We start from the raw sequence: 144179 nt of genomic DNA on the forward strand, positions 1-144179 counted from the left end.
TCCTGGTCTTTTTCTCTTTGGCCCAGTTAAGACGCTTCTGGCGTTGTCTATTGGGCATGAGGGGCTTGACACAAGGAATGCGACACTTGTAGCCCATGTCCTGGATATGTCTGTGTGTGGTGGCTCTTGAAGCAATGACTCCAGCAGCAGTCCACTCCTTGTGAATCTCCCACAAATTTTTGAATGGCCTTTTCTGTGGTTACCCCGGTTGCTTGTGCACCTTTTTCTACCACACTTTTTCCTTCCACTCAACTTTCCATTAATATGCTGGGATACAGCACTCTGTGAACAGCCAGCTTCTTTAGCAATGACCTTTTGTGGCTTACCATCCTTGTGGAGTATGTCAATGACTGCGTTCTGGACATCTGTCAAGTCAGCAGTTTTCCCCATGATTGTGGAGCCTACTGAAACAGACTAAGGGACCTTTTTAAATGCGTAGGTGTTTTTTGTTAATTATTCTAATTTACTGAGATAATGACTTTAGTGTTTTCATTGGCTGTGTAACATCCCTGGCGGCGTGCTGGCATGGCTTACCACCTCCCACCATACCTATCAGTCCAGGCTGCACACTTTGCTCCAGTACCTGCTGTGTCTCTTGTCTGATTGCTTAGGGCGGCGGCGTGGTTACTGCCTGATTCTTATAGTTACAGTGTGCTCACTCCTAATGCCTCCCCAGCCTATTGCTGTGAGTCACTGGAAACTTACAGCCCCTCCACCCAGTAGGAGGGGCCTGAGCAACACTTTCTTTCAGTGTGTTCCTTGCAACTGAGTTGCCAGGTCCTGTCCTGTATCTTGTCTGTTTCCGCCACCCTGGGGGCTGTATACCCAGGCCTGTTACCTGTATCTGTGACTTCTAGTCTGTTTCCGCCACCCTGGGGGCTGAGTTCCCAGGCTCTTTCCTGTATCTTGTTCCTGGTTCAGTTCCTGTCTGAACTGTTTCTTAGTCCGTTACCTGTTTGTCTCTATGTCCGAATCTTCCCTTTTCCTACAGTGGCTGAACCTGCACCTAACTCCAACTCGTTGTCTCTGTACTTCTGTTTGTGAGTTTTGTGTCCACTCGCTACTTCATTGTAAGTACCTTGTGTGTATCTGGTTCTGCTTGTACCGTTTCCCTGCCTCTGTATCTACTTCCTGTGTTCTAACTATCTTCCTGTATTTTCCAGTCTGTTCCATGTGAACAGAGGCCTGTCCTGTCTGCCTGCACCTTCTGCTCTGTTCTGCTCTGCTTGTCCACTGCACCTGCGGTTTCGCTCTGCTCTGCTTGTTCACCGCACCTGCAGTTTCGCTCTGCTCTGCTTGTTCACCGCACCAGCGGTTTCACTCTGCTCTGCTTGTCCACTGCACCTGCTGTTTCGCTCTGCTCTGTTTGTTCACTGCACCTGCGGTTTCGCTCTGCTCTGCTTGTCCACCGCACCTGCGGTTTCGCTCTGCTCTGCTTGTCCACCGCACCGGCGGTCTCGCTCTACTCTGCTTGTCCACTGCACCTGCAGTTTCACTCTGCTCTGCTTGTTCACCGCACCTGCTGTTTCGCTCTGCTCTGCTTGTTCACCGCATCTGCGGTTTTGCTCTGCTCTGCTTGTTCACCGCACCTGCGGTTTCGCTCTGCTTGTCCATCGCACCTGCGGTTTCGCTCTGCTCTGCCCCGCTTGTCCTCCGCACCTGCGTTTCTGCTCTGCTAGTCCATCGCACCTACGGTTCTGTTCCTGTAACCCAGTCTGTACTGGTCCCTATCCAGCCTGCGTTCATACCTGCCAGTATCTGCCAGTCTGCATACCAGTCGTGCCTGCCAGCACCCGCCTGTCTGTATACCAGCCGTGCCTGTCAGCACCCACCTGTCTGCATACCAGCCGTGCCTGCCAGTACCCACCTGTCTGCATACCAGCCGTGCCTGCCAGTACCCACCTGTCTGCATACCAGCTGTGCCTTCCCGTTCCTGCATTCCCCGGTGTGGGTCAAGAGCTGTGACCGGGGTCTGACCTGGAGTAACACCTGGTCCCTCTGCTCGGTTCCTCCCTGGTTCACGGAGTCGACTGAACCGCCGTGCGACCTTGGTCGGACCGGGTTGATACTTAGTCGTGCCCCTCCAGGCACTCCTCGGTTCATGGTCCAGTGAGATCACTAACCATGCTCACGCCAGTTAGTCCGGACGCGAGCGTAACAGTTTGCTCAAGCCAACGTTACCGTTGAGCCCCATGGCCCTTCTCTCTTGGAGACATGTAAATCCTTGTCTGGCGAATACGTGCACCAACGAAAATTTTTTTCTCAAGCTGAAGTCCAGGCGATTTACGCACCAGCCCAAATGGAACTATCAGCACTCGTTCCTGCGGATCCACCACGGTACTATGGGGATCCAAAACAAAGCAGTGAATTTGTGGAGCAAATAATTTTTTTTCGACAACTTTCACAAAGGAAATAGAACTAACAGGAGAAATGAGAAGTGACAAGCTTAATCCTCCACTAAGTATGACTAATCTAACCCAAGTTGAGGTACAGAAACGCCTCAGTAACATTAAAATAAACAAATCACCAGGACCTGATGGTATACACCCACGGGTACTAAGGGAACTAAGTAATGTGATAGACAGACCGTTATATCTTATATTTAAGGACTCTGTTGAGACTGGGTCTGTGCCACTTGATTGGCGACAGGCGAATGTAGTGCCAATATTCAAAAAGGGAGCGAAAAGTGACGCCGGAAACTATCGGCCGGTGAGTCTGACGTCCGTTGTGGGCAAAATTTTTGAAAGCTTCATTAAAGAGGCAATTACGGAGCATCTTGATGCTAATAATCTTTTAATCCCGAACCAACATGGATTCATGAGGAATCGCTCCTGCCAAACAAACCTGATTGACTTCTACGAGGAGGTTAGCTCTCGAGTAGATCAGGGGGAACCAGTGGATGTCGTGTATCTCGACTTCTCAAAAGCGTTCGATAGCGTGCCACATAATAGGTTGGTATACAAAATGAGAATGATGGGGCTGGGGGAAAATGTCTGCAAGTGGGTAGCTAACTGGCTAAGGGATAGAAGGCAGAGGGTGGTTATAAATGGAATATACTCAGATTGGGTAAGCGTCACTAGTGGGGTACCACAGGGGTCTGTACTAGGCCCAATGTTATTTAATATCTTTATTAACGACATAGTCAACGGGATAAATAGTAAAATATCAATATTTGCAGATGACACAAAGTTATGTAAAACAATTAATACAAAAGAGGACAGTGCAGACCTACAGAGGGATTTGGATAAGCTGGGTAGGTGGAGCATTAAATGGCAAATGAGGTTTAACGAGGAGAAATGTAAGGTCATACATATGGGAAGGAAAAATGGAAGTCACCAGTACTCACTGAATGGGAAATCATTGGGGAATTCAGAGATGGAGAAGGACTTGGGCATCTTGATTGATAGCAAACTAAATTGGAGTGCCCAAAGTCAGGCCGTTGCTGTAAGGGCAAACAGGGTAATGGGATGTATCAGAAGAGGTATAGCTGCAAAGGATGAGAACATTGTTCTTCCACTGTACAAAGCACTGGTCAGACCACACTTGGAATACTGTGCTCAGTTATGGGCCCCAATATATAGAAAGGATATAAATGAGCTTGAAAAGGTACAAAGGAGGGCAACAAAATTAATAAAGGGAATGGAGGGACTGCAATACCCAGAGAGGTTGGCAAAACTAGGACTATTCAGCCTGGAAAAGAGAAGGTTGAGGGGGGACATAATAAATGTGTACAAATATGTTAGGGGACAGTATAGAGATCTTGCCCGGGATTTGTTCAAAAGGAGGGATATTACGGTAACAAGAGGGCATTCACTAAGACTGGAAGAGAAAAGGTTTCAGCACCAGCATAGGAAGGGGTTCTTTACGGTAAGAGCAGTGAGAATATGGAATTCACTGAGTGAGGAGACGGTAATGTTAGATTCACTACACCAGTTCAAGCGGGGACTGGATGCATTTCTAGATACCAGGCAGATTTCAGCATATACTTAAAAATAAAATAAAATAGTAGGTTGATACAGGGATTTATTCTGACTGCTGGTTTCAGAGTCGGGAGGGAATTTTTCCTCAGGAGAAGATTGGCTAAATCATTTGGGGTTTTTGCCCTCCTCTGGATCAACTTTAGCAATTACAGAACTAACAGGTCGAACTTGATGGACGCAAGTCTTTATTCGGCTTTACAAACTATGTTACTATGTTACTATGTTACTATGCTGCATTACAAATTCTATGCTCACTATTTTCCCACTGATCGGGTTAAAGTAGCATTTCTGATGTCCTACCTAGCGGGTGATGCCTTGAATTGGATCACCCCCCTATGGGAAGCATGGGATCCTATCGTCTCTGACCTGCAGGCCTTCCTGGTTGCCTTTCTAATGGTATTCGATGACCCTAACCCTGAAGCTTCTGCTAAAGCTTCCTTTCCTAATATCCTGGAGCAATCCCGATGGGTGATTCATGTAGGTAGCCCACCAGTTCCCCAGCCAGAAGATGCTGCTGCCCACACAGAATACACACAGGATGACAATGCTTCACAGAATACTTCTCTTCCCAACCTAAAGAGGCAGTCCAGACGTGCTAGGCGTAGAGGTAAACAGTCACGCCAGGTTCTGTCTTCCCAAAGACCTCCTGTTCCCCAGCCTGTAGAGGCAGCTACTCGCACAGAATCCATGAAGGCTGACCATGTTCGTCAGGCAAAGCAGAGGTCAGAACTCAGTCACAAAATCGGATTGCGGTCCCGCTGCGGTTGTTTGGGACACCCTGACGGTCTTTGTCCAGCGAAGATTGGAGAATCCCAAGACATTAGGCCTGTAGGAGAGACTGCCCTTTGCGTTAATGTTTCCTCTCCACAGATGACCGTGACTGTCTCCGTGGCAAGTGAAGGCCTCGGATTAACTGGAAGTTTCGGGCATAAAGCCTTGAAGAGTCGGTGTCTGATTCCCGTCTGACAACTCCAGAGTCCGGGTTTGGGCATTTTCAGCGGAAGGACGAGCCCTACTCAGAAACAGTCAAAATATGTCTGTACAAATTAAGCTCCAGATTGGAGCATTACACATGAAGAAGTTCACATTCCAGGTGCTGTCTGGTTTACCCACAGGTCATCCAGAGCCGAGAGATCTAGTGCCCGCTCAGGTCTGGAGATCCTACATGGTGTTTCCTGGGGGACTGCTGAGGTACAAGGGGTGTCCAGTCCCCATATCTTCAGGACAGTCAGCAGTGTCTTCTTCTTCTTCACCAGATCTGCTAGTCGCTGACTCGCTGTGTGCTGAAGTCTCCGAAGGAAGGGAAGCGGAGGCATTGTCCCCACTCAGTCTCGACGATTGTACCAATGATGTGGCTTCAGGTACCACCCCGCCTCGCAGACGTGTCATCTCAGAAACCAGACAGAGGTTGGTCCCTAAGCAAGGATCCTCCATCTCTAATAAATCTGGCAATAAGTCCATCAAGGCGGTGGCTACCTCCGAGTCTCTGCACCCCTCCAACCAGGCGGAGGACTTCCAGTTGTCTCCTGAATCCTCCGGGGTGCTACCTGATAACAAATGGAGAGAGACTTTTCTGCACCCTGTACCTGGTACTTCGCCAACTTCATCCAGTAAGCTTGGCAAAGTGTACGTCAAGGCGGTGGTTACTCCCGAGTCTCTGCACCCCTCCAACCCGGTGGAGGATCTCCAGTTGTCCCGTGAATCCTTTGGGGTGCTACCCGATATTAACAAATGGAGAGAGACTTTCCTGTGTCCTGTTTCTGGTACTTCACTCACTTCATCTGTTGCTGAGGATGGCTCGATGGGAGGAAGCATCCTAGTCACCAAGATGGTGAGACCAGTTTCGTTCCCTCTAGTGGACAGAAGAGGTAATTTTCTTGAAGAGAAGGATCGGCCTCCAAATTCTCTGCAGAAAATCCTTGCAGGCTTGAAGAAGAGGGGGGGTAAAGAGGGGGGGTACTGTAACATCCCTGGCGGCGTGCTGGCATGGCTTACCACCTCCCACCATGCAAGATCGCCATCTTACCTATCAGTCCAGGCTGCACACTTTGCTCCAGTACCTGCTGTGTCTCTTGTCTGATTGCTTAGGGCTGCGGCGCGGTTACTGCCTGATTCTTATAGTTACTATGTGCGCACTCCTAATGCCTCCCCAGACTATTGCTGTGAGTCACTGGATACTTAAACCCCCTCCTCCCAGTAGGAGGGGCCTGAGCAACACTTTCTTTCAGTGTGTTCCTTGCAACTGAGTTGTCAGGTCCTGTCCTGTATCTTATCTGTTTCCACCACCCTGGGGGCTGTATACCCAGGCCTGTTACCTGTATCTGTGACTTCTAGTCTGTTCAGCCACCCTGGGGGCTGTATACCCAGGCCTGTTGCTTGTATCTGTGACTTCAAGTCTGTTCCGCCACCCTGGGGGCTGAGTTCCCAGGCTCGTTCCTGTATCTTGTTCCTGGTTCAGTTCCTGTCTGAACTGTGTCCTAGCCCGTTACCTGTTTGTCTCTATGTCCGAACCTTTCCCTTTCCTGCAGTGTCTGAAACTGCACCTAACTCTAACTCGTTGTCTCTGTATTTCTGTTTGTGAGTTTTGTGTCCACTCGCTACTTCATTGTAAGTACCTTGTGTGTATCTGGTTCTGCTTGTCCCGTTTCCCTGCCTCCGTATCTACCTCCTGTGTTCTAACTATCTTCCTGTATTTTCCAGTCTGTTCCATGTGAACAGAGCCCTGTCCTGTCTGCCTGCACCTTCTGCTCTGTTCTGCTCTGCTTGTCCATTGCACCTGCGGTTACGCTCTGCTCTGCCTGTTCACCGCACCTGCGGTTTCGCTCTGCTCTGCTTGTCCACTGCACATGCGGTTTCGCTCTGCTCTGCTTGTTCACCGCACCTGCGGTTTCGCTCTGCTCTGCTTGTCCACCGTACCTGCGGTTTCGCTCTGCTCTGCTTGTCCACCACACCTGGGGTTCCGCTCTGCTCTGCTTGTCCACCGCACCTGCGGTTTCGCTCTGCTTGTCCACCGCACCTGTGGTTTTGCTCTGCTCTGCTTGTTCACCGCACCTGCGGTTTCGCTCTGCTCTGCTTGTTCACCGCATCTGCAGTTTCACTCTGCTCTGCCCCGCTTGTCCTCTGCGCCTGCGGTTCTGAACAGCTAGTCCACCGCACCCGCGGCTCTGTTCCTGTATCCCAGTCTGTACTGGTCCCTATCCAGCCTGCGTTCATACCTGCCAGTATCTGCCAGTCTGCATACCAGCCGTGCCTGCCAGCACCCGCCAGTCTGTATACCAGCCGTGCCTGCCAGCACCCGCCTGTCTGAATACCAGCTGTGCCTGCCAGTACCCGCCTGTCTGCATACCAGTCGTGCTTGCCAGTACCCACCTGTCTGCATACCAGCCGAGCCTGCCAGTACCCACCTGTCTGCATGCCAGCTGTGCCTGCCTGTTCCTGCATTCCCCGGTGTGGGTCAACAGCTGTGACCAGGGTCTGACCTGGAGTAGCACCTGGTCCCTCTGCTCGGTTCTTCCCTGGTTCACAGAGTCGACTGAGCCGCTGTGCAACCTTGGTCGGACTGAGTTGATACTTAGTCACGCCCCTCCAGGCACTCCTCGGTTCATGGTCCAGTGGGATCACTAACCACGCTCACGCCAGTTAGTCTGGGCGCGAGCGTAACAGGCTGTAATCCATAATCATCAACATTAACAGAAATAAACACTTGAAATAGATCACTTTTTTTGTAATTACTCTATATAATATATGAGTTTCACTTTTTGTATTGAAGAACTGAAATAAATACAATTTTTGATGATATTCTAATTTTGTGAGAAGCACTAGTATCTATTGTATCTATTCTATATATCTATTCTATCTATTTAACTCTGATGGTTGGGGCTGTGAATTTTCTGTACTTGGCTGATGAAACGTTGGATTTTCTTTGAGATGTGTGAGTAAAAATCGGGTGGCTCACATGTGGTCCGTGTGCTGTCTGATTGACTAGCATAGGAAACTGCAATCCAATTCTGGAATCCAATCGCAGCATGCTGCTATTTTTTCCTCAGTCCAATTAGAGCTGAGGAAAAACTCGCAGATGGGCACTGACTCATTTAATAACATTGGTCAGAATGCAATGCAATGTTTTCTCGCATTGCACTCCTCTGTATTATAGGCCACTGTTAGCGAGTCCTAAAATGTGCATTTCCCAATGATCCATTGAGTTCGGAGGTCTAATTGGAGCCTGGTATCTCCCCCACACATCTCCTGGAATACGAATTGTTGCTATTTATTAGTGAACTGGCTTTGCTTATACAATGAAAATTTTAATAGCTTTATACTTGGGTATATGTCACTAACAGGGGTGTAATGATTGCGGTCATAGAGTTTGAGACCCGACCCGTGCTGTTGGGGCGGTCCGCCAACGCCAGCACAAACTTCAACTGAATGTGCATCCTCGAACGCACATTCAGATGACATTGATGTGCATGTGACTAGGAGTGCATGGCAGTGAAGTCATGCGCTCCCTTCACTTACATGCTGAAGTTAGCTGCCGGCTTCAGAAGAGGATGCCGCGCGACGGGGGAGCGGAGGGAAAATATAATAATTTTTTTCTATGCAATAAAGAATAGCAGCAGAATTGGTGACATATACAGTACCAGGATGGAGAACATATATACCAGGATGGGGGACATATATACCAGGATGGGGGACATGTATACCAGGATGGGGCCCAGCATAAGGGAGATATATACCAGGATGGGGAAAATATACAGTATACCATTATGGGGCCCAGGATAAGGGACATATATACCAGCATGTGCCTAGGATGGGGTCATATATACCAGGATGGAGAACATATACACCAGGATGGGGAACATGTATACCAGGAAGGAGGTCATATATACCACAATGGGGCCAGGATAAGGGACATATATGCCAGGATGGGGGACATATATACCAGGATGGGGGTCAGCAGGATAAGGGACATATATACCAGGATGGGGGGTATATATACCAGGATAAGGGATGTATATACCAGGATGGGAGCTATATATACCAGGATGGGGCCCAGGATAAGGGGTATATACAATTGAAACCATATATATATAAAAAAAACACATATGCATATTTTTCTCAATATTTCACATGAAATCAGAATAAATCTTTCCCGTTTTAGGTCAATTAGGATTACCATAATTTTTAACATTTGCCAAGTGCCAGAATAATGAGAGAGAGAGAATGCTTTAAGACATTTTTATTACTTCCTGCAAAGTCAAAAGTTTACATACATTTCATTAGTATTAGGTACCATTGCCCTTAAACTGAATGACCTGGGTCAAACGTTTGGGATATAGTTCCACAAGCTTCTCACAATAGTTGGTCAGAATTTGGGCCCATTCTTCCTGACAAAACTAGTGTAACTGATCCAGATTTGCAGGTCGTCTTGCTCGCACCTGCCTTTTCAGCTTTGCCCATAAATTTTCAATATAATTGAGATCAGAGCTTTGTGATGGCCACTCCAAAACACTGACTTTGTTAGCCTTAAGCCACTTTGTGACCATTTTGGCAGTATGCTTCGGGTCATTGTCCATTTGGAAGACCCATTTCTGCACAAGCTTTAACTTCCTGGCTGATGTCTTGAGATGTTGCTTCAGTGTTGCCACATAATCTTCTTTTCTCATGATGCCATCTATTTTGTGAAGTGCATCAGTCCCTCCTGCAGCAAAACAACCCCCCAACATGATGCTGCCACCTCCGTGTTTCACAGTTGGGATGGTGTTCTTAGGCTTCCAAGCTTCTCCCTTTTTCCTCCAAACGTAACGATGGTCATTATGCCCAAAAAGTTTAATTTTAATTTCATTAGACCACAGGACATGTCTCCCAAAATTAAGATCTTTGTTCCTGTGTGCATTCGCAAACATTAATCTGGCTTTTTATGTTTCTTTTGGAGTAATGGCTTCTTCCTGGCAGAGTGGCCTTTTAGCCCATGTTGATACAGTATTCGTTTCACTGTGGTTATTGACACAATCTTACCAGCTTCCGCCATCATCTTCACAAGGTCTTTTGCTTTTGTCCTTGGGTTGATATGCACATGTCGGACCAAAGCACTTTCATCTCTGGGACACAGAACCCGTCTCCTTCCTGAGCGGTATGATGGCTGGACATTCCCATCTTGTTTGTACTTGCGTATATTTGTTTGTACAGATGAATTGGGCACCTTCGGGTATCTTGAAATTGTATCAGAAGCTTCCAAACACATGACATCATCATATGGGCAGTCCAGAATTGTTTAAAGGCATAGTAATCTTAGTGTATGTAAACTTTTGACTTTTCAGTAAGTAATAAAAATGCCTTAAAACATTCTCTCTCTCATTATTCTGGAATTTGGCAAATATTAAAAATTATGGTAATCTTAATTTACCTAAAATGGGAAAGGTTTATTCTGATTTCATGTCAGATATTGAGAAAAACATGCATATGTGTCTTTTTATATAGTGTATGTAAACTTCTGGTTTCAACTGTATACCCGTATACAGGGGGGGATAGATATACCAGAATGGGACCCAGGATGGGGGACATATACATATATACCAGAATTGGAAACAAATACACCAGGATGGGACACATATATGACAGGATAACAGGATGAGGAACATATATACCAGGATGGAAGACGTATGTATATACATATATACCAGGATGGGATCAGGATGAAGGACATATATACCTTGATGGGGGGCATATATACTGGGATGGGGGACCTATATTCTAGGAAGGAGCCCAAGATGGGGGAAATTACTACATAATAGGGGAGAGGGGTAACTCGTATTTCCTTAAAGGATTTAGAACACTACAAGGGCACATACATCTGACCAACATGCGAGTGCAGGAGGTGGGGTTTGCCGGTTCAAATTTTGCATCGGGGCCCATCAGACTCTAGTTACGCCACTGGACACTATTTATATTTTTGTAACATATCCATTGCTGAAGTCTGCAATATTTGCGGAAAAAAAGTCCAGTCCATGAGCACCTTTTACAAAATATTCTGATGTCACCCCTCACCACCACGTTAGTGTCTGAGACCCTGAGACCATGCAGACACTATGATATATTGTCTTCTCTGTAACAATCCCTATTTATTGAAGCTTGCATAGTTTCAGATGAAAGCCATCCTAGTGAATCTGTGCTTCTTTCCCATGGTTTTTGTAATAAGGAATGCATTTTTCAGACTGAGCTGAGAATAATGACAATAACTAAATGAGGGAGGCAGGAGACATGAGGGGGGCTAGTGGGGCTATTATAAAGCTAGCCTGGGATCCCAGCTCAGAATAGCAGGTCAGACAGCACACTAGCTCATTAAGGATTTGCATCTCTCTTTTCAATGCTTCTGAAAACTGAATGGAGAGGGGGAGGGAGCGAAAATAGAGAAAGAAAGGAGAGAGCATGTGGAACAGGAGGCAAAGTGCAGAGGGGGTGTGAAAAGCTGCATGTAGGAAACTGTCAGCCTGCAACAAACAAGCAAGAACTCCAGAAGAAATAAGGAAACTAGAGGCATGGTTCTGGGGACAGATGAGAGCTAGATGAATGGGCCAAAACGGAGGGAGTGGGTGGGGTGAGCATTAATTGCCCACAAAGGAACCCATATGCCTGAAAGATTAGTCCCAAGGGAGAGGAGGAGGGTACTGAGAGAAGTGTTTTGTAAGAAAGCTGAACAACCCCCTCTGCTCTCCTCTCATCCCCCTCCTCCCTCTTTCCTTGGAGATTCCACCCCACACACATTGCAAGGGACACACAGCTTTAGGGACTGTTACTAGGAATGGGCCCAGGGCTGTGAGAAGGGTGCTTCAGAGAGGGAGGGTTAACAGAAGGTGAGAAAAGTGACCAGACAAGTGTTAAGGACCGAAAGAGAAGAAAGTGACCTGGAAAAAGTCTGATTATATGGTAGGATATGAAAATCACCTATAAAGACTGGCGACCACTGATACCCATCTAGAAGACTGAAGAGTGACATTTCTCACTATGGAAGACAACTGTCCTTCACTTGGGCTCTGAGTTGTCAGAATATGATTACAAAGAAGGAACTGTAAATTGCAAAAGAAAAAAGTATCCTAATCTGGGAATTTCGATAGCACAGAACCAGATCTCTAAAAAAGAAGCACTGGAACAGGGATGATGCTGGACAAGGCAGCTGTGCTGGTGTGGGAATGGCAGGACGAAGACTCCCTGTGGAAGCCTTACAGCCCACAGGTGACTCATCACATAGAGCAGGTGATCAGGGAAAACCCTAAGGTCTCCTCAGTGAATCTAGGGGAAGCTGATGGAATCCTGACCCCCTACATCCTGGATCTAATGTCAATGAACCAGTTCCGTCTAGATACAGGTGAGTAATATGCTGTCTGCATGCGTTAGTAGGGCAGGTGCTTCTCTGACAGGTGCCTGGTGCAGTTCCCTCCCGGTTGAGGAAGTAATCTGGTGTAAACCAGCAACTCTACAATCCAGATCACTGAATCCAAATATTTGTTCAATACATGTGACTGATGCAGAATTGTATAGGCATTGGATGAGGTGGAGAACTGAAAGCTGAACCATAGTGCTCTATTTATACCGCCAGATAAAGTCCAGTTTGAAAGAATTAGTGGCACTAATGTGACTTCGAGTATTAACATTAAGTCGGCATCAATGAGTGGCCGATAATTGCTAATAACTACCCTCTTGGTATTGTTTTCAAGTGTGAGATTTCTTTCAATCTATTGCATTTACTTTGTCATAAAATGTAAAGTAATATGTATCTAATCATGCTAGCTCCAATAATGTAAGCCCCTGGATCACTAGGGTCTGGTACTGCCACCATACACTTCCCATTCAATATTAGCACTTTAGGAACCTCCCAGGTATCAGACGCTTTAAAGCTGCACGTATGAGCGCTTAGAACTTTATTCCATTATTCCAGTGATGTTTTGTGGAGCTGCACATATTCCAGGAACATGAACTTGTATAGAACACCTTGCTGAATACTAATGCTCCAGTGTGTGAATGACTACAAGGTGCTGAAATATTGTATAAAATAATAAAAACATCACTAGACTAACAGAAGAAGGCTCTAAATGGTCATAGGGGCCGTATAAGAGAGTCCAGGGGCCTGACTGCTTCCTTTCAAGGCTTGCTAAATTGTGATAGTTTTAGAATTGTTACTTGGTTATTCTCTAAAATTGTAAGCAGTACTTGTAAATCCATAGGAGTGATTGTAGGTACCGTAAAAAATACCACTGTCCTGTGCCTGGATTGCGTTGTCAGGACATCTGTGGGTATTTCAGTTTTCATACTGAACGGGTACGTATTCACTTTACATAATCAGCTAACTCTGCAGATTTTATCAGGACCAGACCATCTTCTAATGTGTTTAGTGTCTCAACTCTACCTGATGGCAGATGTTGGGTCAGTTGTGTAACTGGCCTTGCCTGTCAGGTCATTGTCTTGGCCCCGTAGCTAGGTACCCTTGCGATTGCCCAGTGAATTATTTTTTGTCCCCCACAGGCATCCAGCGCCCAGGGACATGTTCTACCTGTGTTAGGTTAGATAGATGGCTCTGACATGTTGGCTTTTGGCATGCCTGATCCTTTTGTTTCCGCTGGAGATAAGCAGCTGCCTGAAATGTCAGCCAGCAACATATTGCCCCTTTGTCTTTGAACAATGCCTACACTTTCATGCAAACATGCATGTATATGAGAGTATAGGGAAAAATAGTTATTGATATGAATCTAAGCACAGATTCACATATCCGTGAAACCCAGATTCTGCTCGTGCTGCAACAACTGGCCCAATTGCTGAGTTATCTGACCGGAGCTATTGGCCTCATAGGCGTAGGGTATGTAGACCCAGCAGTCGGGTCAGGGGGGTGGCGATGCAGGTGCCTATGTGGTAGGGCAAGAGAAATTCAGCAGTGCACACACTTCTAGGGCCACTTTGTTCAATAGTATTTCATTTTTAGATATGTCAAGCTACAGAAACCTTCAAAAGTTAACTGATCTGAATTGCAAGACAGCATTCATGTGTATGTCATTGGTAAAAGTCACACATCTTATACATCCAATAATGCTGTTTCTAGAATAGTCTGTGACAAAACAACTTGTAAAAAAAAGAATGCAAGTCAGACAAAAAGAGGAGATGCAAAACACTGCAGTGCCTTATGCATGGTTGCATGGTCGGTTGCAGATGACACATTATCAAGTAGACATCCATTACCGTTAGAGTTGTAAATGAGCAACAATCAGCAAACCCATCTCACCATGTGAGACATTTCACAGCTGGGCTTTGAATTTTGCCTTGTGAATGCTGCAAGAACCATCAGCAGCAGATGGCCCAACTATTAAGAAATCCTGGAAAAATGCTGTTCTTCCTGCTGAATGCGCATTGTCTGCTGATGAATTTTGTACTGTTCTCAATTAGATATGCTGACATGAATCACAAGCAATGAGATTGGGGAAATGTACCAGCCAATCTATCTTTGTAGGGATGGAATTTTAAGTCAGTGATCTGCTAATGTCTATAAAGGGTCCGATCTTCGAAATAAAGTACTTTTGGTATAATCATGACTGTACTTAAATTTGGCCTAGCATTGCAGGTAACGTGTTCTTAAGGAACTACAGGTGCATCTCACTAAATTAGAATATCATCATAAGGTTAATTTATTTGAGTTCTTCAATACAAAAAGTGAAACTCCTATATTATATAGAGTCATTACAAACAGAGTGATCTATTGCAAGTGTTTATTTCTGTTAATGTTGATGATTATGGCTTACAGCCAATGAAACCGCAAAAGTCATTATCTCAGTAAATTAAAATAATTAGCAAAAAACACCTGAAAAGGCTTCCAAAGTGTTTAAAAAGGTCCCTTAGCTGATCGCCTCCATGCCACGCCGCATTGATGCAGTAATTGATGCAAAAGGAGCCCCGACCAAGTATTGAGTGTATTTGCATACATTACAGTAGGCCAACATTTCAGATTTTAAAAACATTTTTCAAGCTGTTGTTATAAAGTATTCTAATTCACTGATATAATGACTTTTGTGTTTTCATTGGCTGTAAGCCATAATCATCAACATTAACAGAAATAAACACTTGAAATAGATCACTCTGTAATGACTCTATATAATATGAGTTTCACTTTTTGTATTGAAGAACTGAAATAAATTAACTTTTTGATGGTATTCTAATTTAGTGAGATGCACCTGAACTTATGCATTATTTGGCCTCTATAGCCACAACGTTATAAACCCATGTTTAGTGTTTCTTCAAGGCTCATATATTCAATACACTTCTTGCCAGGTTTATGATAAAGATAAATTTCTAGATTTCCCAATCCTTTGGATTTGTAGCATTCTAATGATTTTATGACTGGAAAAAATCATTTGTCTAGTCTACCAATTAAAACATCTTTTTACGTTTTGGTTCATAGCAAGTAACTTGTACATGTATAGCGTAGATAAAAAATGAACCAACATTTTGAGAAGGTGAATAACCGTTTTAGGCTGTGTTCTCATGTCCATTAATGATTCGTTAGAATGGATCCAGCAGAAATATGCTAGGAAAAAAGTTGTACTGACAAAACTTTTTAGTTCGTTATTCACTAACTGATCTCTACAGGATCTGTTTTTTTAACATTGTAGTCAATGGGCAATGGATTTGTTAATGTGGAATTCCTTGTCATCTATTTCAAATGGATCCAGTAAAAAAAGGCTTTGTGCTGGATCCCTTCTAACCGATCATTACTGGACATGTGGACATAGCCAAAGGCATAGTTGAGTATGTAAGTATGGGAAAAAGGGGATAAGCTTTTGTCAGACTCCTTATGCAGCAATGAGAACAAAAGATCAGCCTGGATCATTCTTTTCATTTACATCTGCCTTTGGAGTGCAGTTGCAAACACCAATTGACTTTAGTCTGCCTGTGGATATTGATGGATTTCAGCTGACTTTTGGCTAATTTGTAGGGGTTGCCTAAGTTTTTGGTCATGTGATCATGATTATTATTTTGATGGCATCACTATTTTTCTTGTTTGTTCTTGTATGTGTTCAATGCAGTTGACTTTAAAGACAACAATAGGACCATAGACACCAATTATCTTGATACGGATATGTTAATTGACTTCTATAGTAGAGTATTTTGAGCATGCTCTGTGATCGGTGCAGAGGTTGACATGCTCTGTGATCGGTGCAGAAGTCATTGTCTAGGGAAGGCAGGAGAATCGTTCACAGACAAAAGCAGACATCAAACTCCAGTTTCTTAAAAATGACTGAATTTATTTACAGATCTTACAATATGGAGGCACAATAAATTAAAATTTAAAATCTCAAAACTCAGAAATGCTGTTTTGCAGCCGTTTTGCATCTTTGGTGTGCCAAGGCTTGCACCACCTCTGTCGCAGCTCCCACACACTCTGTGTCTTAGAGATGCCCAAACTCAAACCCATTATTCTTGCTCCTTGGTTATCTCTTCTGATTCCAAACCCTCACACACTCTGTGAGTATCTCACAACTGTCTGCCCCAGGCAGTCCCCTCCTGGACTCCTGTCTCCTACCAGTCTTGGGCCCTCTGGATAAACACTCCCCCTGGTGTCTCCAACCACCTGTTCACCAGCTGGCAGACGTTGGCTGGGAATACATCCATCCATGGTTCAGGGACACTCTCCACTCTTCTCCTTCACTACCTGGGACTTACAGCGGGGACTTTGGTACACATATAGTATCTCAGCATGAACTGATAAACTGCTCACTCCTTGTAACCATGAAACCGTTCCTAAGTTCCCTATAGCTTAAGGTACTCAAACACCATAGACTAAAGTCAGCTATTCCCTCCGATATTGTTGGGATCCTCTGAAAGTCTATTGTGTATAGGGACCTCCCAACTGAGGGCCTCCTGTTAAAATTTCAATGGCTTTACTTTTGTTCTTCCTAGAAATAAGCTGCTTTCAGACTCCTCAGCGAGCCAGTGATCCGGCCAGAACAGCACATGCTGGCTCTGAAGCATAGAGCGCTCTTTGCCTAGGAGACCAGCCACAGCTAATAAACTAAAGAGCAGTAAACTTAGAATTAAAAATCTCTCTGTTCATGAGCATGGAAAGGACGTTTTACAAGGGGCAAATTGAAAATGTTCTTGTATTTACAAGAACTTTGCAATTTTAAAAATTTATGATTATGAATAAACAGCTTTAAAATAAAAACTTAATTTAAAAGGAGTCTCTCAGCCCAAAGTTACAGTATAAACTAAAGACATCTATAAGAAGAAACGAAGAAGAGGAAGTCGGCACTCCAACAGGTAAAAGACGAAAAAAACTTTATTGAATCATTTAAAAAGGGGAAAAAACGATTAAAAACATACAAATGCGTTTGTGGCGCTGTGGTTGCACCCTTAGTCATAGCAAATTGAAAAAGAAAATGGGAATGAATATATACAAAAGGTGATAGGATCACGTCATGCAAAAAGGGATAATTTCATTAAGAAAACAGCAGGTGTTTCGGCAACAGTTCATGATAAATACGAATTGCTTGAATACATATGAAATGATGATTTTATGCAAAGCATGGCTAAAAGAAATCTGATATAAAGACAAAAGTGTGCATATAAAATTATCACACTTAGTGGACATCAATTCATCAATATATATCTCTAGTACTGTATTCAATATTTATATCATGAACATATAAAGACAGGTTGGCATGCAAGGTGTCCAATACACAGACAAAGAATAAACAGATATGAATTTCATCAATATATATGGGGGAGTGTGGACCAGTATGGGGGAGCATATACCAAAATCCGGGACCAAGGTGAGGGAGCACATAACAGGATGGGGAACCAGGATTGGGGAGCATATACCAGGACGGGGGACCAGGATGGGGGAGCACATAACAGGATGGGGAAGCACATAACCGGATGGGGTACCAGTATAGGGGAGCACATAACAGGATGGGGGCACAAATACCAGGATGGGGGAGCATATACCAGGATGGGGGCGCAAATACCAGGATGGGGGAGCACATAACAGGATGGGGGAGCATATACCAGGATGGGTGAGCAGAATTGGGGCACAAATACCAGGATGGGGGACCAGAATAGGGGTGCAAATACCAGAATGGGGGAGCATGGACCAGGAAAGGGGGAGCATGGACCAGTGTGGGGTAGCATATACCAGGGTGGGGGAGCGTATGTCATGGTGGGGGAGTTTATACCAGGATGGGGGAGCATATACCAGGATGGGGGAGCATATACCAGGATGGGGGAGCACATAACAGGATGGGGAAGCACATAACTGGATGGGGGACCAGTATAGGGGAGCACATAACAGGATGGGGGCACAAATACCAGGATGGGGGAGCATATACCAGGATGGGGTAGCAAATACCAGGATGGGGGAGCACATAACAGGCTGGGGGAGCATAAACCAGGATGGGTGAGCAGAATTGGGGCACAAATACCAGGATGGGGGACCAGGATAGGGATGCAAATACCAGAATGGGGGAGCATGGACCAGGAAAGGGGGAGCATGGACCAGGGTGGGGGAGCATATACCAGGGTGGGGGAGCATATGTCATGGTGGGGGAGCATATACTAGGATGGGGGAGCATGGACCAGGCTAGGGGACCATATACCAATAAAAATGGCTCAATGGCTAGTAGTGTTATAAAGGAATATAGAAAAAATGGTGCTGCCACCCAGGGATGGAGTAACCATAAACCACCAAACAACAATCAAAGATAAAAAATAACATGTTTATTGCAAAATTTTCTTAAAAAGATTCATATATATACCTTAAACCATATCAAGGTCTCATAAAGAGAAAACATGAAAAACATGCAAAGATGGGCTAGGTCAGATGTGGGGTTTGGGAGCAACAAGTGGGAGCCCCAGAAAACCATCAATGTGCTGATATAGGCCCCCTAAACATCAAAGTACATAGAAAGTAATATGTCTAAGTTTCAAAATAGAATTAGATGGTACTTATCAAGGTATCCCCAGACCACAGACGCCCTTCTTTGCCACCTGCGCATTTCGTGTGACTGCTTTTTCAAGGGAATGTCAAGTCAGGTGTCCTGACATGGATCTATATATATATATATGTAATATATATATATATATATGTATATATATATACACGTACACATAGTCCAGTTGCTGTCAATTTGTGTGGCGCAGCGTGCTCCGGAATCCATGCCAGTAAAGTTACCTCCATCATGGCCGTCACCGCACCGTGAGCATGGAAAGGACTTTTTTACAAGGGGCAACTTGAAAATGTTCTTGTTTTTACAAGAACTTTGCAATTTTAAAAATGTATGATTGAGTAAACCACTGTAAAATAAAAACTTAATTTAAAAGGAGTCTCTCAGCCCAAATTTACAGTATAAACTAAAAAATATATCTTTGTACCATGTTAGCCAGTTTAGCCATATTAAGATTTAAGAGTCCTCTTACTCATGAGAGTTCTCTTAATTATATGTACATATGATACATATAATTAAGTACACCACATTAGATGTGATGCAGCTGAAAGTACCTAGGATCTTGTAGTCCTGATGTGAGTTAGGGACCTTTATCTTGTCCGTAGTCATTATTTTGTGTTTCTGTGTTATTTCATGCCTGATGAAGAGACCCCAGTAGTCTCGAAAGTTTGCAATTTGTTACCATCTTTTCACTTAGCCATTAAAAGGTATCAACCACTGAGAGCACTCAAATCTTAATATAAACTAAAGACATAGTCTTATAAAGGAATATTGTTCTATAAAAAATGCAACTTTATTTTTCCAATTGCTGCCTCCATTCTACACACATTGAATACGCTAATTAGGATGCTCAGTACTCCATTCAGCCTACTTATTCAGCATGCCCTTGACTCCCTGGATCGAGCACTGTTTGCAAAGAAAGCTTAGGCTACCACTGTCAATCACCAGTGGGGGCAGTTGGAGAATGCAACATAAATGGTCAAAATGGTGCACTGAGCACCCAAATTAGCATATTTAATTAAACTTCAGTTTCTACAGAACAGAGGCAGCAATTAGTACACTAAAGGCCCGATTTATTAAGAGTGACGGAAGATAAGTCTAAATCACTAAGAATATTCACACAGCTTCAAGTTGCGCAAATGTTTTTGCAATGTTTTATGCCAGAGTTCTGGTGAAAACACCTTGATGTACCAAGGTATATAGGTATGTGCACACCGAATGTTTTGAGGGGTTTTAGAGCGGGTCTGTTTGAAAAAACACCTTAAGAATCACTTAAAAATTCTTGAAAGACTCTTAATATTTATATCTATTGTAAAACCACTTTGCTCTCCATATGTTCAGTCTTTGGCGTGTTTTTTTTCAGCTTTAGGTTTTGAGAAATGCCTAGTGGGAAAAAGAAAAGTGCAAGTTACTTCTTTGAAGCAGCTCCTGATGAAATGCTCTCCAAACAAAGCATTGTCCAATTCTAAGGCTTTAAAAATATTTCAGTTAAAAAAAAAAACCTTAAGGCTATGTGCACCCAGCATCATTTAGATGCCGGCATAGCTGCCGAGTTTTCCCAAGTGAAGCCACTTCAGGAAAATGCTGGTGGTAGTTGTCCTGAGGAGGCTTCATTGGCAGCCTTGTCGTAGTTCTTGTGGTGGCTCACACTCTGTACTGTCAAGTATAGAGAGCGCATGGAAGACACCCGAAGAATGGGCATGTGACTTCTTTTAACTCTTCACAGTTTCTGAAACTTGAAACAGTTAAATTAAGTCTTGATGAGGTGGGTGCTATTTCTGGCATAGTGTACGGAGGTGCACGCCTCACCATGAATCAGGAGCATCTAACAATAGGCGTGCGCCTCCGTACACTACGCCAGAAATCTCACTCCAGTTAGGTACTGGAGTGAGATTTCTGGCATAGGAAATGCCACAGGTAGTCATAAATTAAACGAGCAGTGGCGACCCTCCCCACTGCACCCCTGTCTCGTCTAAAAAGTAGCATGAAGACACCAAAAGTCGTAAAAATTTAGGCGCAACTTTGTGTTGTGCCTATATTTTGTGACTTTTCAAAGCTTTTACACCAGAATTCTGGCGGAAAAGCTTTGATGAACTGAGCCCAATGTGTTCTCATACCCTTAAAACGCTTCAAAAACTTTTCAAAACTGTTACAGAAAGCAAAATAATCCTCCAAAAAGTTCACAAAGATGTGCACATACGTTTAAAGCCTCATTCAGACGTCAGTGATACTTCTTGTACGCACACAAAAAGATTCATCAGTGTTTGAATCAGATTTTTTGAGTTTTTGTCAGTGTGTACATTTTTACTAACAGGATTTTTCAGTGATTTTCTCATATGCTTTATGAAAAGAAAAAAAAAAGTTTACTTCACATTGTTATTCCGCTTGAGCCCAATCAGAAGCCGCTATTGACCTGCTGTGCTCTCACTTCCTTTCGACAACTCTCAGATGTCTGGGGGAAGTGTGAGCACTGCCACCCATTAGCAACCGCTGATTGGCTGCAGGGCTCATGTGACATAACCATGTCAGGCAAGCCTTGGGATACCTGGAGTTAACATCGTCAGAATGGGAATATAGTAATTAAGAAGGAGTTGTCCAACCCCTTTAATCATGGACAGCACCTGGATGGCATCCAGGTGCTGTACATTATTTTCACTGACACATAGGCTTGTATGGGTGATTTTGATCCATGATTCAGAACAAAAACCAATGTAGTTGTTCTGGTTTTTTTTTGCAGATATATTTTTTAAAATGGATATATTTCATACAAGGCTATGTGCTTAGTTTGTACTGTTAGTTTGGGACAAGAGACAATTAGTAATTTTTTGACATTTCATATTTTTTTCAAATATGTGCTTCCCTGTATTGGTAGGTCAGAATTACCTACAGTTCTCTTGTGTTCTCCACTCTATGATTCTGTACTATTTGCTATCTTATTTCTGTGATATAGTGGCATGTAAAAGTTTGGGCTCCCCTGGTCAAAATTACTGTTATTTTGAACAGTTAAGCAAGTTGAACTTTAATTGATCTCTAAAAGGGCTAAAATTAAAGATGACACATTTCCTTTGTATTTTAGGCAATATATATATATATATACTGGGTGGTCCAAAAGTAGGTGGACAGAAAGTGTAATAAGGTTATGAAGGAGGAGATTTATCAAACACTAAATTGCAGCCGCCTGTCTGGATCATCCTCCAATAAACCATAAATTAGATGTGGACGATAAGCTTTCCACCCAATAGATTTCAGGATTCACATGATAGAAGCTCGTGAAATTCCCAATTCCAAAGAGGCTCTTCTGGTGGACTTTTTTGGACTCTGAACAAATGTTTCAGCAACAAGTTGTTTATTATCTTCTGTACAGACTGTTTTGGGTCGACCAGTTTTTGGAGCATTAAGGATTGAGCCAGTGGCATTGAATTTGTCATGAATGCGGTAAATGGTTTGTCTCTTTGGGGCTTGAGTACCAAATGTTTCAACCCAGTTTGTTCTAACGGTTACAGCATTTTGAGATTTCCAATACTCTGTTAAAATCCATTTTCTTTGATATGTATTCAAATTATTTGCCATTATGTGTTATCTGAAAAGAAAACCGATTTATGGGAGATCTATCTGTGAAAACTAGATCTGTGAAACTGGCTCAGTTGCCATTAGCAACCAATCAGATTCCACCTTTTATTTTCCAAAGAGTCTGTGAGGAATGAAAAGTGGAATCTGATTGGTTGCTAAGGGCAACCGAGCCAGTTTCACTTTACACCATGTTTGATAAATCTCCCCCTTCATAACCTTATTACACTTTCTGTCCACCTACTTTTGGACCACCATATATATATATATATATATATATATATATATTGTAATTTTTTACATTTTAAAAATTAAAAAAAGGAAAATGGGCAGATGCAAAAGTTTGGGCACCCTTGAAGATTTGTGTGCTCAGATGACTTTGACCAAGGTTTCAGACCTCAATTAGCCTGTTAGGGTTATGGCTTTTTGTGCCAAAAAACAGCAGCCATTGTTTCTTCTAAGCAGCTGCCTAGCACTCTGAAAATGAAAATGGTAGAAGCCCACAAAGCAGGGGAAGGCTATAAGAAGATAGCAAAGCGTTTCTAAGTTGCCCTCTACTCAGTTCAAAATGTAATAAAGAAATGGCAGTTAACAGGAACAGTGGAGGTCAAGATAAGGTTTGGAAGAACAAGCACAACTTCTGTGAGAGCTGTTCTTAGGATTGCTAGAGAGTCAAATCAGAACCCCCGCTTTACTGCAAAAGACCTTCAGAAATATTTAGCAGACTCAGGAGTTGTGGTACATTGTTCTACTGTTCAGAGACACCTGCACAAATATGGCCTTCATTTAAGAGTCATCAGAAGAAAACCTCTCCTGCATCCTCAGCATAAAATTCAGCATCAGAAGTATTCAAACGAACATCTATACAAGCCTGATACATTTTGGAAACAAGTTCTATGGAACAATGAGGTTGAAATAGAACTCTTTGACAACAATGATCGAAGGGTATGAGTGAAGAAAAAAGCGCACAGCATTTCAGGAAAAGAACACCTCTCCAACCATTAAGCATGGGGGGTGGATCAATCATGTGGTGAGGTTGTGTTGCAGCTAATGGCACGGGAACATTTAAAAATTAACTTTTATATTGATACAATATGTCTTGCACATACGCCAATTATCCCTCATATAGTAACCATATCCATTACATGACATGTGATAAATGTCATTTGTTGTAATATCTGAACTTCTAGAGACTTATGTGCCAATTCCTCAAACATATCCAATATTCAGTCACAGAGGAAACCAAGCCCCTAAATTTTCTGCACTAGATAGAGACAAGATGAGCATGTGTCTTTTCTCTGTATTAGATGGAAACATAGTGAAGCATATCAGTTTAAACCATATTTGTTCAACAGCCTATGCTGCGCATGTATTGTCCATATTGGATTCTGACATAGTAAAACATATCACTTTTAAACCATGTTTGTTCACACAGTCTACTGCAAACTCAAAAGTTTACATACACTAAGATTATTATGCCTTTAAACAATTCTGGACTGCCCATATGATGATGCCATGTGTTTGGAAGATTCTGACTTTTTGGCAACATCTGAGTTAATAAGAGACACACCTGTGGATGTATTTTAAGACACACCTGAAACACAGTGCTTCTTTGTGTAGCATCATGGGAAAGTCTAAAGAAATCAGCCAAGATATCAGGAAGAGAAATGTGGACTTGCACAATTCTGGCTCAATCTTTGGGTACAATTTCAAGATACCTGAAGGTGTCTCGTTCATCTATACAAACAATTATACGCAAGTACAAACAAGATGGGTATGTCCAGCCATCAAACCGCTCAGGAAGGAGACCTGTTCTGTGTCCCAGAAATAAACGTTCTTTGGTCCAACGTGCATATAAACCCAAGGACAAAAGCAAAAGATCTTGTGAAGATGATGGCGAAAGCTGGTAAGACTGTGTCAATATCCACAGTGAAGCGAGTACTGTATCAACATGGGCTGAAAGGCCACTCTGCCAGGAAGAAGCAATTACGCCAAAAGAAACATAAAAAAGCCAGATTACTGTTTGCAAATGCACACAAGTACAAAGACCTTAATTTTTGGAGATATAGCGTGTGGTCTTATGAAACTAAAATTTTACTTTTTGGGCATAATGACCATCGTTACGCTTGGAGGAAAAAGGGAGGAGCTTGGAAGCCTAAGAACACCATCCCAACTGAAACACGGGGGTGGCAGCATCATGTTGTGGGGTTGTTTTGCTGCAAGAGGGACTGGTGCACTTCAGAAAATAGATGGCATCATGAGAAAAGAAGATTATGTGGCAACACTGAAGCAACATCTGAAGACATCAGCCAGGAAGTTAAAGCTTGGGCGGAAATGGTCTTCCAAATGGACAATGACCCAAAGCATACTGCCAAAATGGTCACAAAGTGGCTTAAGGATAACAAAGTCAGTGTTTTGGAGTGGCCATTACAAAGCCCTAATTTCAATCCTATTGAAAATTTATGGGCAAAACTGAAAAAGCAGGCGCGGGCAAGGTGACCTACAAACCTGGATCAGTTACACCAGTTTTGTCATGAGGAATGGGCCCAAATTCTGACTAACTATTTTGAGAAGCTTGTGGAAGGAGATCCCAAACGTTTGACCCAGGTCATTCAGCTTAAGGGCAATGCTACCGAATACTAATGAAATGTATGTAAACTTTAGACTTTGCAGGAAGTAATAAAAAAGCCTTAAAATATCCTCTTTCACTCATAATTCTGGCTTTTGGCAAATGTTAAAAATTATGGTAATCCTAATTAACCTTAAAACGGGAAAGGTTTATTCTGATTTCACGTCAGATATTGAGAAAAACATGCAGATGTGTCTTTTTATATAGTGTATGTAAACTTCTGGTTTCAACTGTATATGAATAGTATTTATTGTTAATGGTGGGATAGTTCAGGGAAAATGAAAGGATGAGCAGTCAGAGATCTCACCAGGATGTCCTTGTGTTTCTGAAATTATCTGTCTTTCTCAATGTATGGGGTCAGGTTGGGGGTCTCGGACAGAACAGATGTGCCTTTGTTAAGATCTAGTCCTCCAGCTCCAAACTCCCAGAGCTACAAGCCAGCTGTGTTTTATTGATGACTCTACAAAACAGACTTAAATATAACCCTAAACTACCTCCTTCTGTCTCTACATAATGCAATAAAAGTTAATCTTTCTTAAAGTAACATGATACATTAGGTTACATAACAATTTTTCTGTTCTTAAAAACTACAAACACAATAAAGCATGTTACCAATTTTGCAGAGTAAGTTTGCCTATTTGATGTTGAAAACCAAAGGCATGAAATAACCCTTAGAGCTGGGCTTCTGTTTTTCTTGAAAACTGGAAGATTAATAAAGTAAAGTCAACCTACTAACTGCCCACTTAACTGTGTTGTCATGACTATCATGGTGAAATACAAGGAAGAAGTATACGGCACTCCTGGTGAGCGATTCAGGTGCCTAAGTAGGGTTACAGCCCGTAGTCCAGTACACATAATACACTTGGCACTCAGATATTCTTAACGTGTGATAAATTTATTGGCAATCCACAAATTCCCTATCAGTATGTCTTTGGAGTGTGGAAGCAAACCGGAGAACCCGGAGGAAACCCACGCAGACACGGGGAAAACATACAAACTCCTTGCAGATGTTGTCCTTGGTGGGATTTGAAGTGCTGCAAGACTGCAGTGCTAACCACTGAGCCACCGTGCTGCCCCAATATCTGTGCAAATTTGATATTTGTTGTCAGATCACATCAATTTTAGCTGATTCTACCAACCATATTATATCTGTAGGATTAACTTCCTTTTTCACGGTGTCTGACGGAAGGGCTTCTTCATGTTGCGGTTTTGGCCTGTTATTTTATTTGTGGGATTTCTGAAATCTCGTGCACATGCTTATTTTTTCCTTGTAGATTTGACCATTCAAAGCGTTTTTTCACATCTGCAGTAAGTCAGTGTTTTTACAGCGCTTTTCATCCAATTGTCAGCCAAAAGTGTTTTGTGCATTGTCACTTGGATACCCTTTGTCAATATCTCTCTCCGATTCTGGTCTTCCCTCTCTACTCTCAGTTGTACTGTATTAAGTGACCAATTACTTACCAAGATTTGAGACCAGCCATTAAGAACTCTCAGACTGGAAAAGCCAAAAGGTCAAATTAGTTCACACTCCCATGTTCCAAATATTTTGCATTATTCTCTGAATTCACTTGCAAAGGTACCTCTATTCCAACAAATGCCCTAATAGCACATATTTCTGCAATTCCCAAGGGAGGCAAAGACTCTTCATTATGTGCTAGTTAAAGACCGATCTCCCTTATAAACGTAGACACAAAACTAAAATCTTAGTAACTAGACTATCTCCTCATTTGGGCCAAGAGGTCCATTGGATCCAGGCAGCTTCATTACAAACTGAGAGGCATTGGAAGCATTTCCAATTCTATCAACCTGATCCATCATGCACGTATATCTAAACTCTTGCTCATGCTTTTATTTTCTGATGCGGAAAAAGTTTTTGATTGGATAGGTTAGACCTTTCTTCACCTGACTTTATCCCACATTGGCTTGGGAACCATCAATGCATTGGTTAAATTTTACGGTTGCCCTTTCTCAGCCTTCAAGATCACTAATGGAACCCGGTAGGGTTGCCCCATCTCGTCTCGCAATCATGCTGGACCTAGAGCTGTTTTTCGCTTTGTAAGAACCAGTTCAGATATTGCTGGTCTGAAGAGGTATGAAGTGGAACAGAAAGCTGCAGCCTATGCTGATTAAATATTTTTTTGTATTAGCTCCCTACATGCTGGTTTGCATAAGTTCATCTGTAATAAAAACATGCTAATATCAAAAGATCCATCATAGTTAGATCTAAAGTGAGAGGTGTCATCACACTGTTGGCCAAGTTGTGACTGTGCAATGTTTGTTAAAGTAAAAAAAAAATAAATAAAAAAAAGTGTTTTGTACATGCCGGTCCTTCTCAAATTAGTATTTCCATTAGTGTTTGTAAGTCAAAACCGAAAGGGGTCAAGAATGCAAAAGTACAAGTGTTGATGCTTTTTCACACATCAGTTTTTGATATGTACGTTATCTGTTATTTTTACATATGTCCATTTTTCCAGATGAATTATCCGCAAAAAAAAAACAAAATGGACGGGTAGCACATTGTCATCCGTATGCTGTTTGTATTGTACTGTACATTGGGTAGGAGAAGCTAACATTTTTCTTCAAATAATAAAACTGAGGCAACAAGGATTGAAAAAACTGTCACATGGAGCAAAAATGGATCCAGCAGACTGAAAAATAAACTGATGCATGAAACCGGCCTAAGGCTCACACACTCACACATCTGTATATTTTTACATCCATGTCAAGTGGACGGTTTCATGTAATCTGTTTTGCATCTGTGTTACTTCCGCTTTTAAAAACTAAAGGAGGTAGATATTCTAAACTGTTACTTATCTATTGACTCTTAACAATGGATCACTTAAAAACAGAGGAACACTAACTTAAAAAGTATGTCTTCCATTTTTCAGCCATGTTTAATGGATCTCCTTAGACTTTTAAAGGCCAAGTCTGATCCACAAAATGGATGAGAATAGGACATGCTCTGAGTCTCATGGACCTGAGACATAGACCAGGTTATAAAATGGATGTGTTTATAGATTAATGAAACTCTATGGGTCAGCATGCTATCTGAGAAAAAACACGAACAGCTCACAGACTTGTCACGTGAATGTAGCCTTACTGTGATACTTTTATTTCTGTTCCACTCCTGGCTTTGGCCTACAAATACTGATAATACCTATACATATGACACATGGTCAAGATAGCAAAAAAAGTTTATTGATAAATATAAAAATATCGAGTAAAATAGAAAAGAAAAAGAAATGCCCAAATAGTTAGACACCATGGAATCAGCACATAATAAGACATGAAATGAAGAAAACTGATTACAGCATTGAAAATGTGTCATTATATTAGCAAATAACAAATCCGACACTGCCTATGTAAAATATTTCAATAATGTTCAAGTCAGAAAGAGTAATACCATATAAAGTGCATAGTGCAACTATATTTTATATATATATACAGGGTGGTCCAAAAGTAGGTGGACAGAAAGTGTAATAAGGTTATGAAGGGGGAGATTTATCAAACATGGTGTAAAGTGAAACTGGCTCAGTTGCCCTTAGCAACCAATCAGATTCCACTTTTCATTCCTCACAGACTCTTTGGAAAATGAAAGGTGGAATCTGATTGGTTGCTAAGGGCAACTGAGCCAGTTTCACAGATCTAGTTTTCACAGATAGATCTCCCCCAAATCTGTTTTCTTTTCAGATAATTCAGATAACACATAATGGCAAATAATTTAAATACAGATCAAAGAAAATGGATTTTAACAGAGTATTGGAAATCTCAAAATGCTGAAACCGTTAGAGCAAATTGGGTTGAAATATTTGGTACTCAAGCCCCAAAGAGACAAACCATTTACCGCATTCATGACAAATTCAATGCCACTGGCTCAATCCTTAATGCTCCAAAAACTGGTCGACCCAAAACAGTCTGTGCAGAAGATAATAAACAACTTGTTGCTGAAACATTTGTTCAGAGTCCAAAAAAGTCCACAGAAGAGCCTCTTTGGAATTGGGAATTTCACGAGCTTCTATCATGCGAATCCTGAAATCTATTGGGTGGAAAGCTTATCGTCCACATCTAATTCATGGTTTATTGGAGGATGATCCAGACAGGCGGCTGCAATTTAGTGAGATTATGCTTAACGAAATTGAAGAAAATCCAGTAATTTTAGATAACATTATGTGGAGTGATGAAGCTTCTTTCAGAATATCTGGCCATATTAACAGACATAATTGTATTTACTGGTATAATGAGAACATGCATTTAACATTAGAGCAACAACTAAATGAGCCTGGTGTCAATGTTTGGGGCGGTATTTCAAGTTTTGGTGTTTTAGGAGCAATATTTTTTGATGGAACAGTCACAGGAGATAAGTATCTCGAAATTCTAATGAATCAAGTTGTTCCCCAGTTACAGCAACAGCCTAATTCAAATGACCTTTATTTCCAACAAGATGGGGCCCCTCCACATTATTCAAGAGTAGTCCGCAAGTATCTTGATGAAACATTTCCTAATAAATGGATTGGCCGAAGAGGCACACTTGATTGGCCGGCACGTTCACCAGACTTGACCCCAATGGATTTTTTATTTTGGGGAGTACTCAGGGACAAAGTTTATAGTCGAAAACCAAAAAGTGTCAGTGACTTGAAAAATTACATAAGAGATGCATTTCAAGAAATTAATACCCAAAGAGACTTGTGCAAAAAAGTTTGTCGAAGCGTAAGAGGCAGACTTCAAAGCTGTGCAAATTGTAATGGAAAACAGTAACTGTAACACATTTGCACATTTGCTTATATGCACTTTATGTGATTTTTTTCTGCACTTGCAGTATCAATGGCCTCAAGGAGGTGCCTGCATCTTTTGCACTACTAATTTGCACCTTATAGAAAGGGTAGCTGACTTGCACTTTAGCTTATAGCACTTTATGTGATTTGATTTGTCAACATATTTATTTTGATAAACTACTCAGTATATATATTTTTTTCTTCTCAAAGAATCTGGTATATTTGATTCAGTATAATTATGGTTCAGTGATTACTGTGATTTAGAGCACTTGCTCCATATGGTGGACATATTATGACTGGCTTTTGTGTTTTTTTTTTGTCTGTTCTAGTTTCCTTCCCACTTTTATGTATTTTATTTGGATTTTAATTATATATTAATAAAAAAATCTATTTTATTCTATTGGCGCTTATCTTCCGACTGTTTGTAGGTTTAAAATTTATTATATGGAAGTGCTTTTGAAATTTTTGGGCTAAAAATTTTTTTGGGGGATCTATTATCTATTATCTAGTTGGAAATATATTAATATATAATATAGTTACACTATGCACTTTATATGGTATTACTCTGACTTGAGCATTATTGACATATTTTACACAGGCAGTGTCGGATTTGTTATTTGCTAATTTTATGACACATTTTTTATGCTGTGATCAGTTTTCTTCATTTCATGTCTTAGTATGTGCTGATTCCATGGTGTCTAACTATTTGGACATTTCTTTTTCTTTTCTATTTTACTAGCTATTTTTATATTTATCAATCTATGTTACTTTTTATGCTATCTGGACTATGTGTCATATGTATCGGTATTGTTAGTTTGTTGGACGCAGTGTAATATTCTGATTTGTGAACGTGGCCTTACATATTGGATAGGATGGAGTGTTTAGTAAATACAGTTATTTTGGTGGATATTTTGCTACAGATCACAATTTGTGAAGCTTAACAAAATCATATTGTGATTCAATTCTCATATTTATTTATATAAAATATATCATAGTACTATATAACAGAAAAAATTCTGATCCTGACTCTCAAAGAATGTTTGCATAAGCACTTATTAAAGAAGCGCTCCCATCATGTTCAATGGCACTGTGTACTTACAATTGCTCATTTTGCCTTTTTACCCAGCTAAATCATCTGTTTTACATTAGGTCTATGACATCACAAGATTACAAACTGACTAGATGAATCCTTCCAAGCTTTATGTAGAAACAGGAAGTCTATTGTCATTGTATGAGTCATGAGTCACTGCAAAAGTCCCTGACAAGGGAGAGGCACGGAACAGCTGGGTCAGTAGTTTAAGAGGGGAATGATAAATGCAGGGACAAGAGACTTCCTGCTTCTACATAGAGCAGATAAAAGAGAAGAATTTGCTGGGTAGAAAGGCAAAATGAGCAGTGGTAAGAACAGAGTGTATTTACGTAATTTGATAACTGCAATATATTAAGAGGATAAAAACTTTGATGGGAGTGCTTGTATAAGATTTGAGAAGGGTTTATCCCTGCAGGCTTTTGATGTAACTGCTACATCTTCTTATATGGGTCAGGAATGACATCCTGTTTGTTATACCTGATGAAGGGGACGGACAGTCCTTGAAAAGTTAAATTAATGTTTTTTTTACCTGGAGCCAGCCTCTCCCCCTTCACGGCAGCGCCCGAGTGATATCGCACTTTCTCCTTGGTCTAATTCACGATTCTGTACCGAAGCAATGGAAAAGGCGATCAGTGCAGCAGCCTATGTGAAATCTTGTCCAGCTATTTCCAATGTTGTGCCTGCGTCAGCACAACTTACTCAGGTGAGCAGGGATGAAATCCTGAATTGTATGCTTGGTAATTGAAATGGTTCACACAGGGAGCGCTTTCTTTTATTCTTTGTTGCATCTTTAAAGGGGTTGTCCTGTACTTTATATTACCCCCCCCCCAATGTATCCCCCCGGGGCCCCTAAGCATTTTTGTAATTACCTTACGTTGCAGATACTGCCTGTGAGCGGCGCTATCACTGGCCGCTCACAGGCTTCACGTGACCCCCTGCTGCAGCCGGCTCTGACGTCACGACAAGTGCTGGCAGCAGCCGGGGGTCTCTGTCTTCTGCATTCCACGGTGGATGTCAGGCTGTGGGCGGGGTTACCCCCCCCTCACGTCACACCCGGCATCCACCGCGCGCTCTGCCTCTCCCCATTCATTGGGTGTGACGTGGGGGGTAACCCCGCCCACAACCCTGCAGCCACCGCGGGGACCCCAGTGCTGAGTCACGCCTCACTTGTCGTGACGTCAGTGCGGGGTCACTTGATGCCTATGAGCGGCCAAGGATAGCCTTCTCTCATTGCTCTCCCCAGCCTCCCTTCATTCTCCTGTTCCTCTCTCCAGCTTCCCCAAGTTCAGTTAAAAAAATAAAATATAAAAAACACAACTTACCTCAGCTCGCTCCCCTGCAGCGTCCTCCTTGACGTCATCAAGCAAAGCGGGCCTGTGCAGGGAGGAAGCGCCGGACAGCCGGGAAGAAGAGGATGGATCCCTCCAGCTCTGCTGCCATTTTCCTCCAGTCAGCAGCGGAGCTGCAGGAATTGCTCCATACCCGCCGCATATGATGAGGGCAATCTGGCCATGGGACCCCTGGTGCTCCGAGAAGCAGGCCAGATTTCCCTCAATATCAGCCGCCCGGCAAGGGCCCCCCTGCACCGCCAGTGCAGTTGCACCTTCTGCACCGGCGGTAGGTCCACCCGTGCATCAGACCATGGATGTCCAGCTGACCTGAAGCTTACATAATATATGGGGCCTGTACTGAATGGAGCAATATATGGGGCCTGTACTGAATGGAGCAATATATGGGGCCCATACTGAATGGAGCAATATATGGGGCCCATACTGTATGGACACACAGATGACGTTGTGCTGCCCCGGGTGATTAAAAACCACCAGGAACGCTGGAGGGTTAGAGATTCACGGCCTCCTGTCCAGCCTCCAGACACCACTGACCTGGACGCTGGACTGGAGTCCCATGAATCGATCCGTTCATCTCTAGTCCCGTATTTGGGTCTACGCCCTGCAGTCTTGGGCGTCTGCTGAATGTCCCTCATTACCAGCGCCCCTCTGACAACTCCTCCTGCCAGAGGAGAAAGATAATAGTAAATGGGCGTGGACTGGGGTGTGGCCAGGGGCATGGCCAAAATTACGCACCGCATCATATGTCACTCATATTTTATTATTCATTTTTATTCTTCAAAAGTTGGGAGGTATGGCTATATGGCATATCCTTTCAATTTGCCATAAATGCCCCAAATGGGACAAACTGTGTATCCCACATGTACTGTTCTACTTGTGGTGATAGCGTGGTTTACATATTTAAAGGGAGTTGATCAACCCCAAATTGCATATTACACTAGTTATACAGGGGACTGATCCCCTATAAAAAAAATCATAGTAGAACAATTCTGGTACAGTTAATGAGAAAATTACTTACTTCAAATGCAAATTAGGGGATTTTGGTGCACCCTTGGTGTTGCTAAGTGCTCAGTGCACCATTACTCCAACACCAGGGAGGAGGAGAGGGCAGAGAAGAAATTTTACATATACGGCTCCAGACTTCATTTGATCACTCTCTCTCTCATCGCCTTCGGACAAATCAGTAATCATGAGTAAGTCAGCAGCCAGCTGCAGTTCTGACTTCCTCTTGATTATTATTATTGTCGAAAGGCAGGAAGAGAGAGGCCAGCGGGCTCGTGTGACATAGTGTCATATGAGCCCCGGGAGAGCGAGTGCCAAACCGCTGGAATGGCGCCGGACGTGAGTATAAGTGTTGTTATTTTAACGGGCGAAAACATGCTGATTGAGAAAGGGTTGTCAGAGTTGTGGACAACCCCTTTGAAAGAAGTGGTGTCAACATTTTTTGTGATGTAGGAGTGGGGGTGGGAACAATATGGTATGTGGGCTGGTGGGGTCTGTGTGCCAGGGCTGATTTTTAGTCCCAGTCCGGCCCTGAGGACATGCCCTTATCATCTCCTGTCTGAACTACTGCAATGTCCTTCTCTGTGGCCTCCAAACACTCTCACACCTTTCCATTCTGTCCTGAACTCTGCTGGTGGTGAATGATCCACCTTTCCCTTCGCTACTCCTCTGCTTCTCCCCATTGCTAATTTCTTCACTGGCTTCTAATTCCCCAGCTAAAACAGTTCAAACCACTAACAATGATTTACAAGGTCGTCCATAATTTGTCTCCTCCATACATCTCCAAACTAATCTCTCGATACCTCTCCAGAAGTAATCTACAGCCCTCACATGATTTTCTCCCTTCCACTCTCGTATGTTGATCTCATAATCGTATCCAAGATTTTCCTGAGCATCCCCAATCTTCTGGATTTTAGTGCCTCATCATGTCTGAATGTCTGTTATGTTCTGCTACCAAAGCTAAGGAAAGAGAGGAGATCTGTCCCTACTATAGGACTCAGCTGAATCCCTACGATGTAACAGGGAACCTGATCCTGCGATCAGACCTGCTAAAGTCCTAATCTAGTCTGTACGGAGACCTATAGATGTGGGGAGGGAATCCCTACAAGTACTAAGGACTGGGAGGAATATGGGACACCTCCTAACAGAAATAGTAGCAGACAGACGAACAAACAAAATAGATAGAACATAGAGGTCCGTAGACCAAGCAAACTAACAGAGTTAGATACAGAGCACAGGCTAGCTAGAAAGTAGATATACAATGAAGTCCAGCAAAGCCAGAAGGGCGGAGCAGGATTAAATAGGCCAACAAGGTCATGTGACCAGCAAAGGAAAAAAAACCTAACAGCAAGGTTTTAACAGTACCCCCCCTTCTAAGAGGATCCTCCGGATCCCCTAGGACCAGGCTTATCAGGAAATCTCCTGTGAAACGCTCTGATAAGTCTGGACGCGGAAACATCATCTGACCTCACCCAAGAGTTATCCTCGGGTCCGAAACCTTTCCAGGCCACAAGATACTGCAAACTACCTCTATACCGTCTAGAGTCAAGGATGCGAGAAATTTCATATTCCCCGTCCTCCACCACCGGAGGAACAGAGGCAGAGGCGTCACCATCCGACACAACAGCTTTTTTTAACAGAGAGACATGAAAGACCGGATTAATTCTCCAGGAGGTAGGAACCTCCAACCTAACAGCAGATTGGTTGACAACCTGAAGCACCTTAAAGGGCCCTACAAACTTGGGACCCAATTTCTTAGAAGGAATCCTCAACCGCAGATTCCTAGAGGACAACCAAACCATGTCACCAACAGCGAACAAAACCTCCTGTCGTTTCCTATCAAAGTAGTCTTTAGATTTTCTGTTGGCCTCCTGAAGATTACCACGCACATCCGTCCAAACTCTTTCCAAATCACCGGAAAAATTCTCCTCCTCAGGCACGGCAGATCCCAACTTGGAGAACGACCCAAACGACGGATGTCTCCCAGAACAACAAAAAAAAGGCGAACAACCAGCAGAAGAAGATGTATGATTGTTCAGAGCAAATTCGGCAAGTGGCAGAAACTCAGACCACCCCTCTTGATTGTCTGCCACAAAACAACGCAAGAACTGCTCAACATCCTGGTTTTTCCTTTCTGTCTGGCCATTAGATTCAGGATGATATCCGGACGAAAACGACAAATGAATTCCCAACCTGTCACAAAAGGCACGCCAAAAACGAGCCACGAACTGAGGACCCCTATCAGAAACAATGTCAGTAGGAACGCCATGAAGTCTGACAATTTCCTTGACAAAGGCCTTAGCGAGAGTTTTAGCGCAGGGCAGTTTGACGAAGGGAACCAAGTGACACATCTTGCTAAAACGGTCCACGACCACCCAGATGACAGTAAAACCCTCAGAGGGGGGAAGGTCAGTTATAAAGTCCATAGCCAAATGTGTCCAAGGAGCACTGGGGACCTCCAAAGGACAAAGCAACCCCGCAGCAGGAGTATGTGAGGACTTAGATCTAGCACATATAGTACATTGGCGCACCCACTTAATGACTTCCTTCTGCCATCCAGGCCACCAAAAACTGCGACCCACCAGTCTCTTGGTCTCAGAGATTCCGGGATGACCTGCCAACCGAGATTCGTGACACTCAACAAACAAATCTCTCCTAAAGGTCCCAGGCACAAACAACCTCCCATGAGGAGTGTTAGATGGGGCATTCTCCTGAGCTTTAAGAATCTCATCTTCCAAAACGGAGTCCAAAGCAGCTATCACAACACCTTCTTGTAAAATGTTTTCCTCTTTCTCAGCACCGACTATGGGAGAAAAACTGCGAGACAAGGCATCCGCCTTAACATTCTTAGTACCAGGGATGTAAGTAACGGAGAAATTAAACCGCGAGAAAAACAGTGCCCACCTAGCCTGACGGGCATTCAGGCGCTTGGCAGCATCAAGATATATCAGATTTTTATGATCCGTAAGAACCTGAACGGGAAATTCCGCACCTTCCAAGAAGTGGCGCCAGTGTTCAAATGCGAGTTTAATAGCCAATAATTCCCGATTACCAATATCGTAATTCAGTTCAGTCTCCGAAAAATTTTTTGAAAAAAAGGCACAGGGATGTAATCCATCCCCGTTATCCTGAGACAATACTGCGCCAACCCCCACAGAGGAAGCATCAACCTCAACCAAAAACGGCCTAGTAACATCAGGCTGCATAAGGATGGGAGCAGAGGTGAACCTCTCCTTGAGATACACAAAAGCTTCAATGGCCTCAGAAGACCACTGAACCGCATCAGCACCTTTCCTGGTGAGATCAGTCAGAGGTTTGACAATACTAGAAAAATTTTTTATGAATTTTCTGTAGTAATTGGCGAAACCCAAAAACCTCTGTATCGATTTCAAACCAATAGGCCTAGGCCATTCCTGCACAGCCTGAACCTTAACCGGATCCATCTCAAAACCTTTGCTGGAGATAATGTAGCCCAAAAAACTAATTCTCTGTACAGCGAACTCACATTTCTCCAGCTTAGCAAAAAGCGAATTGTCCATTAATAACTGTAATACCTCACGCACGCTCCGCCAATGAGACTCCAGATCTGGCGAATAAATCAAAATGTCATCCAAATACACAACCACATTTTTACCGATCAAAGGTCTAAGGATGTCATTAATCAGATTCTGAAAAATTGCAGGAGCATTAGTAAGACCAAAAGGCATAACCAGATTCTCAAAATGACCCACAGGAGTGTTAAAAGCAGTCTTCCATTCATCACCCTCCTTCATGCGCAACAGATTGTATGCCCCCCTAAGGTCAATTTTAGAGAACCACTTGGCCCCCAATAACTGGTTAAACAGATCAGGAATCAATGGCAGTGGGTAAGGATTGCGTACCGTAATTTTGTTAATCTCACGAAAATCCAGACAAGGACGTAAACCGCCGTCCTTTTTTTTTACAAAAAAAAATCCAACCGCCACAGGAGACTTAGAGGGCCTAATGTGACCGGCGGCCAAACTTGTCTGTATGTATTCCTCCAAAGCCTTCCTCTCAGGAATAGTAAGGTTAAATAAACGACTTTTAGGAAGAGTCGCTCCAGGGACAAATTCAATAGAACAATCATAGTCTCTATGGGGAGGCAAAACCTGCGATTCCTTCTCAGAAAAAACTCTCCAAAAATCCTGAATAGGAACAGGCAATTCTCCCCTATCCAAAGCTGCAATACGCCCGTTACAATACTTGTCATAACATTTATGGCTCCAGGATTTAATTTCACTGGTAGACCAATCCAGTACAGGATTGTGAAATTTTAACCAGGGCAAACCCAATATTACTGGAGAAGGCAAGTTATTCAACACTACCAAATCCAATTTCTCATGGTGAACACCATTAATAGTGAGAGGAAATTCACTGACCTTGAGAGTAATATTCTTCAAAGGGGAGCCATCCACAGAAACCACAGCAATGGGGGATGATAAAGGTTCAGGTTTTAAATTGAGTTTTTCCACGAATCCCCCATCAATTACATTCAGTGTAGACCCGCAATCAACAAACACCCGAAATTCCATTAATTTTTCCTGAGCAATCGTGGAAGCAGCTAAAAATATACCCTTGGAATTTAAACAGGCAATACGGGCGTGACTGACCATTTTTTTTTCTTTCTTCATACGAAGCTCACAGCCTTTAATCAAATGACCAGATTTTCCGCAATAGAAACACAAGCCTTCCGAAAAACGACGGTCTTTTTCTTGAGAGCGAGGTGCCACCGATCCAATCTCCATCGGTTCACCACTGTTAGTACACACATTATCATAACCAGAAACTGACATAGCAGAGGATTTGCTCTCATTAACCCTAGCACGCAGTCTTCTATCCACCCGTATAGCTAATTGCATAGCCTGTTGCAAATCCTCAGGTGTAGGATAAGCAATTAGCAGGTCTTTAACCCTTTCACTGAGCCCAGCAAGAAATAGACTTTTCAAAGCAGAATCGTTCCACCCTGTTTGAGTGGACCAACGACGAAAATGAGTACAATATTTTTCGACATTACCTGATCCTTGTTTTAAACGTCTCAACTCAGTCTCAGCTGATGCCACACGGTCAGGATCATCATATAATAGTCCTAAAGCAGAAAAAAAACTATCCACTGATCTGAAGCATGTATCACTAGGTTGCAAAGAAAAGGCCCACTCCTGAGGCTCTTTGCGCAAAAGTGACATTATGAACCCTACGCGCTGGGATTCATCCCCAGAAGACTTGGGTCTCAAACGAAAATACAATAAGCAAGCATTTTTAAATGAAAAAAATTCTCGATGTTCACCAAAAAATAAATCCGGCAAACATACCTTAGGCTCCAAGAAATATGCTCCAGGACAGTTACTCACGTGCTGACGGAGCTCGGCCACTTCCAGAGAGAGTCCCTGCAGGTGTTTAGCCAAATCCTGAACCGACACCATGATGGAACAAAAAAAAAAAAAATCTTTCCTTAGAGAATTTGCAGGCTGGACTTACTGTTATGTTCTGCTACCAAAGCTAAGGAAAGAGAGGAGATCTGTCCCTACTATAGGACTCAGCTGAATCCCTACGATGTAACAGGGAACCTGATCCTGCGATCAGACCTGCTAAAGTCCTAATCTAGTCTGTACGGAGACCTATAGATGTGGGGAGGGAATCCCTACAAGTACTAAGGACTGGGAGGAATATGGGACACCTCCTAACAGAAATAGTAGCAGACAGACGAACAAACAAAATAGATAGAACATAGAGGTCCGTAGACCAAGCAAACTAACAGAGTTAGATACAGAGCACAGGCTAGCTAGAAAGTAGATATACAATGAAGTCCAGCAAAGCCAGAAGGGCGGAGCAGGATTAAATAGGCCAACAAGGTCATGTGACCAGCAAAGGAAAAAAAACCTAACAGCATGGTTCTAACAATGTCTTCCACATTCAGAATCTTCAGACACAACCTGAAAACTTATCTCTTTAGAAAGGAATACAGCCTGCAATGCTCCTGCTGCCACCTCACTACCACCGAAGCTGCTGCAAATCTCTGACCTACTGTATCCTTCACAATCACTCCATCACCCTGTAGATTGCCAGCCTGCGAGGGCAGGATCCTCTCCCTTTCTGCACCAGTCTGACACTGTTGGTATATTCACTGTAATTTATTTATGTATTATATGCATATAAACCCTCTTCACAAGTACAGCACTCTGGAATCAATGGTGCTTTAACCCTTTTCTGATGTTTATGTAATAATATGGCCCTGGGCCTTATGGACCAGGTACGTATTATTAAGATATGGCGATCGCGCCTGCACACAGGCTGTGCGGGTGCAATCGCCGCCGGGTGTCAGCTGATTCTGACAGCTGACATCCGGCACTCAGTGCCAGAGCGGTGCCCGCACCACTTTAACCCCCTAATTGCTGCGATCGCAGCATTTAGCGAGTGAGCAGAGGGGCAAAAGCCAATCGTTGCCGACGATGACAACATCCAGATCACCAGGCCCCAGCAAGTTAGTTTGATCATGCGCAGTTTATAAGGTATAACAGTGATCCTGCTGTGCTATACCTTATAACTGCGATCAGCCTGCAGAAACTGAAAGTCCCATAGTGAGACTAAGTAAAAAAGTGAAACAAAAGTAAAAAAAAGTAATATTTTTCAAAAAGTAATAAAAAATATATATAAATATTGTACCCATGAATGAATATTATTATGAAAAAAAAACAATAAAAGTACACATATTTGGTATCGCCGCGTCCAGAACAACTTGACCTCCAAAATACAAATGTAAATAAAAATGGTACCACTGAAAACGTCATCTTGTCCCACAAAAAACAAGCCACCATACATCTCCATCTGCCGAAAAATTAAAAAGTTATAGCTCTCAGAATAAAGCGATGCAAAAAAAAATATTTTTCTACGAAATAGTTTTTATTTTGTAAAAGCGGCAAAACATTAAAAACTATTTAAATGTGGTACCGCTGTAAACGTACTGACCTGAAAAATATAGTTGCCTTATCAATTTTACCACACACGGAATGGCATAGAAAAAAAAACAAAAAACAATTCCTGAATTGTTGGTTCTTGTTAATTCAGCCTCCCAAAAATCGGAATAGAAAGCGATCAAAAAATATCACGTGCCCGAAAATGGTACCAATAAAAACATCAACTTGTCCTGCAAAAAACAAGCCCTTACATGACTCTGTCGGCTGAAATATGGAAAAATTATATCTGTCAAAATATGGCGATGCAAAATCTAGTCTTTGCAAAAAAAATATTCTTTAGTGTGTGACAGCTGCCAAATATAAAAACCCGATATAAATCTGGTATCGCTGTAATTGCACCGACCTGAAGAATAAAGTAATTTAATTACTTATACCGCATGAGGAATGGCATAAAAAATAAATAAAACCAATTCTTCACCTGCTGCTGATTTGTTCATTCTGCCTCCCAAAGATCACAGTATGGCTCGGCTCACATTTATCCTACACTCTACGCACACCGGGGTTTCCATGTAAAGCTCTGAAATATGTGATTCAGACGGAACCCCCGGTGGAAGATTCCCTATAATGTGCAGATTGAGGCACCATGGATGCCATCTGGCCTGTGATCCCACAGTGTCCGTCTTTTTATTAGGTGTGCATAAAAGTGTCGACGGCCACAGTTTTGTGAACTTCTGAAAAAAGCACACCGCTAAACAGAGACTAGATGGAGTCCGGAGTAAGGCCGGTTTCGCAGGTCCTGATATTTCTGGTAACAGAAAAAACAGTACCGGAGATATTCATGTCTATGTGCACCTGTGTGGCAACCGTGTGCATCAGGAGCACACGTACCAGCACCTGGGAATCAGCGGTAATTAGCACTGTTCCCAAGCGCCGGGTGCTGAACGCTGCCCTCATCATTGTCCCCTGCCGGCGCTGCGATCAGTGCAAGCAAGGGACAATGTTGAGAACAGTATTCTGCTCCCGCTGTGCCCTGGTGTAAAAATAAGAATAAAATAAAAAAATCCTTATACTCACCTGTCCAATATCCTCCGCTGTAACCCACCTGACTGCTTAAGTCAAGGAGCCTGGGAGAATGAGTCGCTCCAGCGATCAGGTCCCGGAGCTGCGCTCAGCGAGCAGTGTCCTGTCATTCACTGAGCTCAGCACAGCTCCAGGGCCCACTCGCTGCGAGTCATTCTCCCCGGCTCCTCTGTGTGAGTGGTCAGGTGGATTGCAGCGGGGGGATATCTTTGGACAGGTGAGTATAAGGATTTTTTTTATTTTATTCTTATTTTTATACCAGGACACAGCTGGAGCAGAATACATCATTGTCGCTTTCTCGTTCTGATCTCAGCGCAAGCAGGGGTCAATGAGGTCAGCGTGCAGCACCTGGCGCTTGGGAACAGCACTAGCTGTACACTGATCCCCAGGCGCCAGTACGTGTCACACTGATGGCACATGGATGTGAGGGACAATTTGCGGCCCGTGCAGCATGAAAAGGACATGTCAACGTGTTTTGTCCATGGGCACACGGTCCGTGGAAACACACTGACGTGCACAGACCCATTCATTTTAATGGGTTTGTATGTGTATGTGTCTCGGGTACGTGTGGAAACTGTCACCACACGTACCAGGCACACTGACGTGTGAAAGAGACCTGACTCTGCTGCCTCATTATAGTGAATGGCTCCCTCAGGGGTTTCATCTGAATTACTTAGGAGCTGTGTATATGGAGTCTGCATACTATTGTAGGAAAATCTGCGCTCCAGGAGGCAGATAGCTCTCTATCGATTGTGGCTAAGCAGTATTGTACAGCCACATATGGGGTATTTCTACATTCAGAAAAAATTGTGTGGCAAATTTTGGTGCCATTTTTACCCATTTGCCAGTGTGAAAATGTAAAATATGGGGCTAAAACAAAACTTTGGTGGTCGAAATGTAATATTCTTTCTTCTCCACCCAATGTTATAAAATTCTATGCGACACATGTGGTGTCAACATGCTCACTGCACCCCTAGATTAATTCATTGAGAGGTGTAGTTTGTCAAATGGAGTCTCTTATGTGGGGATCTGCTGTTCTGGCACCTTAGGGGTTCTGCCAATGTGACATGGCACCGTCAAATCAGCCCAGCAAAATATGGCACGTCTTCCCTTCTGAGCTTTGCACTGAGCCTCAAAAGTAGTTTTTGACCACATATGGGGGACCTGCGTGCTCATATTAAATTGCACAACAACTTTTGGGGTCCAATTTCTCCTGTTACCCTTGTAAAAATAAAAAAATGGGGCTAAAACATCATTTTTGTGGAAAAAAAAGTGATTCTTTTATTTTTACGCTATAAACTTTTGTGAAACACTTGGGGGTTCAAAGTGCTCACCACACATCTAGATAAGTTCCTTAAGGGGTCTAGTTTCCAAAATGGGGTCACTTGTGAGGGGGTTTCCACTGTTTAGGGACACCAGGGGCTCCCCAAATGCGACATGGCATCCACTAATTATTATTTGTAAATTTTGTTGTAAAAATTAGAAACCGTTGGTCAACTTTTAATTAACCCTTCTAACTTCCTAACAGAAAAATTTTGGTTCCAAAATTGTGCTGATGTAAATTAAACATGTGGTAAATGTTATTTATTAACTATTTTGTGAGCTATATCTCTCTGATTTAAGGGTATGAAAATTGAAAGTTTGAAAATTGCGAAATTTACTACATTTTCACCAAATTTCAGATTTTTTTACAAAAAAACGCCAGTCATATCAAATAAATTTTACCACGATCGTGAAGTACAATATGTCACAAAAAAACAGTCTCAGAATTCTCAGAATCAGTGGGATCTGTTGAAGCGTTCCAGAGTTATTACCTCAAAAAGTGACACTGGTCAGAATTGTAAAAATTGGCCTGGTCATTAAAGTGCAAACAACCTTCGGGGGTAAAGGGGTTAGAAATAAATAATATAATTCAGAGCGAAAACTCTGAGCGACTAATCAGAAATGTATAAAGTTAGGTGCAGGTGGGACAGAGATGCTCCTGCTGTTCTTAAGAGGAATAAAGCCGTTTACAGTTGTAGGCCCTACATATAGCCGTCCCCCTAATGTTCAGCACTATGTGTCCGCATGTACCCAGATCTTCTACTCTTTAGACATAAATTAAGAGGTAGGGAAGGTTGACCCTCAGGCTCTGGTCACTGGGGGGATAAAACTGAATCTTCGTGGGGAGGGGTGGACCAGCTGGGCTATGAATAGGAGAAAGACAGATGCTTTGAGAGTGAAAAGATAGTTGAAGAAGGGGTTGGTGGGGGGTTGTGAGTGCACAGGAGAGCAAAAGATTTATTCACAGACAATAGGAAAGAGAATTAATAATGTCCTGGGAAAATGGGAATTTCTCACAGTCCTTAAGTACCCCTAACTGTTGCCCTCTGTCACAATGACACTCCTCTGGTATGATCCAGACTGGAGTTTCCTTTCACATGACCATCATAACCTCATTGAGATCCACCACCCTCACAATTGTTGTGTTATATGAGGCATTGTGGTCCAGCACCAGTTGCATAAAGGCTGTAACTGTTAGAACCTTGCTCTTAGGTTTTTTCCTTTGCTGGTCACATGACCTTGTTGGCCTATTTAATCCTGCTCCGCCCTTCTGGCTTTGCTGGACTTCATTGTATAACTACTTTCTAGCTAGCCTGTGCTCTGTATCTAACTCTGTTAGTTTGCTTGGTCTACGGACCTCAGTGTTCTATATATTTTGTTTGTTTGTCTGTCTGCTACTATTTCTGTTAGGAGGTGTCCCATTTTCCTCCCAGTCCTTAGTACTTGTAGGGATTCCTTCCCCACATCTATAGGTCTCCGTACAGACTAGCTTAGGACTTTAGCAGGTCTGATCGCAGGATCAGGTCCCCTGTTACATCGTAGGGAATAAGCTGAGTTCTATCGTAGGGACAGATCTCCTCTCTTTCCTTAGCTCTGGTAGCAGAACATAACAGTAAGTCCAGCCTGCAAATTCTCTAAGGAAAGATTTTTCTGTTCCATCATGGTGTCGGTTCAGGATTTGGCTCATCGCCTGCAGGGACTCTCTCTGGAGGTGGCCGAGCTCCGTCAGCACGTGAGTAACTGTCCTGGAGCACATTTCTTGGAGCCTAAGGTATGTTTGCCGGATTTATTTTTTGGTGAACACCGAGAATTTTTTTCATTTAAAAATGCTTGCTTATTGTATTTTCGTTTGAGACCCAAGTCCTCTGGGGATGAATCCCAGCGCATAGGGTTCATAATGTCACTTTTGCGCAAAGAGCCTCAGGAGTGGGCCTTTTCTTTGCAACCTAGTGATACATGCTTCAGATCAGTGGATAGTTTTTTTTCTGCTTTGGGACTATTATATGATGATCCTGACCGTGTCGCATCAGCTGAGACTGAGTTGAGACGTTTGAAACAGGGATCAGGTAATGTGGAAAAATATTGTACTCATTTCCGTCGTTGGTCTACTCAAACAGGGTGGAACGATTCTGCTCTGAAAAGTCTATTTCTTGCTGGGCTCAATGAAAGGGTTAAAGACCTGCTAATTGCTTATCCTACACCTGAAGATTTGCAACAGGCTATGCAATTAGCTATACGGGTGGATAGGAGACTGCGTGCAAGGGTTAATGAGAGCAAATCCTCTGCTATGTCAGTTTCTGGTTATGAGAATGTGTGTACTAACAGTGGTGAACCGATGGAGATTGGATCGGTGGCACCTCGCTCTCAAGAAAAAGACCGTAGATTTTTTGAAGGCTTGTGTTTCTATTGCGGAAAATCTGGTCATTTGATTAAAGGCTGTGAGCTTCGTATGAAGAACGAAAAAAAAATGGTCAGTCATGCCCGTATTGCCTGTTTAAATTCCAAGGGTGTATTTTTAGCTGCTTCCACGATTGCTCAGGAAAAATTAATGGAATTTCGGGTGTTTGTTGATTGTGGGTCTACTCTGAATGTAATTGATGGGGGATTCTTGGAAAGACTCAATTTAAAACTCGAACCTTTATCATCCCCCATTGCTGTGGTTTCTGTGGATGGTTCCCCTTTGAAGAATATTACTCTCAAGGTCTGTGAATTTCCTCTCACTATTAATGGTGTTCACCATGAGAAATTGGATTTGGTAGTTTTGAATAACTTGCCTTCTCCAGTAATATTGGGATTGCCCTGGTTAAAATTTCACAATCCTGTACTGGATTGGTCTACCAGTGAAATTAAATCCTGGAGCCATAAATGTTATGACAAGTGTTGTAACGGGCGTATTGCAGCTTTGGATAGGGGAGAATTAATTGCCTGTTCCTATTCAGGATTTTTGGAGAGTTTTTTCTGAGAAGGAATCGCAGGTTTTGCCTCCCCATAGAGACTATGATTGTTCTATTGAATTTGTCCCTGGAGCGACTCTTCCTAAAAGTCGTTTATTTAACCTTACTATTCCTGAGAGGAAGGCTTTGGAGGAATACATACAGACAAGTTTGGCCGCCGGTCACATTAGGCCCTCTAAGTCTCCTGTGGTGGTTGGATTTTTTTTTGTAAAAAAAAAGGACGGCGGTTTACGTCCTTGTCTGGATTTTCGTGAGATTAACAAAATTACTGTACGCAATCCTTACCCACTGCCATTGATTCCTGATCTGTTTAACCAGTTAATGGGGGCCAAGTGGTTCTCTAAAATTGACCTTAAGGGGGCATACAATCTGTTGCGCATGATGGAGGGTGACGAATGGAAGACTGCTTTTAACACTCCTGTGGGTCATTTTGAGAATCTGGTTATGCCTTTTGGTCTTACTAATGCTCCTGCATTTTTTCAGAATCTTATTAATGACATCCTTAGACCTTTGATCGGCAAAAATGTGGTTGTGTATTTGGATGACATTTTGATTTATTCGCCGGATCTGGAGTCTCATTGGCGGAGCGTACGTGAGGTATTACAGTTGTTAATGGACAATTCGCTTTTTGCTAAGCTGGAGAAATGTGAGTTCGCTGTACAGAGAATTAGTTTTTTGGGTTACATTATCTCCAGCGAAGGTTTTGAGATGGACCCGGTTAAAGTTCAAGCTGTACAGGAATGGCCTAGGCCTATTGGTTTGAAATCGATACAGAGGTTTTTAGGTTTCGCCAATTATTACAGAAAATTCATAAAAATTTTTTCTAGTATTGTCAAACCTCTGACCGATCTCACCAGGAAAGGTGCTGATGCGGTTCAGTGGTCTTCTGAGGCTATTGAAGCTTTTGTGTATCTCAAGGAGAGGTTCACCTCTGCTCCCATCCTTATGCAGCCTGATGTGACTAAGCCGTTTTTGGTTGAGGTTGATGCTTCCTCTGTGGGGGTTGGCGCAGTATTGTCTCAGGATAACGGGGATGGATTACATCCCTGTGCCTTTTTTTCAAAAAAATTTTCGGAGACTGAACTGAATTACGATATTGGTAATCGGGAATTATTGGCTATTAAACTCGCATTTGAACACTGGCGCCACTTCTTGGAAGGTGCGGAATTTCCCGTTCAGGTTCTTACGGATCATAAAAATCTGATATATCTTGATGCTGCCAAGCGCCTGAATGCCCGTCAGGCTAGGTGGGCACTGTTTTTCTCGCGGTTTAATTTCTCCGTTACTTACATCCCTGGTACTAAGAATGTTAAGGCGGATGCCTTGTCTCGCAGTTTTTCTCCCATAGTCGGTGCTGAGAAAGAGGAGAACATTTTACAAGAAGGTGTTGTGATAGCTGCTTTGGACTCCGTTTTGGAAGATGAGATTCTTAAAGCACAGGAGAATGCCCCATCTTAACACTCCTCATGGGAGGTTGTTTGTGCCTGGGACCTTTAGGAGAGATTTGTTTGTTGAGTGTCACGAATCTCGGTTGGCAGGTCATCCCGGAATCTCTGAGACCAAGAGACTGGTGGGTCGCAGTTTTTGGTGGCCTGGATGGCAGAAGGAAGTCATTAAGTGGGTGCGTCAATGTATTATATGTGCTAGATCTAAGTCCTCACATACTCCTGCTGCGGGGTTGCTTTGTCCTTTGGAGGTTCCCAGTGCTCCTTGGACACATTTGGCTATGGACTTTATAACTGACCTTCCCCCCTCTGAGGGTTTTACTGTCATCTGGGTGGTCGTGGACCGTTTTAGCAAGATGTGTCACTTGGTTCCCTTCGTCAAACTGCCCTGCGCTAAAACTCTCGCTAAGGCCTTTGTCAAGGAAATTGTCAGACTTCATGGCGTTCCTACTGACATTGTTTCTGATAGGGGTCCTCAGTTCGTGGCTCGTTTTTGGCGTGCCTTTTGTGACAGGTTGGGAGTTCATTTGTCGTTCTCGTCCGGATATCATCCTGAATCTAATGGCCAGACAGAAAGGAAAAACCAGGATGTTGAGCAGTTCTTGCGTTGTTTTGTGGCAGACAATCAAGAGGGGTGGTCTGAGTTTCTGCCACTTGCTGAATTTGCTCTGAACAATCATACATCTTCTTCTGCTGGTTGTTCGCCTTTTTTTTGTTGTTCTGGGAGACATCCGTCGTTTGGGTCGTTCTCCAAGTTGGGATCTGCCGTGCCTGAGGAGGAGAATTTTTCCGGTGATTTGGAGAGAGTTTGGACGGATGTGCGTGGTAATCTTCAGGAGGCCAACAGAAAATCTAAAGACTACTTTGATAGGAAACGACAGGAGGTTTTGTTCGCTGTTGGTGACATGGTTTGGTTGTCCTCTAGGAATCTGCGGTTGAGGATTCCTTCTAAGAAATTGGGTCCCAAGTTTGTAGGGCCCTTTAAGGTGCTTCAGGTTGTCAACCAATCTGCTGTTAGGTTGGAGGTTCCTACCTCCTGGAGAATTAATCCGGTATTTCATGTCTCTCTGTTAAAAAAAGCTGTTGTGTCGGATGGTGACGCCTCTGCCTCTGTTCCTCCGGTGGTGGAGGACGGGGAATATGAAATTTCTCGCATCCTTAACTCTAGACGGTATAGAGGTAGTTTGCAGTATCTTGTGGCCTGGAAAGGTTTCGGACCCGAGAATAACTCTTGGGTGAGGTCAGATGATGTTTCTGCGTCCAGACTTATCAGAGCGTTTCACAGGAGATTTCCTGATAAGCCTGGTCCTAGGGGATCCGGAGGATCCACTTAGAAGGGGGGGTACTGTTAGAACCTTGCTCTTAGGTTTTTTCCTTTGCTGGTCACATGACCTTGTTGGCCTATTTAATCCTGCTCCGCCCTTCTGGCTTTGCTGGACTTCATTGTATAACTACTTTCTAGCTAGCCTGTGCTCTGTATCTAACTCTGTTAGTTTGCTTGGTCTACGGACCTCAGTGTTCTATATATTTTGTTTGTTTGTCTGTCTGCTACTATTTCTGTTAGGAGGTGTCCCATTTTCCTCCCAGTCCTTAGTACTTGTAGGGATTCCTTCCCACATCTATAGGTCTCCGTACAGACTAGCTTAGGACTTTAGCAGGTCTGATCGCAGGATCAGGTCCCCTGTTACATCGTAGGGAATAAGCTGAGTTCTATCGTAGGGACAGATCTCCTCTCTTTCCTTAGCTCTGGTAGCAGAACATAACAGTAACATTCAACATTGCAGTGGCGCAGTGTGGGGGGGCACCAAGTTCTACGGGGCACAAAATTTCGCTCTCACTGTCAATATGACACAGAATGCAAGTGACTCGCCCCCTGGGCCGTGGGGTACCCGGAACCGGGCCTTCTCGTGTACGGTGCTGATGGGGGTAGTAGTGGCAACCCGATCCCGTGGCTCAGGGTGGTCAGACCATATTGTGGCAGTCTATTTATCAGTGTTTTGAATGTCCGACTACGCCACCCGTGGATTGCTTTCAGAGATACCCGCCGCTGCAAAGCAGACCGCTGAGGCTGGTGTTAGTGTGCAGCACAGGGGTAGGATAACTCCCCACGGGAAGAGTGTAGCCTCAGGGCAATGTAGGTGGATGCTGGGGGTGATGGTGCAGGCGCAGCATAAATCACACAGAGTCCAATGGTGCGGTTCAGGGACTTTTACTCACAGTTGATATCCAAGTCACTTCTGTCAGCAAGGACTGCCCGAGCCATGCTGCGTCCACCAGGTGAGGGGCTCGGTCAACCCCCAGGCAATTTTGGAATATGGCACAGGACCCCCTTCTATCCTTTCTCTAGCCTCTCGTGCCCCACCAGTGACCACGCTTCTGTGCGGCTGCCTCGGGCCTTCTCTGGTAAAACTTGGCGCCAGTTTCCCTGACCCTATGTGGTGCCTTCCTAGCGGGTGTAGCAAGGGGTCGCACCAATAAATGATCACAACCTCCGGTTCTTGGGATGATTTACCTCCACCAACTTGGGAATCCGGTACCCTTCCACAGCCTGGCCCTTCACCCGATATAACGCGGGTTTGCAACGGTTGCTGTCCGTTCTGCTCTCTTAGGGTCCCTTCTGCCTTCTTGTTTCTTGAGCCTTTCTACTCCTCCGTCTCTCCTCTTTCCTTCCTTCTCTTCCTCCTTCTTCTCTTCTCCTCTCTGGCCCCGGCCTTCTCTCCAGGCCTGCCTCGTGGAGCTCAGCTCAGGCTGAGCCGCAGCTCCCTGTCAGCTCTGACTGAACTACTCTTCTTCTGAACTCCCTGCCTAAGATGGCTCCCACCTTTTATCTACTTCTCTGCCCCTGAGCTCAGGTAACCTGCACCCAATGAGCTCCTTCCTATGCTCCAGAAACCGTCCCCTTCGGCTCCTACACCACTGTGTTCTCTCCCCCCCTCCCCACTCCAGCCAGGGACATGGTCAGTTGTGCCTGCAATAAGATGGGAGCACCGTCGAGCTGTCCCCCGGAAATGAGGAGTGTGTGTGTATGTGCAGCTAACTGAGCCCTGGTCCACACTCCATCCTTACCTGGGAGTGGAATATCACACCTCTGGTTGAGGTGCAATACCCCTGTGGCAACCGAACCCTCGGGGCGCCACACAAGCCTCAAGGAAATTTTCTCTCAGCGGCCAGCAAGCGCCACTGCTTCTACTTGCTGGACACTGGATCAGCAAACACTACCTTCATTCACAGTGAGTCAGCTACGCACCAGTACCAAGTACAACTGTAGAGATGACTTTGTCATCGACTGCTGCTCTCTGGATAATCAATGATCGAGATGACACAGCGTTCAGTATAATCATTACACTATGCAGTATCTCATACCACTCTACAGTATCTCTGTTGCTGCCTATGCAGCAATAAAGCAGTGGCAATGACTTTGTCAAGCGGCTGCTGCTGGGTAGGCAGAAACAAAGATACTGTATGATGGTATGAGATACTGCATAGTGTAGTGATACTGCATGATAGACAGCTCATTGAATAAAGACAAAGATTATATTCACACTGAGTTTTTTGAATAGTTTTTTTTGAATAGTTCAAAGGCCATGAGTTTTTCAAGCAGGAAACGCTTCAGTAAACTTTCCCGTTTTAGGCGCTTTTAGACTCCAGTGTACCCACTGGGCTTTTAAAGGAGAAAAAAACCTGGGAGTCTGAACTGAAACATAAATTGATGTGCATGCAAAATGTGAATGCATGTTCACATAAGGCCATTAGACAGAAAAAAAGCAAAGACAAAAGTAAAATACACAAATACCTAAAAGTAAATGGATAAATCGCACAGTGCATAAAATAATGATAAATAATAAAGGGTATTTAGTTAACATAAATTTTGATTAAAATAATGTAAAAGCCATCCCGCCACGTCACGGCAACCCTTATGGGACAGCCCCAATGGCTGGAATCGAGAGGATACGCCATGTTGCGTTTGGAAACCCCCAACAAGTGAAGGAATGCATCTAGATGTGTGGTGAGCATGTTGACAACACATGTACCTCACAGAAATTTATACCATTGTGAAGAAGGAATAATTTAAATTTTACCACTAAAATGTTGTTTTACCCCCAAATGTTTATTTTTTATAAGGGCTAATAGGAAAAAAAAGGACCACGAAGTTTGTTGTGCAATTTTTCCTGATTGCGACAATACCCTGCATGTAATCGGGAACTACTTTTGAGGCACAGTACAAAATTCAGAAGGGAAGGAGCACCTTATTATAGTGCAGATTTTACAGTTAAGGTTTGCGGGTGCCATGACCCACTGGAAGAGCACCTCGAACAGCAGAAACAAACTACACCTCTCAATGAATTAATCTAACGTTGCAGTGATCATATTGACATCATTGGTGTGTCACAGAATTTTTATACCATTGGGCAGTGAAGAAAAAATAATTACATTTTTACCACAAAAAAATTATTTTAGCCCCAGATTTTACTTTTTCACATGGGAAAATGGGTAAAAATGGTACCAAAATTTGTCACACAATTTCTGCTCATTGTGAAAATACCCCATATGTGGCTCTAATAGTTTGCAGACTCGATATACAGAGCCCCTAAGTGCTAGAAGAGCAGAATCCCCCCTCAAGTGACCCCATTTTGGAAATTATACCCCTGCCAAACATGTGGATGCTAAATATGGTTTAAGTACACTGTGTGTCTCAGAAAGGAGAGGGGGATTTGGATTTGGGAGCACAAAATTTGTTGAATTTCTTTTGAAGGGTGAGGAGCCATAGCGCTTTTCCAGAGCCTTTGTACTACCAGTAACACGGAAGCCCAATACAATGCTGCTCACCATTATTGGCACCCCTTCATTTTTTTTCATAGACTGTACAATATCTTCAGAAATAAATGGAAATGTACCAAAGTTATACTCTCAGGATTTTTTAATTAGTTGTCCAAAGTGATACCACAATAAAACATTGTTTTTCAACTTCCATGTTGCAATTTCAAAGAAGAAACAGAATAAACAGCATGTGCATCAATAAAAGCACCCTTAATTAATACTTGGTTGCACACCCTTTGGCATTGATGACAGCCTCCAAACGTTTCTTGTAGCCATCTATAAGCTTCTTGCACTTCTCAGTTGGAATTTTCTCTCACTCTTCCTTTGCAGTTTGTCATAGCTCTTGAATGTCTGCAGGGTCCTTTTTCCCAAAGGCAGATTTCAGCTCACCCCAAAGATTTTCAATGGGATTGAGGTCAGGACTCATTGCTGGCCATTTTAAAACAGTCCATTTTTTCTTTTTCAACCATTCCTGTGTACTTTTGAATGTGTGCTTTGGGTCATTGTCTACCTGGAGGACCCGTGATCTTCAACTCAAACCAAGTTTTCTTACACTGGGTAGAACATTTTGCTCTAAAATCTCTTGATAATTCTCTAATTTCATGATTCCTGTGATACAGTCAAGGCTTCCAGTACCAGACGCACCAAAGAAACCCACATTATGGATCCTCCACCATGCTTAACTGTTGGTAAGGTGTTCTTTTCCTTATAAGCTTCATTGCACCATCTGTAAACAAACTGCTGCTTTGCATTGCCAAACAGCTCTATTTTTGTTTAATCTGTCCAGAGAACATTTTCCCATAAGGATTGTGGTTTGTCAAGGTACTCTTGGGCCAAGATCAGTTGTTCCTTTTTATTTTTTTTCTTCAGCAATTGTTTCTTTCTTGGCCTTCACCCATAAAGCTCTGCTTGGTTTAGTGTGCAGCGTAAGGTACTTGTTGAATCCATGACCCCAGACTGTTCCAGGCTGGCTTTCAGGTCATCAGGATGTTTGATGTGTTGTTTTTCCCACCATTCACACCAACCTTCGAAGACATCTCTTGTCAATTTTCCTCTTTCCCCCACGTCCAGGGAGGTTCTTGATGGTTCCATGCTTGGCAAACTCCTTAATAACATTGCACACCTAGGATACCAAGGTCTTTGGAGATGGCCTTATACCCTTGGAAGTCTTGAGTTTTCTAATAATAGCAGTTCTGATGTCCTCAGACAACTCCTTTGTCTTGACTATTGTGACAAAAAACAGGGCCTACCATGTGGTTTTTTAAAATACTGAAGTCATCATTCATTGGCTAATTCATGTCACATGGGCACCAACAATTAATTATTGGAGGATCTCTTTTGTGATTTCCCACAGGCGAGTCAAAATGTGTTTCCATACTAAATTAATGTAAAGAGTGCTAATACCAGTGACACAGCAAGCTGTAGGTTTTTCTATTTTTTCCTTCCATTGTTTTTGGTTTTAAATTGTTGTTTATCAATTGCTCTTTTGTATTTAACACGAGTCTCTATACAAAAAAACTGTTTCACATGATTCATTTTTTTCAGGAGATATTCCACATTATGTACTTAAACTTCATGGATGCCAATAACCATGAGCAGGACTGCATGTTTCTGTTAGCAGATAATGGACCTGAGTGGGGGCTTGCATTTTTGTGTGTATTGAGCTGAAGCTTTTATTGGGAACATTTTACATAACAGTTCAGATCACATTTATCCTGCGCTCTACGCTGAGCATTTATATCGGGGTTTCCATCTAAATCTCTGAATAACGTGATTCAGATGAAACCCCTGAGGGATTTATTCATTATAATGAGACAGCAAAGTTACTCTGGACTCCGTCTGGCCTCTGTTCAGCAGTGTCCTTCTTTTCAGAAGTGCACAAAACTGTGGCCGACCTCGCTTTTATGCACGCCAAAAAAGATGGACCCCTCCGGATTATAGGCCAGACGGTGTCCACAGTGCCTCCAACTGCCTCATTATAGGGAATCTTCCACCTGGGGTTCCGTCCGAATCATGTATTTCAGAGATTTACACGGAAACCCCCGTGTAAGCACTCAGTGTAAAGCGCAGGATAAATGTGAGTCGAGCCTTACTGCAATCTTTGGGAGGCAGAATGAACAAATCAACAGCAGGTGAAGAATTGGTTTTATTTATTTTTTTACGCCGTTCCTCGTGTGGTATAAGTGATTTGACGACATTATCCTTCGGGTCAGTGCGATTACAGTAATATCAGAAATTTTTCACTGCTGTCACACACTAAAAGATGGTTTGGTTTTGCAAAACTAAGCATCGCCATATTTTTAGAGCTATAATTTTTCCATATTTCTGCCAACAGAGTCATGTGAGGGCTTGTTTTTTGAATGTTTTTTCGCTTTCTATTCTGATTTTTGGGAGGCAAAATGAACAAAAAACAGCAATTCAGGAATTTTTTTTTGGGGAGGGAAGATTATGCATGTGGTAAAATTGATTAGGAAACTTTATTCTTCGGGTCAGTATGATTACAGCGATTCCTCATTTATGCCTTTTTTTAATGCTTTTGCACTTTTACACAATAATTTTTTTTTCATTGCTGTATTTTGAGAGCTGTAACTTTTAAATTTTTCTGATGATGGAGATTTATGGTGCCCTGTTTTTTGTGGGACAAGATGACGTTTTCAGTGATATTTTTATTTACATTCGTTATTTTTTATCGTGTTTTATTCCACTTTTTTTCCAGATGTATGATGAAAAAGCATACTTTGCCACTTTTTTTATGGCATTCACTGAAGAGCTTAACTAGTGTGACAGATTGGGATAGATCGGGTCGTTCCAGACGCGCGATACCAAATATGTTATACTTTTTTGTTTATTTTTTTATATAAAAATGTGTATTTATTATTGTAATAACATAACATACATTTTTTTTATTATTATTTTGTAAAAAAAAAAATGTACTTATATTTTTGCAATTTTTTTTCTTTTTTATAACTGTTTAACTTAGTCCCTCCATGGGACTGTCATAATAAATATTAAAATCTCTGAAGCCACCCTCCCTCCTCCTCACTCTGCAATCCACACATCTCTTTTAATAGTTGAATTACACAGTTTAACATATTGGAAATTAGTTAGAGCTGGATAGTGAACAATCCTAATTAAAATGCAGGAAGTCCTTTTGAAACCCAAATGCCAACGAAGATTTCTTTTGTGCATAGACAAAGTTATAGATTGGACAAGTAAATGAGACAGGCGAAGTCTTTTCAGAGAGTTGGACAACTATAGGGTACATGTTTTGACACATAACTAGCAAAGTGGAAGCCTCTTTGTCCCCAGCAAATGCATATTGAGTTCAAGTGCACTATGGTTTCCTGTGAAGGAAATGCCCAGACATATGTCTCCAAAAAGAAAATTATGAATATTGGAGTTTGTATAAATCCGATAGTGATAGGATATACATTTTCAGCTTCTGGGCAGAAGAGAGCTGTTCATTCCAAAGATAACAGTGGTGGGCTAATTGACGACCCCCACTGCCTGTGATCTTAACAAATTGGTGGCAGCGGTGGGATCCTGCGTGATCTTTCCGGTGTCATCCTGGAAGGGACTTTCACTTTTTTTTACTTTCATTGCAGGTATAATGCATTGCAATGCACCAGCATTGCAATGCATTATACCTGTACAGAAAGCTTCTGAGACCAAGCTTTGAGCCTGATCTCAGAAGCTTTCTGTAGCTTGGTGACCTGGGGGTTGCCATGACAGCCCCGTATTACCATGGCTACAATCGTGAGGGCACCTATCTGAAGGCAGAGGGAGCTCCCCTCCCTCTGCATGCCTCATAAATGTTGCGATCACTCTCTATTGTAGCATTTAGGAGTGTAAAACAGCCAGGGACTGTGCTGCCATAGTCCCTGGCTGTTAGTGCACTTTCTCTGTCACTAGCAGCACTGAGCTCCTGCTTTGATCAGGCAGGAGGTGCTGATATTTCACAAAACACGCCCCTTCTGTACAACACGACCACTGTATGGGGAATCATTGGTGGAGGGTACTCTTGCGTGGTTTGCGATCCTCTCTGACTTCCTGTCCTGTGCAATGGACATATCATGCATTCCACGCATGCATGTCACCGGGGTGGAACATGAAGTCCGTTTGGCTACAAGGGGTTATGCCAAACAGCTGCCGTACGATAACCCCAAACACCTGACAGGTGTTAGAACCCTCCTGTTAGTTTTTTCTATCTTGTGTTTTGCAGTCACGTGACCATCTGCCTTTATATTCCAGCTCCGCCCTTCTGGCTGTGCTGGACTTCAGTGTTCTACTGTCTCTCTAGCCTGGTGCTTCTATGCCTTTCTCTGTCAAGTTCGCTTGGTCCTCTGGGACCTCTAGTACTTTTTGTCAGTTTGTCTTTTTGTGTTCTGCAACAACTTCTGTTTAGGAGGTATCCCTTTTTGTCCCAGTCCTTAGTTCTTTTAGGGACCCCTCCCCTTAATTCTATAGGTCTTCGTTCAGACTAGCCGAGGACTAAGGCGGGTCTGTTCACTAGGAACAGGCAGCCCGTTACATCGTAGGGATTCAGCTTAGTCTTACTGTAGGGACAGCTTTCCCCTATCTTTCCTTAGTACTTGTTGCATATCATCTCAACAGGGAACACATGTATAAAAACCTCACTCACAGCACACTTAGTTAACGCCCCCAGTTGGAAGAAGCATTGGAGAAACGGCAGCGTCAAGGTAGGACGGTGGCCCTAACAGGTGCAGATTTAGATGTATACAGTTATGTGAGTACTCCATCTTCTTTGATTATGATATTAAGGGGAACATTTCTCCACTGAGGATATGTATTAACTTGTGGGATCCATATGAGCTGTATATACAGTGAAGGAAATAATTATTTGATCCCTTGTTGTTTTTGTAAGTTTTCCCACTGACAAAGACATGAACGTTCTATAATTTTAAGGGTAGGTTAATTTTAAAATTGAGAGATAGAATATCCCCCAAAAAATCAAGAAAATCACATTGTATAAATTAGATTAATTTAGTTGCATTTTGCCGTAAGAAATAAGTATTTGATCAACTAAAAACCATTATGAGTTCTGGCTCCTACAGACCAGTTAGATGCTCCTAATCAACTTGTTACCTGCATTGAAGACAGCTGTCTTATATAGTCACCTGTATAAAAGACTCCTGTCCACAGACTCAATTAATCAATCAGACTCTAACCTCTACAACATGGGCAAGACCAAAGAGCTTTCTAAGGCTGTCAGGGACAAGATCATAGACCTGCATAAAGCTGGAATGGGCTACAAAACCATAAGTAAGATGCTGGGTGAGACGGAGACAACTGATGGTGCAATAGTAAGAAAATGGAACCAATACAAAATGACTGTTAATCGACATCGATCTAGGGCACCATGCAAAATCTCACCTCATGGGGTATCCTTGATCATGAGGAAGTTGAGAGATCAGCCTAACACTACACCGGGGGAACTTGCTAATGATCTCAAGGCAACTGGGACCAAAGTCACCAAGAAAACCATTGGTAACACATTGCGCCTTAAAGGTTTAAAATCCTGCAGTGCCCGCAAGGTCCCCCTGCTCAAGAAGGCACATGTGCAGGTCCTTCTGAAGTTTGCCAAGCAACACCTGGATGATTCTGTGAGTTATTGGGTGAAGGTGCTGTGATCAGATGAGACAAAAATTGAGCTCTTTGGCATTAACTCAACTCGCCATGTTTGGAGGAAGAGAAATGCTGCCTATAACCCAAAGAACACCATCCCCACTGTCAAGCATGGAGGTGGAAACATTATGTTTTGGGGGTGTTTCTCTGCTAAGGGCACAGGAGTACTTCACTTCATCAATGGGAGAATGGATGGAGCCATGTACCATACAATCCTGAGTGACAACCTCCTTCCCTCCGCCAGGACATTAAAAATGGGTCATGGCTGGATCTCAAGACAATGGCCCAAAACATACAGCCAAGGCAACAAAGCAGTGGCTCAAAAAGAAGCACATTAAGGTCATGGAATGGCCTAGCCAGTCTCCAGACCTTAATCCCATAGAAAACTTATGGAGGGAGTTGAAAAATTAAAAAGTAGTTTGGCAACCATTCACGCTTAGTGTTCATGTTGAAAGTAGTGCTGTGCGCTACATATCAATCTATGGAGGCAGGCTGCAGGGCAGGAGGACTGAGATAATTTGAAATTCGGGTAAGGCGGTGTTTGGCCAGAGGTGGCGTCAACATTCTGGTTCAAGGAACAGGCAAACAAAATTCATGTGCAAAAAAGATCTGTTTATTTAATGATGTAAACAAAAGTAGAGGGCCCGAACTGATTATGAAGGTCTCTCTGGGTTACGTTTTCTGTCAGTTTTTAGAATAGAAAATAAAGTTGTGCATTCCGCTTGTTCCTTTAAACGGAATAGACAAATGGAATGTACAGAAGTGTGAACTTGGCCTTGCTTTCATTACATTAGTATTTTCTTAAAATACAACACATGTGTTTGAGGAATAAGAAGTTCAAATACTGAACTGGTGAAAGGGAATATTAACAGCCCATATTATATTGAGGTGCAAAATACGTGCATTGCCCCGAGCGCTATGCCACTGCAGCATTGTACAATTTACACTTCCCATTTTGTTGCGAATCTATTGCAAATAGCTCATCATTTTCATTTCATTTCAGTTCTCTTTTCTTTCTTTCATTTCCTGAACAAGATTTTAAACTTAGAAAATATTTAATATATGTAAGAATTTCTTCACTTATGTTTCTTTTAAAGTTTTATATATAGATATACAGTATATATCTATATATATACAGTACAGACCAAAAGTTTGGACACACCTTCTCATTTAAAGATTGTTCTGTATTTTCATGACTATGAAAATTGTACATTCACACTGAAGGCATCAAAACTATGAATTAACACATGTGGAATTATATACTTAACAAAAAAGTGTGAAACAACTGAAAATATGTCTTATATTCTAGGTTCTTCAAAGTAGCCACCTTTTGCTTTGATGACTGCTTTGCACACTCTTGGCATTCTCTTGATGAGCTTCAAGAGGTAGTCACAGGGAATGGTTTTCACTTCACAGGTGTGCCCTGTCAGGTTTAATAAGTGGGATTTCTTGACTTATAAATGGGGTTGGGACCATCAGTTGTGTTGTGCAGAAGTCTGGTGGATACACAGCTGATAGTCCTACTGAATAGACTGTTAGAATTTGTATTATGGCAAGAAAAAAGCTGCTAAGTAAAGAAAAACGAGTGGCCATCATTACTTTAAGAAATGAAGGTCAGTCAGTCTGAAAAATTGGGAAAACTTTCAATGTGTCCCCAAGTGCAGCTGCAAAAACCATCAAGCGCTACAAAGAAACTGGCTCACATGAGGACCGCCCCAGGAAAGGAAGACCAAGAGTCACCTGTGCTTCTGAGGATAAGTTTATCCGAGTCACCAGCCTCAGAAATCGCAGGTTAACAGCAGCTCAGATTAGAGACCAGGTCAATGCCACACAGAGTTCTAGCAGCAGACACATCTCTTCAACAACTGTTAAGATGAGACTTTGTGTAGCAGGCATTCATGGTAAAATAGCTGCTAGGAAACCACTGCTAAGGACAGGCAACAAGCAGAAGAGACTTGTTTAGGTTAAAGAACACAAGGAATGGACATTAGACCAGTAGAAATCTGTGCTTTGGTCTGATGAGTCCAAATTTGAGATCTTTGGTTCCAACCACCGTGTCTTTGTGCGACGCAGAAAAGGTGAACGGATGGACTCTACATGCCTGGTTCCCACCGTGAAGCATGGAGGAGGAGGTGTGATGGTGTGGGCGTGCTTTGCTGGTGACACTGTTGGGATTTATTCAAAATTGAAGGCATACTGAACCAGCATGGCTACCACAGCATCTTGCAGCGGCATGCTATTCCATCCGGTTTGCGTTTAGTTGGACCATCATTTATTTTTCAACAGGACAATGACCCCAAACACACCTCCAGGCTGTGTAAGGGCTATTTGACCAAGAAGGAGAGTGATGGGGTGCTACGCCAGATGACCTGGCCTCCACAGTCACCAGACCTGAACCCAATCGAGATGGTTTGGGGTGAGCTGGACCGCAGAGTGAAGGCAAAAGGGCCAACAAGTGCTAAGCATATCTGGGAACTCCTTCAAGATTGTTGGAAGACCATTTCTGGTGACTACCTCTTGAAGCTCATCAAGAGAATGCCAAGAGTGTGCAAAGCAGTCATCAAAGCAAAAGGTGGCTACTTTGAAGAACCTAGAATATAAGACATATTTTCAGTTGTTTCACACTTTTTTGTTAAGTATATAATTCCACATGTGTTAATTCATAGTTTTGATGTCTTCAGAGTGAATGTACAATTTTCATAGTCATGAAAATACAGAAAAATATTTAAATGAGAAGGTGTGTCCAAACTTTTGGTCTGTACTGTATATATATACAGTGGGTACGTAAAATATTCAGACCCCTTTAAATTTTTCAGGCTTTGTTTCATTACAGCCATCTGGTAAATTCTAAAAAGTAAAAAATTTTTCTCATTAAAGTAAACTCCGCACCCCATCTTGACTGAAAAAAACAGAAATGTAGACATTTTTGCAAATTTATTGATAAAGAAAAACTGAAATATCACATGGTCATAAGTATTCAGACCCGTTGCTCAGTATTGAGTAGAAGCCCCCTTTTGAGCTAATACAGCCATGAGTGTTCTTGGGAATGATGCAACAAGTTTTTCACACCTGGATTTGGGGATCCTCTGCCATTCTTCCTGCAGATCCTCTCCAGTTCCGTCAGGTTGGATGGTGAACGTTGGTGGACAGCCATTTTCAGGGCATTGGGCATTATAATCTCCACCGCCCAATAATATAAATTATTCTGCCTCTGTGACTCTCCCCAATTAACTGTAAGGCTCTGTGCACACGGAAAATATACAAGGCTTTACAATATTAACAACCACAAAAAAGTCCCAAATGGTATCCATAGGTTACTATATATCATACCCAACTCAAGAATTCTAGATCGTGAATTTGTAAAGAGAATTATCATCCACACAAAAAACAAAGGAGTATTAAGGATAATATAAAAACATTAATCTTTATTCATTAAATTGATTAAAAAACAAAATAAAAAGCAAATACCCGTACTTCAGAAAATAGGGGAACAAACCCCCTTAGCGTTCAATCCAAAATAACCAATTATATATAAATGTAAATAATAACACTATATGGCCAGGCAGAAATACTGCAAAAAAAGGTATTACTAATTATGCATAAACACATATAAACAGATGACACAAGTGAGTTACTGATGTCTCTTAAAAGGAGTTAGACAAAGCAGTACTCCATAGGGACATACCGATGATTCCCATTCCAAAAAATGCAGTATATTTACCTGGGACAAAACTGCTAAAGATGAACGCGTGGGGGCAACCCTAAATGCTCCGATGCGCGTTTGGTTAACTTCTTCAAGGAGCGCAATAGGTAATGTGTGTTATGTGCTATATATGGGGATGTTGCTTGTCAGTAATCCTGTCCAGCTGCTCATTAAGGAATGCAGTTTGTTGCGGCTCGCATGCGTGATCACCGCTTCCTATGAGCCTCACTTCCGTTCTCGGTCAGTGACACGCAGGCATCATGAAGAGACATCTGTAATTCACTTGTGTCATCTGTTCATATGTGTTTATGCATAATTAGTAATACCTTTTTTTGCAGTATTTCTGCCTGGCCATATAGTGTTAAAGGTTAATGTTTTTATATTATCCTTAATACGCCTTTGTTTTTTGTGTGGATGATAATTCTCTATACAAATTCACGATCTATAAGGCTTTACAATACAAGCAAAGAGACCCCCATCATTGCTCTCTCCCCAACACCCCATCATTGCTCTCTCCCACCACCCCCACATTGCTCTCCCTAGCCTCCCTACATTAATCTCCCCACCCTCCCCTCATTGCTCTCCCCAGCCGCCTCTCATTGCTCTTGACAGCCTCTGATTGCTCTCCCCAGCCTCCCCTCATTGCTCTCCCCAGCCTCCTCTCATTGCTCTCCCGAGCCTCCCCACATTGCTCTCCCCAGCCTCCCCTCTTTGCTCTCCCAGCCCCTCATTCCTCTCCCCAGCCTCCCCTCATTGCTGTCCCCAGCCCTATCATTGTTTGCCCCAACATTGCCGTCCCTAGCCTCCCCACATTGATCTCCCAGACCCAGCATTGCGCTCCCCAGCCTCCCCACAGTGCTCTCCCCAGCCTCGCCACATTGTTCTCCCCAGCCTCCCCACATTGCTCTCTTCAGCCTCCTCTCATTGCTCTCCACTGCCCCTCATTGCTCTCCCAAGTCACCCCTTATTGCTCTCCCCAGCCTTCCCTCATTGCTCTCCCCAGCCTCCCCACATTGCTCTCCCCAGCCTCCCCTCATTGCTCTCCCCAGCCCCAGCATTGCTGTCCCCAGCCTCCCCACATTGCTCTTCCCAGCCTCCCCTCATTGCTCTCCCCAGCCTCCCCACATTGCTCTCCCCAGCCCTAGCATTGCTCTCCCCAGCCTCCCCACATTGCTCTCCCCAGCCTCCCCACATTGTCCTCCCCAGCCTCCCCACATTGCTCTCCTCAGACTCCTCTCATTGCTCTCCCCAGCCCCTCATTGCTCTCCCGAGCCTCCCCACATTGCTCTCCCCAGACTCCCCTCATTGCTCTCCCAGCCCCTCATTCCTCTCCCCAGCCTCCCCTCATTGCTGTCCCCAGCCCTATCATTATTCTCTCCAGCCCAGCATTGCTCTCCCCAGCCTCCCCACATTGATCTCCCCAGCCCCAGCATTGCTCTCCCCAGCCTCCCCACATTGCTTTCCCCAGCCTCCCCACATTGTTGTCCCCAGCCTCCCCACATTGCTATCTTCAGCCTCCTCTCATTGCTCTCCCCAGGCCCTCATTGCTCTCCCAAGCCTCCCCTTATTGCTCTCCCCAGCCTCCCCTCATTGCTCTCCCCAGCCTCCCCACATTGCTCTCCCCAGCCTCCCCTCATTGCTCTCCCCAGCCGCAGAATTGCTCTCCCCAGCCTCCCCTCATTGCTCTCCCCAGCCTCCCCTCATTGCTCTCCCCAGCCTCCCCACATTGCTCTCCCCAGCCCCAGCATTGCTCTCCCCAGCCTCCCACATTGCTCTCCCCAGCCTCCCCACATTGTTCTCTCCAGCCTCCCCACATTGCTCTCCTCAGCCTCCTATCATTGCTCTCGCCAGCCCCTCATTGCTCTCCCAAGCCTCCCCTTATTGCTCTCCCCAGCCTCCCCTCATTGCTCTCCCAAGACTCCCCACATTGCTCTCCCCAGCCCCACATTGCTCTTCCAAGCCTCCTCTTATTGCTCTCCCAAGCCTCCTCTTATTGCTCTCCCCAGTCTCCCCTCATTGCTCTCCCCAGCCTCCTCACATTGCTCTCCCCAGCCTCCCCTCATTGCTCTCCCCAGCCTCCCCTCATCGCTCTCCCCAGCCCCAGCATTGCTCTCCCCAGCCTCCACACATTGCTCTCCCCAGCCTCCCCACATTGTTCTCCCCAGCCTCCCCACATTGTTCTCCCCAGCCTCCCCACAATGCTCTCCTCAGCCTCCTCTCATTGCTCTCCCCAGCCCCTCATTGCTCTCCCAAGACTCCCCTTATTGCTCTCCCCAGTCTCCCCTCATTGCTCTCCCCAGTCTCCCCACATTGCTCTCCCCAGCCTCCCCTCATTGCTCTCCCCAGCCCCAGCATTGCTCTCCCCAGCCTCCCCACATTTCTCTCCCCAGCCTCCCCTCATTGATCTCCCCAGCCTCAGCATTTCTCTCCCCAACCTCCTCTCATTGCTCTTCCTAGCCCCTGATTGCTCTCCCTAGTCTCCCCTCATTGCTCTCTCCAGCCTCCTCTCATTGCTCTCCCCAGCCTCCCTATACTACTCTCCCCTGCCTCCCCTCATTGCTCTCCCCAGACCCTCATTGCTCTCCCCAGCCTCCCCTCATTGCCCTCCCTAGCCTATCATTGTTCTCCCCAGCCCCAGCATTGCTCTCCCCAGCCTCCCCACATTGCTCTCCCCAGCCTCCCCACATTGTTCTCTCCAGCCTACCCACATTGTTCTCCCCAGCCTCCCCACATTGCTCTCCTCAGCCTCCTTTCATTGCTCTCCCCAGCCCCTCATTGCTCTCTCAAGCCTCCCCTTATTTCTCTCCCCAGCCTCACCTCATTGCTCTCCCCAGCCTCCCCACATTGCTCTCCCCAGCCTCCCTTCATTGCTCTCCACATCCTCCCCACATTGCTCTCCCCAGCCCCAGCATTGCTCTCCCCAGCCTTCCCACATTGCTCTCCCGAGCCTCCCCACATTGCTCTCCCCAGCCTCCCCTCATTGCTCTCCCAGCCCCTCATTCCTCTCCCCAGCCCCCCCTCATTCCTGTCCCCAGCCCTATCATTGTTCGCCCCAGCATTGCTCTACCCAGCCTCCCCACATTGATCTCCCAGCCCCAGCATTGCTCTCCCCAGCCTCCCCACATTGCTCTCCCCAGCCTCCCCACATTGTTCTCCCCAGCCTCCCCACATTGCTCTCTTCAGCCTCCTCTCATTGCTCTCCGCAGCCCCTCATTGCTCTCCCAAGCCTCCCCTTATTGCTCTCCCCAGCCTCCCCTCATTGCTCTCCCCAGCCTCCCCTCATTGCTCTCCCCAGCCCCAGCATTGCTCTCCCCAGCCTCCCCACATTGCTCTCCCCAGCTTCCCCTCATTGCTCTCCCAGCCCCTCAATCCTCTCCCCAGCCTCCGCTCATTGCTGTCCCCAGCACTATCATTGTTCTCCCCAGCCGCAGCATTGCTCTCCCCAGCCTCCCCACATTGTTCTCTCCAGCCTCCCCTCATCGCTCTCCCCAGCCCCAGCATTGCTCTCCCCAACCTCCACTCATTGCTCTCCCCAGCCTCCCCACATTGTTCTCCCCAGCCTCCCCACATTGTTCTCCCCAGCCTCCCCACATTGCTCTCCTCAGCCTCCTCTCATTGCTCTCCCCAGCCCCTCATTGCTCTCCCAAGACTCCCCTTATTGCTCTCCCCAGTCTCCCCTCATTGCTCTCCCCAGTCTCCCCACATTGCTCTCCCCAGCCTCCCCTCATTGCTTTCCCCAGCCCCAGCATGGCTCTCCCCAGCCTCCCCACATTTCTCTCCCCAGCCTCCCCTCATTGTTCTCCCCAGCCTCAGCATTTCTCTCCCCAACCTCCTCTCATTGCTCTTCCTAGCCCCTGATTGCTCTCCCTAGTCTCCCCTCATTGCTCTCCCCAGACCCTCATTGCTCTCCCCAGCCTCCCCTCATTGCCCTCCCTAGCCTATCATTGTTCTCCCCAGCCCCAGCATTGCTCTCCCCAGCCTCCCCACATTGCTCTCCCCAGCCTCCCCACATTGTTCTCTCCAGCCTCCCCACATTGTTCTCCCCAGCCTCCCCACATTGCTCTCCTCAGCCTCCTTTCATTGCTCTCCCCAGCCCCTCATTGCTCTCCCAAGCCTCCCCTTATTTTTCTCCCCAGCCTCACCTCATTGCTCTCCCCAGCCTCCCCACATTGCTCTCCCCAGCCTCCCTTCATTGCTCTCCACAGCCTCCCCACATTGCTCTCCCCAGCCCCAGCATTGCTCTCCCCAGCCTTCCCACATTGCTCTCCCGAGCCTCCCCACATTGCTCTCCCCAGCCTCCCCTCATTGCTCTCCCAGCCCCTCATTCCTCTCCCCAGCCACCCCTCATTGCTGTCCCCAGCCCTATCATTGTTCGCCCCAGCATTGCTCTACCCAGCCTCCCCACATTGATCTCCCAACCCCAGCATTGCTCTCCCCAGCCTCCCCACATTGCTCTCCCCAGCCTCCCCACATTGTTCTCCCCAGCCTCCCCACATTGCTCTCTTCAGCCTCCTCTCATTGCTCTCCGCAGCCCCTCATTGCTCTCCCAAGCCTCCCCTTATTGCTCTCCCCAACCTCCCCTCATTGCTCTCCCCAGCCTCCCCTCATTGCTCTCCCCAGCCCCAGCATTGCTCTCCCCAGCCTCACCACATTGCTCTCCCCAGCTTCCCCTCATTGCTCTCCCAGCCCCTCAATCCTCTCCCCAGCCTCCCCTCATTGCTGTCCCCAGCACTATCATTGTTCTCCCCAGCCCCAGCATTGCTCTCCCCAGCCTCCCCACATTGTTCTCTCCAGCCTCCCCACATTGCTCTCCCCAGCCTCCCCTCATTGCTCTCCCCAGCCCCAGAATTGCTCTCGCCAGCCTCCCCACATTGCTCTCCCCAGCCTCCCCTCATTGCTCTCCCCAGCCTCTCCACATTGCTCTCCCCAGCCCCAACATTGCTCTCCCCAGCCTCCAACATTGCTCTCCCCAGCCTCCCCACATTGTTCTCTCCAGCCTCCCCACATTGCTCTCCTCAGCCTCCTCTCATTGCTCTCGCCAGCCCCTCATTGCTCTCCCCAGCCTCCCCTCATTGCTCTCCCCAGCCTCCTCACATTGCTCTCCCCAGCCTCCCCTCATTGCTCTCCCCAGCCTCCCCTCATCGCTCTCCCCAGCCCCAGCATTGCTCTCCCCAGCCTCCACACATTGCTCTCCCCAGCCTCCCCACATTGTTCTCCCCAGCCTCCCCACATTGCTCTCCTCAGCCTCCTCTCATTGCTCTCCCCAGCCCCTCATTGCTCTCCCCAGTCTCCCCACATTGCTCTCCCCAGCCTCCCCTCATTGCTCTCCCCAGCCCCAGCATTGCTCTCCCCAGCCTCCCCACATTTCTCTCCCCAGCCTCCCCTCATTGATCTCCCCAGCCTCAGCATTTCTCTTCCCAACCTCCTCTCATTGCTCTTCCTAGCCCCTGATTGCTCTCCCTAGTCTCCCCTCATTGCTCTCCCCAGCCTCCTCTCATTGCTCTCCCCAGCCTCCCTATACTGCTCTCCCCTGCCTCCCCTCATTGCTCTCCCCAGATCCTCATTGCTCTCCCCAGCCTCCCCTCATTGCCCTCCCTAGCCTATCATTGTTCTCCCCAGCCCCAGCATTGCTCTCCCCAGCCTCCCCACATTGCTCTCCCCAGCCTCCCCACATTGCTCTCCCCAGCCTCCCCACATTGTTCTCTCCAGCCTCCCCACATTGTTCTCCCCAGCCGCCCCACATTGCTCTCCTCAGCCTCCTTTCATTGCTCTCCCCAGCCCCTCATTGCTCTCCCAAGCCTCCCCTTATTTCTCTCCCCAGCCTCACCTCATTGCTCTCCCCAGCCTCCCCACATTGCTCTCCCCAGCCTCCCTTCATTGCTCTCCACAGCCTGCCCACATTGCTCTCCCCAGCCCCAGCATTGCTCTCCCCAGCCTTCCCACATTGCTCTCCCGAGCCTCCCCGCATTGCTCTCCCCAGTCTCCCCTCATTGCTCTCCCAGCCCCTCATTCCTCTCCCCAGCCTCCCCTCATTGCTGTCCCCAGCCCTATCATTGTTCGCCCCAGCATTGCTCTACCCAGCCTCCCCACATTGATCTCCCAGCCCCAGCATTGCTCTCCCCAGCCTCCCCACATTGCTCTCCCCAGCCTCCCCACATTGTTCTCCCCAGCCTCCCCACATTGCCCTTTTCAGCCTCCTCTCATTGCTCTCCGCAGCCCCTCATTGCTCTCCCAAGCCCCTCATTGCTCTCCCAAGCCTCCCGTTATTGCTCTCCCCAGCCTCCCCTCATTGCTCTCCCCAGCCTCCCCTCATTGCTCTCCCCAGCCCCAGCATTGCTCTCCCCAGCCTCCCCACATTGCTCTCCCCAGCTTCCCCTCATTGCTCTCCCAGCCCCTCAATCCTCTCCCCAGCCTTCCCTCATTGCTGTCCCCAGCACTATCATTGTTTTCCTCAGCCCCAGCATTGCTCTCCCCAGCCTCCCCACATTGTTCTCTCCAGCCTCCCCATATTGCTCTCCCCAGCCTCCCCTCATTGCTCTCCCCAGCCCCAGAATTGCTCTCGCCAGCCTCCCCACATTGCTCTCCCCAGCCTCCCCTCATTGCTCTCCCCAGCCTCCCCACATTGCTCTCCCCAACCCCAGCATTGCTCTCCCCAGCCTCCAACATTGCTCTCCCCAGCCTCCCCACATTGTTCTCTCCAGCCTCCCCACATTGCTCTCCTCAGCCTCCTCTCATTGCTCTCGCCAGCCCCTCATTGCTCTCCCAAGCCTCCCCTTATTGCTCTCCCCAGCCTCCCCTCATTGCTCTCCCAAGACTCCCCTTATTGCTCTCCCCAGCCTCACCTCATTGCTCTCCCCAGCCTCCCCACATTGCTCTCCCCAGCCCCACATTGCTCTTCCAAGCCTCCTCTTATTGCTCTCCCAAGCCTCCTCTTATTGCTCTCCCCAGTCTCCCATCATTGCTCTCCCCAGCCTCCTCACATTGCTCTCCCCAGCCTCCCCTCATTGCTCTCCCCAGCCTCCCCTCATCGCTCTCCCCAGCCCCAGCATTGCTCTCCCCAGCCTCCCCACATTTCTCTCCCCAGCCTCCCCTCATTGATCTCCCCAGCCTCAGCATTTCTCTTCCCAACCTCCTCTCATTGCTCTTCCTAGCCCCTGATTGCTCTCCCTAGTCTCCCCTCATTGCTCTCCCCAGCCTCCTCTCATTGCTCTCCCCAGCCTCCCTATACTGCTCTCCCCTGCCTCCCCTCATTGCTCTCCCCAGATCCTCATTGCTCTCCCCAGCCTCCCCTCATTGCCCTCCCTAGCCTATCATTGTTCTCCCCAGCCCCAGCATTGCTCTCCCCAGCCTCCCCACATTGCTCTCCCCAGCCTCCCCACATTGCTCTCCCCAGCCTCCCCACATTGTTCTCTCCAGCCTCCCCACATTGTTCTCCCCAGCCTCCCCACATTGCTCTCCTCAGCCTCCTTTCATTGCTCTCCCCAGCCCCTCATTGCTCTCCCAAGCCTCCCCTTATTTCTCTCCCCAGCCTCACCTCATTGCTCTCCCCAGCCTCCCCACATTGCTCTCCCCAGCCTCCCTTCATTGCTCTCCACAGCCTCCCCACATTGCTCTCCCCAGCCCCAGCATTGCTCTCCCCAGCCTTCCCACATTGCTCTCCCGAGCCTCCCCGCATTGCTCTCCCCAGTCTCCCCTCATTGCTCTCCCAGCCCCTCATTCCTCTCCCCAGCCTCCCCTCATTGCTGTCCCCAGCCCTATCATTGTTCGCCCCAGCATTGCTCTACCCAGCCTCCCCACATTGATCTCCCAGCCCCAGCATTGCTCTCCCCAGCCTCCCCACATTGCTCTCCCCAGCCTCCCCACATTGTTCTCCCCAGCCTCCCCACATTGCTCTTTTCAGCCTCCTCTCATTGCTCTCCGCAGCCCCTCATTGCTCTCCCAAGCCCCTCATTGCTCTCCCAAGCCTCCCAAGCCTCCCCTTATTGCTCTCCTCAGCCTCCCCTCATTGCTCTCCCCAGCCTCCCCTCATTGCTCTCCCCAGCCCCAGCATTGCTCTCCCCAGCCTCCCCACATTGCTCTCCCCAGCCTCCCCACATTGCTCTCCCCAGCCTCCCCACATTGTTCTCTCCAGCCTCCCCACATTGTTCTCCCCAGCCTCCCCACATTGCTCTCCTCAGCCTCCTTTCATTGCTCTCCCCAGCCCCTCATTGCTCTCCCAAGCCTCCCCTTATTTCTCTCCCCAGCCTCACCTCATTGCTCTCCCCAGCCTCCCCACATTGCTCTCCCCAGCCTCCCTTCATTGCTCTCCACAGCCTCCCCACATTGCTCTCCCCAGCCCCAGCATTGCTCTCCCCAGCCTTCCCACATTGCTCTCCCGAGCCTCCCCGCATTGCTCTCCCCAGTCTCCCCTCATTGCTCTCCCAGCCCCTCATTCCTCTCCCCAGCCTCCCCTCATTGCTGTCCCCAGCCCTATTATTGTTCGCCCCAGCATTGCTCTACCCAGCCTCCCCACATTGATCTCCCAGCCCCAGCATTGCTCTCCCCAGCCTCCCCACATTGCTCTCCCCAGCCTCCCCACATTGTTCTCCCCAGCCTCCCCACATTGCTCTTTTCAGCCTCCTCTCATTGCTCTCCGCAGCCCCTCATTGCTCTCCCAAGCCCCTCATTGCTCTCCCAAGCCTCCCAAGCCTCCACTTATTGCTCTCCTCAGCCTCCCCTCATTGCTCTCCCCAGCCTCCCCTCATTGCTCTCCCCAGCCCCAGCATTGCTCTCCCCAGCCTCCCCACATTGCTCTCCCCAGCTTCCCCTCATTGCTCTCCCTGCCCCTCAATCCTCTCCCCAGCCTTCCCTCATTGCTGTCCCCAGCACTATCATTGTTTTCCCCAGCCCCAGCATTGCTCTCCCCAGCCTCCCCACATTGTTCTCTCCAGCCTCCCCATATTGCTCTCCCCAGCCTCCCCTCTTTGCTCTCCCCAGCCCCAGAATTGCTCTCGCCAGCCTCCCCACATTGCTCTCCCAGCCTCCCCTCATTGCTCTCCCCAGCCTCCCCACATTGCTCTCCCCAGCCCCAGCATTGCTCTCCCCAGCCTCCAACATTGCTCTCCCCAGCCTCCCCACATTGTTCTCTCCAGCCTCCCCACATTGCTCTCCTCAGCCTCCTCTCATTGCTCTCGCCAGCCCCTCATTGCTCTCCCAAGCCTCCCCTTATTGCTCTCACCAAGCCTCCCCTCATTGCTCTCCCAAGACTCCCCTTATTGCTCTCCCCAGCCTCACCTCATTGCTCTCCCCAGCCTCCCCACATTGCTCTTCCAAGCCTCCTCTTATTGCTCTCCCAAGCCTCCTCTTATTGCTCTCCCCAGTCTCCCATCATTGCTCTCCCCAGCCTCCTCACATTGCTCTCCCCAGCCTCCCCTCATTGCTCTCCCCAGCCTCCCCTCATCGCTCTCCCCAGCCCCAGCATTGCTCTCCCCAGCCTCCACACATTGCTCTCCCCAGCCTCCCCACATTGTTCTCCCCAGCCTCCCCACATTGTTCTCCCCAGCCTCCCCACATTGCTCTCCTCAGCCTCCTCTCATTGCTCTCCCCAGCCCCTCATTGCTCTCCCAAGACTCCCCTTATTGCTCTCCCAGTCTCCCCTCATTGCTCTCCCCAGTCTCCCCACATTGCTCTCCCCAGCCTCCCCTCATTGCTCTCCCCAGCCCCAGCATTGCTCTCCCCAGCCTCCCCACATTTCTCTCCCCAGCCTCCCCTCATTGATCTCCCCAGCCTCAGCATTTCTCTTCCCAACCTCTCATTGCTCTTCCTAGCCCCTGATTGCTCTCCCTAGTCTCCCCTCATTGCTCTCCCCAGCCTCCTCTCATTGCTCTCCCCAGCCTCCCTATACTGCTCTCCCCTGCCTCCCCTCATTGCTCTCCCCAGATCCTCATTGCTCTCCCCAGCCTCCCCTCATTGCCCTCCCTAGCCTATCATTGTTCTCCCCAGCCCCAGCATTGCTCTCCCCAGCCTCCCCACATTGCTCTCCCCAGCCTCCCTACATTGTTCTCTCCAGCCTCCCCACATTGTTCTCCCCAGCCTCCCCACATTGCTCTCCTCAGCCTCCTTTCATTGCTCTCCCCAGCCCCTCATTGCTCTCCCAAGCCTCCCCTTATTTCTCTCCCCAGCCTCACCTCATTGCTCTCCTCAGCCTCCCCACATTGCTCTCCCCAGTCTCCCTTCATTGCTCTCCACAGCCTCCCCACATTGCTCTCCCCAGCCCCAGCATTGCTCTCCCCAGCCTTCCCACATTGCTCTCCCGAGCCTCCCCACATTGCTCTCCCCAGCCTCCCCTCATTGCTCTCCCAGCCCCTCATTCCTCTCCCCAGCCTCCCCTCATTGCTGTCCCCAGCCCTATCATTGTTCGCCCCAGCATTGCTCTACCCAGCCTCCCCACATTGATCTCCCAGCCCCAGCATTGCTCTCCCCAGCCTCCCCACATTGCTCTCCCCAGCCTCCCCACATTGTTCTCCCCAGCCTCCCCACATTGCTCTCTTCAGCCTCCTCTCATTGCTCTCCGCAGCCCCTCATTGCTCTCCCAAGCCTCCCCTTATTGCTCTCCCCAGCCTCCCCTCATTGCTCTCCCCAGCCTCCCCTCATTGCTCTCCCCAGCCCCTCATTGCTCTCCCAAGACTCCCCTTATTGCTCTCCCAGTCTCCCCTCATTGCTCTCCCCAGTCTCCCCACATTGCTCTCCCCAGCCTCCCCTCATTGCTCTCCCCAGCCCCAGCATTGCTCTCCCCAGCCTCCCCACATTTCTCTCCCCAGCCTCCCCTCATTGATCTCCCCAGCCTCAGCATTTCTCTTCCCAACCTCCTCTCATTGCTCTTCCTAGCCCCTGATTGCTCTCCCTAGTCTCCCCTCATTGCTCTCCCCAGCCTCCTCTCATTGCTCTCCCCAGCCTCCCTATATTGCTCTCCCCTGCCTCCCCTCATTGCTCTCCCCAGATCCTCATTGCTCTCCCCAGCCTCCCCTCATTGCCCTCCCTAGCCTATCATTGTTCTCCCCAGCCCCAGCATTGCTCTCCCCAGCCTCCCCACATTGCTCTCCCCAGCCTCCCTACATTTTTCTCTCCAGCCTCCCCACATTGTTCTCCCCAGCCTCCCCACATTGCTCTCCTCAGCCTCCTTTCATTGCTCTCCCCAGCCCCTCATTGCTCTCCCAAGCCTCCCCTTATTTCTCTCCCCAGCCTCACCTCATTGCTCTCCCCAGCCTCCCCACATTGCTCTCCCCAGCCTCCCTTCATTGCTCTCCACAGCCTCCCCACATTGTTCTCCCCAGCCCCAGCATTGCTCTCCCCAGCCTTCCCACATTGCTCTCCCGAGCCTCCCCACATTGCTCTCCCCAGCCTCCCCTCATTGCTCTCCCAGCCCCTCATTCCTCTCCCCAGCCTCCCCTCATTGCTGTCCCCAGCCCTATCACTGTTCGCCCCAGCATTGCTCTACCCAGCCTCCCCACATTGATCTCCCAGCCCCAGCATTGCTCTCCCCAGCCTCCCCACATTGCTCTCCCCAGCCTCCCCACATTGTTCTCCCCAGCCTCCCCACATTGCTCTCTTCAGCCTCCTCTCATTGCTCTCCGCAGCCCCTCATTGCTCTCCCAAGCCTCCCCTTATTGCTCTCCCCAGCCTCCCCTCATTGCTCTCCCCAGCCTCCCCTCATTGCTCTCCCCAGCCCCAGCATTGCTCTCCCCAGCCTCCCCACATTGCTCTCCCCAGCTTCCCCTCATTGCTCTCCCAGCCCCTCAATCCTCTCCCCAGCCTCCCCTCATTGCTGTCCCCAGCACTATCATTGTTCTCCCCAGCCCCAGCATTGCTCTCCCCAGCCTCCCCACATTGATCCCAGCACTATCATTGTTCTCCCCAGCCCCAGCATTGCTCTCCCCAGCCTCCCCACATTGATCTCCGCAGCTCCAGCATTGCTCTCCCCAGCCTACCCACATTGCTCTCCCCAGCCTCCCCACATTGTTGTCCCCAGGCTCCCCACATTGCTCTCTTCAGCCTCCTCTCATTGCTCTCCCCAGCCCCTCACTGCTCTCCCAAGCCTCCCCTTATTGCTCTCCCCAGCCTCCCCTCATTGCTCTTCCAGCCCCTCTTTCCTCTCCCCAGCCTCCCCTCATTGCTGTCCCCAGCCCTATCATTGTTCGCCCCAGCATTGCTCTCCCCAGCCTCCCCACATTGATCTCCCAGCCCCAGCATTGCTCTCCCCAGCCTCCCCACATTGCTCTCCTCAGCCTCCCCACATTGTCCTCCCCAGCCTCCCCACATTGCTCTCTTCAGCCTCCTCTCATTGCTCTCCGCAGCCCCTCATTGCTCTCACAAGCCTCCCCTTATTGCTCTCCCCAGCCTCCCCTCATTGCTCTCCCCAGCCTCCCCTCATTGCTCTCCCCAGCCCCAGCATTGCTCTCCCCAGCCTCCCCACATTGCTCTCCCCAGCTTCCCCTCATTGCTCTCCCAGCCCCTCATTCCTCTCACCAGCCTCCCCTCATTGCTGTCCCCAGCCCTATCATTGTTCGCCCCAGCATTGCTCTCCCCAGCCTCCCCACATTGATCTCCCAGTCCCAGCATTTCTCTCCCCAGCCTCCCCATATTGCTCTCCCCAGCCTCCCCACATTGTTCTCCCCAGCCTCCCCACATTGCTCTCTTCAGCCTCCTCTCATTGCTCTCTGCAGCCCCTCATTGCTCTCCCAAGCATCCCCTTATTGCTCTCCCCAGCCTCCCCTCATTGCTCTCCCCAGCCTCCCCACATTGCTCTCCACAGCCTCCCCTCATTACTCTCCCCAGCCCCAGCATTGCTCTCCCCAGCCTCCCCACATTGCTCTCCCCAGCTTCCCCTCATTGCTCTCTCAGCCCCTCATTCCTCTCCCCAGCCTCCCCTCATTGCTGTCCCCAGCCCTATAATTGTTTGCCCCAGCATTGCTCTCCCCATCCTCCCCACATTGATCTCCCAGCCCCAGCATTGCTCTCCCCAGCCTCCCCACATTGCTCTCACCAGCCTCCCCACATTGTTCTCCCCAGCCTCCACACATTGCTCTCCTCAGCCTCCTCTCACTACTCTCCCCAGCCCCTCATTGCTCTCCCAAGCCTCCCCTTATTGCTCTCGCCAGCCTCCCCTCAATGCTCTCCCAAGCCTCCCCACATTGCTCTCCCCAGCCTCCCCTCATTGCTATCCCAGCCCCTCATTCCTCTCCCCAGCCTCCCCTCATTGTTGTACCCAGTCCTATCATTGTTCTCCCCAGCCCCAGCATTGCTCTCCCCAGCCTCCCCACATTGATCTCACCAGCCCCAGCATTGCTCTCCCCAGCCTCCCCACATTGCTGTCCCCAGCCTCCCCACATTGTTGTCCCCAGCCTCCCCACATTGCTCTCTTCAGCCTCCTCTCATTGCTCTCCCCAGCCCCTCACTGCTCTCCCAAGCCTCCCCTTATTGCTCTCCCCAGCCTCCCCTCATTGCTCTCCCCAGCCTCCCCCACATTGCTCTCCCCAGCCTCCCCTCATTGCTCTCCCCAGCATTGCTGTCCCCAGCCTCCCCACATTGCTGTCCCCAGCCTCCCCTCATTGCTCTCCCCAGCCTCCCCACATTGCTCTCCGCAGCTCCAGCATTGCACTCCCCAGCCTCCCCACATTGCTCTCCTCAGCCTCCCCACATTGTTCTCCCCAGCCTCCCCACATTGCTCTCCTCAGCCTCCTCTCATTGCTCTCCCCAGCCCCTCACTGCTCTCCCAAGCCCCCCCTTATTGCTCTCCCAAGCCTCCCCTCATTGCTCTCCCCAGCCTTCACACATTGCTCTCCCCAGACTCCACTCATTGCTCTCCCCAGCCCCTGCATTGCTCTCCACAGCCTCCCCACATTGCTCTCCCCATCCTCCCCACATTGTTCTCCCCAGCCTCCCGAAATTGCTCTCCTCAGCCTCCTCTCATTGCTCTCCCCAGCCCCTCATTGCTCTCCCAAGCCTCCTGTTATTGCTCTCCCCTGTCTCCCCTCATTGCTCTCCCCAGCCTCCCCACATTGCTCTCCCCAGCCTCCCCTCATTGCTCTCCCCAGCCTCCCCTCATCGCTCTCCCCAGCTTCCCCTCATTGCTTTCTCAGCCCCTCATTCCTCTCCCCAGCCTCCCCTCATTGCTCTCCCCAGCCTCCCCTCATCGCTCTCCCCAGCTTCCCCTCATTGCTTTCCCAGCCCCTCATTCCTCTCACCAGCCTCCCCACATTGCTCTCCCCAGCCTCCCCACATTGTTCTCCCCAGCCTCTCCACATTGCCCTCCTCAGCCTCCTCTCATTGCTCTCCCCAGCCCCTCATTGCTCTCCCAAGCCTCCTGTTATTGCTCTCCCCTGTCTCCCCTCATTGCTCTCCCCAGCCTCCCCACATTGCTCTCCCCAGCCTCCCCTCATTGCTCTCCCCAGCCTCCCCTCATCACTCTCCCCAGCTTCCCCTCATTGCTTTCCCAGCCCCTCATTCCTCTCACCAGCCTCCCCTCATTGCTGTCCCCAGCCCTATCATTGTTCGCCCCAGCATTTCTCTCCCCAGCCTCCCCACATTGATCTCCCAGCCCCAGCATTTCTCTCCCCAGCCTCCCCACATTGCTCTCCCCAGCCTCCCCACATTGTTCTCCCCAGCCTCCCCACATTGCTCTCTTCAGCCTCCTCTCATTGCTCTCTGCAGCCCCTCATTGCTCTCCCAAGCATCCCCTTATTGCTCTCCCCAGCCTCCCCTCATTGCTCTCCCCAGTCTCCCCACATTGCTCTCCCCAGCCTCCCCTCATTGCTCTCCCCAGCCCCAGCATTGCTCTCCCCAGCCTCCCCACATTGCTCTCCCCAGCTTCCCCTCATTGCTCTCCCAGCCCCTCATTCCTCTCCCCAGCCTCCCCTCATTGCTGTCCCCAGCCCTATAATTGTTCGCTCCAGCATTGCTCTCCCCAGCCTCCCCAGATTGATTTCCCAGCCCCAGCATTGCTCTCCCCAGCCTCCCCACATTGCTCTCCCCAGCCTCCCCACATTGTTCTCCCCTGCCTCCCCACATTGCTGTCCTCAGCCTCCTCTCACTGCTCTCCCCAGCCCCTCATTGCTCTCCCAAGCCTCCCCTTATTGTTCTCCCCAGCCTCCCCTCATTGTTCTCCCGAGCCTCCCCACATTGCTCTCCCAAGCCTCCCCTCATTGCTCTCCCAGCCCCTCATTCCTCTCCCCAGCCTCCCCTCATTGTTGTCCCCAGCCCTATCATTGTTCTCCCCAGCCCCAGCATTGCTCTCCCCAGCCTCCCCACATTGCTCTCCCCAGCCTCCCCACATTGTTGTCCCCAGCCTCCCCACATTGCTCTCTTCAGCCTCCTCTCATTGCTCTCCCCAGCCCCTCACTGCTCTCCCAAGCCTCCCCTTATTGCTCTCCCCAGCCTCCCCTCATTGCTCTCCCCAGCCTCCCCCACATTGCTCTCCCCAGCCTCCCCTCATTGCTCTCCCCAGCATTGCTGTCCCCAGCCTCCCCACATTGCTCTCCCCAGCCTCCTCTCATTGCTCTCCCCAGCCTCCTCTCATTGCTCTCCCCAGCCCCTCATTACTATCCCAAGCCTCCCCTTATTGCTCTCCCCAGCCTCCCCTCATTGCTCTCCTCAGCCTCCACACATTGCTCTCCCCAGACTCCACTCATTGCTCTCCCCAGCCCCAGCATTGCTCTCACCAGCCTCCCCACATTGCTCTCCCCAGCCTCACATGATTGCTCTCCCCAGCCTCCCCTCATTGCTCTCCCCAGCCCCTGCTTTGCTCTCCCCAGCCTCCCCACATTGCTGTCCCCAGCCTCCCCTCATTGCTCTCTCCATCCTCCCCTCATTGCCCTCCCCAGCCTCCTCTCATTGCTATCCCCAGTCTCCTCACATTGCTCTCCCCAGCCTCCCCTCATTGCTCTCCCCAGCCTCCTCTCATTGCTCTCCCTAGCCTCCTCTAATTGCTCTCCCCAGCCTTTTCTCATTGCTCTCCCCTGCCTTCTCTCATTTCTCTCCCCAGCCACCTCTCATTGCTCTCCCCAGCCCCTCTTTGCTCTCCCCATCTTCCTCTTATTGCTCTCCACAGAGTTCTCTCATTGCTCTCCACAGCCCCCCTTCATTCTCCTGTTCCTCTCCCCAGCTACCCGAGGTTCAGTTAAAAAAATAAAAAACACAACCTACCTCAGCTCGCTCTCCTGCAACATCCTCCTCATCTCCGGTAACTTTCTCCCTGACACACAGGCCCGCGCTGCATGATGACATCATCAAGCAGCGCGCGCCTGTGTGAGGGAGGAAGCGCCGGGCAGCCTGGAAGGAGAGGTGAGGATGGATCCCTCCAGCTCTGCTGCCATTTCACTCCTGTCAGCAGCAGAGCTGCAGGGATCGCTCCATGCCCGCTGCATATGATGAGGGCAATCTGGCCATGGGCCCCCCAGAGCATGGGGCTCAGAGAAGCAGGCCAAATTGCCCTCATTATCAGCTGCCTGTCAAGGGTCCCCCTGCACCGCCGTGCCCCGGTGCAGTTGCACCAGCTGCATCGGTGGTAGATCCGCCCCTGGTGCCATATATATTTCACTCGCACGCTATCAGCATTGGATCAGTATTTTCATTCACTAGGATCTGTTTTTGCCAAATAGAATATAACAGCAATAAATGGAATTTCAGATGTAAAAAATATCAAATGCTGATAGAATACCGTACTTAGAAAACACTGATGGAAACTAAAATGCATCCTTTTTATTGTGGATCCACCTTACGTGAAAGACCAGCGACATACACACATACAATGCTCTCCTCTGAGCGCTGCATCTTGGTTTCAGCCATAAGCCACGAAAAACAGGATCCTGACTGGCAACCCTGACAGAGCCCCAATGGAGCCTTAGGCTATTAGGAAGCCGACTGAGCCACTGTGGACATTGTCTGTCCTTCATCCTGGCAGAGTTTGTCTTTTTCAGACATGCACAAACACAAGGTCACAGTGCCTGCAACAAGGCTAAACAGAGAGCTCTCTGGGTGTATGAGCCTAGCCTTACTGACATATATATCGAGATCCAAGGGGTAACGTTTATCCTTGGGGAGAGTGACATGTCAGGCCTGACATGCCAAGGTGAGGAGACTTTTAAGCCGCAATGCTCCTCTGGGAAATATGCAAAAGTCTCCTCACCTTGGCATGTCAGGCCTGACATGTCACTCTCCCCAAGGATAAACAAGGAGAAATGTTACCCCTTGGATCCTGGTCTAATGCCTCTCACCCAGCCAAACCAGATCTCACACTTTGCACTGATGAGGGGCAGTACCCTGAAATACAGTGTCTGCAAATTGAGATTTTGGTTTTTGGCAATTATCCTAACTCATGTGATAAGGTTCCTTGAAGAGTCAATATTGACTTTTAGGATTGCTACTTCCGATAGGTGGCACTAGAGTTCTGGTCCTCTTCCTCTCTGAAGAGACAATTTGACATATATATCAATGCATTTGTCTGGAAGAAGCCATGGACTAATAAAAAGGCATGGTAAATAATTGTATGGGTGGTTCACTGAACAAAAAGTTATTGGTAAGCCCTGAACATAAATATGCTTTAGTTGTAACCAAGGTCCTTGAATAGCAATTAGGTTTAACTTTGAAGAATGTGTGTTCTTTCTCTCTAATGTCCCACATAAAAGAAAGTCCCACAGCTCCCAGAGAAAATGATGTGAGTCTTTCTTGTAGGGCTGCAAGCTTCTCAAACAAAGAGGGGATAGATTTTTCAAAAAGGAGAGACGTCACTTCTCAAGCTCTTTCAGAAAATTAGATTGCATTCAAAGCAAACATTAGTGAATAAGGCTACGGTACATCACGCTGAACTATTTTTCACAATATCCTGCCAAAATCAATGGGAATGGTTATCAATGACTATGCAAAGTAAAGAAAAAGACTGAGCAAACAATTCTGAAACTGCACATAGATGGTAAGGATGGGTTACCATGAAGGACATGGTGTGATGTGATGGCAGATCGTGAAGTACAGCACTGCGTTCTGGAAACAGAAGGGATTTGTAAGTTGTCACAACCATCACAAATCGTAGAAACGTGTAATTCCTCATAATACTAAAATAAAGTCTAAAGAATTGTCTTCTGCCGAGGGGCAACCACACATTTGGTCTTCTGTTAAGCAATGACTTAGGGTCATAATAGTTTTTTATTCAGTGTAATGTTTTTAATTATTTGTTATATACTAAATTATTGTAATAGTATTTTGGTACAGAGATATTTTTTCACGATCAAACTTCTCACATTACCCAATCTGCGCATCTGCAGCACAGTGGGTTTTCATAGCAGGTAGGGGGTCTAATGAGAGGTCATAGGGGCAATTTGTGAATTTTGTCTCCTAGGTCTATAAGACAATCTATGGACAGATTTACACCTTAGTGTGATACAACACTATAATGGTCAATATGTATTGAACATACTGTATATTAAAGTTTGTATAATGTCAAGGCTTTTCGCCATAAAAACAAATATAAAAAGAGAAACACTTTTAGAAACTTTAGAAGATCAAATCAGGTATTGGAAAAATGACCTGATGCATTGATGTCTATGGAATACATTTGCTGCAGTCAGTATGTTAAGGGACATGAGACCAGCAATATGATTTAGATAAAGCATAATCTATAACAGTGGCATTCAACCTATGACATTATTAGGGTCCTCAATCTTTTAAATGTTGAATTGCCCACATGATAGAGACAGATGCAATGTTTCAGTGGTTTCTGCTAGTGAATTTTTTACCAGAAGTTCAACTGCTAATGAGTAAAAGGTTATCTTTCACCAGGTTTTGCTGCACCATCTGAGAGCAGCATGATGTAGGGGCAGAGACCCTGATTCCACCAATAAGGCACTAAGTTTACTGCTTGCTACAGTTTGGTTAAAAATAAATTTTCTGCTGCAGATCTACCAGTTCTCTGAATGCCGAGTCCTGTATAATCCCACTATAACCACCGATTGGCAGCTTTCTGTGTGCACTGTGCATAGGCAGTGAGCTGTCATTCAGTGGGGGGGTTATACAGAGCTCATGAATCTGGAGGACTAACTTGCAGCAGATTTAGTATTCCTCTAGTGATAATCTCCTGCTGATAAAGCAGTGATTTCATCACAACTACAGCAGGCAGCCCAGTAAGTGACACATCACAGGAATCAGGGTCTCTGTCTTTACACTAGGTGACAAAACTTGGTGACATATTCACTTTAAAAATTGTTGTGCTAAACAATCTGGGAACGTGCTTTGTCAGAAAAGTGGTTTACCTGGCAGAAAAGTTTTCATGCTTCCTGTCTTCCTTCTTGTTTTTACAAACTTTTTGAATATCCACATTATTAATATCGTGGACATTTTATATACTGACCACTTAATTTTTTTTTCCATACAGGTACCCTCTATCCAGCAAGAAGAGTGACCTTTCCCCTTTACAGTGCACCTGGACAAGGGATAGTATGGGAAAGGGAGGAGCTCCCAGGGCATTGGGTCCCATTTGAAACCCGATTGTCAGTTTTGATCCAGGAAGCTTTTGAGAAACAGCAGCAAGGTGTTCGTCTTGGAGAGCCCTGTAGCGGGTCGCATATATGCCTTCAAACCATGACTCAAGTCAAATTTCCTTCTCAAAAGAGAATAAGAGTCCGTGCTCGTGCTCACGCTCCCTACCCTACAGCAGGAATCAAGTGTCCTTCAGCTAAATTTCAGCCTGTGATTCCCCAACTTCTTCAGGATGGAAAATCGAAATATGGAGTATGTCCTATTTACAGAATTCCTGTGAATCCTAGTCAGGAGCTATTGCATTTAAATAAATTGGGACTTGTGAATTCTGGCAGAGCTAGCTCGAAGAAGGAGCTGATAGATATTGACACAAGCAAGACATTAATCAATTCAAACAATTTAGTATTTGGCAGAAATCAGGTGAATATGGACTCGCACCAACAGACAGCTCCCTCCAGACATGACCCTGGCAACTACAATTACAGGATGACAGATATTCAGCACATGTTGGGTAATTCAAAGAGCGAAATCATGAACTCTAACCAGATATTAATGAACTTTAATCATGGGATGGTAAATTACAGCAATGGACCGTTACAATCCAGTCATGAACTTGTCAATTCTAATGATCTTTCAGTCGACTGTAATCGAGGTTTGGAAAATACCAGCAATGAATTAATTAATTTTGAAGCTAGCGTAATAAACCAAAATGATAGGCCATCCTATTGTAATAAAACCACTCCACCTAATTCCAGTCCTTGGTCGGAGAAAACAAATTCATTGCTTCTCGAGCCTAACACAATGATCCAGCCACAATGGGCACACATGAGTCCTGATTGTAGACGAGGTAATTGTAGTCCGCTTTTATCAGCTTCTAAACCTAGACATGGAGTATCAGAGTCCGTGTCGTCTTCAAATTATATAGCTCCTAGACCTGGAGAATATAGAAATGAATTGAACAGGTCAATTTCTAAGCCAGAAGAAACTAGGCCTGATTTTCTCCCAAATTCTAGACCTTTTGATAATTCTAAATTGACTGGGTCTACTTCTCAACTCTCTGACTGTAGGCCTGTGTTAATCAGATCGATCTCTAAGCCAGGAAGTGACAGATCTGACTCAAGACAAGCAGATTTTAGACCTGTGCTAGCTAAATCAGTATCACAGCATGATAGTGCACTCATCGCGATAGGAAATTCAGATTGTAGAAGTGTGGGTTCTAGACCTGGCTTTGTAAGATCTAATTCCAGACCTTCAGATGTCAAACCTGAGTTTGTTAGGTCCCAGTCGAGATCTACTGATTTAAAGCCTGGTCTAGTAAGTCCTCATGCTAACTTCAACCGCTCAAAATCTACCTTAGCTGGCAAAGGTTTATCTCGATCAACTTCACTGAGAAGAAGAATGAGCCCCCCACCCTGTACTTGCCCACAATGTCTTCTGGTACAGAGTGTAAAATCAGCAAGTTGGCCTGGACGTCAGTTAGAAGGCAGTGGATCACGGTTTGATGGTCATCAAACTCAAAAGGACAGGAGCATAACTAGGTAAATGTGGATTATTGTTTCATTTTCTGCATGTTGATATCTGGTTGTTTGCAGCAGTCAACACATTTCTGGTATCAGGCATAATATCAAAATTACCTGACTATTATTCTGCAGGTTTCATTTCACCAAAGTAGCTTGACCATTTGTGGCATGTATTCCACAAGACCTCTGCAGGCATCTTTTGGTATCTAACACCACTTTTTTACATAAAGGATTCCTTTACTCCATGGTTTTGACTTGTTTTTCCAGCACATCACACAAATGCTTGATCAAACTGAATTTTGAGAAATTTGTATGTCACATCAGCATCTTCAACTTTTAATCATGTTTCTCAAGCCATTCCTGAACAATGTGTGCAGTAGGGCAGGGTGCATTATCCTTCTGAAAGAGGCCACTACGTTCACATGAATACCACAACCCAAAGTTTCCAAACAGAACATTTCTCATAGCATTGCGCTGCCTTTAGCGGCTTGTTTTCTTCCCAGTGCCGTACTGCCAATAGCAGCAGACCACGTGTCTGCTATGTGGTCCTTTAGTTGGGACACCAGATGCATCACCACTGCCCCACATGGCACCTCTATTTAAACATTGAGGATACAGATATAATTGAATACAGTGGTGGAACTGGGAGCTATCAGTTCTCCACTCCACCATGCAGCTTGTCCATTTGAGCCCCCCTTCACATGACCGCTTAAAAAAACGTAGGTGTAGAACGGTCCATTTTTACTATCCATGTGGTTTTCTGTTGTCTATATGTGTGTACCATCCGTGTGACATGCCCGTGCCGTCCATGTGACATGTACCGGAAGAGAATGCAGAATAGAAATGACAGATTTTTAGGTGTTGAAGATATGCAAAGATATATAGATATAGACAGATGGTAAATAGATGAATAGATAGATATAAAGATATCCGTGAGATTTATAATTTTTGCCTTGCTTGTATAGCTTACTGTACATGTATTAACCTAATAAATGAAAAATATGGTAACCAGCAAAGTTAAAGCAGACAACTTTGAGCTGATATTATCAGACTGGGAAGGTCCATGGTTATTGCGCCCTTCCCAGCCTAAAAATACCAGCCCGCTGCCGCCCCAGAAGTGAAGCAATACATGAGATGCTCTAATTCTGGCGCTTGCATTGGCAATCTGGGTAATTGGGCTTGGGGTTGATGTCATCTGTGAATTGTCCAAAAACTCAGCTGGCATCAAGCCTTTGTGTTAGCAATGGAAAGGTGTCTATACGACACTCCCATTACCAACCCAGTAATAAAAAGAAAACAGACACACAAAAAATACTTTATTTAAATAAACACTCCACCACACTTTCCCTAATTCACCACTTTATAAAAAAAAATCCCAAGCAGGTCCGCCATAGTCCACTGAATCCAACGTAGCCCAGAGACTGGAAATCTGAAAAGAACATACACACAAAACACAGACAAACAAAGACACTTTCCCTTGTTCACCACTTTATTAAAAATAAGTTCCCACGTAGGTCTGACTTAGTCTACCGAATCCAACAAAGACCAGCGAATCCTCCATACAAAGCTTATGGAGCCTCGTTCTGACGCTCCATAGTCTTTGCAAACAGCCACTGCCAGGTCACTCTGCACTGTGTGAGACCGGCGATTCTGAAGAGCGGTGGCTTCATTAACGTTATTGCTCAATGGAGTCACCGGATCTAACAGTGGGGAGTGTGACCTGGCGACTCTGAAGACCGGTAACGTTACTGATGTCACCGCTGTTCAGATCATCCTGGACTCACGTAGTGGCTGTTTGCAAAGACTATGGAGCTTCAAAACGAGGCTCCACAGGCTTTGTAAGGAGGATTTATAGTAATTGATTTCGCTTGAACTACGTCAGATTCGGTGGACTACATTGGACCTGTGCGGTGAACTAGGGAATATGTTGTGGAGTGTTTATTTAAATAAAGTATTTTTTATGTGTTTTTTTTATTACTGGGTTAGTAATGGGGGTGTCTGATAGACACCTCTCCATCACGAACACCATGGCTTGATGTCAGGTGTGTTTGTGGACAATTCACAGCTGGCATCAACACCAAGCCCCCTTACCCTGATTGCCAATGCCCCAGGGCTCTCGGGAAGAGCGTAGGCGATGCGCCAGAATTGGAGCATCTCATGTGATGCTCCACATCTGGGGCAGCTACAGGTTGGTATTTTTAGGCTGGGAAATGCCTAATAACCATGCCGGTTAAAGCTGTCTGCTTCACCCTTTGCTGGTTATCAAAAATAGGGAGGACTCCACGTAATTTTTTTCATTTATAAGGTTAACACATGTACAGTAAGCTACACATGCAAGGCAAAAATTATATATCTGACTGATATCGATCTATCAATCATCAATTTACTTCATACCTAACTATCTATCCATATTTTCACATCTTTAACACATACAAATCTTTAATTTCTATTTTGTATTCTATACGTGACACACGCATGTCATCCATGTGCGCGTGTGCAGTAGGTATTGTCATCCGTGCTGCTGGAAAAAAACTAACATGTCTACGTATGGGTCACAAGGACACACAGTCCGTGTAAAAACACGGACATGTTTGCCGTTACATAGATTATAATGGGTCTGCATGTGTACATGTCTCCCGTACGCGTGAAAACGAATGCCACACATACCGGAAACACGGACATATGAAGGGGGCCTTAGTCTCAACGCTGTAGATGCAATGAAATCACTAGATCACACCTGCAGCGCCGAGCCATAGCCCACACACAGAGCCGCGCATAGTGGGAATGGGGCTAGGTGAGTAGTGTTTTTTTTTTTTGGCATTCAGTGTACAAAATGAAAATTCAATGTACATAGATTGTATAAAAATGTACACATTAAATATATAAGAAGTCTCTAAGGAGCAGATACAACAAGGAAAAAACCCTTAAACGTTCTCAATAAAAACTGATATAAATATAATGTTCGCTTGCTGAAAATAAAAAAAAATCCAGTTCAGTTATTTGGATACGATCACAACCAGAATAACTTGCTCACTTAGTCCATTCAGATATCTCTTGAGACTGATGGGTCTCTTTTTTCTTTTAAAGTGGCTATCCACAAAAAACAAACCCTGAAATATTTGATATCACCTGGGGCATACACAATAGTCTGACATTCCCTGTTTTCTGACAAAGGGTCAGCAGAGTAATCATTATGCGATAGTGGATTCATGGAATCATTATTTCTTATATATTATTTTTATATAACACTTATGGGCTTCAGTAGGGGCCCTATTTTTGTGTGCATGATATAGTACAAGTCCCGACTTTCTGTGATTGTGCCTATGCGCCATTACTGATCGAATCCTCTTAATATTTTTTTCTTTTTGGAAGAGGGGTCCAATTTGGACCTTTGCTATGGGGCATCGTGATTTGTATAAATGCCCCTGCCAGCAGCATCCTAATTCCATCTATTCCCCAGGTAAATGGCATATGTGAACCCGGCCATCCACATGGTGTAAAAGAGAATGTGATTTGTCAAGCCAGGCCATCTTTTTCCAGAGCTCCATAGTCCATTTCTCATGTTCACTTGCCCACTGCAGCAGTTTTGTTGTGGGATCAGACCGGCTAGCATTCCCTCTCCATATAAATTAGTGAGACTTTTGTCTCCAGGACCCTGTTGCAGATTCACATGTCCAGTCGTCTATAACATTTTGGCCTTTGTCAGTGTTAGAGCTCGCTCTCAGTTGCGATTAAATCAGACGAATGCAATCTGATAAAAAAATCAGATTGCATTCGTACCCATTTAATCCTATGATGGTGTGCCCAGTGGCGTTTTTTCCCCAGCTCCGATCGGATTGCGATCGGGCTGAAAAAAAAAATGCAGCATGCTACGATTGCATGATGGATTCGGATTGTACGCACCCATATAAACCTATGGGTGTGTGTGAAACATCGCACTGCACTCAGATAACACCCGAGTTCAGTGTGATTCCCGCCGATGCCAGCAACAGAGGAGATGGAGAAATTGATTTATCCGTCCCCTCCACAGCTGTGCTGCGATCCTCTCTGTATGAAAGGATCGGAGCACGGAGCACTGACATTCGGCTCCCACTCGTAGCAGAGCAGGAGCCGAGTGTCATTAGCATATCGCATCCAATGCTCTCGCATCAGATGCCATACGCTGGTGTGACCCTGGCCTTATACTGATAAGACGCTAATAAAACTCCACTCCGGTGAATGTGCCTCATATACCCCACTCATTGATAGTGCCATTGTCATGCGACTTTACTCACTGTGTTAGAGTACGTGCCAGCAATCAGGAATCGTAGCGTTTTGGACGCAGCTCACCTGCGCTGTGTCCAAAACGCTGCATTTTACATTAGAAGCACAGTGGATGGGATTTATAGAAATCTCATGCCCACTGTGCTTCTATTTGACATAGTGCAGGTTTACGAGCCGCAGCATGTCTATTATCTGCTGTGGAGACTCTAGTCTCCCCTTCGTAGTGTCACCCATCGCCATTCATTAGATGCATTAAATGCGCATGTTTCAATGAACACATACGGTTTTAACTGTGTGATTAGAACTCAGCATTTTGGACGAAGCGAAAATACGCTGCTTCCGAAACGTTGCTATTTCCTGATCGTGGGCACAGTTATTCCCCACCTTTCAGTGATTTTAATGTAATGGCTTTCCAGCATGTGTATATATAACAAGCTAAAATAAATGGTAATTAATATAAAGTGTTTGAATATTTGTAAAGAATTTCTGTGTTTTGCAGGGTGCCACCACTGCCCCTATATAATATGGAAGGATCTGGAATAGTCCCACCCGCACTTGCAGGTAACTATAGGGTGGAAATCAAGGTGAAGGGTTTTTTTTTACACCATACTGTACATTAGTACATAGCTCAAAGCTTTCCTAATTGCTCTTTATTGCCTAAATTAGGCATAAGTGGTCTCCTGATGAGCGCTGCAGGACTTCCAGTTTGTCTCTCAGTTCCTGCTTCTCCGATTTTTCGCCCACCCCCAGTAAAGAAAAAATACCTGCGTCCAGTTCCTGGAATTCAAGGGACCAGTCGAAAAGTCACCAATAAAAAAGGTGAAGCACATCTTTGAGATGTTTTCTTGCATTAGAAATAATATTGCCTGTATTTTTTTTCTTTATAGTGAAGGGCTTACAGGAAAAAGGTCTTCACTGCAAAAATAAAAATGCTGATATACCATAATCAAAGGCTAATTAAAAACCTCTGGGATTTCTTATGGAACATCCAGGAAAATAAGGCTAAAAATAATTGTATACTTAGCTATTGGACACAATGCAATTCTTTACCATTAGGCTATGTTCCCATGATGAGTTTCTGATGTTGCACAATTTCTTCACCTATTATTTAAATTAGATTACTTACGTTTTTCTATTGCGTTTTTCTATTGCGTTTTTTTAACATGCCTTTTTATCGCATTTTTGACCCTGCAATTTTTGTCTATTGTTGGTGAGTCATGTTTTTAATAAAGCTGCTTTGTTTTTGATAATTCCTGGTGTTTTGCTTTCACAAAACTTTATTGATAACTTAGGTGATGATTACATGCGTTTTTGATGCGTTTCCGCTATCGAAACGCACTTAAAATGCATATGCATTTTTTACCTGCGGAGTTTCTGCACCTAATGCAAGTCTATGGGGACATTTTGCACAGAAAACTCAGCATACCTGCAAGAGAAATTGACATGCTGCGCATCTGAATCACGCACCGCAGGTCAGAAACGCTGCTTTAAAAAGAAGCACAGTGGGCATGAGATTTCTATACATCCCATCCACTTTGCTGGAACTCTAAGACTCTACGTTTTTGATGCAGTGAAAATATGCAGCGTTTAAAATGCGACAAAAGCTCATCGTGGGAACGTAGCCTTAGAGAAAAAATTCTGCAGCAGTATTTTGTAGTTTTGTTTTTATAGATCTACTAAATTCTTGCTTCACTTGGGACAAATTTGGACTATGTAAATTCCTTCCCTTACACAGAATCATTGAACAAATTATTACTTCATTAGGTTTTATGTTATGTAAACCCTGAAATATCCCTGATCTTACACTGTCCACGATCATACACAATGGGTAGACATTCCCTATTTTCCATGAGAGCAGATTAATAGAGGATGATTTTTTTTTCTTATTTATCTTTATATTATTATTTATTAGCAAAAAGGCCAGAAGAAATGATAAAACAGTTCTTGCAACGAGTGAGGAACTCTTCATCAGAGGTATGATTTTGTTTCCACTTGTTCCAGTTTGATGTAATTTATTCTGTGTTTCACATTGCCTACATATGCATCTAGCATTTGGGACTCAAAAAAGATGTTCTGCAGTGTGTGTGCCACAAAAGGAATCTTTGCATTGAAAGTGAACCTGTCATTAGGATTTTGCTAAGTAAACAACAGGCAGTGTCATGTTGGCGCCTTTACACTGATTAAAATGATACCTGTGTTGAAGATATCTGTCTTGTGGTTCCTATCTAATCTGTGTTTGCAGTTTAAAGTTAATGAGATGCCTGTGCTCCGGGATGTTCCTGTGGACATGTCTTTTTTTGGTTCTCTGGCCTCATCATCATTCTGCGCTTAAATAGCAGGTCACTGAACCTTCAATGACCTGCCTCCCAAAAAAGACCCGCCTACAGGCACGCCCTGGAGCACGAGCATGTCATTAACATTATAATTATTTTTCTGTATAACTTGAGGAACACTTTATACATACTGTATATACACCTGTAGTTATTACTTTCTGTATAGTAAGATAAAGGGATGGTCTGTAGGCAAAGTAATTTTCATTCTAAATCCCTACCTATTTAGTGCCATAATCGAAACAACTTTCTAATATATTTGCATTAAAAATTCCCCATCCTTCCCCATCTACACTTTCTAAATTCTTTTCTACTTTTTTCCCTATATCCTTTCTAGTGGCACTCCATTTGAGAATCCCAGTACATGCTAGGATACTCTAACGAAGCGTCATCAAGGTGCAGAGGCTGTGGTCACGGCCCAGGCCCTCTCCCCTGCCTGAAATGAAGAGTCATTAGTGACGCTCGTTTCAGGCACTGGGTCAGTCCCAGCACGCTATGCATTGTGCGATGTGCACAATCACAGCATGCGCTCTATTGTTGGCTCAGATCAGCAGTAACTAGCTGGCAACAGTGCAGTGTCAGAATACCTGTTAGATAGTGTAGTTAGGGAAGGATAGGGAATTTTTAATGCAAGTATATTAGAAACTAATTTCAGTTATGGGACTAAATAGAGAGGGATTTAGAATGAAACTTACTTTGCCTTTGGACATCCCCTTTAATCTATGCAAGATTTCTATATTTGATAACTGATGCTTTGTGCAAATTCTTATTCCATGATCACTGACTGGGCTGCCACCAGGAATTTCAGAACCCCATACTGGCAAAATTTTTGGGCTCCCTTGAGACTCTGCCCAGGCTCCTCTCCCCAGCTCTGCCTCCACCCCTCGAACCTTTCACAGTCCCATGACCCACTTTTGGAAAAACTCCACTTCTGCACCACGACCTCACCAATCACACATTAAGAGTTCCGATTGAACACCAGATCACATACATGACTATCAGTTTTTGTTTTGGCTTAATGATTTTTTAAGCCCTAACCCTCTCTAACCTATTAAAAATTTCTTAAAATATCCAATACTCTTTTTAGGTATATTTTTCTTTATTTTTCTTTAAGGGAATGTTTCACAAACATTTTTTTAAAATCAGCAATAATATCATATACAATGGACAAATACCGTCACACCATGGCCAGACCACATATTACCACCACATAATGACTGAATAATACCACATACAAGGAACAAATACTGCCACACCATGACTAGACCAAATATTACTACCACATAGTGACCGAATAATACCACATACAAGGAACAAATATCTCCACACCGTCAGCGAAGACCACATATTGCCACCATAGTGACCGAATACTACAATACTGATCTTTAATAAAAAAAGCACAATACTAATATTACCATAAGTGCCATTATACACAGGAGCTCTGTACATAGTGTACAGTGAATAGTGTCAGTTTACAGGTAATACAGTGATCACCAGTGACAGTATACACAGGAGCTCTATATATAGTGTCAGTATACAGATAATACAGTGATCACCAGTGACATTATATACAGGAGCTCTGTATATAGTATATAGTGTATAGTGTCAGTGTACAGATAACACACTGACTCACCAGTGACATCTCTAGTTGAAGTCCTTCATCTTCACTTTTCTCCTTCATCCAGCGCAGACCGCCATCACTTCTTCCAGCCAGAACTTGTCTCTGCATAAAATAACACACAGTTATCTAGCGCACATACCCCAACTTCTACACTATGCAGCTGAATTTAGATGTGCACTCACCATTAATATATAATTAGTTATTATGCAACCCACCATTCCAAATATAAATTTTAATCCCTCACTGTGCCCCCACTTAATGTAAATAGCCACTTTCCTCACCTAATAAATATATAAATTAATTAGAACCTGTACTCTTTCCATCCTTAACGCCCCCTCTGCCCCAATTCATTTTGTCATGGCCTCTCTCCCATCACCACTTCATCATTTATTCTTCCCCACTCCCAATTCATCATTTGTTGTCCCCCACCCTCTTTTCATTATCGTTTGCTCTCCCCCTCCACCCTCAAGTCATCATTTGCTCTCCCCAGCCCCACCTTCAATTCATCATTTGCTCTCTCCTGTCTCCCACCCTCAATTATTATTATTATTTATTATTATAGCGCCATTTATTCCATGGCGCTTTACATGTGAAAAGGGGTATAATACAAGAACAATTACAATAATCTTGAACACAATGTGACAGCGACTGGTACAGGAGGAGCGAGGACCCTGCCCGCGAGGGCTCACAATCTACGAGGGATGGGTGAGGATACAGTAGGTGAGGGTAGAGCTGGTCGTGCAGCGGTATGGTGGAGCGGTGGTTACTGCAGGTTGTAGGCTTGTCGGAAGAGGTGGGTCTTCAGGTTCCTTTTGAAGGTTTCCACGGTAGGCAATACGTCTGATACGTTGGGGTAGAGAGTTCCAGAGTAGGGCGGAAGCACGGGAGAAATCTTGTATACGGTTGTGGGAGGAGGAGATAAGAGGGGAGTAGAGCAGGAGATCTTGTGAGGATCGGAGGTTGCGTGCAGGTATGTAACGGGAGACTAGGTCGGAGATATATATTCATCATTATTTGCGTTTCCCCACCCTCAATTCATTATTTGCTCTCCCCACCCCCCACTCCCAATTAATTTGTTCTCCACACACCCACACCCAAATCATCATTTGCTCTCCCCAGAAACTAACTCCCAATTCATCATTTGCTTTTCCCCTCCACTCCCAATTCATCATTTGCTCTTCCCAACCCAATTCGACATTTGCTCTCCCTACTCCCAATTTATCATTCACTCTCCCCCACTCCCAAATCATTTACTCTCCCTATCCCCCACTCCCAATTCATCATTAGCTCTCGCCACCCCCCACTCCCAATTTATCAATAGTTCTCCCCATTCCCCACTCCCAATTCATCATTAGCTCCCCCCACTCCCAGTTCATCATTAGCTCTCCCCATCCCCCACTCCCAGTTCATCATTTGCTCTCCCCATCCACCACTCTCAGTTCATCATGTGCTCCCCCCATTCCCAGTTCATCATTTGCTCTCCCCACCCCCCACTCCCAATTCTTTATTTGCTCTTCCCACCCCCGCACTCCCAGTTCATCACTTGCTCTCCCCACCCCCCACTCCCAGTTTATCATTTGCTCTCCCTACCCCACACTCCCAGTTCATAATTTGATCTCCCCACCTCCCACTCCCAGTTCATTATGATCTCTCCCCACCCCCACTTCTATTTCATCATGTGCTCTCCCCACCCCCGCAGTCCCAATTCATCATGTGATCGCCCCACCTCTCACTCCCAGTTCAACATGTTGCTCTCCCCCAAGACCATTTAATTAATTCTATTTTAAAAGTTTTCACACTTACGTATCTTTCATACGATTACCTGCTGCTCCACTTCTGAACCGACATCTTGGCGCTCGATGCCGTAGTCATTGACGTCATCACGTATGCGCCGTGTCCAGCGCGTCACAGTAGAGGTAGAGGGACTCCCTTGGAGCTGCGTGGTCTTTCAGCTTTGACGGCTGTGAGAGCTCCAAGGCTCCCTGCACGGAGGAGATTTACGCCGCCGCCGGGTCCCTGTGACAAGATACCCCACACAGCATACATCAGTAAACATACAGCAGTAAATGCAGTAATGCACTAATAGTGGCCCTGATCACTGACAATATAAAAGTGAACCTGATAGCTAATAAAAGCTGCCTTGTCCATGAGCGGCATGTATTAGACACTGGCTGCATGATTTCAGCCATATATGTTTGTTTAACTCTGAAATGCTGCGTTGTTTCAAATAAATACATACTTTAGGAGTTGGCTGGCCGCCTGCTCCCCTTGAGTGATGAGTTTCTCCCTGCATGTGTGTATAGAGCAGTTATGTCAAACTCAAAACAGACAGAGGGCCAAAATGAAAAACTTGGACAAAGCCGCGGGCTAACCAATATACAGGATAATGGGCCCCACACAGTCCTTCGTACAGTATAATGGGCCTCACATAGTCCTCCATACAGTATAATGGGCCTACATAGTTTTCCATGCAGTATAATGGGCCCCATATAGTCCTCCATACAGTATAATGGGCTTTGCACAGTCCTCCATACAAAATAATGGGCCCCACATAGTCCTCCAAACAGTATAATGGCCCCACATAGCTTTCCATACAGTATAATGTTTCCCACATGGTCCTCCATACAGTATAATGGCCCCAATAAGTCCTCTATACAGAATAATGGGCCCCACTAAGTCCTTAAGTCCTCAATACAGTATAATGGGCCACACATATTCCTCCATACAGATTAATGGGCCCCACAAAGTTCTCCATACAGAATAATGGGCTCACATAGTCCTCCATACAGAACAATGGCCCCACATAGGGGTGGTGGTTCTGGTGTTGCGGGCCAAGTATAATCACCCTGCGGGCCAGATTTGGCCCGCGGTACAGAGTTTGACACGTGTGGTATAGAGAGAATTGTGAGACACTGATAATGGGCAAGGACCAGCCTTTTCCACTAGTTTACGTAGTCATAGACCGGCTTTTAAAGTATGGTTTTCTCTGAAATGCCACAGTGTTTTAGGCTACATTCCCACGATGAGCTTTTGGTAGATACGAGATGTGCAGCATCTGAAACAATGGATACTAGAAGCCTGTGCTAGCATTTCTTCTGCGGTGTTGCTATCAGTGTGTCAAGAGTGGGAGAAGAGGGTTGCATTGACAATCCAACACAATTGGCAGCACTTTGAACACATTTTATATGTGGCGCCCAGCTGCGCTTGGTACCACAGATCCTAGAGGGTTGCATAGAAGGATTTCTCCACAAGAGGCCCCTCACAGCATTCACACACCTCCACCCTACCACCTCAGACCACAAGAGGGAGCCCGGATAGGGACATATATAGGGAGGGTGGAGTTAGGCAGTTCAGTTCCTAGCCTGCTAGAGTACAGAGCAGCTAGGGAGTTCCTGCTCAGACACAGAAGGAGTCAGTGCAGTCGAGCCAGAGCCTAGCGGTTCCTGCAGAAAGAGTTCAGTACAGTCTGTAGAGTGAGTCCAGACTAGAACTGATAGAGCTCTGGATAGAGAGCTAGGAGTGTGCTGACACTCTGAGAGCGGCGAAGAAGAGCAGCGTCCCGGCTGCAGTGTGTATAGCCTACTGAGGGCCCCGAGTAGGCCGAAGGCAAGTGGACGAAAGTAACTTGGGGGGCAGAGGAGCTTTACAAGCTCACCCCAGAAGCATATACCGGACACCGGGTCCCTGTTCTTGCTCTGACCTGGCTGGGTCCCATCTGTCCCTGCATCCTTTCATCTACGCTGCCCTGAGGCCTAGCTCAACCTGTGGGGAGCTATACCATGCAAGCTGCCTTAACACCGGCCTCAGTGGGCTGTTGCAGCACTGGTGATCCTCACCAGACACCACAGGTGGCGTCACGAACATTTACAAACCTATTATCCCAATAGACATTCCCCTCTTTTCAGTTGTCTGCCCTGGGCCACGGACCGGACCAGCCACCGTGTTATCCCCCAAGCATCTGAGGGCCCAGGCTGCCGAGTACCCCACGGCCCCGGGGGCGCGACATATACGTGGTCATAAACTTGTAAAAAACTCATGAAAGAATAAAGTTATGTTAAAACCAAGCACAACATTGTTTTTCTTATCAAATTCTCAATAAGTTTGATGTGTCACATGACCCTCTTCCCATTGAAAAAAATAAAGTTGGATCCAAAATGGCCGACTTCAAAATGGCTGCCATGGCCACCACTAGTGTTGAGAGAGTATGTTCTATTAACTCTTTCACCGAGTATGCTCGGGCCGAGCTCCGAGTATTTATAGCTGCTCAGTGATAAGGTTAAATCGGTCCCTTGTGCTTGATTTGCAACTGTTTGACAGTTTTATTACATGTGAGGAATGTCTATTTGTTACACATTCTTCACATGTAATAAAGCTGTCAAACAGTTGCAAATCATGCACACAGGAGCGATTTAACCTTATCACCGAGCAGCTGTAAATACTCGGAGCTCGGCCCGAGTATACTCGGACAGAACATACTCACTCAACCCTAGTCACCACTCATCTGGGAAAGTTTTCCCCCTCCCATATACTAATGTGCCACAAACAGGAAGTTGATATCACCAACAATTCCCATTTAATTTAGGTGTATCCATATAATTGGCCAACCCTGTAGATATGCATGTGTATATGTATGTATATACACTGCTCAAAAAAATAAAGGGAACACTGAAATAACACATCCTAGATCTGAATGAATGAAATATTCTCATTGAATACTTTGTTCTGTACAAAGTTGAATGTGCTGACAACAAAATCACACAAAAATCATCAATGGAAATCAAATTTATTAACCAATGGAGGCCTGGATTTGGAGTCACCTCCAAAATTAAAGTGGAAAAACACACTACAGGCTGATCCAACTTTGATGTAATGTCCTTAAAACAAGTCAAAATGAGGCTCAGTATTGTGTGTGGCCTCCATGTGCCTGTATGACCTCCCTACAACGCCTGGGCATGCTCCTGATGAGGTTGTGGATGGTCTCCTGTGGGATCTCCTCCCAGACCTGGACTAAAGCACCCGCCAACTCCTGGACTGTCTGTGGTGCAACGTGACGTTGGTGGATGGAGCGAGACATGATGTCCCAGATGTGCTCAATCGGATTCAGGTCTGGGGAACGGACAGACCAGTCCATAGCTTCAATGTCTTCATCTTGCAGGAACTGCTGACACACTCCAGCCACATGAGGTCTGGCATTGTCCTGCATTAGGAGGAACCCAGGGCCAACCGTACCAGCATATGGTCTTTCAAAGGGTCTGAGGATCTCATCTCGGTACCTAATGGCAGTCAGGCTACCTCTGGCAAGCACATGGAGGGCTGTGCGGCCCTCCAAAGAAATGCCGCCCCACACCATTACTGACCCACTGCCAAACTGGTCATGCTGAAGGATGTTGCAGGCAGCAGATCGCTCTCCATTGCGTCTCCAGACTCTGTCACGTCTGTCACATCTGCTCATTGTGAATCTGCTTTCAACTGTGAAGAGCACAGGGCGCCAGTGGAGACTTTGCCAATCCTGGTGTTCTGTGGCAAATGCCAAGCGTCCTGCACAGTGTTGGGCTGTGAGCACAACTCCCATCTGTGGACGTCGGGCCCTCATACCACCCTCATGGAGTTGGTTTCTGACCGTTTGTGCAGACACATTTGTGGCCTGCTGGAGGTCATTTTGCAGGGCTCTGGCAGTGCTCCTCCTGTTCCTCCTTGCACAAAGGCAGAAGTAGCGGTCCTGCTGCTGGGTTGTTGCCCTCCTACGGCCCCCTCCACGTCTCCTGGTGTACTGGCCTGTCTCCTGGTAGCACCTCCAGCCTCTGGACACTACGCTGACAGACACAGCAAACTTTCTTGCCACAGCTCGCATTGATGTGCCATCCTGGATGAGCTGCACTACCTGAGCAACTTCTGTGGGTTGTAGAGTCTGTCTCATGCTACCACGAGTGTGAAAGCACAACCAACATTCAAAGTGACCAAAACATCAGCCAGAAAGCATTGGTACTGAGATGTGGTCTGTGGTCCCCACCTGCAGAACCACTCCTTTATTGAGGGTGTCTTGATAATTGGCAATAATTTCCATCTATTGTCTATTCCATTTGCACAACAGCATGTGAAATTGATTGTCAATCAGTGTTGCTTCCTAAGTGGACAGTTTGATTTCACAGAAGTTTGATTTACTTGGAGTTATATTCTGTTGTTTAAGTGTTCCCTTTATTTTTTTGAGCAGTGTATGTACAGTACAAACCAAAAGTTTGGACACATCTTCTCATTTAAAGATTTTTCAGTATTTTCATGACTATGAAAATTGTACATTCACACTGAATGCGTCAAAACTATTAATTAACACATGTGCAATTATATCCTTAACAAAAAAGTGTGAAACAACTGAAAATATGTCTTATATTCTAGGTTCTTCAAAGTAGCCACCTTTTGCTCTGATGACTGCTTTGCACACTCTTGGCATTCTCTTGATGAGCTTCAAGAGGTAGTCACCGGAAATGGTCTTCCAACAATTTTGAAAGAGTTCCCAGAGATGCTTAGCACTTGTTGGCCCTTTTGCCTTCACTCTGCGGTCCAGCTCACCCCAAACCATCTCGATTGGGTTCAGGTCTGGTGACTGTGGAGGCCAGGTCATCTGGCGTAGCACCCCATCACTCTCCTTCTTGGTCAAATAGCCCTTACACAGCCTGAAGGTGTTTGGGGTCATTGTCCTGTTGAAAAATAAATGATGGTCCAACTAAACGCAAACCGGATGGAATAGCATGCCGCTGCAAGATGCTGTGGTAGCCATGCTGGTTCAGTATGCCTTCAATTTTGAATAAATCCCCAACAGTGTCACCAGCAAAGCACCCCCACACCATCACACCTCCTCCTCCATGCTTCACGGTGGGAACCAGGCATGTAGAGTCCATCCGTTCACCTGTTCTGCGTCGCACAAAGACACGGTGGTTGGAACCAGAGATCTCAAATTTGGACTCATCAGACCAAAGCACAGATTTCCACTGGTCTAATGTCCATTCCTTGTGTTCTTTAGCCCAAACAAATCTCTTCTGCTTGTTGCCTGTCCTTAGCAGTGGTTTCCTAGCAGCTATTTTACCATGAAGGCGTGCTGCACAAAGTCTCCTCTTAACAGTTGTTGTAGAGATGTGTCTGCTGCTAGAGCTCTGTGTGGCATTGACCTGGTCTCTAATCTGAGCTGCTGTTAACCTGCGATTTCTGAGGCTGGTGACTCGGATAATCTTATCCTCAGTAGCAGAGGTGACTCTTGGTCTTCCTTTCCTGGGGCGGTCCACATGTGAGCCAGTTTCTTTGTAGTGCTTGATGGTTTTTGCAACTGCACTTGGGGACACTTTCAAAGTTTGCCCAATTTTTCGCACTGACTGACCTTCATTTCTTAAAGTAATGATGGCCACTCGTTTTTCTTTACTTAGCTGCTTTTTTCTTTCCATAATACAAATTCTAACAGTCTATTCAGTAGGACTATCAGCTGTGTATCCACCAGACTTCTGCACAACACAACTGATGGTCCCAACCCCATTTCTAGTTAATTCACCCGGGTAACCCATCTCATGAAAGCATCTGCGTAGGTCAGTGGCCTGCTCTTCAAAAGAAATGTCATCCGAGCAGTTCCTACGAACACGCATGAACTACCCTTTAGAGATTCCCCTCCGTTTTTATTGCACCATTTGCCTCCATCCCACTGACTTTTCCTGACCCCGTGACAGATTTCCAATGCCATCCACTATTAGGGTGCTGTGTGATGTTAATGGGATACATGTCATCACATCCAGCCTTTGTATCTTTAGCCTTGGTGACCACAAAGGTTTGTAGTGGGAGCCCTGCCCACTCCCTTTCACCATAGCGATTTTTTGGTTGCCATCACTATTGTAGTAAGCGTCTTGCCCAATCTGTTAGCGTTGTAGTACCCGCATACCGGAAGTGACGTTTGCGTGTCACTGCCAGTTGATGCGGTCCATGCGTCGGAAGTAATGGGGCCGCAACCGGAAGTGACGTATCGGCCGCACAGGAGCGCGGCTTAATATAAAAAGGTTATACGTGGTCTATGAGCTGCGCCGCACGCCAGAACCTGCGACAGACTTTGACACACCAACATTTAACTCCCCTGATGATCCACTAATGTGAGGAAACGCGTCGGGAATGTGTCTTTTGCACGGCTGGAGGCTGAGTTTGAGCCCTGGTCTGTGAGCTGATGAGAACACTGGAGATTATTGACATCAAAGTGGTGAGACTGTTCCATTATTATAGTGACTCTCTAAATTAACCAATATATGTCATACCCAGTTTGTTGCTTCTCTCAGCTGGTCTACCTCTATTGACCACCCACCTGTCAGTTAATTTGGTGGGTGAGTTGCATATTAATATTAGTATTCACCTGTGTCATTTAAGACTCCTAATACTTAGGGAGGTGTACGTCCTATGACAGGTTGGCAATTAGTTCTTGCACTCATGGTCCCTGTGACCTTTTTATTAAGTCTCTGAGTTATTTTAGATGAATTAATAAAAGTTATATTTTCACTTTCTTCACCACTTCTCTGCTGTATCTTACCGAATTACAAGTGGCTTCTACAATACCCTATTTCCTTTCTAATATTTAATATATGTGGTATGGCTGGTTTTCTGTCAGCGGGTATAGACACTAGTCAGTGGGCAACGGAGGCGAGGGAGGTGTTCTCTGAACGCACGTTCTCCCAGAAAAGGTATACACCTACATTTTCGGCTGCATTTAAGGAGCTCACAAAAATCTATAAACAACAGATTGCATCATGCTGGCAGGTACAGACCCTAGATAATTATATAAAGGCAGGAATTGTTCCTAGAAATCTCCGCATCACGTTGTTGCCCTCGTTTAGATATAAGAACCCGAGTCTATTAAGTCTTTGGGAAAAGGAAGCTACAGAGAGCTCCCTTAGATTTATGAAACTCTTATTAGAAGAAGAGAAAGCAACATCAACTACTCTGAATGACTCCTTGAAAATTCAATTAGAGACAATAAAAAAATTCTCTCTTGAACCTGAATTCACATCAAAGGAGACTTTACTTCAGAACACATTGGAAAGATTCCAATATCATCTGAAAGAACGCAAACATAAATTCTTTGTAAGAGACTTGCAGGAGTTTAAGGACAACAAGGCCTACACTTTTCTAACAAATAGGGGTTTCAGACATCCAGACACTGACTTATCATCAACGGACACTGACTTCTCAGAATCAGAAGGGAGACCCAAGTCTCAACGCGGTAGACAAAGAGGCAGGGGCGGCAGGGGACGGGGCAACAATAGGAGATCCTCCCCAGGCACGCATTTTTTAGAGGAGGGTTATCCCCTACGCAGCAGGTTCAATCTGACCAACCCCATGACCCCACAATAAATCCCCTAACAAATCCCCAAGTATTCAACCTATGTTCCAGAGCCCTTTCTGCCTCAGAAATGGCAGTTTTAAGTAAGGGTCTGAGTTTTGTACCTACCACTGATTATGTCTCATTTGAAACTATCAAGGATGTAAACCTGTTTGTCCAAAAATTGAAGTGGCGCAAACATTTCATTAGGCTTGACAAACTAATGTGTGCCGAATTCGGAGTACAAGATGACCTACTGACAGATATTAGGACACTTTTTCATCTTAGTGACCCTGATCCCAATTCTGAAGGGAAGGGTCCCTTCACGGACCTAAAAGCTAAAACTACAAAGATGCCCCCCCCCAAAATGACCTCGGCCCGATTGACGTTTTCCTTAGTATGGTGACTAAAGACTTACAAGACATGGGGAGACAACCATCATGGAATAAATACAATGTTACTAGCCAAGAAATGCAAGCCCTATTAGCCCTTGAAAAAGATCACACAATAACCATCAAACTGTCAGATAAAGGCGGTAATGTGGTGATCATGAACTCGAGTGATTACTATTCTATGTGTACAAAACTGTTAAAAGATAAAGACTGTTATTGTATTTTGGACTCCAATCCAACCAAGGAGTTTTCCCTGGAACTATACAGACTAGCCAGGGAGGCCCTGGGGAATGGGGTCCTCAGTAAACAGGAGTTTGACTTTATTTGCCCAAACCATCCAGTTATGGTGACTTTTTACAGCTTACTGAAAGTACACAAAGGATTAAAACCTTTGAAGGGGCGACCAATTGTGTCAGGGGTTAACAACTTAACCCAAAATTTGGGCATTTACCTGGATAAAGTACAGGGTCAGTTTGTAACAGGTCTCAATTCATTTGTTGGTGATTCAACTGATCTCCTTTGGAGATTTGAAAACATGGTGGTGGATCCCGAGGTGATGTTAGCCAGTATTGATGTTGAGTCGCTATACTCCTCTATCCCACACGAGAGGGACCTGGAGGCAGTTCAATATTACTTGAGCGGGAGGGACAGACAATATCACAAGCACAATAGGTTCATCCTGGAGGCACTCCATTTTTGTTTGTCAAGAAATGTTTTTTTGTTTGACAGGAAGTACTTCCACCAGCTCAGGGGGACCGCGATGGGGAGTCCTTGCGCCCCATCGTATGCCAATCTGTACCTGGGCTGGTGGGAGGAAACCGTGGTCTTTGGGGACATACCGAAGGAGGGAAGTGACCGTGTGCTCCTTTGGATTCGTTACATTGACGATGTTTTAGTGTTGTGGAAAGGGGACAAGAGACATTTTGAAGATTTTGTTGACAGACTTAATCACAATAATCTGAACCTCCATTTCACCTCTGAGATAGATGAGGATAGACTTCCGTTTTTGGATATCCTAATCCAAAAGGAGAAGGATGGTCTGATAAGTACCAAAACATTTAGGAAAGCGACTGCCACTAATTCCCTTCTGAGGTGGGAGAGTAACCATCCGATCCCCCTCACGAGGGGAATCCCTAAAGGGCAGTTCATGCGTGTTCGTAGGAACTGCTCAGATGACATTTCTTTTGAAGAGCAGGCCGTTGACCTACGCAGACGCTTTCATGAGAGGGGTTACACGGGCAAGGTGGTGTCAAGAGCTTACAGGGAGACGATAGTGAGGGACCGCACTTCTTTATTGAACCCATCTCCCAAACCCAAAAAGGATGATAATTTATGCAGGCTTGTCACCACTTTCTCCAATTGAGCGGACTTGGTCCGCAGGACACTTCTGAAGCACTGGTCAATCCTTCAGATGGATGAGGACATAGGCACATTTGTGAGTTTTGCGCCCCAAATCACTTACAAAAGAGGCAGATCCTTGAGGGACAGGCTTGTCCATAGCCACTACAGTTGTCATCATGAAGACAGCTTGTTATCAGGGTCCATAAAGGGCAGTTACAGATGTAGCGGGTGTGTGGCCTGTAAACTGATGACCCAGGGCAAGAAATTTACGAGCAACATTACGGGTGAGACCTTCGTAATAAAACATTTCATCAACTGTAGGTCTAAAGGGATAATATACAAGGCCACGTGCTTCTGTGGTGCTGAATATGTAGGAAAAACCAAAAGGGAACTTAGGAGAAGGGTGGGGGAGCACCAGCAAGATATTATTCTAAAGAGAGATACCCCCATAGCAAGACATGTCAATACCCTGCATCCAGATCATCCGGAAGCCATGAGATTTATGGGCATCGACAAAATTCCTCCCCCTCCCAGGGGAGGCGATTGGGATAAAATTATCCTACAGAGAGAAACCAAATGGATCTTCAAGTTACAGACCGTTACCCCTCATGGCCTGAACGAACTGCTGTCCTATAGGTCTTTTCTTTAGCCATAGGGATGACATAGGGAGAGGAGTGTAGGGACAGCCGCTGCGGAGTGGGGGCGCCAATTTGCGCAGGTTTTTTAGGGTGCCAACCACCACTGTTAGGTAGGGATTACCGTGTTTAGGGCTTCGACAGGGTCCATATAGATCTTCTTTCTCTTTCCTGTCACCACCTGCGGTCCCGATAGTCGTTCTCCCTGTGCCTCATTTTCTTGCCCCCTTAAGTCCTCTCATCCATTTTTCCATAACTCTCTACCCTTCATTTTGGGAGGTCTGTGTGTCTGTTTCCGTTTTTGTTGCACCATTTGCCTCCACCCCACTGACTTTTCCTGACCCCGTGACAGATTTCCAATGCCATCCACTATTAGGGTGCTGTGTGATGTTAATGGGATACATGTCATCACATCCAGCCTTTCTATCTTTAGCCTTGGTGACCACAAAGGTTTGTAGTGGGAGCCCTGCCCACTCCCTTTCACCATAGCGATTTTTTGGTTGCCATCACTACTGTAGTAAGTGTCTTGCCCGATCTGTTAGCGCTGTAGTACGCGCATACCGGAAGTGACGTTTGCGTGTCACCGCCAGTTGATGCGGTCCAGGCGTCGGAAGTAATGGGGCCGCAACCAGAAGTGACGTATCGGCCGCACAGGAGCGCGGCTTAATATAAAAAGGTTATACGCGGTCTATGAGCTGCGCCGCATGCCAGAACTGGCGACAGACCAACATTTAACTCCCCTGATGATCCACTAATGTGAGGAAACGCGTCGGGAATGTGTATTTTGCACGGCTCGAGGCTGAGTTTGTTAAGGAGCCCTGGTCTGTGAGCTGATGAGAACACTGGAGATTATTGACATCAAAGTGGTGAGACTGTTCCATTATTATAGTGACTTTCTAAATTAACCAATATATGTCATACCCAGTTTGTTGCTTCTCTCAGCTGGTCTACCTCTATTGACCACCCATCTGTCAGTTAATTTGGTGGGTGAGTTGCATATTAATATTAGTATTCACCTGTGTCATTTAACACTCCTAATACCTAGGGAGGTGTACGTCCTATGACAGGTTGGTAATTAGTTCTTGCACTCATGGTCCCTGTGACCTTTTTATTAAGTCTCTGAGTTATTTTAACTGAATTAATAAAAGTTATATTTTAACTTTCTTCACCACTTCTCTGCTGTATCTTACCGAATTACAAGTGGCTTCTACAATACCCTATTTCCTTTCTAACATATAATAAACCAGCAGAAAGGTAACCTGAGAACATGTGTCCTGAGTCTGCCTCCGGGAGAGCCGAGCGAGTCGTCTTGCCACAGTATATATATAATATACAAGTGCTTCTCACAAAATTAGAATATCATTAAAAAGTTAATTTATTTCAGTTCTTCTGGTAGTTGGGTATTAATTCGCGCTGACAGTAGTGAGACGGATTCAGGAGGGAGGATTAAAAATTCCTTTATTGGATCATAAAATAAAAGGTGATGTTTTAAAATTGTTTCTTTAAATATAGTACGATACAGAGACTGTATATGTGTGATAGAGATGAATAAATATATAAATAAATAGGCGAATAGAGGTTAGTAATTCGAGCTGGTACTCTAGGGGGTTCTTTGGAGTACGATGATGGATTCGGTAGACTAGGAGGTGCAACTGCGGAGACCTAGTAAGAGAAAAGTGGTGTGGGGTGTTAGGTCTGGTAGGAGGGTAGTAGAACAGTATTAATCGTCTTAGGATTACCTGGTGTATCTCCCAATGATAGATGGGTTGTTATGTGGACGGCTTTCTACAGTGGTATCTAGAGTAGAGGATAGGCGGTTATATTGGAGCAAATATTACTTGTTGAGAGATAGATTAAGTAGTGAGATACCTGCTGTTGGATTGGAGGTTGGCACGCTGCCGGAGGTTGGCTGTGCAGGTGTCCTCTAGGGCTGTAGTCCTTATGGATTAGGTTCCTTTAGAGTTATCTGTTGGAGGACAGTATGGACGGTGTATTGGTTAATTGGTATAGACCTCAGGTATTCAGAGGTGAAGGTCACTGAGAGTCACCTGGTTGATGAGTTCTCCTGGGGCACCTTGGCTTGTGCTGTAGGACTTAGAAGTTATTCTTGCTTTTAGGTGTCCATATTGCCCTGTAGTACTGTAATGGCGTAGTCTGGTAGGGCAAAGCCGGGTCAGGAGTGTAGCCTACGTCCTATGGAGATAGTTAAAATGGTGTGAGTGGGGATGCTGGCTGCGATACTTACAGATGGTGGTCTGACGTTTTTAGAACTACTCACCCTCTTAGGTGGACGTGTCCTGTTTTAAATCAGATAGGGCTGTGAAGCCTGGTAGGTTCAGGGGATGGTGCCGATTTTGTGAGTGATTGCCGTCCTGATAGGGCTCTGGTTTCAGTTCTTCAATACCAAAAAGTGAATCTCCTATATTATATAGAGTCATTACAGAGTGATCTATTTCACGTGTTTATTTCTGCTAATGTTGATGATTATGGCTTACAGCCAATGAAAGCACAATGAAGCACCTGTATATAGTGTGTATACATATATACTGTGTGTGTGTATGTATATATATATATGTGTGTGTTGAAGAATATTTCCTTGGAAAACTATGTGTAAATGACATAGAGAATTACTCTATGTAAAACCTCATGTTAAAATCGCATTGCAATCGGATGTCATTTGGATGCTATGTGAGAAAAATCGCATTGTACTCACATGAAAATCGCATGACACTCATTCCACTTTTCAGGAACGATATTGGACGATTTTTCTTTTCGGTGATGGGTATGAGCCCTAAGGGGTAAATCTGCACGTAAAACTGCAAATTGAAATTAGATTCATGCACCTCATATCAGTTTACACTGAGCTATAAAAAAAAAAAGCTCGGTGGGCGTGAGATTTCTATAAATGCCATTCACTTTGCTGGAACTGTAAGATGCTATATTTTTGATGCAGCGATAATAGTTTTTGCGTCAAAAACGCACCAAAAACTCATCGTGTGCACACAGCCTTAGTCAAACATGCATGGCTAAAATCATAGAGTCAGTGTCTGGTACATGTGGCATCCATCAGCTGCCAGCTTTACTTTAATATGTGTAACTAGCAAACAACTACTCTCACAAAAAAATAACAGATATGTTGATATTTTTTTATTTTATTTCTAGATATTGGCGCTAGAGTTGTCTTGCTTCACTTGTAAACTCTCTCATTTTTATAGACAACAACCACAGACTCAATAGATAAAATTGCACAATTATTATTATATTTCAATTATTACAATATTATGAATTAATATGAAAAGCTGCGAACAACGCAACCTTGTCTCTTCTGACCATATACACAGTGTAAGGTTTATTATAATATGGCTGAGATTCATTGGTCCTGATTTCTCAACTTTAAGATGATTATAGTCTACAGACAAAATCTAATATCTTTGGCCATCTATAGTTTTGTACATTGCACTGATGAGATCCAATAAGGACGAATACATAGTAATGGTAAGGTGCATTATGTGCAGATGAAGACTACCCATTATTACCTGCTTTACTAGTTTGTGGTCTTTTTGCTCTAGGATTGTGCTTACTGTAGAATGACTCTGACAGAAGGAGAGGTTGGAAGATTATATCGATGTTCTCATTCTTACCATGTCCGCTGCTTGGGACCCCTGTACAAGGTATGGGATAGCTGCTACTGTTGAATAAAAATGCAGCATGTCATATTTTAGCTACTACTCACAAGGCAAAAGCATAGATCCTTCATTTAAATGTCAGCCACTAAGCCCTAGCCTACAGGTTGGCTGACCTTATGTGTTAATATTGTATCACATATTTTTTATTAATGATTTTTAATTCTATAAATAAATATTTTTTTAAGAGTATAAAATTACCTATAGTAAAATTATTTTTTTTATTAATTTATTTATCATTCACTGAGGGTTGCCATTTTAATTTGCTCGTGTGTCGGAACAAATATGGCAGACACCTGCCATATTAAACTGGTGTCCGTCTCAGACCCTATCTCCCAAACTGTGGCTTCAACAGCTCTCAAGTGTGCATGAAACCCCTGGCCACAGCCGTGGGGGTATGCAGATTTCAATTACGTTGTTTCTCATTTATTCCTGAATTTCTTTGGATCGCAGCATGATGTCTAGCTTTTTATAATCTTTTGATCTACTTCACTTTGTCAGGCAGCTCCTATTTAAGTGATTTCTTGATTGAGAACAGGTGTGACAGTAATCAGGCCTGTGGGCGGCTAGGGAAGTTTAACTCAGCTTCTAAAAAATGTGATAAACCACAGTTAATTTATGTTTTAAGGAAGGGAGGGCAATCACTTTTTCACAAAGGGCCCTGTTGGTTTGGATTCGTTTCTCCCTTAATAATAATAATAATAATAATAATAATAAAGATCACCATTTAAAAACTGCATTTTGTGATTACTTGTGTTATCTTTGTATAATATTTACATTTGTTTTGTGATCTGAAACATTTAAGTGTGACAAACATGCAAAAGAGTAAGAAATCAGGAAGGGGGCAAACACTTTTTCACACCACTGTACATATACAGTATATATGTTTAATGTATAGGTGTCATTTACGTGTTTGTAATTCTGCAAGTTGACATCGATACCCCAAATCCTAAAGGTGTGTAATATGCGCTCTGTTAGGATTTCATTCTGTCATTCGAATTGAACTGTCATCACGTGATCGCTTACATGTGATTTACAGATTTAGGGTCATGTGCCGACAACATCTCCTCCTGCTTCACTCATTGTTCTAATTTTCAGTTGAGAGAAGCAAGAGAAGTTAGTCGTCACATGACCACAAGTTTGCAAATCACACTTGAGCAATTATGCGATGACAGCTCAACCGGGCAAGCAGAGTGAAATCCTAACAGAGCGCATATTACACACATTTAGGATTCCATGTGTCAATGTCAACTTTCAGAATTGCCAACACAGTCAGTCTAGGATAGCAGAGAAAGGAGATGCCTCTTGGGCTAGTCATTCTGGTCACATCGTCCATGGTTGCATATTACATCCATGTGTTATCTGAAATGCAGCAGCGTCAGAGTAAAATGTACACGGCTGCAATAATGGAGTTAATGTCTGATTCATGCTGCCCGGGGGTCATGCAGTAGGAATCAGCTGTCAGATTTTGTTATCTGGTGGCAAAATAACATTGAAAGCCTCAAGCTCATATGTTACACTGCATCACTGCACTCTGCAAATCAACATGTAATGGTTTAACCCTTTAATGACCAACATGCACGGTGCTAATCGTCAGAGGATGGATGGAGAGGGTTGAAGAGTAGAGCCTGCTCCATTCCCAGGAGATGATGGCTGTGATATTCAGCCATCCTCTGCCTCTAACAGCTGTGAGTGAAGCGGAGCTCTGCCCATGGTTGTTAACATGTTAAATGCCACTGTCACTCTCTGACAGTGACATTTACAGCTCGCCAGCAGAGGGCTTGTTGTTCTAACATCTCATCGGTACCCCGCAATACGATTGTGGGGTGCCCATGGGTTGTCATGATGGGCAGGGATCTGCTGAAGACCTCCAAGCCTGTCATGAAGGTACTCCTGTGAACGCCAGCTTTTGGCTGGCGTTCATAGTTGACCATGATTTGTGCTGTATATAGCAATACTGTGGTCAGATTATTGCAGGTTTAAGTCCCCCAAGGGAACTATAAAATACTGTGAAAAGTGGAAAAAAAGGTTTTAAAAATTAATGTGGAAATAAAATCAGTTCTATCAATTTAATGCAACTTTAACAGGTGAGATGTATTATGAGGTTCTGCAGCAGCGGTGTTGTGTATTATGATGTTCTGCAGCAGCAGAGATGTGTAATATCAACTTTTGCAGCAGCTAAGGTGTGTATAATGAGGTTCTGCTGCTGCTGTGGTGTGTATAATGAGGTTCTGCTGCTGCTGTGGTGGGTATAATGAGGTTCTGCTGCTGCTGTGGTGTGTATAATAAGGTTCTGCTGCAGCTGTATTATGTATTATGAGGTTCTGCAGCAGTTGAAGTGTATTATGAGGTTCTGCAGCATCTGAGGTAGATATCATGAGGTTTTTACAGCAGTTGAGGTGTTTTTCATGAGGTTCTGCAGCAACTGAGGTGTGTACTGTGAGGTTCCGTAGCAGTTTAGGTGTGTATCATAAGGTTCTGCAGCAGCTGCGGTGTGTATCATGAAGTTCTGCAGCAGCTCTAGTGTGTATTATGAGGTTCTGCAGCAGGTGAGGTGTCTAATCTTTTATGAGGTTCTGCAGCAACTGAGGTGTGTACTGTCAGGTTCTGAAGCAGATGAGATGTGTATCATGAGCTTCTGCAGCAGCTGCAGTGTGTATCATGAAGTTTTGCAGCAGCTGAGATGTGTATTATAAGGTTCTGCAGCAGGTAGGGTGTCTAATATAAGGTGAGGTGGGTAGCATGATGTTTTTGCTGCTACTATGATGTGTATCATGAGGTTTTGCAGCAGCTGGTGGTCTAATATAAGGTTCTGTAGTAGCTGTGGTGTGTATTACAAGCCTCTGCTGCAGCTGAGGTGTATATCATGAGGTTCTGCAGCAGCTGTGGTGTGTATTATGAGATTCTGTAGCAGCTGAGGTGGCTAATACAAGGTTATGAAATAGCTGAGGTGGGTATTATGAAGTTCTGTAGCAGCTGAAGTGTATTACGTACAATGTATTGTAGATTTTTCTGTGGATTTAAAATTCATTGCCTTTTTCTTTTCATAACGCACAAGAAAATTATCCCCAATATCCACAAGATTCGTTGATTATTTGTTTTACAGACTTCCTGCAGAATTATTTGCAGCACTGCCAACTGGGGTGAGCTAAGACTGGTTAATAAAAAGTGGTTATTCAGGATTACTGTGGCGGTATTCTACCACAAACCATGCCCTCCCCTGTCCTCATGTTGTGTTGTATTGTGGTGCTGCACCTTAGCCCTGTTCAGGTCAGTGGAGCTGAGAGGCAGCACCAGGTATAACCGAAGGACACATTCTTATGTAGGACATCAGAGATTTTTTCCTAATTTTGCCAGAAATGTATAGTATTTTTTTTTTAATTTATACCACCTCTCCATGATAAGCAGCAGTGCTTTGTGACGATACAGCTTAAAATCTTAATCAGCCAGACGATTAGATTTGTTAAGTCAAGAGAAATACACTATTATCTTTGTGTTTCTGCTGACTTGTAAATGTATGTGTATTTCAAGAAGGACAGACCAGTATTTGTATAACCCTGATTGTTATCTCCTCTTGGGTTTGGAAACAATGATGTTTACTATGCTAATGACATATTGTACTAAAAGCCAGCTAGATGTTTATTTACAAGAGCCGCCTGTGATACAAACTATGTAAATTGATTAGCTCAAACAATGAGACCTGAGTGAGCCCTGCACCTTTACCTCCTACCTCTGACTGATGACCTTACACAGATGTAAATATAAACAGGGATGTTTCTAGTGCTGGAAGCAGAATCAAGAAGCATCAGAAAGACTTTACAAGGCGAATGAGAGGCATCCTTCAGGACAGTAGATGGATTGCCTGGCGGCTTCATCCAAAGAGACACAGATTTGGATTCTACATGATTCCGGTCTAAGGATACGAGGCCCTGACTGGAAAGATACAGATCTGCTCCATTGACCATCAGAGAGCCCATGGATACATTTGCAGAGACCAGGTTGGGACGATGAAGTTGCCCGGCCCCATGGATATGTTGTTTGGTGTTGCCAGGCGGGACCCTTCAGTTGCCTGGAACCCATGGAGACATTTGGAGAAGCTATGTTTGGACCAGCCGGTCATCTGGCTCCATGGAAACGCTCGGGCTTAGGACTGCTAGATTACTTCTCTCTGTGGGGGGCCCGCCAGAAGTGGGGGACCACTGGTTGAGGTAGTTGGCCCTGGAAGTCCCCAAAGTCGCAGCTGTTCTATCCCAGGCGGGTGGAGCAGAAGGATGAGACTATGTAATGTTGTACCATCTTTTTAAAATGTGAAGACCCGGGGTCTCCCTTGGGCGTAATACTACTCAGATAACACAGGGTGAGGGTAAAACAACGTGGCAATACTTTATTGAACTACCAAACGGAAAATAAACACATAGAACAGTCCCAGCATAATACCCAAGATGGTACAACATTACACAGTTTCACCCTTCCGCTCCACCTGGGATAGAACAGCTGCAACTTTGGACTTCCAGTGGCCCCCTGCTTCTGGCGGGCCCGCACAGAGAGAAGGTAGAAGCAAGCTTAGGAAGGTAGCAGTCCATCGAGGTACAAGGCAGGCCAAGAGACCCAAGGGTCCCACCCTTACCTCTCCGAGAGTTTCCATGAGGCCAGATGACTAGCTGGTCCCAATCTGGCTTCTCCAAATGTCTCCATGGGTTCCAGGCGACCGGACAGTCCCACCTGGCATCCCCAAATAATATATCCATGGGGCCAGGTTACTTCATCGTCCCAAACCATGGTCTCTCTGATGGTCAATGGAGCAAATCTGTATCTTTCCAGTCAGGGCTATATACCCTTAGGCTAGTATCATGTAGAATTCAAATCTGTGTCTCTTTGGGTAAAACCATACTTCCAAGCTGATGTTCTCAGAGAGTCTGATCCTTGACTCTCCCTGTAAAGTCTGTTTCCAATTTCTGTTCCAAGTCTCTGCTACAGAAGCACCTGTCCTTTTTAAGTACACGTCCACAGTTTGGGGAGAAAGGGCAGCCTCGTGTCTCATTGTTTGAGCATTTAATGAATTTGCATAGTTTGTCCTCCTGTCTTGTGAGTCAACAAGCCACAGAGTCCACACAAAGCTTAAGCAACATAGTTAGCAAACATTCATTGTTCTACAGACCAATAGAAGGCAACAATCAGGGTTATACAAATAATCGTATGTTCTTCTTGACTTATCAAATCTAATCATCTGGCTAATTAAGATTTTAAGATGCATTGTCACATGCTTCATCCTCGAGATTCAATTGGGTCACATTGGTGAGATCTATCTATACTATCCACTATGTAATATCCTGTGGATATGGCATAAATGTATGAAGTCAGAATATCCATATAAGGGTGAATTGAAATGTGATAGAATTGATGTGGATTTGAGGTGCAGATTCCACACCACATATTCGGATGAGTTAATAGTACAATACATGTGGGGTCATTTCATGTCAGGAAAAAAAACTATCTTAAGAAAGCCAAAATTAAAAAAAATATATATATATATACACTGCTCAAAAAAATAAAGGGAACACTCAAATAACATTCTGAATGAATGAAATATTCTCATTGAATACTTTGTTCTGTACAAAGTTGAATGTGCTGACAACAAAATCACACACAAATCATCAATGGAAATCAAATTTATTAACCAATGGAGGCCTGGATTTGGAGTCACCCCCAAAATTAAAGTGGAAAAACACACTACAGGCTGATCCAACTTTGATGTAATGTCCTTAAAACAAGTCAAAATGAGGCTCAGTATTGTGTGTGGCCTCCAAGTGCCTGTATGACCTCCCTACAACGCCTGATCTAGGATGTTATTTGAGTGTTCCCTTTATTTTTATGAGCAGTCTATATATATTTGTCCTCATTCGTGTTCTGGGTAAGTGGGTAAAAAATTAATAGGGTGGGGGCACTGAAGTGCTATTTTGCACAGGGCACTATTTAGGCTAAGGCCGGAGTCACACTAGCGTATGGTATCGGATGCGATATGCCAATGACACTCGACTCCAGTTCTTCTGCAAGCGGGAGCCCCAGGCCCAGCGTCAGCACCCGGCGCACCCGAGCAAGTGCCGGGGCCCTGAGCAGTCGGGCACCGTGAGCGGTGCCATGCCATCGCCCGCAACCCCCCCCTCTTGCTCAGGGCCCTGGCAGCCGGCGGCACAATACTTACCTCTCCCTGTGCCTCCGCAGCAGCTCCTGTCTCTTCCACGGCTGCTGCACAGTGATGCCTCAGGTCAGAGGGTGCGGTGACGTCTTAACACCGTGCTCTCTCCTGAGCAGTCACTGCACAAGTGGGAAGACACTGGCGACCCTGAGGAGTCCGGAGCAGCGGCAGCAGGTGAGAAGTGAGGTGAGTATTTGATTTTTTTTATGTGTATGGAGGCATGGGGCATTATATGGGGGGGAGAGGTGACATCGTGCATGGGGCATTATATGAGGGGAGAGGTGACATCCTGCATGGGGCATTACGGTATATGTGGGGGAGTGGTGACATCCTGCATGGGGCATTATAAATGGGGGGAGATGTGACATCCTGCATGGGGCATTATATGGGGGGAGAGGTGACATCCTGCATGGGGCATTATATGGGGGGGTGACATCCTGCATGGGACATTATATAGGGGAGGAGAGGTGACATCCTGCATGGGGCATTATATGGGGGCGAGAGGTGACATCCTGCATGGGGCATTATATGGGGGGAGAGGTGACATCCCGCATGGGGCATTGTATGGGGTGGAGAGGTGACATCCTGCATCGGGCATTATATGGGGGGGAGAGGTGACATCCTGCATGGGGCATTATATGGGGGGGAGAGGTGACATCCTGCATGGGGCATTATATGGGGGGGGAGGTGATATCCTGCATGGGGCATTATATGGAGGGGAGAGGTGACATCCTGCATGGGGCATTATATGGGGGGAGAGGTGACATCCTGCATGGGGCATTATATGGGGGGAGAGGTGACATCCTGCATGTGGCATTATATGGGGGGAGAGGTGACATCCTTTTTTGGGGCATTGTATGGGGGAAGTGACATCCTGCATGAGGCATTATATGGGGGGAAGTGACATTCTGCATGGGGCATTTTATGGTGGGGGTGACATCCCTCATGGGGCATTATATGAGGGGGGAGTGACATCCTGCATGGGGCATTATGTGGAGGCCAGTATCCTGTATGGAGCGTTATAAGGGGACCAGTATCCTGCATGGAGCGTTATATGGTGTCCATTATTCTGTATAGAGCAATATATGGGGCCCATAATACTGTATGGAGGACTATGTGGTGCCCATTATACTGTACGGAGGACTATGTGGGGTCATTATTCTGTATGGACCAATATATGGGGCCCATTATACTGTATGGAGGACTATGTTGAGCCATTATACTGTATGGAGGACTATGTGGGGCCATTATACTGTATGGAGGACTTTGTGGGGCCATTATACTGTATGGAGGACTATGTGGTGGCCATAATACTGTATGGAGGACTATGTGGTGGCCATAATACTGTATGGAGGACTATACTGTCCGGTCTGCACTGTGCGCTGCGAGGATTCGCCGGTTTCTGAGCTATTGTAGAATTTACAATAGATATCACTCATGTAATGTAATAAGTGAAATCTTTGGCACTGAACTATATATATATATATATATATATATATATATATATTTCTCTGCAGTATCTGTGCATCATGAATCGTGGTATGTGTTAAACGGGCCCACTGAGACTTTTTCGCCCGGGACCCACAAAAACCTGGAGCCGGCCGTGGGAAGCCGGGTGTCAGTGCACTGTGCTCCGATCCTCTAGCATAAGAGAATAGCAGCACAGGTACGGAGGAGACGGAGAAATTAATTTCTCCATCTCCTCCATTGCCGGCGTCCACAGGAATCGCACTGCACTCGGATGACATCTGAGTGCAGTACGATGTTTCACATGCACCCATACATTTGTATGATCCGATTTTCGTTGTAGATGTGAGCTGCACCATAGGGTAACATTGGGGTGAGTGCAATCCAATTTTTTATCTGATTGCACTCATCTGATTTCATCGCAAGTGTGAGCCAGCCCTAAGGCTGGCCCTGAACCCATCGGCATCCAGTGATCAAGTCCTAGGAGCACTGATGGGCACATGGGATGACTTGCCCCCAATCTTTCATAGTTGCATTTAATAGGTTAACAACTGCAAGTGGCTGTTGGTGGCAGGTCCTATTGTATTCCACAGCCATTAACTGCTGACATGGGGCGAGCTCACCCCATGAGCTGGCTCCATACACCCACTACCGAATTTCTCCTCACATGTATGGCGGATGTCAGTAAGGGGTTAAAATAAATCTGTCAAGCATACAAACATATGATAATGTCTTTTGTGTCTATGGCAAAATTCTTCAATGTTTATATAGATAAACTACAGAGATCCTCTAATTAATGTGCATTAAATGTACAACTTGCCCTTATATTTATTTTACTTATTTTCCACATTTTCTTTTCTTCCTCAACAGAATGGCACTTTAAGGTGTCCAACTTGTCAAACATTATATGGTGTGAAAATTGGGTCTCAGCCTCCAGGAAAGATGACTTTCCACGTCATTCCTCACTCCTTGCCTGGATATCCTGACTGCGAGGCCATACGTATCGTTTATTACATTGCTCCTGGACTGCAGGTACCATTAAGTTCAAGTATAAGAAAGTTTGTGGATACAGCTCACCCCATCCAGTATAAGTGTGGTGTTCAATCTCCACTGTGCAGGTTAAGGCTTGTGAGGTATCAAGCAGCTCTGGTCAAACTGATGATAAACGTTTTTCAATCCAGTACAGAAAATTAAAAGCAAAAATCTTTACTGTGACTCCATTAAAATACTAGCATGGGCACAGAAAAATATTGACGCATTTCCAGTTTAATCGTAGAGAAAGAAAATGCACACTAATGACAAGGCTACTATAGATAATGCTGTGGTTGATTGTGATATTACCATGATACCTTTAAAAATTTATTTTCTTCTGTCACTCTAGGGTCCAGGCCAGCCTCACCCAGGAATGAAGTTCACAGCCCCCGACTTCCCACTTCACTGTTACCTCCCTAACATTAAAAAGGGGAGAGAGGTGAGTGTCATATCACCATTCAGTGTGTAGGAAAAGTTGACTACATCAACAAAAACTATGAGTGACTTTTGTAAATCCAGGATCTGTTAAGTTAAAGACAATTGAACAATGAATGTATAAGATATTCCCTAAACTAGAATATAATATACCTGCTGTTGTGTTAAAACTTAAAGGGGATGTCCGATCTAAAACTACAAGTGTGCAGTCACTCTATGTAACTGCAGACTTGTGAATCCCGGATTCTCCAGCACCGGAATCAGGCAATCATATGACTGCTAGTATGCGATATGCATACTCCTGGCCACATTCTGACTAGATCGGCACGGCCTCGCTCAATGCAAGTGTATTGAGCGAGGCCGGAAATAGTCTACTCTAAATTTGGCCAGGAGTATGCATATCGCATACTTGCAGTCACATGACCACCTGCTCCTGGCGCTGGCATCGGAGAATCCTCACAGTGCGTGCAATGTGAGGATTCAAAAGTCTGCAGTCACATAAAATGACTGCTGACTTGTAGTTTTAGACCAGACAACCCCTTTAAATTCGCAGCTTAAAGGTGTTGTCCATGCTTGGTACAAAAGTCTGCAGTTACTTTATGTGACTGCAGACTGCCAAATTGCAGCATTATTCCCTGTGCTAGTCGGCGGTCATGCGTTTTGTCATGCAGTCACTTGCCTACCAGAATGAAAAAGTAATAAAAGTGAATTTAGAGAAGCCAGATGAGTCTAGTCAGCACATGACTTCAAGTATGCAAATCGCATACATGCAGTCACATGACCGCAGATTAGCATGGGGGGAGTACCAGGGAATCGTTACTGCTTCCGCACCTTAACGATTTGGCACATAGTCATTGCAGACCTTTGTTCCAAAACCCCTTTAAGGATTATAAAGATACATAACCACCCTTAATCCATGTCAATAAGCCTATAATCACAACGCATAATTGGCAGAATAATGTGCAAAAATAGATGAAACAAACCCAAAACTAAATAAAATATTATTTCCTTGTTCACTAAACTTTTAAGAGATAGCCTAAAAAAAAAATTATATGTGCGCCCTGTCAGGATTTGAAGCAGAAATTTCTGCATCTCCTTGGCAGGAAAAACGCTGCGGAAAAAATGTGCAGTTTTAACACGATTTTGATGCGGTTTTTGAAGCTTTTTTTTCAAGCGTTTTTGTACATCAATGAATGCTTTTGGAGCTAAATAAAGTTATTTGGTGAGACATTGCTTAAACCCTTGGATAACCATCAGAATTGGGGTGAGTGTATTGGTTAATTTAAATGATTAAAGAATGTGTCAGTTGTATTTCAAATAAAGTGTTTGCTCTGTGTCTGTATGTTTATTTAACTCTTTACTTTACTTTAATTAGGTTTGGTGATCAAAGGGTCTGATTAACACCTCGTCATCACCACACAAAAGACCTAGGTGTCAGCTGATCCCATTCGCCCAATCTCATTAGCATTTCCATTCATGTAATTTATGCGGCAGCTGTGAGCTGCTATTTTTAGCCTAGGAAGGTGCCATTTGCAAACATGGTCCCTGGCCATTATTACCAGCTCACAGCTGTTTGGTTAGCCGCTACATCCCCCCGATCAGCAACAAGCAGCGCTTTGGACGCCGCATATTTTTGCAGTGTCCATAACGCGGTGTTCTAATGTCACACTTTTGTTGTCGGTACATGTGAATCCACCGCATATAATGACACTTCAATCGGTCAAAATCTGCAGCGGAGACTAGTGTGTCCGCTACAGAAATTGACATGCTGCAGGTGAGTTTGGGTACATCGCCACGATCAGGAGCCGCTGCAGGTGTGACACTGCGTGTTTATTCAGCGTCAAACCCGCAGCATCCAGATGTTACAGCTTAGTGGATGGAATCTCTAGAAATCCCATATCCACTATGCGTGCATCAGAGGCTGCGGATCACCTGTAGACACTGACATGCGGCGTGTCTTTCAGGACCGCAGCATGTCAATTCTAGTGCGGAGTCGCTAGTCTCTGCTACAGAAATTGACATGCTGCGGGTGAGTTTGGGTACGTGGCCATGATCAGGAGCCACTGCAGGTTTGACGCTGCGTGTTTATACAGCATCAAACCCGCAGCATCCAGATGGTTCAGCATCGTGGATGGGATCTCTAAAAATCCCAAGTCCACTATGCGTGCATCAGAGGCTGCGGACCACCCGTGGACATTGACATGCAGCGCGTCTTTCAGGACCGCAACATGTCAAATTCTCTTGCGGAGTCGCTAATCTCCACAACATAAATTTGACCAGTAGAATGTATTGAATGCGGTAAATCCGCATGGTTCAGTGAACACATGTGGATTTACCTGGGTTCAATAGAATGCAACGTTTTGGACGCAGCAGAAAATATGCGTCCAAAGCACTGCTACGCCCGGATCGTGGGCACAGAGCCTAAAATTGAAAAAAAAAATGGCGTGGGTTCCCGCATAATTTTTATAACCGGCTGGGGGCTAATATTAGTAGCCGGGAAGGGGCCATTACCCAACAATGTTCCCTGGCTATTAATATCAGCCCACAGCTGTTTGTTTAACCTTTACTGACTAGATTGCAGGGGGACCCCAGAAAAAACTCGACATAGGGTCCCTCTATAAAATCGACATAGGGTCCCTCTATAAAATCTAACCAGGAAATGCTAAACAGACAGCTGTGGGCTGATATTAATAGCCAGGGAAGGGGCCATGAATATTAGCCCCTGCTATTAATATCACCCCTCAGAAGTCCCAGAAATGGCATACCCATAAGATGCACCAAATCTGGCGCTTAGCCTCCGCTCTTCCCACTGCCCTGTAGTGGTGGCGAGTGGGGTAATGGGGTTGGGATTCACGTCAGCCTTGTATTGGCAGCCGACGTGAAGCCCAGGTTAGTAATGGAGGGCGTCTATAAGACGCCCCCATTACTAACTGCGTAGTAATGTGGTCGCTGCTTTTTCAATAAAGGACACAACCAGAATAAAGTATTTTAATGAAATAAAAAACACTTGGTTTTAATAATTTTTTTAATTGCACTCTGTCCACAAAGCCATCGATCTTCTGAAAAAAAAGTAAAAAAAACAAACAACCATATCCCTCACCTGTCCGCCGTCAACGACGCAGTCCACGTTTACACCGATTGTCCCTCGGTGATCAAGGTCACTTCTATAGCAGTTACATCAGCATTCACTGACGTCCCTGCTGTAGAAGACAGCAATGTACACTGACAGGGGTGTAAAATCACTCCTGTCAGTATACATGCTGGTGCAGGAGGTCACTGGGGTTCATCAGCTGAAGACCAGCTGATCAGCCCCGGTGAGCTCACCACCATGGCAACATTCTGAAGAATGTTCCCACGGTGAGGTCACGTGAGCGATCAGCTAATCGCTCACGTGACTGCAGGTCCTGGTAGCGCAGTACACTGCGGGGAGCAAGCGCGCTCCCTGCAGTGTGCTGTTGGGAGCATTGCATCGCTGGAGACATCACGAGGACCAGGAGGACATCGGGGGGTGCTGGACAGGTGAGTATAGTATTTATTATTTTAATTTTTACTTTTTTTTTCTTTTTTTTACCACGGGCATGCTGGCTTGGCAGAGCAGACTACTGCTTCCCCCAGCTGACCCACTCTCACTGTTATCAGCAGGAGCGGCGGTCAGATGAGAGGAGTAGTAGTCCTCCTCTGCTGACCTGGGTGCCACCTGCAGTGCGTTTCCACCTGCGGATTTGCTGCGGTTCTATTCACGTCAATGGGCACGAATTCACGGCGGAAACGCCGTCACAGTGGTCATGCTGTGTTTTTTTGCCGAAATGGTAATCCTGAGCAGAAATTTCCGCATCATGTGCACAGCACATCAGGATTACCATTGCTATAGCTGGCAGACCTATTAACAAGCTTTTTCGCAGTGTTTCCGTGGCAGAAAAACCGACGCGGAAACTCATTAAAAACGTTTCATGTGCACATAGCCTTAGGCAACAATTTATCGTGAAATCCAAGTATTTAACGCAATGTAATCCTTCAGCCTCTGTGAGCATTTTTATTGTGGTTTGTCGCCATTATAGGAAGGGAAGGCTGTTCGATGACTTGTATTTAGGAATTCTGGTCTGCCTTGTTCTGTATTGATGAAGAGCCCGCACAATGCTCAGCATCAATATGTTTTTTTTGGGGGGAGTCAGAGGAACAAGCACAACAGAGGTGGCGAGGATTTGCATTCCTTGACATTACTCTTTTCTGGTGTTCGTATTCTTTCCAGTACTACAAGTAGCTGATCTGAACTGATGATAACACAATTCCTTAATATAATAATCAAAGTGAAGCTTACACCCTTTTTACCGTAAATCAACGTGGAGCTCTGATTCTGATCTTCATTTCCTTGTAGGTTCTTCTTCTCCTAATAAAAGCTTGGGAAAGCCGTCTCCTCTTTCCTCTCCTTCCCTCATGTGTCCCTGGTGTTCCAGACTCTGTTTCCATTTCTCGAATCCCCCTCAAGACAGAGTTTGGATCGAATGTAACTGGAAAAGGATTTCCCGACTCCCGGTATCTGGACAGAGTATTGCATCAGCTTCAGGACTGGGGGGTGTCGGTGGGCTGATCTGGTACATGAAATGCCAGCGACATACCAGCATAGTTTGCTTTACGTCATTGCTGTGGTTACATTAACCAGTCATATCCCAAGTATTCAGTTGTCTGCTTTTAGTGCAGAACAGAGTATTTACATTTGTATATACAGTATATTTCTACCTTTTGTATTTTTCTTCCTCTTTGGGTGGGTTCCTTGCAGGTTATTCTACAGTATTGAGTTTATATACTGTTGATCAGGATTATTTTTAGCCCTTTATAAACAGTAAGTCCTGCATGGTACATATATAATATGTGCTATATATTTGTACATATATATAATGGCATTATCATATAATGGTACACCATTTGGACGAGAAAAGTTGCTTAGCGTCTTAAGCATTTCATATGATGATGTCAGCAATAATAAAACTACACTTTATTATCTCAATGTGCCATGTAAAAAAGTTTCTACGATTTGTACAATACGAGGGTCCAGGATGATGAATTATTCATTGGGGAATTTTCTGCTGGGTCCACCTTGGTCAGCTGGATGTGCTTGGGGAAGTAAAATCGCGTGACACCTGAGCAATGTGTGGCCTCATAAATATTAGAAAGTCTATGATCAGCTCCAGCCAAGTGTTATAAGACCGTAGAACCTGCAAAGAATCTATGTATGTCTGTCTTCTGCTAGATCTCTTCCCATCTCTAGGAGATGCATCTCATGGTACTTCAGTTGTTTTGTTTGTTTGTCTAGAACAATAAAAATGAAAAATGTTGGCATAGTGTTACTCTGGAACTTTTATATATGGCGAGCTTAACCTAAAAGAGTAATTATTCTTATTTTATTTCAAGGGAATCTGTCACCCCCTGGCACTTATCTGACCTTTAATATGGACATACACATGTTAGAAATGTAAATCTATACCTAACTGTATGCCTCATATTAGAGGTCTGGTTGCTGTAAAATGTCTTTTTATTCAGTCAAGTTTTTGATGTGTTCCAGTCCCGGGGACTGGAAGAAATCCCCGCCTCCTGTGTGAATTAAAATGCTTCCCTCCTCCCCTGCACGTCGCAGTGCCTTGTGATGTGCAGTTGCAGCCGCCAAATCCAGGCACTGTGACGTGCAGGGGAGGGGGGAAGGATTTTAATTCACAGGAGGCAGGGATTTATTCCAGTCCCCGGGACTGGAACACATCAGAAACTTGTAGGAATAAAAAGACATTTCACAGCAACAAGACCTCTAATATGAGGCATACAGGTAGGTATAGATTCACATTTCTATCGCCTGTATGCCCATATTAGAGGTCAGATAAGTGCCAGGGGGTGACAGATTCCCTTTAAAGGGAACTTATTCTTATCGCCCAAACCATAGGCAGCATGAATCAGTGTCTGGCTGCATGATTACAAGAGTGTTTCAGAGGAAATTTAGTTTTGAAGATCTATATACACACATGGGAGAGACCTGTCAATCAACCAGAACAGCGCGGAGAGAGGCCAAATGGATCGTCACACGATATCTTCTCTGGAATACCAGAGTGTTTCAGAGAAAAATATAGCGGACTGCAATCATGCAGCCAAACTCTGATTCATGGTCTCCATTGTTTGGGCAGCATGAATCTGCTGAAAGGTTCTGCTTAAGCCTGGCCTAATGTAATTCTGTGATTATCATGCACCCACAGATGCTTCATATCATTTATATTTTCAACATGTACTTTAAAATGTAAACCTGCTTTAAACTACATTGCTTTGTTGTGTTTTGTTTCATTTTCTTTTAGGATTAACTTAAGTATTTTCACATTTGAACTCATAGCTACTTTCTAAAGTCTAGTTGCCCTTGTTAAAGGATAGTAGTTTAACACCACCTTCCTGTCAGAGAATGCTAAGTGTTAGAGGTGTTGCCCTACGTATTATATCGATTCTACTTGTAAAATGTTGTACATATTCTTCTAAACCATTGGATTTTTATTTTTAAAGCTTTGTGGAAACTGTACAGAAGTGTCATGCACTACAGCAGTCAGTCAGGCATTGGGCTTCTGTCTTTTCCTTTATGGCAAAAAAAATAAATAAATGTTATACTTTTTTTTAAAAAACAGGAGCTGATTTAAAAATAAAATTCTAAATCTGAATTTTGTGATCGAGTTTCCAAACTCTGAGACTCAAACCTGTAGATTACAGATAACAAGTGATATAAGGTCACTTCAGACTTTCTCCTGTCAGTGGTACTCCTGGCACGGTTTGGCAGTGAGGTAGTTCCCGGCACAGAAGCGTTGCTGTGCAGTGAGCCATAGCACTTACATAATACTGTAGCTCTTTCATCGTAGTTGGATATCCACTGATTTTGAACTATTGCCATATACAATTTACATTACATTTTATTTTGGGAAAAACACTTTATTTATAGTCTTAAAGTAATATTTGGTGTTAGTACAGAACTGTATATAGTTTTTTTTTTATCTATGCTCTCACATTTCTAGTTTTAATCCAAGGCCAAATATTGTAGACACTGAAAACATTTTAATATTACACTGTTTCTTAGGTACACAGTACTGTCCAACATCATCATACATAAAAGTCACAGGTTAAATTCATGGGTATACTTTCATTCTTCATTGCCATTGCCTATTGACTTGCATACAAAATTACTTCTAGGTGAAATCTTTGTGTAATCTTCCAATGTTGGGATTATTTTATGTAATGCAGTAATCCAGAAATTACCACCACTGTACTCATTTAGGCTTTTTTACTATTATCATGTACAATGTTATTACATTTTTTTGTGCATGTCAGTAAAATATTTTTAAACTGTTTTTTGTTGTTGTATTAAAATCTAAAAATGAATGCAAATCAACTTTATGTTGTCCACAGATTATAGAAATCCTATTGTTAAGCGTGATTAACAAATAACCAAGCGGTAGGGGGATATTTCCTGAATTGTTCCTATTATGTAGCAGTCAGTGCACATGCATTTTGGAAGCAGCATTACACTGTACATTTGAGATGTAAATATTTCTAGAATTAAAAAAATATATTAAGAAAATATTTGCTGGGTTTAATTATTTTTCTCTGCTCTAAAACTACCAGAACTTACTGGCTACTGTTGAAGCTAGACATGTAAAAGTTTTTACCTGCTTTTTACTCACAGGAATCAAGTGCAAGCAATGGCTGTGGTGTGCCAAGTGCAAAAGCTTTAAAGGGAATCTGTCAGTAGGATCAACGCCCCCTTTCATTTAAAACAAGTTCTGGAGGCAGATTCTCGGGGAGAGCTCTGCTCGACCCATAGATCTTAACAGCTCATTTACATATTAAGAAAAATGTGGATTTCTCTGGAATAACTCATCGGATCGCAGATTCTAGCTGTTCCACAGGCTTTGGTAGTCTTTGCTTGATTTTTCGCTTCATAATGCGCCAAATGTTTCCTTTTGGTGAAAGGTCTGGACTGCAGGCAGCCAGTTTATTAGCAAAACTCTTTTGTGAAGCCATACTGTTGTGGTGAATGCAGTAGGTGGTTTAGAATTGTCTTTCTAAAATTTGTAAGGCCTTCTCTGATGTTGTCTGGATGGAGTATAAGCTGTTCTAAAACCTCTATATAATGCTTAGCACTAATACTGCATTTCAAGATATGTAAGCTGCCCATGCCATCGGCACAAATGCAACCCCATACCATCAGAGATGCAGGCTTTTGAACTGGTAACAAGCTGGATAGCCCCTCTCATCTTGAGTCTGCAGAACGCGGCATCTGTGATCAGGGGCGTGCGTAGAAATCATGTGGCCGAATAGCAGAAGTTCTAATTGGACCCCTCCCAACAAAGAAAAAAAAATTAATATTCATCGGGACCACTTAAGAGCATATGTCACAACTTTTCAGTCCTTACAAAGTAATTTTCCTCCTACTGAAGCCATAGACTTCCCTTTAATTGATCCCATAAAGTATGAGACCAACCACACAAACACTGTATTATACCCCCACAGTGAATTCTTCCACAGTATCCTCCACACTCACAGTATGATGATCTTACTATACCCCACTTCAACTCCCCCAGCAAAGTATGGTGACCCCAACACAATATGATCCCCCAACAGCCCTCCATGCAGTATAATGGCCCCACACCTCACCACAATGTGTAATGGCCCCCACTAGCCATCCAAACAGTATAATGGCCCCCACACAGCCCTCTTCACAGTGTGATGGACCCCACACAAACCTTCACACTGTATAACTGCTTGCATACAGTATAATGGCACCCACATAACCGTGTAGAAAGGCTCCCACATAGCCCTCCAAATATTATAATGGCCCCCACACAGCCCTCCATATAGTATAATGGGGCCCATAGTCCTCCATATAATATACTGAACCCCATAATCCTCCATATAGTATACTGCACCCCATAGTACTCCATATAATACCACTCCCTGTGTGGTTCTCCATATAGCATAATGCACCCCATAGTCCTCCATATAGTATAATGCACTCCCCATAGTCCTCCGTATTGTATAATGCACCGCATAGTCCTCCATATAGTATAATGCACCCCATAGTCCTCCATATAGCACAATGCACTCCTCTTGGTTCTCCATATAGTATAATGCACTCCCAATAGTCCACCATATAATATAATGAACTCCTTTAGTCCTCCATATAGTATAATGCACTGCCCATAGTCCACTATATAATATAATGAACTCCTTTAGTCCACCATATAGTATAATGCACACCCCATAGTCCTCCATATAGTATAATGCACTCCCCATAGTCCACCATATAATATAATTAACTCCTTTAGTCCTCCATATAGTATAATGCACTCCCTATGGTCCACCATATAATATAATGAACTCCTTTAGTCCACCATATAGTATAATGCACATCCAATAGTCCTTCATATAATATAATGCACTCCCCATAGTCCACCATATAATATAATGAACTCCTTTAGTCCACCATATAGTATAATACACTCCCCATAGTCTACCATAGTATAATGCACTCCCCATGGTCCTCCATATAGTAAACGAACTTCCCATTCCCATGGTCCACCATATAGTGTAATGAACGTCCCATAATCCACCATATAGTATAATGCACTCCCCATAGCCCTCCATATAGTATAATGGGGCCCATAGTCCTCCATATAATATACTGCAGCCCATAATCCTCCATATAGTATACTGCACCCCATAGTCCTCCATACAGTATAATGCACTCCCCATAGTCCTCCATATAATATAGTCCTCCATATAGTATAATGCACTGCCCATAGTCCACCATATAATATAATGAACTCCTTTAGTCCACCATATAGTATAATGCACACCCCATAGTCCTCCATATAGTATAATGCACTCCCCATAGTCCACCATATAATATAATGAACTCCTTTAGTCCTCCATATAGTATAATGCACTGCCCATAGTCCACCATATAATATAATGAACTCCTTTAGTCCACCATATAGTATAATGCACACCCCATAGTCCTCCATATAGTATAATGCACTCCCCATAGTCCACCATATAATATAATTAACTCCTTTATGTTATGCACACGCCCGGGCTGAGCGGCGTGTGCATGTGATTGTAGTGATTCCACTGGACCATGAACCGGAGAGTGCCTGGAGGGGCGTGACTAAGTATCTGGCCGATCCGACCAAGATGGCACGACGGCATACGACGCCAGTGCACCAGGGAGAAACCGGGCAGAGGGACCAGGTGCTACTCCAGGTCAAACTCCGGACACGGGGGTTGACCCACACAGGGATTACTGGATCAGGCTGGTTAGGCTGGCGCACAGACTGGAGGGTATAGGCAGGCACGACTGGTATGCAGGCAGGCGGGTAAAGGCAAGCGCAGCTAGAGTGCAGACAGGGAGGCACTAGCAGGTAGGAACACAGGCGGGATAGGACCCAGTACACACTGGGACTCAGGAACAATACAGGTAGAGGGGTACAGGCAAGCACAGCTAGAGTGCAGACAGGGAGGCACTAGCAGGTAGGAACACAGGCGGGATAGGACCCAGTACACACTGGGACTCAGGAACAGGCAGGTTAGGCTGGCACAGACTGGTGGATATAAGCAAACATGGCAGGTATGCAGATGGGTGGATACAGGCGAGTATGCAGGCAGGGAGGTACTGGCCGAAAGGACGGGCTGGAGCACAGAAAGGTTAAGACCCAGTACAGACTGGGTCACAGAACCGCAGATGCGGTAGACAACCACAGCAGAGAGGGAACGCCCGAAGCGGTGGGCAAGAACAGAGCAGGACAGGGCTGCAGGAGCAGCGAGTACAAGCAGGGCAGGACAGGACTGCCGGAGCAGCGGGCAGAAGCAGGGCAGGACAGGACTGCCGGAGCAGCGGACAGAAGCAGGGCAGGACAGGACTGCCGGAGCAGCGGGCAGAAGCAGGGCAGGACAGGACTGCCGGAGCAGCGGGCAGAAGCAGGGCAGGACAGGACTGCCGGAGCAGCGGGCAGAAGCAGGGCAGGACAGGACTGCCGGAGCAGCGGGCAGAAGCAGGGCAGGACAGGACTGCCGGAGCAGCGAGCAGAAGCAGGGCAGGACAGGACTGCCGGAGCAGCGAGCAAAGGAGTCAGAGCAGGCTAGGCTGAGTAGGGGGGACAGGGCTCTGTTCACACGGAACAGACAGGAAGGGAAAGGCAGAGCCAGACACCCACAGGGTACTTGCAGTGAAGTAGCGAGTGGACCACAAACTCACAAACGGGAGTACAGAGACAACAAGCAGGAGTTAGGTACGAGTTCAGACTCAGCAGAAAAAGGAAGGGAACGGACATAGAGGCAAAACAGGTAAAGGATAGGAGAGAGTTCAGACTGGAACTGAGTGTACGGAGGAGACCGACACTGCAGCGGGATACAGGAGCGGGTCTGGGAATACGGCCCCCAGAGAGGCAGGACGAACAGGCAAGGAGCGTGTTCAGACAGGACAGACAAGATACAGAAGCGGGTCTAGGAAATCAGCCCCTAGAAGGCGAGAGGAACAGGCTAGGAGCGTGTTCAGACAGGTCAGACAAGATACAGGAACAGGTCTAGGTAATCGGCCCCTAGAAGGCAGGAGGAACAGGCTAGGAGCGTGTTCAGACAGGTCAGACAAGATACAGGAACAGGTCTAGGTAATCGGCCCCTAGAAGGCAGGAGGAACAGGCTAGGAGCGTGTTCAGACAGGTCAGACAAGATACAGGAACAGGTCTAGGTAATCGGCCCCTAGAAGGCAGGAGGAACAGGCTAGGAGCGTGTTCAGACAGGCCTGGAAATACAGCCTCCAGGATAGGCAGAAAAGAGAACACAGAACGGGACCTGGCACCTTCAGAGTGCAAGCACACACTGAAAGAAACACTATGCTCAGGCAGGGATAGATGGGCGCAGCTGAGCTATATACCAGGTGACAGACAGCAATAGGCTGAGGACGCACAAGAGGTGTGACCCACAGCAGGTACAAAAAGCAGGAAGTGATCGGGCGCCGCCCTTAAGCAGCAGAAACAGACACAGACAGCATGGAGGGAAGCCAGAGAGACATTCTGGACAGGAGATCAAGTGCGCGCTCTTGCACAGTGGGAGATGGACCACTATGCAAGGACGCCGCCAGGTATGTTACAGTACCCCCCCCCTTACGCCCCCTCTTCTTCAGGCCTGCCAGAATCTTCCGCAAGGAATTCGAGGGCCAATTCTTCACTTCGAAGAGATCACTTCCACTGTCCACCGGAAAAACTGGTCTCCTCTGGGTAGCTAGGATGCTACCTCCCATCCAGCCACCCTTAGCAACAGACGAAACGGGTGGAGTACCAGGAACAGCACACAAGGAAGTCTCTCTCCACATATTTTCAGGTGGCACCCCAGAGGGTACAGGAGACAACTGGAAGTCCTCCACCGGGTTGGAGGGGGACAGAGACTTGGGGGTAATCTCTGCTTCGAGGTACATCTTGACAAGCTCACAGGAAGAAATAGACGGGTTATCAGGTACATAATGAGGAAAAGTCACTGTCTCTTTGTTTTCTGGTGGTACCCCGGAGGATTCAGGAAACAACTGGAGGTCCTCCGCCGGGTCAGAAGAGTGCAGAGGCTCAGAGAAAACATCTGCTTCAGAGTACACTAGGTCGGACTCACTGGACGAAGCAGGCGAGGTATCGGGTACCGAGTATAGGAAAGTCTCTGTCCATTCTCCACCAGGTGGCACCCCGAAGGGTTCTGGAGACAACTGGCGGTCCTCCGCCTGGTCAGAGGGGTGTAGAGACTCACGGGTAACCTCTGCTTCAGAGTACACTAGGTCGGACTCACTGGACGAAGCAAGCGAGGTATCAGATCCAGGATATAGGAAAGTCTCTGTCCATTTACCACCAGGTGGCACCCCGAAGGGTTCTGGAGACAACTGGAGGTCCTCCGCCTGGTCAGAGGAGTGTAGAGACTCGGGAGTAACCACTGCTTCAGAGTACACTAGGTTGGACTCACTGGACGAAGCGAGCGAGGTATCAGGTACAGAGTATAGGAGAGTCTCTGTCCTTTCGCTACCAGGTAGCACCCCGAAGGGTTCAGGAGACAACTGGAGGTCCTCCGCCTGGTCGGAGGGGTGTAGAGACTCGGGAGTAACCTCTGCTTCGGAGTACACTAGGTTGGACCCACTGGACGAAGCGAGCGAGGTATCAGGTACAGAGTATAGGAGAGTCTCTGTCCTTTCGCTACCAGGTAGCACCCCGAAGGGTTCAGGAGACAACTGGAGGTCCTCCGCCTGGTCGGAGGGGTGTAGAGACTCGGGGGTAACTACCACTTTGGGGTACCCATTGTCAGGCTCACAGGACGAAGCGGACAAAGTATCGAGTACCGGGTGTAGAGAATTCTCTCTCCATTTGTCATCGAGTGGTATCCCGGAGGATTCAGGAGGCAACAGGGGGTCCTCCGCCAGGTAGTAGAGGTGCACAGACTCTGAGGTAACCACAGCTTTGGAGCATCCTTGGACATGCACACCGGTTAAAGTGGGTGAAGCATCTGATGCCGGGTGCAGGAAGTTCTCCTGTGTGGAGTCTGGATGGGCAGAAGTCTCTTCGGGCAGGAGAACTGGTGCACTACCCACGCACATTACCCGTTGGGGCTTCTCCGGGATACAGGGAGATGAAGCTTCAGTAGGGACTTCAAGGTTGGGGTCAGGAGGTCTCAGGGAGGACAGACCCTGGCGTGACGGCTTGCCTCTACGTCTAGCACGTCTGGACTGCCTCTTGAGGTTGGGAGAAGTATTCCGGAAAGCGTAGTCACCCTGTGAGGATTCTGGGTGGGCAGTAGTCTCATTGGGCTGGAGGACTATTGCGCTACCCACACACATTACCCATTGGGGCTGCTCCGGGATATTGGGAAGTGAAGCTTCAGCAGGAGCCTCCGGGTTAGGATCATCGAAGACCATTAGAAAGGCCACCAGGAAGGCCATTAGGTCCAGGAGGATCGGATCCTGTGTTTCATATAGGGGGTTGATCCATTCCAAGGCATCACCCGCCAGGTAAGACATAATGAATGCCACCTTAACCCGATCGGTGGGAAAACATAGAGGGTAGAACTTGAAGTGTAGCATGCATTGCTCCACAAATGCACGACTTTGTCTAGGATCCCCATAATAACGTAGCGGATCCGCGGGAACGAGAGCAGATAGATCCATCTGGACGGGTGCGTAATTCGCCTGGAACTCAGCTAAAGGAAAAAAAAAATATTTATTTATTTATTTTAATGCATGTATTCGCTGGAAAACTTCTCAGAGAGCGAAGGCCGTGGGGCTCAACGGGAACCATGGCCTGAGCATGCTGTTATGCACACGCCCGGGCTGAGCGGCGTGTGCGTGTGATTGTAGTGATTCCACTGGACCATGAACCGGAGAGTGCCTGGAGGGGCGTGACTAAGTATCTGGCCGATCCGACCAAGATGGCACGACGGCATACGACGCCAGTGCACCAGGGAGAAACCGGGCAGAGGGACCAGGTGCTACTCCAGGTCAAACTCCGGACACGGGGGTTGACCCACACAGGGATTACTGGATCAGGCTGGTTAGGCTGGCGCACAGACTGGAGGGTATAGGCAGGCACGACTGGTATGCAGGCAGGCGGGTAAAGGCAAGCGCAGCTAGAGTGCAGACAGGGAGGCACTAGCAGGTAGGAACACAGGCGGGATAGGACCCAGTACACACTGGGACTCAGGAACAATACAGGTAGAGGGGTACAGGCAAGCACAGCTAGAGTGCAGACAGGGAGGCACTAGCAGGTAGGAACACAGGCGGGATAGGACCCAGTACACACTGGGACTCAGGAACAGGCAGGTTAGGCTGGCACAGACTGGTGGATATAAGCAAACACGGCAGGTATGCAGATGGGTGGATACAGGCGAGTATGCAGGCAGGGAGGTACTGGCCGAAAGGACGGGTTGGAGCACAGAAAGGTTAAGACCCAGTACAGACTGGGTCACAGAACCGCAGATGCGGTAGACAACCACAGCAGAGAGGGAACGCCCGAAGCGGTGGGCAAGAACAGAGCAGGACAGGGCTGCAGGAGCAGCGAGCACAAGCAGGGCAGGACAGGACTGCCGGAGCAGCGGGCAGAAGCAGGGCAGGACAGGACTGCCGGAGCAGCGGACAGAAGCAGGGCAGGACAGGACTGCCGGAGCAGCGGGCAGAAGCAGGGCAGGACAGGACTGCCGGAGCAGCGGGCAGAAGCAGGGCAGGACAGGACTGCCGGAGCAGCGGGCAGAAGCAGGGCAGGACAGGACTGCCGGAGCAGCGGGCAGAAGCAGGGCAGGACAGGACTGCCGGAGCAGCGGGCAGAAGCAGGGCAGGACAGGACTGCCGGAGCAGCGAGCAAAGGAGTCAGAGCAGGCTAGGCTGAGTAGGGGGGACAGGGCTCTGTTCACACGGAACAGACAGGAAGGGAAAGGCAGAGCCAGACACCCACAGGGTACTTGCAGTGAAGTAGCGAGTGGACCACAAACTCACAAACGGGAGTACAGAGACAACAAGCAGGAGTTAGGTACGAGTTCAGACTCAGCAGAAAAAGGAAGGGAACGGACATAGAGGCAAAACAGGTAAAGGATAGGAGAGAGTTCAGACTGGAACTGAGTGTACGGAGGAGACCGACACTGCAGCGGGATACAGGAGCGGGTCTGGGAATACGGCCCCCAGAGAGGCAGGACGAACAGGCAAGGAGCATGTTCAGACAGGACAGACAAGCTACAGAAGCGGGTCTAGGAAATCAGCCCCTAGAAGGCGAGAGGAACAGGCTAGGAGCGTGTTCAGACAGGTCAGACAAGATACAGGAACAGGTCTAGGTAATCGGCCCCTAGAAGGCAGGAGGAACAGGCTAGGAGCGTGTTCAGACAGGTCAGACAAGATACAGGAACAGGTCTAGGTAATCGGCCCCTAGAAGGCAGGAGGAACAGGCTAGGAGCGTGTTCAGACAGGTCAGACAAGATACAGGAACAGGTCTAGGTAATCGGCCCCTAGAAGGCAGGAGGAACAGGCTAGGAGCGTGTTCAGACAGGCCTGGAAATACAGCCTCCAGGATAGGCAGAAAAGAGAACACAGAACGGGACCTGGCACCTTCAGAGTGCAAGCACACACTGAAAGAAACACTATGCTCAGGCAGGGATAGATGGGCGCAGCAGAGCTATATACCAGGTGACAGACAGCAATAGGCTGAGGACGCACAAGAGGTGTGACCCACAGCAGGTACAAAAAGCAGGAAGTGATCGGGCGCCACCCTTAAGCAGCAGAAACAGACACAAACAGACAGCATGGAGGGAAGCCAGAGAGACATTCTGGACAGGAGATCAAGTGCGCGCTCTTGCACAGTGGGAGATGGACCACTATGCAAGGACGCCGCCAGGTATGTTACACTTTAGTCCTCCATATAGTATAATGCACTCCCTATGGTCCACCATATAATATAATGAACTCCTTTAGTCCACCATATAGTATAATGCACACCCAATAGTCCTTCATATAATATAATGCACTCCCCATAGTCCACCATATAATATAATGAACTCCTTTAGTCCACCATATAGTATAATACACTCCCCATAGTCTACCATAGTATAATGCACTCCCCATGGTCCTCCATATAGTAAATGAACTTCCCATTCCCATGGTCCACCATATAGTGTAATGAACGTCCCATAATCCACCATATAGCATAATGCACTCACCATAGTCCTCAATATAGTATAATGCACTTCCCATAGTACTCCATATAGTGTAATGCACTCTCCATAGTCCTCCATATAGTATAATGCACTCTCCATAATCCTCAATATAGTATAATGTATTCCTGATAGTCCTACGTATAGTATAATGTGTGGCACCCCAGGGGTCTGGTTGCCACAGTAATAGAAATATTACGTCTGAGAGCAAGTGGGAGGTTTCCTGGTCAGGAGCCCTTAAACACGCAACACCTCCTGTCCCAGACCAGGAGGGGAGGAACCTGCCCTATATAAACTGGATCTGGGGCGGGGTTAGTCAGAGTCAGAGCCTGGAGTTAGTTCCAGACACAGGGAAAGTAACAGCGAGGAGCTCTGTAGGAGCAGGAGCTGAAGACCAGGGGCTGGAGCTAAGCAGAGCTCGCCCTGGCAGAAGAATCTAAGAATAGGACACAGGAGTCCGAGGCTGTGGGGACTTATATATACCCAGCAGCAGAAACCAGCCGGCAGGGGATTCCAGGTCCTCTGGCCATAGAAGCCCGGAGGCTCAGTCACGAGCAAGGGACCAGCACCGCCATCGAGGAGCGGAGGCTATCAGAAGGCCCCAAGTCACCAGCCATACGGGTGAGCACCACACGGTACACTCAGGGACGTGGGCTACTTCCACTCGCTTACAGCAAGGTAGCCAGGAAGAGTGCAGTCAGACGGGGAGGCCTACAACTCCACCTGGTCAGGGGAACTCCTGTTTGCTCACAGACTGACCAGGCCTCTTATGCTAGCCAGTACTCCCGGGAGGGTCTGCCTTATCACCATCAGTAAAGACCCTGAACTGCACTGCAAAGCCTCTGAGTCGTTCCTGCTGCGCTCGTGTACCATCACTCCCATCATCCACACTCACTGCCCTGAGGCTATACTCTTCCCGTGGGGAGTTATCCCATCCTTTGCTGCGCACACCACACCAGCCTCAGCGGTCTGCCTCGCAGCGGCGGTACACCCTGACCGCAATCCACGGGTGGCGTAGTCGGACATTAAACCTCAAAAACCCTATAAAGACTGCCACTGGTTTGACTACCCTGAGCCATGGGACCGGGTCGCCTCCACGGAGACTACAACCCCCAGAGACCCGGCTCCGAGTAACCCACACACGTGCACACACGGCCCAGGGGGCGCGTCAACTTTGGCGTAGTCGGCAGGATTGTGACCAACCCGCCACAAACGGGTATTGCGTGCCTGAAAAAGACTTTGCACTTACCTGAGTGAAGTTTCCCGCCATCCGGAGCCGTTTCCCGCCATCTCAGTCATCTCCCGCCATCTTCAGTCGTTTCCCGTCGTCTTCAGCTGTTTTCCCGCCATCAGACGCCATCTTCAGGACGAAGCGCGAGAAGAAGAGGGGCGTGGACGTCCAAACCGCGCGGGACCCGAAGCTTCGCCCCATGCACCGACGCTGCGCAAGGTCCTGGAAGGGAGAGAGAGCGACGCTGACGTCACCAGGACGCGACGCAAGGTCTTCATCCGGAGCAGCACCAGCGGAGCCGCGGCCTACGGAAGAGGATCGACGGAAGGTAGGCCACACTTAACTAGGGGGGAAGAAGATGACGGACACGGAGGGACCCTCTACCACCAGCGCAGCCGTTCACAATGTCTTACATCCCCGGAGCGGCCTGGCTGCCCCAATACTCAGGGGAGTCGCATACCCTAAGCGACTTTAAAGAGAGACTGTACAGCCTATTTAAGGTATACCCCCTGACGGAGGGCCAGAAAGTGAACATATTGATAGGCCAGCTAACCGGCGCAGCCCAACGCGAAATAAAGTCCTGGTCAGTCCGGAACAAGGAGACCGTGAAGGAGATCTTAGCCCGTCTGAGGGACACTTTTGAACACCCGCACCTCAGCAGAGATCAAAATGAAATTTTATGGGTGCAAGTAGCGGGCCCAAGACAGTATAAGAGACTATGCTTTGAATTTGCAAGAGGCCCTGGGAGCCATTAAGCAGGCAGACCCTGACAGTGTGCGGAATGCAGATGAACTGTTGACTGAGCAATTCATTGAGGGACTGCTGTCCAACGCCCACCGAACCAAGTTACGGGCAGTGGCCTTGCAGAACCCTGGGCTAGACTTTGCAAAGTTCAAAGACAGGGCCATCCAGGTGCTCCGAGAACCGGCACCGGGTACTGCGGTAACCAACCGGCGCCCTGCTATTGCCTATCACCTGGAAGCGGCGCCCTTGTCTGCAGAGCCTGTGGGAGCTGGTGCGCAGGCTTTGGATAAAGACCCGGCTGCAGACTGTAATGCACACGCCCGGGCTGAGCGGCGTGTGCGTGTGATTCCACTGGACCGTGCCGGAGAATGAATGCCTGGAGGGGCGTAACTAGGTATTCACCCGATCCGACCAGGGTCGCACGACGGCATACGACGCCAGTGCACCAAGGAGGAACCGAGCAGAGGGACCAGGTGCTACTCCAGGACAGACCCCGGACATGGCTGTTGACCCACACAGGGGAATACAGGAACAGACTGGTAGGCTGGCGCACAGACTGGTGGGTATAGGCAGGCAAGACTGGTATGCAGGCAGGCGGGTATGCAGGCAGGGGGGTACAGGCAAGCACAGCTAGAGTGCAGACAGGGAGGCACTAGCAGGTAGGAACACAGGCGGGATAGGACCCAGTACACACTGGGACTCAGGAACAATACACAGATGTGGCGGACAAACACAGCAGAGTGAGGCCGCCCAGAGAGGTGAGCGAGAACAGGGCAGGACAAGACCGCCTGGAGCGGTGAGCAAGAGTAGAGCAGGACAAGGCTGCCAGGAGCGGTGAGCAAAGGGTCAGAGCTGAACGAGACTGCCGGAGCAGTGAGCAAGAGTAAAGCAGGACGAGGCTGCCAGAGCGGTGAGCAAAGGAGTCAGAGCAGGCTAGAACCGCCGGAGCGGTGAGCAAAGGAGTCAGAGCAGGCTAGAACCACCGGAGCGGTGAGCAAAGGAGTCAGAGCAGGCTAGAACCGCCGGAGCGGTGAGCAAAGGAGTCAGAGCAGGCTAGAACCGCCGGAGCGGTGAGCAAAGGAGTCAGAGCAGGCTAGAACCGCCGGAGCGGTGAGCAAAGGAGTCAGCGCAGGCTAGAACCGCCGGAGCGGTGAGCAAAGGAGTCAGAGCAGGCTAGAACCGCCGGAGCGGTGAGCAAAGGAGTCAGAGCAGGCTAGAACCGCCGGAGCGGTGAGCAAAGGAGTCAGAGCAGGCTAGAACCGCCGGAGCGGTGAGCAAAGGAGCCAGAGCAGGCTAGAACCGCCGGAGCGGAGAGCAAAGGAGTCAGAGCAGGCTAGAACCGCCGGAGCGGTGAGCAAAGGAGTCAGAGCAGGCTAGAACCGCCGGAGCGGTGAGCAAGGCAGAGGAGGGGGGACAGGGCTCTGTTCACATGGAACAGACAGGAAGAGAAAGGCAGAGCCAGATACCCACAGGGTACTTGCAGTGAAGTAGCGACTGGACCACAAACTCACAAACGGGAGTACAGAGACAACAAGCAGGAGTTAGGTACGAGTTCAGACTCTGCAGAAAAAGGAAGGGAACAGACATAGAGGCAAAACAGGTAAAGGATAGGAGAGAGTTCAGACTGGAACTGAGTGTACGGAGGAGACCGACACTGCAGAGGGATACAGGAGCGGGTCTGGGAATACGGCCCCCAGAGAGGCGGGATGAACAGGCAAGGAGCGTGTTCAGACAGGACAGACAAGATACAGGAGCGGGTCTAGGTAATCGGCCCCTAGAAGGCGGGAGGAACAGGCTAGGAGCGTGTTCAGACAGAACAGACAAGATACAGGAGCGGGTCTAGGTAATCGGCCCCTAGAAGGCGGGAGGAACAGGCTAGGAGCGTGTTCAGACAGGCCTGGAAATACAGCCTCCAGGAAAGGCAGACAAGAGAACACAGAACGGGACCTGGCACCTTCAGATTGCAAGCACACACTGAATGAAACACTATGCTCAGGCAGGGATTGATTGGAGCAGCTGAGCTATATACCAGGTGGCAGACAGCAATAGGCTGAGGACGCACAAGGGGTGTGACCCACAGCAGGTACAAAAAGCAGGAAGTGATCGGGCGCCGCCCTTAAGCAGCAGAAACAGACACAAACAGACAGCATGGAGGGAAGCCAGAGAGATATTCTGGACAGGAGATCAAGTGCGCGCTCTTGCACAGTGGGAGATGGACCACTATGCAAGGACGCCGCCAGGTATGTTACAGTACCCCCCCCCCTTACGCCCCCTCTTCTTCAGGCCTGCCAGAATCTTCCGCAGGGAATTCGAGGGCCAATCCTTCACTTCAAGGAGATCACTTCCACTGTCCACCGGAAAAACTGGTCTCCTCTGGGTAGCTAGGATGCTACCTCCCATCCAGCCACCCTTAGCAACAGACGAAACGGGTGGAGTACCAGGAACAGCACACAAGGAAGTCTCTCTCCACATATTTTCAGGTGGAACCCCAGAGGGTACAGGAGACAACTGGAAGTCCTCCTCCGGGTTGGAAGGGAGCAGAGACTTGGGGGTAATCTCTGCTTCGAGGTACATCTTGTCAAACTCACAGGAAGAAATAGACGGGTTATCAGTTACAGGATGAGGAAAAGTCACTGTCTCCTTGTTATCTGGTGGTACCCCAGATGATTCAGGAAACAACTGGAGGTCCTCCGCCGGGTCAGAAGAGCGCAGAGGCTCGGAGAAAACATCTGCTTCAGAGTACACTAGGTCGGACTCACTGGATGAAGCAGGCAAGGTATTGGGTACCGAGTATAGGAAAGTCTCTGTCCATTCACCACCAGGTGGCACCCCGAAGGGTTCTGGAGACAACTGGAGGTCCTCGGCCTGGTCGGAGGGGTGTAGAGACTCATGAATAACCTCTGCTTCGGAGTACACTAGGTTAGACTCACTAGGCGAAGCGAGCGAGGTATCAGATCCAGGATATAGGAAAGTCTCTGTCCATTCACCACCAGGTGGCACCCCGAAGGGTTCTGGAGACAACTGGAGGTCCTCTGCCTGGTCGGAGGGGTGTAGAGACTCGGGAGTAACCTCTGCTTCGGAGTACACTAGGTTGGACTCACTGGACAAAGCGAGCGAGGTATCAGGTACAGAGTATAGGAGAGTCTCTGTCTTTTCGCTACCAGGTAGCACCCCGAAGGGTACAGGAGACAACTGGAGGTCCTCCGCCTGGTCGGAGGGGTGTAGAGACTCGGGGGTAACTACCACTTTGGGGTACCCATTGTCAGGCTCACAGGACGAAGCGGACAAAGTATCGAGTACCGGATGTAGAGAAGTCTCTCTCCATTTGTCATCGAGTGGTATCCCGGAGGATTCAGGAGGCAACAGGGGGTCCTCCGCCAGGTAGTAGAGGTGCACAGACTCAGAGGTAACCACAGCTTTGGAGCATCCTTGGACATGCACACCGGTTAAAGTGGGTGAAGCATCTGATGCCGGGTGCAGGAAGTTCTCCTGTGTGGAGTCTGGATGGGCAGAAGTCTCTTCGGGCAGGAGAACTGGTGCACTACCCACGCACATTACCCGTTGGGGCTTCTCCGGGATACAGGGAGATGAAGCTTCAGTAGGGACTTCAAGGTTGGGGTCAGGAGGTCTCTGGGAGGACAGACCCTGGCGTGACGGCTTGCCTCTACGTCTAGCACGTCTGGACTGCCTCTTGAGGTTGGGAGAAGTATTCCGGAAAGCGTAGTCACCCTGTGAGGATTCTGGTTGGGCAGTAGTGTCATTGGGCTGGAGGACTATTGCGCTACCCACACACATTACCCATCGGGGCTGCTCCGGGATATTGGGAAGTGAAGCTTCAGCAGGAGCCTCTGGGTTAGGATCATCGAAGACCATTAGAAAGGCCACCAGGAAGGCCATTAGGTCCAGGAGGATCGGATCCTGTGTTTCATATAGGGGGTTGATCCATTCCAAGGCATCACCCGCCAGGTAAGACATAATGAATGCCACCTTAACCCGATCGGTGGGAAAACATAGAGGGTAGAACTTGAAGTGTAGCATGCATTGCTCCACAAATGCACGACTTTGTCTTGGATCCCCATAGTAACGTAGCGGATCCGCAGGAAAGAGAGCAGATAGATCCATCTGGACGGGTGCATAATTCGCCTGGAACTCAGCTAAAGGGAAAAAAAAAAAATTATTTATTTATTTTAATGCATGTATTCGCTGGAAAACTTCTCAGAGAGCGAAGGCCGTGGGGCTCAACGGGAACCATGGCCTGAGCATGCTGTAATGCACACGCCCGGGCTGAGCGGCGTGTGCGTGTGATTCCACTGGACCGTGCCGGAGAGTGAATGCCTGGAGGGGCGTAACTAGGTATTCACCCGATCCGACCAGGGTCGCACGACGGCATACGACGCCAGTGCACCAAGGAGGAACCGAGCAGAGGGACCAGGTGCTACTCCAGGACAGACCCCGGACACGGCTGTTGACCCACACTGGGGAATACAGGAACAGACTGGTTAGGCTGGCGCACAGACTGGTGGGTATAGGCAGGCACGACTGGTATGCAGGCAGGCGGGTATGCAGGCAGGGGGGTACAGGCAAGCACAGCTAGAGTGCAGACAGGGAGGCACTAGCAGGTAGGAACACAGGCGGGATAGGACCCAGTACACACTGGGACTCAGGAACAATACACAGATGTGGCGGACAAACACAGCAGAGTGAGGCCGCCCAGAGAGGTGAGCGAGAACAGGGCAGGACAAGACCGCCTGGAGCAGTGAGCAAGAGTAGAGCAGGACAAGGCCGCCAGGAGCAGTGAGCAAAGGGTCAGAGCTGAACGAGACTGCCGGAGCAGTGAGCAAGAGTAAAGCAGGACGAGGCCGCCAGAGCGGTGAGCAAAGGAGTCAGAGCAGGCTAGAACCGCCGGAGCGGTGAGCAAAGTAGTCAGAGCAGGCTAGAACCGCCGGACCGGTGAGCAAAGGAGTCAGAGCAGGCTAGAACCGCCGGAGCGGTGAGCAAAGGAGTCAGAGCAGGCTAGAACCGCCGGAGCGGTGAGCAAAGGAGTCAGAGCAGGCTAGAACCGCCGGAGCGGTGAGCAAAGGAGTCAGAGCAGGCTAGAACCGCTGGAGCAGTGAGCAAAGGAGTCAGAGCAGGCTAGAACCGCCGGAGCGGTGAGCAAAGGAGTCAGAGCAGGCTAGAACCGCCGGAGCGGTGAGCAAAGGAGCCAGAGCAGGCTAGAACCGCCGGAGCGGAGAGCAAAGGAGTCAGAGCAGGCTAGAACCGCCGGAGCGGTGAGCAAAGGAGTCAGAGCAGGCTAGAACCGCCGGAGCGGTGAGCAAGGCAGAGGAGGGGGGACAGGGCTCTGTTCACACGGAACAGACAGGAAGAGAAAGGCAGAGCCAGATACCCACAGGGTACTTGCAGTGAAGTAGCGACTGGACCACAAACTCACAAACGGGAGTACAGAGACAACAAGCAGGAGTTAGGTACGAGTTCAGACTCTGCAGAAAAAGGAAGGGAACGGACATAGAGGCAAAACAGGTAAAGGATAGGAGAGAGTTCAGACTGGAACTGAGTGTACGGAGGAGACCGACACTGCAGAGGGATACAGGAGCGGGTCTGGGAATACGGCCCCCAGAGAGGCGGGACGAACAGGCAAGGAGCGTGTTCAGACAGGACAGACAAGATACAGGAGCGGGTCTAGGTAATCGGCCCCTAGAAGGCGGGAGGAACAGGCTAGGAGCGTGTTCAGACAGGACAGACAAGATACAGGAGCGGGTCTAGGTAATCGGCCCCTAGAAGGCGGGAGGAACAGGCTAGGAGCGTGTTCAGACAGGCCTGGAAATTCAGCCTCCAGGAAAGGCAGACAAGAGAACACAGAACGGGACCTGGCACCTTCAGAGTGCAAGCACACACTGAATGAAACACTATGCTCAGGCAGGGATTGATTGGAGCAGCTGAGCTATATACCAGGTGACAGACAGCAATAGGCTGAGGACGCACAAGGGGTGTGACCCACAGCAGGTACAAAAAGCAGGAAGTGATCGGGCGCCGCCCTTAAGCAGCAGAAACAGACACAAACAGACAGCATGGAGGGAAGCCAGAGAGACATTCTGGACAGGAGATCAAGCTCAAGTGCGCGCTCTTGCACAGTGGGAGATGGACCACTATGCAAGGACGCCGCCAGGTATGTTACACAGACTTGCACCATCAGGTCCAAGAACTGACCAAAAGCGTTGCCGCATTAACCAGGACTGTTCAGTCGTTACAGGTATCCTCTCCAGGAAAGATCCAGCTGGCGAACGGACCGGAGGACGTCCCGTGGCACCGACAGAGGAGGATCCCGCCGTCCAGAGGAAGACCCAACGACCGCTACAACGAGGACGGACAGCCCATCTGCCGCCGCTGCAATCAACCCGGACATATGGGAAGGTACTGTCATTTAAACGGGCACAACCTGGGGCAGAGGGCCAACCCCCAGGCATAAGATCTTCAGGCCCATCGAACTGGCGTGATAAATACGTAGGGGGACGTCCGGTCTTGCCTGTGGTACTGGATGGCATTCCTATGAGTGCCCTACTAGACACTAGGTCACAGGTGACTACCATCCCTTATGTGCTCTTTAAGCGGTACTGGAATGACTCGGACATAACCCGCTACCCAGATGACGACCTGAGTATCATCGCCAGCAATGGTCAGCCCGTGCCGCAGGTGGGGTTCAAAGAGGTGACCATTAAGGTCTTTAAAGTCGAACTGGCGGCACAAGGACTGATTATTGTGGACATTGACCGTCGTGAGAGTCACCCTAAAATAACCTTGGGTACTAACGTGATTGAAAATTGTCTTGCAGAGATAATTCTCATTTTACAGCAGGTTGCCATGAACGCCAGTTCCAGCCAGCAGCGTGTCCTACAAAAGGAGATCCGGGCATTGATGAAACGGCAACAGGTGGAACTATCTGGTGGTGAGATTGGTAGAGTGAGAATGTGTGACCCGTTCCCTATTGCCATGCCCCCGAAAAGTGAGATGATGATATGGTGCCGGGCAGCTACTGGTCTAAGAGGTAGAGACTACCAAGCAATGGTCGAACCAATCTACTCGGACAGTAGGCCCACCATTTTGACAGCACGGGGGGTGGTCGATGTACGCCATGGGAGGGTGCCCGTCCGCATCATAAATATCGGGGAGAGAGAAGTATACCTGCCCCGGTATGCCACGCTAGCCAAATTGTTCACCATAAACCAAAATTCTGTAAAGGCCGTAGAACCCTTGCCTCCATCTCAACCAGAGGAAGGTAACGGCTCTAAGAAACAAATGAAGGACTGGTGTCAGCAACTGCATTTGGGTACTGACTCCACTCCCTCACACCAAAAACAGGGAGTCTACCGGGTGGTTCAGGAGTACGAAAGAGTCTTTAGTAAACACCCGCTAGACTTCGGGCGAGTAAAGGGGGTAGAACATCACATCCCCACAGTAGACCATCCACCCACAAAGGAAAGATGCCGACCTGTACCCCCTGCACACTATCAGCATGAAAAGGGGATGTTGCGGGACATGAAGGAGGCTGGGGTAATCAGGGACAGCTGTAGCCCCTGGGCAGCTCCACTAGTTGTAGTGAAAAAGGACAAAACAATGAGAATGTGTGTAGACTACAGAAAGGTCAACCGTATCACACACAAAGATGCGTACCCGTTACCTAGAATAGAAGAATCTTTAGCTGCATTAAAATCTGCTAACTTCTTCTCCACTTTGGATCTTACTAGCGGGTACTGGCAGGTTCCTGTAGCAGAGGCAGACAAGGAGAAGACTGCATTTACCACCCCGATGGGTCTCAGCGAATTCAACTGTATGCCGTTCGGGCTCTGCAACGCACCAGGAACCTTCCAGCGGTTGATGGAATGCTGTCTGGGACACCGGAACTTCGAGACGGTCCTGTTATACCTGGACGATGTCATTGTTTATTCCAAAACCTACGAGGACCATCTGAAACACCTGGCAGAAGTGTTTGATGCCCTGGCAAGCTACGGCCTAAAGGTGAAACCCCCCAAGTGTCACCTGCTGAAACCAAAGATGCAGTACCTGGGACACATGGTGAGTGCCGACGGAGTGGCTCCCGACCTCGATAAGATCACCGTGATTAAAGACTGGCCAAGACCCTCCAGCATAAAGGAAGTGCGGCAGTTCCTCGGGTTGGTAGGCTACTACCGAAGATTCATTCCCGGTTCCACCAAAATGGCAGCTTCTATGCAGGACCTCCTGATAGGTCAATCCAGGAAGGCCAAAAACCAGAAGCCGCCCTTCAGGTGGGAAAAGCTGGAAGAGGAGTCCTTCCGCCAGCTGAAGATGGCCCTCACGGGGGATGAAATCCTGGCGTACCCTGACTACGGCCAGCCCTTTATCCTCCACACGGACGCGAGCAACATCGGGCTAGGAGCCGTACTGTCCCAGATCCAGCAGGGGAAAGAACGGGTAGTCGCTTACGCCAGCCGGAAACTACAGCCCACAGAGAGAAACCCTGAAAATTATAGCTCATTCAAGCTAGAGTTCCTGGCAGTGGTGTGGGCAGTGACCGAACGTTTCAAGCATTACCTTGCCTCTTCCAAGATCACCGTGTACACGGATAACAACCCGTTGACACACCTGGACACTGCAAAACTTGGTGCCCTGGAGCAGAGATGGATGGCCCGCCTGTCCAACTATGAATTCACCATCAAATACCGGGCGGGACGCTCAAATGCCAATGTGGATGCCCTGTCCAGAATGCCAAACTTACCGGACGTAGGGGAAGATCCAGAAGAACTGGAAGAAGTCGAACTCCCTGCGTTCCCACCGTGTAAAGGACAGGCGCTCTGCTACATTCAATCCCTTACCCCACTACAGCTGGGCGGAGACACAAGACAGTGATCCCGCAGTCCGTCTGAAGGAAATGCTGACACAGGCTGATGCCCGTCTTGACCCAGACGCTCCGGTGGAGACCAAGCAACTGTGGAAGGAGAAAAGTAAACTGTTTCTTTACAAGGAGAAGCTGTGCCGGAGAATGGTCAACTCTAGAACACATGAGCTGACCTGGCAGGTAGTGGTCCCAAGACGAGACGCGGCTATGGTTCTGGAGGCATACCACGACGGAGCAGGACACTTCGGATGGAAGAAGCTGGAGTTCTTGTTGCGTGGACGGTTCTACTGGGTAGGCATTAGACGAGCCATCGAGAGGTGGTACAGAGACTGTGGCCCGTACAGCCTAAGGAGAAGAGACCGTGCCAGCCAGAAGACTCCCCTGCAGCCCATCATCACCAGGCAGCCACTGGAACTGGTAGCCCTGGACCATGTGAAACTGGCTCCAAGCAAATCTGGATACGTCTACTCCCTCACCATCGTAGAGCACTACTCCCGGTTCCTGGTGGTGGTCCCTGTCAAGGACTTAACGGCTCAAACAGCAGCTAGAGCCTTCCAGCAGCACTTCTGCCGTCCACACGGGTATCCGGAGCAAGTGTTGACTGACCAAGGGCCAGCCTTCAAAGCGGAGGTCTTCCAAGAGTTCTGCAATCTGTATGGCTGCAAGAAGATAAGAACAACGCCCTATCACCCTCAGACCAACGGACTATGTGAGAAAATGAACCAGGTGGTGATAGACTTGCTAAAAACGTTGCCCCTGGAAGAACGCAGTCTGTGGCCTGAAAAACTGCCTGATCTGGTGGACTTGTATAATCACATCCCCATAGGTTCCACCAACTGTACCCCGCTTACCTAATGAGAGCAAGACCTGGTAAGCTGCCTATTGACGTGGATATGGGAGTCCTGACACCTGAGGACACCTCGCCAGAGGCAGACTGGGATACAGAACGGCAGCAGCAGTATTGGAAAGTACAGGAGAGCGTCGAGCGAAGTCTGTCTCAAGCAAGAGAAAGACAAGAGAAGACTTATAACCAGCATGCTCCCGCTGTTCCCCTGGTACCTGGAGAGCAGGTCTTGAAGAGAAAGAGGCGGCTCCACAAGTTGGACGACCAGTGGGAGAAGGACTCGTACACAGTACTGCCTTCAAGTCATGATAATCCAAAAGTCTGTGTAATCAGTAAGGATGGAGGAGAGACCAGAGCCATTGTCTCCAGAGACCACCTGAAAAAGTGTCCCGAGCAGCTGAAAAGCCCTGACAAAGATCAAGAGAACCCTCAACCCGCAGAGGAAAGGGAAGAAATGATCAGAACCATACTCGAAGACTTTCCCCGGTCCTGGACTCAAATCAACAACGCAGTCGTGGTACCCATCCTCACCTTTCTCCAGTCAGCCCCTCAAGGGCCTACAGAAGGACAGGTAGTGTCCAGGAGGCAGAAGAATCCATACCAGCAGCCCAGGACAATCAACCCTCTGCTAGTAGTGAGCCTGCCGTGCCCCTAGTGAGCCAAAGAGTACGCAGAAAGCTGCCAGGCCTACCCACAACACCTCCTACACCGTGTAGTGCAGAATCAGATAG

At 46.5% G+C, this 144179-nt stretch overlaps 1 protein-coding gene across 1 annotated transcript; it reads left to right on the top strand.

The window, feature by feature from the left end:
• Positions 1 to 11293: 11293 nt before the first annotated feature.
• Positions 11294 to 120484, top strand: LOC141273784 (E3 ubiquitin-protein ligase DTX4-like). Its single transcript, XM_073686134.1, has 9 exons — positions 11294 to 12342; positions 80668 to 82309; positions 87054 to 87115; positions 87221 to 87373; positions 88467 to 88528; positions 105783 to 105884; positions 114430 to 114591; positions 114941 to 115030; positions 119402 to 120484. The coding sequence occupies exons 1-9, from the start codon at positions 12132 to 12134 to the stop codon at positions 119612 to 119614; spliced, it is 2697 nt and encodes an 898-aa protein (XP_073542235.1). The 5' UTR covers positions 11294 to 12131; the 3' UTR covers positions 119615 to 120484.
• The last annotated feature ends 23695 nt before the right edge of the window (positions 120485 to 144179 follow it).

Source organism: Phyllobates terribilis, unplaced genomic scaffold, assembly GCF_046119375.1.
Source record: "Phyllobates terribilis strain yellow unplaced genomic scaffold, ASM4611937v1 Scaffold_5__5_contigs__length_657084704, whole genome shotgun sequence".
NCBI lineage: Eukaryota > Metazoa > Chordata > Amphibia > Anura > Dendrobatidae > Phyllobates > Phyllobates terribilis.

Coding starts and splice junctions, on each gene's coding strand:
- LOC141273784 (XM_073686134.1), top strand. CDS start 12,132: ATGATGCTGGACAAGGCAGCTGTGCTGGTGTGGGAATGGCAGGACGAA. Junction 12,343..80,667: donor CCAGTTCCGTCTAGATACAG/GTGAGTAATATG, acceptor TTTTCCATACAG/GTACCCTCTATCCAGCAAGA. Junction 115,031..119,401: donor ACATTAAAAAGGGGAGAGAG/GTGAGTGTCATA, acceptor ATTTCCTTGTAG/GTTCTTCTTCTCCTAATAAA.